General features: G+C 40.6%; 1 protein-coding gene and 1 non-coding gene across 2 annotated transcripts; one reads left to right on the forward strand and one right to left on the reverse strand.

The window, feature by feature from the left end:
* Window positions 1-21727: 21727 nt before the first annotated feature.
* On the reverse strand, window positions 21728-104965 carry FREM3 (FRAS1 related extracellular matrix 3). Its single transcript, XM_045879382.2, has 8 exons — window positions 99787-104965; window positions 98295-98384; window positions 54658-54804; window positions 51208-51438; window positions 48197-48322; window positions 36972-37223; window positions 25205-25354; window positions 21728-21933 (listed from the first exon to the last, which is right to left on the reverse strand). Exons 1-8 carry the CDS (start codon window positions 104963-104965, stop codon window positions 21728-21730), a joined length of 6381 nt encoding a protein of 2126 aa, XP_045735338.2.
* Window positions 61502-61608, forward strand: LOC123849105 (U6 spliceosomal RNA). Its single transcript, XR_006791946.1, has one exon. It is a non-coding gene; the product is annotated as a U6 spliceosomal RNA (small nuclear RNA).
* Window positions 104966-144179: the final 39214 nt, after the last annotated feature.

Consider the following 144179-nt stretch of genomic DNA (forward strand, 5'->3'; position numbering starts at 1 on the left):
CATAAAAAGCTAGGCTTTGGGAATAAGTGAGCAAGATAGACACAAACTCCCATGGAGTTTCTGTTAGTCCTGGGGAGAGAAAGGATTTATATAAAAGAGTTTCTCAAATTCCATTCCATTGACATTTTGGGCAGGTAATTTACGGCAGGGCCTGTCCTGTGCACTGTTGGGTATTTGGCAGCATCTCTGGCGTCTACCCACTAGATGTCAGTAACACTCTCCCTATGGTGACAATCAAAAACCTTCTCCAGACACTGTCGAACGTCCTCTGGGGAGTAAAATCCTTCCTGACTGAGAGCCCCTGGTGTATAACATTTTCATGAAGTGGTAAATGCTATGAAGAAAAGTAAAGCAGAGTTTAAAAGACTGGGGAATAATGAGGGATAGACAAGTGTTTTTCTGGACAGGAGGTTTTCTGAGCAGGGTCCGTCCATTTAAGCAGAGACACGAAGTGAGGGAGTGAGCTCTGTGTAAATAGCTGGCTGAAGTCTGCAGGCAAAGGAAACAGCAAGTGTAAAGACTGTGAGGTCAGAGGAGGCTAGAATTATGGAGAAACAGCAAGCTAGACCTTTGTGGCTAAAAAGGAATAAGCGGGGGAAGAGTGGAGTTGAGGCTACAGGGACGGAGGCTGGATAGTGTAGGGGTCTTGTAGGACATGGTGGGAGATTGTGTTTTCATTCTGAGTGATATGAAGACAATTGAATTTTGAGTAAAAGAGCAGTATGAGTTATCTGTGGCTCGCAAACCAAATTTTTTTAGTCTTCAAAATTAAATTATTCCAAAAGAAGTATAATTTTTATTTTTTTCTAAAACATATTTATGCCTTCTCAAATTACTAAGATTACTGCAGAGCCTTAAATATTAAAATGGTGATTAAGGACACCTTATATATTGCTTAATTGTACATCTAGCAAAATAAAGTGCTGGTAGCTACTATAAACCATACAATATTGTTTTGGAAACACTTTGACATACTTTAACTGAATATATCCTGGGTTATATACTTTTAAAAATAGCTGAAACATACCAAAAAGCTACACTGTATTTCTAAGTCCTTCATAAAGCGGAGAGATGCAACGGTAGGTGCGGAGTACTTTGAACATGAATATAGGCCAGTTATGTGAACTGATCTGTAGTTATATAAGCTATCTTTGGCTCAGGTACCTTTCTGAGTCTCAACTTTTAAAAACATGAAATACCGGGGCGCCTGGGTGGCTCAGTCGTTAAGCGTCTGCCTTCGGCTCAGGTCATGATCCCAGGGTCCCGGGATCGAGCCCCGCGTCGGGCTCCCTGCTCAGCAGGGAGTCTGCTTCTCCCACTGACCCTTCCCCTCTCATGCTCTCTGTCTCCCATTCTCTCTCTCAGATAAATAAATAAAACCTTAAAAAAAAAAAGTTCATTTCTTTTTTACCCCTTTTTAGCCTTAAAAATCCCTTTGAGAGGATGTGCTATATGCAAGTCATTTGGTTTGGGGTAGAACATGTATGTGGTTAGACACTCCTCAAGATATAGGGATTTAAGGAGGAGATTTAAACAAGTGAATTGATAACCCAGTATGAATGGATAAATCCAAACTAAGGAAATGCTAGAAAGCATGTATTAACCTAGTAGAAACCTTGAAATATATAGCTGTTACCAAAATATTCTTACCTGTTGGAACCTGATGTCAAGGTCAAAGGTAACGGGCTCCTTCAGGTAACAGATAATAGGTAAGACATCCTTGGTGTGGAATCAGCGATACAAGGAATTAACTTCACTGTGTATATTCCAGAATAGCCTCGGATCTGTGCAGGTTTTATTAAGCAGGATTTGCAGCATTAGCTTGACTGCGATTATCCAGAAGAGATTATGCCCTAAGAACCAACATTGTAGTGAGAAAAAAACAAATGATGGGATTCTAAATGGGAAAATAAAGAAGTGGGATAACTTATTGGTACACATAAAATATGGGAGAACATCATTTTGGAAGTGGACTGACACCTCACCTTCTCTGCCCACCTCAAGACTGACAACCTGGGGATCCTTTGTGTCTGGAGAGGTCCCTGAGCTCTGATGACAGATTTCATCTGGGAGTATTGAGGCTATGAGAGGACCGAGGGTCTAGGTGGTTGCGGGTAATTCTGTGGCACCCAAGATGGATGGGTCTTATCTCCAGGACATCATTGTTTAATACAGCATAGCCTGTATCTCCAGTACCAGAAAGTCTCTTGGAATTTAACTACAGCTGGTGGCTTTATATGGGCAAAAAGGGCTTTAATTAATGCTTGCAAAGTCTGATCAATTATGCATGTATTTTTCTTGCTACAGCATATTAGCTTTTCCGATGCTGTATTCTACAAGCTTGTCTTTATTACTCTTCATCACTGAAGAACCCAGGATTTGAATGCCATACTTGATCATGATAGAAACTTCGTTCTCATCCCAGACTAAATCCGGTCCTGAAAAGTGAATTCACTGGCAAATCAGAGACGAAATTCCAGCGCTGTGCTGATCTATGGAAAGTGGGTCTACTCCTCAAGAGGCTCAGACTGAAGGGGATATCAGGATGGGGTGCAGGTAGCACTTGAGAGGACGGAGAGGTGCTGAGTGATTGGGAAAAGGACAGATCCTAGACAATAACAGCATCTTTCTAGAGCTCGGTTACAGCGAGCATCACTGTTACTCATCAGACATGCTCTGGTTTCAAAAAGGCTAGAGAAATCCAGCAAAGAAGCAGCATTGCTTCTACAGGCCATGGGTATTTCTCTATGGTAGATATTTGAATGTTTGTCAAAGCTTCTCAACAGATTGGCAACTTCTCTGGGTAAGGTGGTGCTGTTGACCGGAAGCAAGGCTTACCTTGATTAGGCGTTCCAGCTGCCTTGGAAGCAAATCTCGGTCCTGAGGTTCACCGTCAGCCTGCCTTCCTCATTCATGCGCACACTGGTTGGGAATACAGTGCCCAAGCAGAGCGGAAAAGAGGAATATTGTTGATACAGGTTTACTGTGAAGAGGAAAAGTTCTTACCAGCTTTCCTTCATGAGTAGGTTGGTGATCAGCAGACTTTCTGACTCTTTTCTAGGAGCTGGTTTGGGGCCATTTGGTCATCCTGACTTTGCAGGGAGTAACTTAACTCACTTTTTCAGTTTGGATGCCTTTTAGACCTAGTACATGAGTGTGTTTTCTTCCTAGTAGGTTTTCTGGTTGTAAAAAGGGTTTTTCCTTAGGGTACTCCCTCACCCCACCCATTTCTTGCCCCTCTCTTTTTTGAGGAAATTAATGGCGCATGTCCGGCAGGATACCTCTGCCCATCTGTTTCTAAGTGTTGCAGACCCAGCAGTGTTCCTTCTCAACTTTAATAGTCCTAAAACAAGTGAGAGGGAGTTCCTTCAAAGGCTGAGCATAGTTTCTCCACAGTAGGAATGAACCTTAAAAAAAAAAAACCCAAAAAACGAAAAACTCTTACATTTGCATCTTCCTCATATCTAGGACCCTGTGCTTGATAGGGGAAGAAACAGTTTAAGTGAAGTGGAATTGCCAATACTCCTAGAGATCTCAGTTCTCCCCTCGAAGCTCTGACTCTGTGGCACTGCAGCCCCCTGTCTCTCCACAGGATGGCAGTGTCCCACCTGAAGGGGGGGCTCAAGGTGCACAGCCACCAACCTGGGCAGGGGTGCGAAAGACGCAGGAGACAAAGAGGGGCGCACACAGAGTCACGTAGAACTGGACAAGTTTTAACACCTGATAAGAAGAATAGGGGGCCAAACCCTCTTAAGGATACGTTGAGGACATTTTTGGTTTTCTAGCACTAAGACTTTAAAACACAGGGAGGTAAACCATCCCTTTGGTTACAGGTTGTGCTCCCTCAGTTCAAATCTCTTGATGCTTTTGCTTTTTCCACTGCTTAAGTTTCATATGATGGGTTGAGGTTGACACCAATGACTACACGTGCAAGCACATTCTTCCTCGAGCAGTTGACTCTGCTTGGCTTCTGATTTGCAGATCTCAGTTCTGGATACTTCCTAAGAGGAACAGGTGCTTCTCGAGGAGAAGCACCTTCTTGCCATTTTAAATGCCAGGCAACCAACAAAGAAAGGGCCTAAGAAAGTATTTCCTGGTTACATTATAAATAAGTCATCTAAGGTAATTTTCAAAGCTTTTTGTGTCTGGCTGGATATTAGTTCTCTAGATCTGTCTGACCTGCTGCTTATTTGCCCCAAAGGTGAGCATAGGGAAGCTCTGGACTCCTGATAATGCACATAGGTACATCTCAGCCTGACCGGATCCAGAATCTCCACTGGTATCTCTTTGAGTTTTATACTTGAGCCCATCAGAACACTGTACAGTTGACCCTTGAACCATGGGTCCACCTAAACATGGTGGTACTACAACTGTATTTTCTCTTTATGGTTTTCTTAATGTTTTTTCTCTGGCTTACTTTGTTGTAAGAATACTGTATTAGATAATACATATAACATACAAAACATGTGTTAATCGACTTATCAGTAAGACTTTGGTTACCTGTTTCAATCCCCCATCTTTTAATCGTTCCTCATTTTTGAGGAAATTGGGATGATGATCACATAGTTGCTTACTTGTAGGGGCCGCTCTTACCAAAATTAGGGCAATTGGTGAGGATTTTTTCCAAGTTGGTTTCTTTGCAACTTTTTGCCAAAGTTTCCACCCGCCACTATTTTTTTGTTTTTCCATTTTATTGGAGTTCCTACGAAGCCCTTACTTTTTGTTAATGCCCAAGGTATTGGACGCTGCTCATGTGACTTTTGCCACAAATGCTACTCTGAATTATTAGCAGCAATCCAAACCTAGGAATAGTTTTGTTTAAGAAGTGTTCTGACAACTTCTTTTTTTTTTTTTTTTTTAAAGATTTTATTTATTTATTTGACAGAGAGAGGCACAGCGACAGAGGGAACACAAGCAGGGGGAGTGGGAGAGGGAGAAGCAGGCTTCCCGCTGAGCAGGGAGCCCAATGTGGGACTCGATCCCAGGACCCTGAGATCATGACCTGAGCCGAAGGCAGATGCTTAACAACTGAGCCACCCAGGCGCCCCGACAACTTCTGAGGCCTTCTCTGAAGGGTATGGAAAAGCTTCAACCCAACCTATAAAAGGGGTCTACAAATACTAGCAAATATTGAAAATTACCCATTGTTTTTTAGTAAAGTCTACCTGCCATTCTTCTTCAGGTTCAGTGCCTCCAAGTTGTATACCTTTTTAGAACTGCTGGAGACCCACATTTAGGACTGTTTTTAGGACAAATGTCACATTTTTAGACTATCTTTTGAACAGTTCCCTGAATATTGGGACCCACAATATATTTTTGGATCCACTGAAGAGTAGCAACTCACTCATGATGGGTGCTTTGGTAAGTATCACTAATTGTTTTTTTTATAAGATGTTCTGGGATAAGGACTAACCCTTGTTCATCATATTTCCAGCTGGCTTTTTAAAAAAATTTTAAAAAGATTTTATTTATTTACTAGAGTGAGAGAGAGCAAGTGAGCACAGAGGGGAGAGGGAGAAGCAGGCTCCCTTCTGAGCCAGGAGCCTGATCCCAGGACCCTGGGATCATGACCTGAGCCGAAGGCAGATGCTTAACCCACTGAGCCACCCAGGCGCCCTCCAGCTGGCTTTAATGCCAGCATTGTGTTCAAATCCTCATTCTTTAGCTCTTAAGAATAGAGTTGATAGGGGTGCCTATCAGGTCAAGATCCCGAGGTCCTGGGATCGGGTCCAGTGTCGGTGCTCCCTGCTCAGCAAGAAGTCTGCTTCTCCCTCTTCCTTTGCCCCTCTCCCCACTCATGCACTCACGCTCTCTCTCTCTCATGCTCTCTCGCTCTCAAATAAATAAAATCTTAAAAAAAAAAAAGAATAGAGTTGATAGTTAAGTCTAGGTCTGGTACTAAAGCCATTATGCAAGGTCTTTGTGCAGGCTGCAAGCTTGATCTGCCCGATTGCCCAAAGGAGCAATCAAACTGTCCGATTTCTAGTGTTTTTGGCAATGGACGATAGCTGATGGGTCACCACCAGCTCTTGGTTGTCCCTGATCTATAAAACTACTCCCATCTGTGACCATCTCAAGGTCTGGATTTTCCAACGGTAGGTCCCTATGGTTGGAATTAATTATAATTAACTTGGCCTAATTAATCATATAAGCACAGCAATAGTGATTAACCATATAGGTTTTTGTTGTTTTTTTTTTTTTAAATCTGCTTTCTTGGAACTTTTCATAAGGAATTTCAGATTGAACTTCTAATAGCCTCTCAAGGCTAGGAAGCCAGGCTAAATACTTGCCATCCGACTTCACCCTCAATACCTAGAGGTTTGGGTGAATTCCTCTCTTCTTGGGGTTCCCAAAATAGCCTGAGTTTCTTGCACCTGCCAGGAAGCGACCTTCTTTTCTCCCTGGGAAGGCAGCGGTACTCCAGTAAGCAAGGTACCAGGTTGATTTTTCCAAGGGGTTTCATTGGCTTTATAAAGTCTAGCTTAGTTCCTTAAAGCTTTCTGGTCATATCTGAGTCTATGCATATCTCCCTCAAATAGGACATTCCGGCCAAAGCCTTGGTAATAAAACCAATGTTTCCAGTTAGGGCCTGACATAAGGGGAACAGATTCTTTTTAAACTTATACAAATAAATATGCTGCCATGAAAACAGAAGAATACTCACTGGGAATTTCTGAATTTGGAGAGATTAGGCAGGGAGAAAAAGGTAATGTTTCATATTTGTTTACAAAGGATTATTTTACCAGATTTTGGTAAGTCATAGATAGCTTAAGAGGCAAAGTTTCCTTAAATCTGGAAGAGCAAATGTTAGAGAACCAGCAACATTTCCAACAAGAGTCCTATAACCATCTGCCTCAATTCATTCAGTCCCATCTCATTAATTCTTGTTCTATTTGATGCAGTTTTCCCATTAGTTCTGGAAATTCTTACTCTATTTAGCTTTATGATCTTAAGGCTATCAGAGACCTGTATTTGTCATTCTAGTGCATCTGACAAGGAAATTCTGTGGCACACACTTCAATAATTAGAATTGCAGGTGATGACATTATACCAGAACATATCAAAACCTCAGGAATTTTATATAATTTCTGGAACAGTTAGCAATCAAGCATATAATACAACCTAAGAAGGTTTATCATCACTTACTGGACAACGCTTCCCATGCAATTTGACATACCAAATCAACAAGCCTAATTAGTCAAAAAGGCTTCATTTAGAAGTTGAATTTTGGAAAGTTTGGCAGAAATATCAGAAAGCTTTAATAAGACTCTAAAGGCAAGTACAGGGGTTACGTAGTTGTTTTAGCTTTAATCAAAGACCTAATAAAGACAAAACAGACACTTTGTTTTTCTAGGCAGATTCTATTAAAGATAAGAAAACTCACTTTGTTTATAATTTAGACTAATCTAAGAAAACTGTCATTTTAACAGAGAAAAACCAAATTCCAATTTCATATGGTGTACTTCTGATAACTCGTTCAATCCAAAGGGGAATTTTTAAAAATTATGCAGTCTCTCCTTTTTTCCTCCCTGTCCTCTCCCATGTCGATGTTGAGACAAGGACGTCCAGGGCACTGCGAGGATCAGGGTTCTTGCGGCAGGTGCTGGGATGTGCGGACCAGAATCCCCAGAAGGAACGAAGGGCTCTGGGCTGTAGGAAGGCTGCAGCAGTCCTCACCTCTCCGAGGCCAGCAGGACTGCTCTGACCCAAGACAATGGCCTTGCCAAGGGCGTACCCTCCCCCCAGGTGGTCACGTCCAATGACTGTTCAACAGGAGGGTAGAGAAGTCCAGCCCTTTTGTCCCAATTCAGGGTGGTTCTGAAGGGTAATCCAACGTTTGGAATTCCTCGGAGAGTCAGCTAAGGCTTCTGTTGATGCACCACTGCTCACCTTCTGCCTGATCTTGCTGACTCTCCCTTCTCCTCCCCGGGTGGTGCTCACTCCCTGGTTAACTTGTTCACACACTAATCTCCATAATCTTAGTCCTGACCATGCACAAAATTCCTTTCCAAAGATTCCCTTTGCTCAAAAACCTACAACTTTCCTTTTATATTCATTCAGATTTTGTCCGAAGTTTTCTCCTTTAATTAAATAACCACTCTTGCTTTCCTTGCATAGAGTTGTTTCCCTTATTTCCAGTAATCTTAAAACTTAGCATGAAACTGACTTTCAGTAAACACAGGCAGTTCTACAACTAATGCTGACCCCTCTAAAGACCTGTTCATTTTAATTAAACAACCATAAATTATCCTTTATATTAAATATTTTCCCAGATCACATAAACTTAAACATCTGGGTTAGTTTTCATTTTTCTGAGTTTTAGAATGCCCAATTCTCACAAGGGCTGGCCTTTAAACCAATTAAAAAGAGCTCTTTTACAAATTAATTTTAGCAGCACCATCCAGAGGTAGAGAAATTATCCCCCATTTACATCATACATGGACACGCGAACAAATACGAAAACAAGATGCAAAATTCTCATAGCCTTTGTTTTACTGGTATCTGTGGAGAATACATTAAAGGCCTAATTTTCAAATATCTCCCTTTTATAAATCTAATTACAAGACAGAATTAGGATTTATGGATCTGTTAGTCATTTTTCTCCAGAGTCTAATGAATACTGTGGCCAAGCAGTGTAGCAACAAGAACAACAAAGACCATCTTATTTCTTTTCATAGGTTCATAACTCAACGTTCCCTCATTCCCTGGTTCAGGGAGGATACAGTCCAAAGGGCTGCATTCAGGGATCAAATGGTCATTTCCCATTTTCCAGTTAGAACATGACTGGTTTTATCAGAAGATATGGAAAGCTGCAGGGACAAGCTAACCAAATGAAGCCCGGAGGACCTCTGTGAGCCTTGACTCCTCCCCAGAAGTCCCGGCTTCACTAATGAACCAAGCAGCTTCCTGGTCACCACTTTCCCATCAAGCAAGAAAAAGGAGGCTAAGAGAGCCAAACCAAAGAGGAGGAAGAAATGAGGGGCTGTTGCACACGAAGTACTCACCAACACAAGTTTGATCACACTGAAACCCCAACTTGCTGCCAGACTAAAGGCTGAAAGTGGGTGGGCTAGGACGAAGAGCCTACGCAGCTGTTCGGACCTCGCCACTGGACTCCCATTACCAGCTGGGGGCCGGCCCAACCTGGGCAAAAACTCCCCACTGGCTCTTCAACTTTGTAACCAAACCCACGTTCTTCTGCCTCATGCACAGCAGAGCCAACCACTGAGCCGTCAAGGATGAGGCAAACATAAGGCTTATCCGAGAGGCAGCCAAAGGAGGAGACCTGAGGACAAGCCTCCAATCCACCTCCTGGAAGGAGGAGAGTCAGGGACATTTAAAGGCAAAAAGGAACCTCCATACTGTTTTCCAGAGTGGCTGTACCAACTTGCATTCCCACCAACAGTGTAAGAGTGTTCCCCTTTCTCCACAACCTCTCCAACATTTGTTGTTTCTTGCCTTGTCAATTTTTGCCATTCTAACTGGTGTAAGGTGGTATCTCAATGTGGTTTTGATTTGAATTTCCCTGATGGCTAATGGTGATGGACATTTTTTCATGTGTCTGTTAGCCATTCATATGTCTTCTTTAGAGAAGTGTTTGTTCATGTCTTCTGCCCATTTTTTGACTTGATTATTTGTGTTTTGGGTATTGAGTTTGAGAAGTTCTTTATAGATCTTGGATACCAGCCCTTTATCTGTAGTGTCATTTGCAAATAGCTTCTCCCATTCTGACTGTTTCTTTTGATGTGCAGAAGCTTTTTATCTTGATGAAGTCTGCAAAGTTCATTTTCGTTTTTGTTTCACTTGCCTTTGGAGACGTGTCTTGAAAGAAGTTGCTATGACCAGTGTCGAAGAGGTTACTGCCTATGTTCTTCTCGATGGATTCCCGTCTCACACTGAGGTCTTTCATCCATTTAGAGTTTACCTTTGCGTATGGTGTAAGAGAAAGGTCGAGTTTCATTCTTCTGTATATAGCTGTCCAATTTTCCCAGCACCATTTATTGAAGAGACTGTCTTTTTTCCATTGGATATTTTAGCCATCAGAAAGGACGAATACCCACCATTTGCATCGACATGGATGGAACTGGAGGAGATTATGCTAAGTGAAATAAGTCAAGCAGAGAAAGACAATTACCATACGGTTTCACTTATATGTGGAACATAAGGAATAGCATGGAGGACATTAGGAGAAAGAAGGGAAAAATGAAGGGGGGATATCGGAGGGAGAGATGAACCATGAAAGACTATGGACTCTGAGAAACAAACTGAGGGTTCTAGAGGGGAGGGAGGTGGGGGGAATGGGTTAGCCCGGTGATGGTATTAAGGAGGGCACGTACTGCATGGAGCACTGGGTGTTATACACAAACAATGAATGGTGGATCACCACATCAAAAACTAATGATGGGGTAAATACCCAGTAGTGCAATTGCTGGATCATATGGTAGCTCTATTTTCAACTTTTTGAGGAACCTCCATACAGTTTTCCAGAGTGGCTGCACCAGTTTGCATTCCCACCAACAGTGTAGGAGGGTTCCCCTTTCTCCGCATCCCCGCCAACATCTGTCGTTTCCTGACTTGTTAATTTTAGCCATTCTGCCCAAAGATACAAAAGTAGGGATCCGAAGGGGTACGTGCACCCCGATGTTTATAGCAGCAATGTCCACAATAGCCAAACTGTGGAAAGAGCCAAGATGTCCATTGACAGATGAATGGATAAAGAAGAAGTGGTATATATATACAATGGAATATTATGCAGCCATCAAAAGGAATGAGATCTTGCCATTTGCAACGACGTGGATGGAACTGGAGGGTATTATGTTGAGTGAAATAAGTCAAACAGAGAAGGACATGTATCATATGATCTCACTGATATGAGGAATTCTTAATCGCAGGAAACAAACTGAGTGTTGTTGGAGTGGGGGGTGGGGTGGGACGGATGGGGTGACTGGGTGATAGACACTGGGGAGGGTATGTGCTCTGGTAAGTGCTGTGAATTGTGCAAGACTGTTGAATCTCAGATCTGTACCTCTGGAACAAATAATGCAATATATGTTAAGAAAAAAAAAAGAAGAAGAAGAAGGTAGCGGGAGGGGAAGAATGAAGCGGGGGAAATCGGAGGGGTGGACGAACCATGAGAGACGATGGACTCTGAAAAACAAACTGAGGGTTCTAGAGGGGAGGGTGTGGGAGGATGGGTTAGCCTGGTGGTGGGTATTGAGGAGGGCACATTCTGCATGGAGCACTGGGTGTTATGCACAAACAATGAATCATGGAACACTTCATCTAAAACTAATGATGTAATGTATGGGCATTAACATAAGAATAAAAAATATATATATAAAAAAAAAATCACCAAAAAAACCCCCAAAAAACTAATGATGTACTGTATGGTGACTAACATAACATAATAAAATTTAAAAAAAAGGTGAAAAGGAAAGGGGTCTGAGTAAAAAGCTGCAGCTGTGCTTAGTAGGCCCATTAACCCTTCGGTTACCCGCGTCAAGCTCACCATATTAAAGCACTTTGGCCCATACATTTCAGTTGAATCGATGCAAGCCTTGGTGTCCTCAGCATCCGGGATTCTTTGTACCATGCATACCTACCAGCAACGTGGATCTGCTCATCTGCTCGTCACTGGCGCCTGAGCGCATGCTCTGCTTTATCCGGCAAGCTGTGCATGTGTAGAATTTGGGAGTGAGATGATGTGGGTTCAAGTCTTAACTCTGCCCCTGTTGCCTGAGTAACTCCGGGTGTTTTTATTTTGATTGTGCGGTGTTTGTAAATACTTCACATGAGATTAAGGATTAAACGAGAAAATGATTTAAAAAAAAAAAAGCATTTTGTCAACTTCAAATAAGGCAGCTAGTGGAGAGTGGTATCTAAACTCATTTGGAATTTAATTCTGGAGCAGCCTCACTAATGAACCAGTTTAGCTGGGGATCACCCGCCCTCAGGATTTCTCCAAGCCTTGCATGGGTCGTCTGTTCTCAGTCCCAGAGTCTGGCATGCCGCTGTGCCCCTTCCCAGCAGAGACTCTCCCAAGCATACCTGGCCATCACCACGCTCAGCCAACAGTTTGGGGGTGTCATAGGAACTACTGATTTCCCAGAGGCAGGACTCTAGGTTGGGGTTCTCCTCGCATCGAATGCAATTATTATACCTTTGGTTTTATGGTGATGCTTACCATCTGTGTTTGGCCTCATCACAGTTATTTTGATCAGACTGGGGTAATCAGGCCCCATCAGGCCCTGTATATTGAATCTTGGCTGAGGCAGTTTCAGCCCCTCCTGTGCCAAGCAGACGAGGCTGGCTGAGGCCTGGGGAAACGGATGCTAATGAAGACCTAAGGGACTGGCCAGGCCAGGGTTCATAAGAATAAGGAAAGAAATGGTAGTTACAATTTGTCAGGTGCCTCCTAAGTACTAATGTACATACATCATCGCATTTATTCCCAACAATCTTACAAAGGACATCATTTTGCATGTGAGAAAATGGAGTCACTGACACAATTTTGTCTTTGTAAATTATTGACTTCTGTATTACAAGGGAAAAAAGCTTGGAATACATTGACTAGTAATAATAATCCTTAAATGTATTTTTTTTAAGTTTATTTACTTATTTTTAAGAAATCTCTACACCCACTGTGGGGCTTGAACTCACAACCCCCAGATCAAGAGTCACATGCTCTTCCGACTGAGCCAACAAGGCACCCGTCTTTTAATGTATTTTTGTCAAATAATTCCGTGTCCAAAGAGGCCTGATTTCTTGTTTCAACAAGATGCAAACCTGTGGAACACTTTCCTCAATGGAGGCACTCAGCTGACCCTCTGACGGCTTTCTTCTAGTCCTTGAAGGATAGGATTGTGGACATAAAAAATCATAGATACTCATGCACACAAATACATGCTTGGTGAAATTATTTCCTATTTGTTGATTTTTATGTAAAACACAACAGAGCAGATTCAGAATGACTTGAGAAAAGAAAGCAGAGGAAGAAAGGATTACTTATTGCCTATAATGGCCAGCCAGCTGGAGATTGCTGAGGGGTGGGGAGGGAGTCTGGACCCAGTGAAAACAATGATTATTAGGGCTAAAAATTGTTACATAGAGTTTGCATTGATATGAGGTTCGGGTAGTTTGTAGAGGCTTCCTCCTCATTCAGAGTCCCACCCACCCGGCCCCGACCTGGACCCTTTATACACACAATCGCACGAGTGGGGTGTTCTGTTTCAGAGAAAGCTGCTGTCCACTTCACACACTGAGATTAGGCATGCATTCTGTGGCCTGGAGAAGGCTCTCCCTTTGCTTTAACATTCCTTTTATGAGTAAAAAATCTGTAAATTTCAAGATTCTCCTCAGTTAATGTATTTCTACTAGAGTTGTATCTTTTTGAGTTAAGCAATTCAATTATAGATACCTCTACAATTGAAATCAATACCTTTGTCTGTACATAGTATTGTAACATATATAATGTATTTTATTAAGTAGACATTGGAAATGTGTTGATCCTGATACTGTAAGGGCAATACCGATAACCTTTAAAAATTATTGTCTAGGAGATGCTTATAGATCTTACAGTACTTAGGGACATCATTACATCTGGTTTTTGTTTCTGTGCAGTCCAGTATTGAGGGACAGGCTGACCTGGGAAGAACTCTAGCTCTAGAATCAGACTGAGTTGCAATCTTGACTCTCTAGATGACTTCAGACAAACCGTCCAACCTCTCAGAACCTCAGTCTCATTACCTGTAAAATGGTTCTTTTGCCTGAAGGTAATAATACATACCAAATAGGAATGCTGTAAGATTAAATGAAAAAATGTGTGTAAAGCACTTAACAAGGTTCCTGGCCAATGGTCAATTAAAAATAAACGAGAGGGCCTATCATACAGCCCTGCTAATGTGGACATATGTGTTGGACTCAAACTTAGAAAACTTATAACACCTTGGAAAGTTAAAAATTTTTTTTTTATTATTATTGAAGTATAGCTGACATGCAATATTCTATTAGTTTCAGGTGCACAACATCATGATTCAGCAATTCTATATACTTTACATTGCTCACCATGTAAGTAGTTAGTGTCTGTCACCATACAACATTATTATAATATTATTGGCTATATTCCCTGTGCTGTACTTTTCATCTCTGTGACTTACTTACGTTATAACTGAAAGTTTGTGCCTCTTAAAACCCTTCACCTATTCATCCCCCACTCCCTTCCCTCTGGCAACCACCAGTTTGTTCTTTGTATTTATGAGTCTATTTCTGTTTTTTATTTGCTTTGTTTTTTAGATTCCACATATAAGTGAAATCATGTGGCATTTATCTTTCTCTGTCTGAATTATTTCACTTAGCATAATGCCCTGTAGGTTCATCCATGTTGTTGTAAATGGCATGATCACATTCTTTTTTATGGCTGACTAATATTCCACTTTATGTGGAATATTTTTTTAAGTATTTATTTTTATTTATTTTTAAAGATTTTATTTATTTGAGAGCGAGAGAGAGAGAGAGAGAGCAAGAGAATGAGTGCGAGCCGGGGAGAGGGAGAGGGAAGGAGAGAGGGAGAGGGAGAAGAAGATTCCTCACTGAACAGGGAACCTGATGCTGGGCTCGATCCCAGGACCCCGAGATCATGACCTGAGCCAAAGGCAGACGCTTAACTGACTGAGGCACCCAGACATCCATGGAGTCTTCTTTATCCATTTGTCCATGGATGGACACTTAGGTTGCTTCCATTTCTTGGCTATTGTAAATAATGCTGCAATGAATATAGGGATGCATATATCTTTGAATCAGTGTTTTCATTTCCTTTGGGTAAATACCCAGTGGTGGAATTACTGGATTGTATGGCATTTCTATTTTTAATTTTTTGAGAAACCTCCATACTATTTTCCACAGTGGCTGCACCAATTTATATCCAAACTAACAGTGCATGACGGTTTCTTTTTTGGAAAGTTTAAAAAAAAATCCATTTATCTTCCATTTGTCTCATTACAGTACAGAAAAAAATGCAAAATGGGCGTAAAAACAATCCCTGCCCCCAAATCTGGTTTATTGTGCTCTTAGATATTTTACATATATCGGAAATCATGTTATTTCAGTGGTAAAGAATGAATGTGACAGGGACCAACTTCCGCAGGTTTCAAGCAGTTCTAATTTTCTCTTTTCATTCTGCAGCCGAGGAATTTCCCATTGGGCTACTACCAGTGCCCATCTTTGTTTACGATGACAACTGGACTCAGAAGCGCAAGCCCCCCATCACCAGCGGTAGTGACAGCTCGAGCTGCGCACTGTAGCCTTGAGCTGGCTTGGACGTAGATGGGGTCAAGTGTGATTGATTTCGTGTCGGTGAAGAAAGTGTTGCATCCGATTCCTGTGGTCCCCGTCGCTGGTGCTGGGAGCTGTGGCCAGCCGGCCACACAGGGTCAGGGTGTCATTAATGCTCTCGGCTGAGCAGATGGCCCTTGTCTTCTCGTAATTGGAAGATTCGGGCCTAAAATGAGATCTAAAAAATGGCAGAAAAAGATGCATTCTTTTAGGTTATGTCTGTGTGGATTAAATGTTTTTACAGACAGTAGCTCTCATCGCAAAAAGGCCACATACATGTTATCCTGGGGAGCTGAGCAAGAAGCTGAAATGACAAAACACTTTAAAATTTGTGGCTTGTCTCAGTAAGGAAAATTTTCTATTTTCATCCGTACTGTATTTGTTTTCATTAAAATATTTCAAATACATATCACGAATGCTTGAGGGAGATGCATCAAATTTCACATTACGATCTGGTTCGGCACACCCTGGCACCCAGGCAGATACCCATTGGGAAGCACCCACACTCCAATGTGAGAAGAATCGGTATCTATTTACAGACCGAAACGCCAGCATCAAGGTTTTAAAGTAATTCGAGCCTTAAAGGATTTCCGATTACAGAGAAGTAAGAGTCAGCTAGAAGAGGAGGCTCACAGATTTTTGTCTACGTGATAGCTGTGGATTTGTTAGCTCGGAGGGCAAGTGACTGTTCTGAGGGCTGACGTGTGCTGGGATGAGCAGAGCCCTGGAAAATGTGTCCTACGGTCATACACACTAGTGGGAAGCCAGGAGAGGTCTGTTTTTGTTTTTGGTGGCAGATGTGTCATCGTCGATGAGAAGAGACACCACTTGGGGCACGGCTGGAGAGGTAGCATGTGTGACGCTATTGGTTTCTTTCAATGTACACAATAGCTTTGGCCATCTGAAACAGAGATATACAAACGTCATTTCCAAAACAGCCAAATGGGCCACATGTGGTCCCAGTGTATTTGCGATATTTGTTGTTAGATTATCTCAGGGTTCCGCTCCGGGATGTTGACTGACACTCCTGAAGTGACTGTACTGAAGAAACTGTAGTTCTTATTTTATTGCATTCATTGTCCCTTTGTCCTTCCGATTTGGATGTAGAACACCCACCCGGGGATGATGAGCTGAGCTTCCTCAGACTCGGAGGCCCGGAAATCCTGTCGAGGCTGTCCATTCAGTTCACCTGTGAGCTGGTTATCATCTCGGTCTGTCTCCTCCAGATGCACTGTCCCTGCTTCTCTGGTGCCTGAGGAGATGAGTCCAGTGGACCACGGCAACTGGGCTCCCTTTCCCTCTGGCCTCCTGTTGGATCTGCCTGATGGGAAGTGCCCGCAGGAGAGCAGGGTGTAGGAGCAGAGAGCTTAGGATACTGATTCCCTGGCTCGCCCTGCATATACGGCTCCTTTGGTTGGTTCCTCTCTCCATAGGGTTCCAGCTACTCTCCTTTCGAGGCTCTGGTCACTGCTCTGTGCTTTCCCCTCAGGCCTCATGGTGGTGATGACTCCTAGTTGTCCCTGGTCCCTCAGTGCTTCTGCACCTCTTTTGGTTCCCTTAATCCTGCCCACACCTCTGCAACATTCCCCTCATTGAACACTCTCCAGTTAAATACTTTTTTGTTTTTTAAAGATTTTACTTATTTATTTGACAGATAGCACAAGTAGGCAGAGAGGCAGGCAGAGGGAGAGGGAGAAGCAGACTCCCCGCTGAGCAGCGAGCCCGATGCAGGGCTCGATCCTGGGACTCCAGGATCATGACCTGAGCCGAAGGCAGCCGCTTAACCGACTGAGCCACCCAGGCGCCCCTCCAGTTAAATACTTTTGAGTGTGCCATGACTTGCCTGCTGGGACCTTGACCCAATAAAAATCCCTTTAGGAAGAAGAGCACTTTAGTCATATACTTGGGTCATCAATTTATTTGCTCATTTACTTGTAATCTTGAAACACAATCCTATGTGCCAGGTGTCGTGTCAGGTGCTGGACATAAAAAGTAACATGACATAGCCTCGACCTTTCTTTTACTGAAGATGTTTTTAGGAATGTCAAATGCATAATCTGCATTCAGTCATTTATGCGGGCGCTTAGTGCTACTCACAGTCGGGAAATGAGGCATAATGTACAGCACCCCAATCTCGTTTCCTTACGGAACACTATCACATCCACAGTGCTTATCTCTTATAGAAACAAACTGGTTTTTTTTTCATGCTTCCTAACATTTACCAAACAAATAGATCATACTAAGAACAGTAAGCAAACTGCTCAATTTCTGGAAAGATGGTTGAGTAGTTCTGGTTAATTAAACTTTTTGGTTAGTAGAGAGTCACTGCATGAATCACCAATTTTTAAGGAAGTACAATAAAATATTCTTTTTTTTTATAATAAAATATTCTTAACACAAAATTATGGTAGACTTCTTTGGGGGTTGTAATTTTGAACTCAAATTCCTAGTTTAACATTATAAATGTGGGGGTGGGGTAGAAGAGGCAAGCTTTTGTGATGATTTCTGACTGCCTATCATTTTTTTTAAATTGATATTCCATTGTAGAGTCAAAGAAGAAGGCTTTGTACCAAGTCCAGCAATTTGTGTTTGCTCTCAACTGGATCCAGTTGACATATCATAGTGTCAAGATATGCCACCATACGAAGAATGGAAGGATCTGAGGCACTGGTCCTTCAAATGACAACACGATCCTCAGGTCAAGAGAGACTGGTGAATGAGTAAAGAGAAAGGAAGACAGCTGCATATATGTCCCCTGCTCTGAAAATATCCTTTCAAGGCTATGAAGATCACTTGCCCTTCATCTGAGCATTATGAATTTGACTTACAGAGGGATACAAGTGTAGAAGTCTGAAATCAGTATCACCGGGACAAAGTCTAGATGATGGCAGGGCTCACTTCTCCCAGAGGCTCTAGAGGGGGATCCACTTCTGGCTTCTCCCAGCTTGGGTGGCTGCCGGCCTCCCTTGGCTTGTGGCCCCATCACCCAATCTTTTCTCTTCTATGTGTGCTCTCCATCAACTCTCTGAGGACGCTTGTGATTACGGTGAGTTAGGGCCCACCCTGGAAAGTCTTCCCATCTCAAGATCCTTAATTTAATTTCATGTGCCAAGATCCTTTTTCCAGGTAAGTGAAATTCATACGTTCTAGGAAGACCTGAATTCTTTGGAGGCCATTTTCAGCCTACTACACCTGTCAAACTCTGTTTGTTTTGTTTCCTTGTCTCTACCTCATCATATTTAGAGACACATTTGATGAAGCCCCGTTTCTCTACCCTGCTTACCTTTTCCTTTTATTTTCACTTTTATTGTATTTAGTTTTGGTGATACCTCTTTGTATCCAGCTCATTTTTCTAAAGTCAGGGCTAATGTTCCCAAGGGACCCCATTTGACTCTGTCATAAGTTGTGATAATATAACAGAGTGAGGTCGTTATAACCTGCTTAATTTCCTTAATTTCATAAATAGCAAAAACTTGCTCTTGAACATATATTTACCAATGTAACTATAGAGTAAGTTTGGAAAAAAAAATGGCTGATAATCTCCTGACCCTAACACAAAGTTATTATCTTTTCCAGGCATGTCCTTTTACTCTTTTCCATATTTTTAAAGGTTGCAATAGCAACACGATCACTGGTAACCTAGAATTCATACTATTCTATCAAGTAGATATCCCATGGTTCAATTAACAATTTCCTTAGTATGGGCCATTTAGGTTGCTTATAATTATTCACTATTATAATAAGGTTAGGAGGTACAACATTGTGGTGCCTTGTGACAAAAAATTTTAGAATGCTTGCCTGGTAGAAAATGCATTGTGGAGTCAGCAGTGTTGGGCTGTCCCTTATGGGCCATCATCACCTGGGCTGAGCCCTGGTGGGTACAGCCGTGCATGGAGGACTTATGCCTGGTGTCTCCTCCGCTTCAGTAAATGACTGCCCTTGGCTGCCTGTGGTTTTCATTCACTCTGTAAATGGGCTCCTTAAACCAGGCCCTGGATACTAGAATAAAATGTACAACACCTTTCCATTTATAGTTTATTCAGTAATAGTGACATTATGGGGCAACTGGTATATCTCCATGATGCTTTCTAAATCCCTAAGAAAACGGGAGTGTTTTTTAAAGATTGATTTATTTATTTAAGAGAGAGAGAAAGAGCATGGAAGGGAGGGGCAGAGGGAGAGGGAATCTTAAGCAGACTCAGCTCACAACGGAGCCCGAGGGGGGGCTCGATCCCATGACTCTGAGATCACGACCAGAGCAGAAACCAAGTCGGTTGCTGAACTGACTGTGCCACCCAGGTGCCTGGAAAGCTGAAGTATTAATGAGAAAAAAACGTATATACTTTTTATGCCATAAAAATATTAGCACGAGAGAATACATGAGGAATGAAAATGAGCCCAATTTTTCATAGTGTGTCAGTCCATTCTTGGTAGGAAATTGGGTATTTTTCACTCCTTTAGACCACTAGATCACTTTCATTCAGTATGTACATTCATTTAGTACAATTAAAGTCATATGTAGAATATACTGGGTTTTATCCTAGAAGCCAAAATAAAAGTAGTTTTGCTTCCTGGCATGTCTTTCTGGGAGGAAACTAGGAATGAAACAGACTTCACAGAAAGCACTGTTGGTAATGTCACCCAGGAAAAAAGATGTATGCATAAACACGGCATTCTTCTGGATGGAGTTCCTTAACAAAAGACAGGACAAGAGAGTGAGAGAGAGGGATTGTCTGAAAAACACTGAAAGACTGGGTTTAGTTTCAGGTTCAAAACCAAATCCTCTGTGGCTTTCTTGACAAAGCTGACAATGTGGATTTTTCCCAGGCACAGTGGTACTCAGCAGGAAATTCAGGATGGTTGCTTTATTTGGGGACTGTTGGATGTATCTGACAGTTATCCTGGCCAATATGTAGTTTTTTCATTATTTTTTTTTTAACATTTGTGAAGGGTTCATATCTTTCTGATATATTGGAGAAGCCCAATAAATATCTGTTGAATTGAACTGAGTTTAAAAGATTTTTTTTTTTAAGATTTTATTTTTAAGTAATCTTTATACCCAGCATGGGGCTTGAACTCACAACCCCAAGATCAAGAGTCACATCCTCCACTGACTGAGCCAGCCAGACATCCCGAGTTTAAAAGAATTTTGATCCTGGTAGCTGGGTAAATTATAAGATGAAGGAGGGTGATTTTCTGTTGGTAGATAAGTACTCAGACAGGAATTAGAACTGGAAATCGAGGTCAGATTTCTCATTTTACAGAAGGGAAAGTGAGGTCAAGAGTTGCAGAGTAACTTGGAAAAATCTCTCTGGTTGGGGAAGCTGACACTGTCCAGCAAGGAAGCAAAACCCAGGCTGATGATAGACACACTGCTTATATATGCAGACTGCATGGGAGCCAAGGGCCTTCTTGTCCCCTCTTCAGTGTCTGTGGGGAAGGCTTCTTGAAATGTTTTTTTTTTTTTTTTTAAAGTGGTTTTTATCATGTGCTATGTTGGCTTGTGAATAGGTTAAGTCATGTCTGAAACACAAATTTAAAGGAATTAGAAAAAAAAAAAACAGATTTGCATAAGAAATACCTAAAAGATAATGACCAGAATGAAGATGTGGTTTTCAAAATAATTTGGAAACTCTGATTTATGTGGTATTAGCTGAGGCATGCTGATGGTATTTATATTGCCAACTTAAACTTAGTTAAGAACAAATTGGGCAGTTTGGGGCTTATGCAACTCTTCAACTTTTCTTTCTTCTTCATGATACTTGCATTTTTAAAGATCATTTTATTTTTTTTTATCCTCTTTTATAAAGGAATTTGCAAAGGAAGGGACAGCTGATGAAAGAATTTCCCTACCTAAGTGGCTCTGAGTAAGACTTGTGGAGGAAAATAGAGCAATTGGCAAAAAGGAGCTTTGGGCTTCTCTGCAAATTTCAGTTAGGGAACTCTTAATCACAATAACCTGAAACACTGAAAGAGGGTGAGAGTATGTATACAGTTGAAAGGTGCTTCATGTCCAGCATCAATTGGCAAATAGAAGCTGATCCTTTTGTTCTTAACTTTTGATTTAATTGGTGACAAAGGCTTTCATTAGCTTCAGAAACAAAAAGTAAAAGAAAATGGGAAAAGGAAAACAAGAGCACTGTCTAATCCTTTCTGGGCTCAATCCTTTCTCTGTATATGTCTCTCTCTCTCTATATATATCCATACAGCCACATAAACTCTATTTGCACATATCACCAGAATATATATAACACAATGACAGTACAATATCACTGATATCTCAGAGTTGCTAAGTTCTAAATGTGTACAGTTTCATTCTGTTGTTAAGAGACGTCTTTTGGGTGTTTAAGTCCTTAAAGTCTTTCAATCAAATGAACTACAAGCACTCTGCTTACAGTCAGATGGCGTCATTGATGAAAATGGTGGTTTTATGTGGTTCTCCAAGCACTGCACCCACTGGCATCTGGAGAACTAATTCAAACCTCTCTGGGCCCTCCAAGATGGGCTGTCCCAGGTCATCAAGGATCGTCACTTGGAATATCTGCAGATGCACTCCCGGAGCAAAGGCAAGATTTCGGCTGATGCCAACATAATCTATTCCAGCTAGTGGGAAAGGCAAAGTCAAGAGTGAGACTGTAGGATTCATTGTCATAAGTTTTCCTTCAGAGAAAAATTTCCTTCAGAGAAAAATAGCATTCTCTTATGTACACAGCACCCTCAGAATCATATTTTGTGGGCTCAATGCCCAAGAAGGGCAAGTTCCCATATTCTACCAAATGCCATGATAGTCACTCATCCATGAACATGGGCTGTCCTCATCAGGGCTCTCCATGTTGAGACCGAGCACATTACCTTCCAAACACTTCCACAAAAATCTCACTGATAGACTGAAGCCTCTCTGAAAGCAACTTCAATTTGTAATAAAGAACTTCACATTTTAAATTTTTAATTGTTAAGGTCACTATCATGAATTTTATTTTCATTAGGTTTCACTCATTCACCTTTGCCAGATATTTGGTTAATCTTACCACATTCTGCTTGGTTTTACTAAGGCATGGAGTTTCTGCTGCTTTCTGGGTTATTAATTATTTTGTAAGTTGGGTCACCTGATCCTATAGCTTCTTTACTACTTATTTAAAAAGTCATCAAATGTAATGATAGCAATAAATTATAACCAATGGAATAAAATAGAAAACCTTAAGTAATATAAATAAATATGCTAATCAAGGAACAGAATATTCATATTGTCTCAAGGCATCTCTCCATAAAATATTTATTAATTGCAAAGGAAGTAAAACAACTTCATAGTGGAGAAACCTGGCAGATACCACCTTAACCAAGTGATCAAAGTTAACACCACCATTGACAGGATAAATGGAAACTGTGTGCCATTTGATAGAATCCAAAGAGAACACAGTGTCATCTCTGCAAACATTCCTGCCAAAGATGCAGAGCCTGAATCTAATTATAAGGAAACATCAGACAAGCCCAAGCTGGGGGACATTTTACATGCTACCAAACCTGGTAATCTTCAAAAATATCAAGGTCATGAAAGTCAAGGAAAGACAAGGAACTATTTGAGGTTGAAAGAAACTCAACAGACATGACAACTAAATAGAATGGGAGTCTCAAATGGACTCTTTTGCTGTAGAGAATGACTGGGCAACACCTGGTGGATTTCGAATGAGGTCTGAGGACTGGACTGTGGTAATGTATCAGGTTAAGTTCCTGATTTCATGCTTGCATTGTGGTCACAGAGGAGAATGTCTTTGTAGAAATGGCATTCTAAGTTTTCATAGATGATTCCAAATTTATTGACAACTTGCTCTCAATGATTCAGGAAAAAAAGTGTTTTTTCACTGTACTTGTCGCTTTTCTGTAAGTTTGAGATTGTTGCAAAGATATTTTTTCCTTTTTTTTAAGATTTTATTTATTCATGAGAGAGAGAGCACGAGCAGTGGGGGTGGGGGTGGGGTTGGCGGGGGCAGAGGGACAAGTAGACTCCAAGCCCAGCATAGAGCCTGACTCGGGATCATGACTTGAGCCAAAGTCAGAAGCTTAACCGACTGAGCCACCCAGGCGCCCACAAAGATATTTTTCTAAAAAGTTATTAAATAATTATGTTAAGAAAAACAAAACAAGATTACACTGAAAAGTGCCAAGGCAGAGAGTAAGGGAGAGAGACCTTGGGATCTTCTGCACTATGGTTTGGATCTTGAGTCCATTGCTTACTTGTACAAACTATTTAAGCTCCTTGAGTCTCAGTTTCTTTAACTGCAAAATGGGGATAATTATTGCTATTTTACAAGGTGGCTAAGATGATTAGCTATAATACAACAAGGATTCTAGCATGGAGTCTGGTAAATAGTAGGCATCTAGTACAAAGAAATTATAATTATTATTTATGTAACAAGTTATAATGATATAGTTAACCACGTATGCATAATTATTATTGTGAATTAACCAAGCTGAGCAGATGCATTACTTCTATTAGTCCATCTCTACCTGAGAGCTTACAGAAGGGTCATTACTTGTGTGCAAGGGGATTTATCTAAATGAACTCGAGGGTCTCAGTCGGGAAAGTGTCGGCCTTCAGCTCGGATCATAATGCCAGAGTCCTGGGATCGAGCCCTGTGTCGGGCTCCTTGCTCACTGGGGAGCCTGCTTCTCCCTCTCCCTCTGCTGCTCCCCCTGCTTGTGCTTTCTCTCTCTCTCTGTCAAATAAATAAATAAATAAAAATCTTAAAAAAAATAAAAAAGTGTAAAAAAAATAAATGAATTCGAATTTATTTTCCAACCAGAAGCCAAATAGCCCAATGAGCCAATTAGTCTATTTATTTTCATTTCCATAAACAGAGAGTAAAAAATGATCTTCTCTGGAAATTAAGAAAAAGAAAGAAAAGAAAAAAAAAAGCAAAAAAATTACTTGTCAGCATCATTACTAGTTTCACGTACCATATGCTATGATATAGTCACTGGAGGGTTATAACCTGTGAATTCTTCCAAAAGCAAGCACTGTGCTCTAAACCCAATTGGCTGTCTTTATTTCCCTTAACTTTCTGGGTACATGCTGAAACTGGGTTTGCATTTTCAGAGGTAAATGCCTATTTTACTCTCTTTATGCCTCATTGGTTAGTATAGGCTTTTATATTGCTGGGTTTTATTTGCAGGATTTGTGCTTTTCTCTTCAAATATTCTCACTGACTAGATGATGCTAGTCCTGAACTAACTGATCACCCATAACCCAGAAGACTAAAAGGTCTCAGGTGGCAAATGAGAAAATGTGGGTATCTATGTAATTGGAAATTTCCCCTTCTGTTCCTGTTGAATTCTTCTTTGTTTTTGGGGTTATTTTTTGGTACAGCAGCTGACAGGCTCCCCAGAGGAAGTTTTATTCAGAACTGCCTAGCTCCTCTTACGGCCAGGCCCTGATTGTCCCTATCAAGAGAGGCAAAGATGAGTGGGACATGAGGACATGCTGCCTGAAGCCAAGGAAAATGCCTAAGTCCCAATGCAAACCTCCTATCCTTCTAGGGTCTTAACAGGGGCCTGGATTTTCCCAGGAGATGGGCCTTGCTCAGCAATTAAAAGGGTACCTTGGTCTAAAATACTGTTTTGAGCAGCTTACAGTATCTACAAATATTCTGAACTCTGGAAAATTAATTTGGGTCCATGACAAGCCAGTGGGTAAAGAATGAATCATAAAAGTTACTGTTTGAATAGTCATTCATATGCAGACCATTTATGTGCTCAGGTAGGAGAAACTTAAAATCAAAGTCTATCAACAAAGACCAGGCATACTACACTTGATAGACTAGACCCCACCCTATACGTATATCTTGATAATGATATAATTTTTAAATGGCCCTCTTACCTTCTGCTGCTGCTGGCTCTGTCTTCCTGGAGCGCACAGTGACAGACGACGCTTGGGAAAGGTCAGGGCCTGTCCTCCAGACACAGATCTCCACGGAGCCAGCCCTTTCCTCGACATGATACTCGGCACCCCCGAAGCTCAGGGTAGGCTCTAGGGAGGCATCGAAGGACAGACTAAGAATACTTCAGCCCTCCAGGCCAACTATCTCGTTGGCTCCTGTGACCCTGGGTGTTTGTCACAATCATCAGACTTGACAGATCCCACAGGCTCGAGGAGAAAACAACAAAACACACACACACACACACACACACGCACCATGTCACAAATGTGACTCCAGGAGGTGCAGTGAGATAAGCTCGGTTAGAAATTTATTCATTTTTCCGTTTCAAGAGATTTCTGTCATATAAAGAAATTGCCCTGTGGGGGAAAACTGGCCAGCTAGCTGTAACTCAGGCACATCAACTATTATTTGGGAAAAGATGGCATGCAATTTAGAAGGCTTCTTCTCAGGAGAAGTTGCTCTTTATGTTGGGGGACAGTCCATCCAGGGTTCTGAATTTGGGGACTGCTTCTGTTCCTTTTCTCATGACATTTGTTGACCAGAGGGATGGACAGAAATGCTGGGGGGAGGCAGGGTCCCATCAGCTGAGGCGCCAGAAACGCTCCCCTGGAGGCAGAGAAGGGGCTCCTTAGAAAGAGAAGGTTGAAGGAAGCCCGAGTGGGCATCAGACTTTGGGGGGGCAGGTGCAAGAGTAGCGTACATCTCCTGAAGGGGGGGGGAGTCTGACAATGAGAAAGTTGGGATTTTTATGGGCATCCCTGTTTATATCTAGTTCTCTGTGTTTCAGGAAGTTGCCTATGAACTTAGCTGACTGTTTAAACCTTGTACAAGGTCTAGCTGGTATAGTAGATGTGCTGCCATGAAAAGATTTGAAACAAAGTTTGTTTAGACTGTGAAATCTGGAGGCAAAAAAATGTAAACACCAGGAAGCAGCTTCCCCACGGAGGCACGACCCCCGAGATGGTAAATGGAAAATTAACATCATAGATACGACACCTTTGCAAGCATAATGCAATACAGAAGCATATCTGAGTTAAATTTAAACAATTTGGAAGGTAGAAATCAAGTTAATAAGTATTATCTTCTCAGGATGTATGTTAGTAGATTTCTTAATGTTGAGGAATGTTTTACTGTAAGTTTTACCATGGTGTACAAGACTTCTCTCCTTATCTGACTGGAGTCCATTTTTTCTGGAATCACTGGGCACCTGGCCCTGTGCCCTGTTGCACCAAACAGCTCACCATGTACCCAACACACCATGTGTTTAGGGGCCTCCATTGTTGCTGGTGGTGTTCTCTGAGCTGGAACTCTCTTCCCAAAGTCCCAATTTCACACATTTCTACTCATTCTTTAAGACTGTGATTAAGAGTTACCTGCTTTGGGAAGCGTATATAACTCCCTCAAGAAATTAGTCATTCTTTACCCCATGCTTCCTAACATTTTGAATAGCTCTATAGCTGCGATGATGGGCCACATTTGCTATTGGTTCACCTCGGGTGTCCCGCAGGTGGGAGGCCTGCACTCAGAGAAGGGGGCGGATCCTCTTTTTTCTTCTTGCCAAGACCTTTCACACCATCTCCCTATTGCTGCTGATGAATGTTTCTGATACCTTCGGGCTTGGGACAGGAAAGAGGGAGGAGAGGCAAGAGGAGCAGGGAAGTTTTTCTTGGTAGGTATTATCATGGTGATCACACTCTCTGGTCTTAGATGATGGAAGAAAACGGATTCTGTTTCTCATGGACACTTTTGTGTGTTCTGTGGAGACCCCTCACTCCCATAGTTGGATATTTATCTGCTGCTCTCTTGAGGATGATGCCTCTCTATTCTTGCTGGTCACTTGATCCTCCCTCAACCTATTAGCGTTGACAATACTTCTGCTGAGGATTGTTCACACCTCTAGATGGCGCTTTTAGACAAGCCCTAAGACAAGTTCATTTCTGTTCTCTCTTGGCGTGCGAGGCTCACATTTGGTCCATGGCAACCCTCCCGCCACGCCACCGTTGCCTTGATCAACTCTAGGAATACTGCCTAATCCTGATGCAGCCCCTCTTTTTTGCTCATCCATCAGAGCAGCCAACCAGTTTGTCTCCTACGTTGTGATGTTCCAGGTAAAGCCAGACCTCCATTCACTGTGTCTTCCATATTGCACATGACACACATTACTTCCCAAATGGTTTCCTTAGAACTCTTTCTTCCGATTTATGAATTTGGGGAAAAGTTAAAATGTTAAAGCTAACAAGCTCACACGTTGCTCTGTATTTTTCTTAGAACCATACAAACTTTTCAGGGTCAATGACCCAAAGTCCAAGTGTCTTTGCCCCCTAAGTGACACAGAGGCTAGTATATAATAAGTACTTAAGAATTTGTCGAATGGATAATTTTAACTCACTTCTGATATATTTTGAACTTATTACAAAGGTTTTCTTCTAAAAAAAGTTGGGACAAAGTGATCTGATTTTTTAGCACAGAACTTATTCTGTATGGTATCAGGAAAGGGCAAGAGGTAAGAAAGGGAAAACACATTTGGGTCACTTACAATGCTGTGCAGAGAAAAAAATGGATCAAGTCTCTATGAATATAGTCAGATACAAGATGTAAGAGAAGGTTGGTGTCACTTAGAGGAAAAATCATGAACCTCTTCTGGGATGCTCTGTATATTGAGCATCAGGGGATTTGTTGAAATAGAGGAAACAGCTCCTCTATGTTGTCCAGCAGTATCTCTAGTTCTCTTTGGCCTCGCTCTGTCTAAAAAGCTGAGACAGTTTTTAAGGCAATAATCCTTAAGGGTGGACAGTTATGAGAGTATGATGTTTTGACCACATCATACTTACATTAAATTGATTCCACAGCCCTAGATGTATTTTTATCTCCTTTCAAAGAGAATGCTCTTTAAATGGAAATAGGGAAAAGGAATATGACAAGTTGCGAAGTGAAGCTCTCAAAAGAGATATGACCATCATTTAAAATTAACTCAATGTCCAGATTCAGAGAAATTTCATGACAAAGTCCAACAGGGACTTGCAGATGAAGTGACAGAAACACTATTGATAAACTTGGAGAAACCACTCAGGACAAGATAGATGTCAAAAGATGGAAGATAGGAAAATGTTTTTTTCTTCAGTTGCCTCAGCAGAGAAAATAAAATCTAGAAGCAAACTGGTAAGCTTAATCTCTAGAAAAAAAAATCTAGAATAGCTTATTTAAAATGATTTCTGAATTCTTAGAAAAGAAAGAGGTGATGCCTGTGAGTCAATATTAATTCTTTATTATCAGGCTTCATGTAGTCAAATTCAATTTTTTGTTGTTGTTCAGTTGAACATCTACTGAGCATCCTCTCTGCGCTCTAAGCACTGTGGTAGCTATGCGGATGTAGAGAAACACACATTTTTTGTCGTTGAGGTGTTTTTGATATGAGAGGGCAGCCACACCAATTTCAATCAGTTAACCCCTGAGTGCTTTGACAAAAGAAGAAACCAGCCTCAAGGCTCAGAGGAAGAGCATGAGAAATAAAGCTAGATCTGAAAGATGAACAAGAATGGACCAATGGGAAAGGTGGGAGGAATGTTTCAGAGTGACTAATATGGAAAAAGTCATACATGACTGAAGAAGCCCAGTGTCTGGGGAGAAATACAAGCGTTTGTTTCTTAGTGATGTATGAGATGAGAGTAAAGGGATGTCGGGAATGAATTAGAGAGGAAGATAGAAGCCAGATGCAGCAGGGACTTGGACCCATTTGAAGTAGATGCGTCTTTACTTTTTAGACTCTATATCATGTGGGAACCAATTTTAAGCAGTGGAAAGGTGGTTGGTTTTGTTGTTGTTATTGTTGTTGTCTCTGTACATCTGTCTACCTTCAGTGTGAGCCACAGATTTAAGGAAGAGTTAAGGCTACCAATTAGGAAGCTATTGCAATTATCCAGGTGAGATATGAGCATGGTTTGAACTATGCACTAGTATTAGGGTGGAAATGGGAGATGAGCAGCAGGCTTGGATGTAGGCGGCTTCTAAGATGATGCCCTGGGGATGTGGGAGTGGGACTGTCAATAACTTAGTTGGGAATATAAGAGGGGAAATAGCCTCTACTGGGGGTAAGAGAGGGCAAAATGATGGCATCTGATGGGATATCCAAGTAAATAGGTCTAGAAAGCCTTTAATGTGTGAATCTGGAGTTCAAGAATCAGGTAAGGCCTGGAGATAAGATTTGAGAGTGTTAAGCATATAAGCTGGAGTCAATCCTGTAATATATGATATAATCATCCATATGGATGAATAAAGAGAATTGTAGTGGGGGCATCAACCCTTAGGGAGACTGGCAGAAAAGAAAGAGCTCAAAAAGACAAAAAGGAAAAGAAAGAAAAAGAAAGGAAGGAAGGGAGGAAGGAAGGAAGGAAGGAAGGAAGGAAGGAAGGAAGGAAGGAAGGAAGGAAGGAAAGAAGAAAAGGACTGATGGCAAAAGAGGAACAGAACCAGGGAAATCAAGAGCAGAGAGTAGTGAGAAGAATGAGTGGTCACAATGTCAAATGCAGCAAGCATATCCAGAAAGATATGTGCAAGCCAACATTGGCAATCAGTGCAAAATAACCAAAATACATCTTATGAGACTTTAAGCTGCAAAAAGTGAACTTGGCACCCAAGTTTAAGAATAAGAACTGAAATCAGTTTTTTTCTACTTGGGAAGGCTGTGGCAATTGTATTGCCATGAGAATAGCCCTATAAAGCATAGCGATGCTCTCTCTTCTGAATGGTGTCCTGGTTTTATAGCACTGCAATGTGTCTTTCACGTTTTAAAAACATTTACATGTTGAAGTTTATCTTGGTCCATGCAATAGTATTAAGCCCGTAAAAAAAAAAGGTTGGGAAAAAAAAAAGTTGGATGTGCCAAATTCGCCAAAATGACACTTGGTTTATGTGCCATTTTTCTTTACAATGTTTTCTTAAACCTGTCATTATTCTGTTAGCTACCCATTTAATGATAAAGATACTAATCTAGCTGGCAATCTTTACAGGCAAATTTTATGCATGTTATACAAATCTTATTGCCTCAGGACAAAACTAACAGCCTTCTATGAAATTGGACATCAATTCTTTTTTTTGTAGCAGATTTTAAGTTTTCTTTTCTTTCTTTTTTTTTTTTAAGGTTTTATTTGTCAGAGAGAGAGAGAGAGCACAAGCAGGGGGAGTGGCAGGCAGGGGGAGAAGCAGACTCCCGGTAGAGCAGGGAGCCCAACGTGGGGCTCGATCCCAGGACCCTGGGATCATGCCCTGAGCTGAAGGCAGACGCTTAACGACTGAGCCACCCAAGCAACCCGTAGATTATAAGTTTATAAAGCACATGTTAAAAACGGAAAGAAGCATCCTCGGTAGAAAAGCAGAAAACTGCTATAAGTGTTTATATATAAAACAGACACAATTTGCTAATTAACAAGTGTCCTCAGTTTCCTCCTGTCCCTGGCACTGTCCCTGGAAGCTAGGGTCCGAAGCCCAGTGAATGCATATGAAGCCTGCCATGCATTCAGCTGACACTTATTGGCCGTGGTCCGTGGTGTCTGCCCTCATGCAGCCGATGTTTTTTTTATAAGGGTTCCTGTGGCAGGGTAGGGCCAGGATCTTGGGAGGTAAGGTTGCCTCTGCTTCTATATGATTTATTTTCTTAGCATTACTCCACGGTAGTTGCCTTTACAAAGGTATTCCTGTAGGTGACCCATTTGATAAGGATGTATTTGATCTCTGTTTAAGGAAGCAAAACATTTCTCAGAATCCAGCTAAAGAGAATGAAAACATGTCATCCCTGAAAAGGGACAGTACAGTACAGGGAATATGGTCATTGGTATTGTAATAGTCGCGTATGGTGACCCATGGTAGCTATGCTGGTAATGAATGTAACAACATATAGAGTTGTCAGATCCCTGTGTTGTGAAACTAATGTAACGTCGTGTGTCAACTATACTTCAACTAAAAAAATTATCTAAAAAACCCCAAACGAACCAAACCAAACAGAACCCCTTTCATCCCAATTCTAACTAGAAGAGAGTTTTCCTTCGACTTACTTGAGTCCATCTTTAGGTTGCTGGATACTGTGTCACCAGTTGGCCAAAAGCAAACATGCTTTTGTTGCAAGATGATAGACGTAACAGGTCTGATTAAAGAAAGCACTCTTGGTACTTAACGAATGCCCGGACTGTGGCCAATTACATACAAAATCGTAACCTTGGAAAAAGACCACGCACTTTCCTCCCTGTTTTCGCAAAACGTCAGTTTTGTATGACACTTGTTTTTATTCCTGACTCAAATGACAGCTATATTACTACCTGAGACACACTACACATTAGAGTTTGATAAAAGCCTAATGCTTCAAAACTGAATTAGAGGAATTATTGCTTCACATCAGCATTTCAAAAGATCATAATCACGTGGTTAGCTATGCCTAGAGCACTGTGGATGTTTTCTCAAGGAGGAGATGAAATAGTTCCAAAGGAACCTTTCGCATCACGAATGGCAAAATCTCCGACTATCTTTAGTCTAAAGATAGATTAAAGTGGAAATAGTACCCGTAGCAGTCACTCAAGGGCGCCTGCTAAATGAGCACCTGCTGGGGACCCAAAAGGGGAGGAAGTCACACTTGAGAATTTTACAGAACACCTTTTTGGAACTATCATTAATTCCGGCCATGGAGATTGGGATATCCTAGGGCGCTGACTCAGTAGAGTCAATCTTGGGCTACAGGGAATGTCACCAGGCCGCCTCAGGAGAGTGGGGATAGATTAGTATGGTCACATCTGTAGCAAAACTGTTTTAGCTGAAGTTCACTCTGTGTGGAGCCTGGAAAAGAGAAAGCAGCCAGAAGAAGAAAGAATGGGCTGCCCATTTTCAGCCACATTAAAGGAATTATTATTCTGACCACGGACCTTGAGGGTCCAGGACCCCTGGCCATATTTGCCCAGGGGTAGAGGTGGTTCTGTGGCTTGATGGTGTTGCTAAGATCCCACACTTACCAAACAGTTTCCTGCTTATAAGGTCGCTGACCGTGTAGAGTCTCCTTTAAGAAGAACGTATGTTAACGCGTGGGTATTGGGGTTTTTCAAGCTTAGCAAAGTGTTCAGTTTTCAATAAATGTTATAGGATCTGAATGCAAGTTTCCTGGATTCAGCAATTATTAACAGTGACTTGCTCAGAAAAATGTGTAGTGATTAAGATTGTTTATACTGAACTAAAAATCTTCCACCATTACTTTTGCACATGATTTTTTTTTCCCCACTCAAAAACCTTCATGAGTTTGAGAATAGTCAAATAAGAGATCAAGTCAGATGTGATAGAAGGCAGGAGAAAGACCTTTATGACTTTGTGGCCCTGTCCTAAGCGCAGAGTAGGCCACGGTAAATGTTTCTTGAATGAATGACTTACTTAAGTATCTACTAAAATCATTTCAAATAATACTGCAAGTTAACAACTGTATCATATACTGGACTTTGTGTTGATTTTCTTCCCTTTTTGTTCTATTTTTTTCCTTTTCTTTTTAAAGATTTTTTTTTTATTTTTTTATTTATTCATTTGAGACACAGAGATACAGAGAGAGAGAGAGAGAGAGAGAGCGCATGAGCAGGGAGAGAGGCAGAGGGAGAGGGAGAAGCAGGCTCCCCGCTGAGCAGGGAGCCCGATGCGGGATTCGATCCAGGGACTCCAGGATCATGACCTGGGCTGAAAGCAGACGCTTAACCATCTGAGCCACCCAGGCGCCCTCCTTTTCTTTTTATATTTGGCGTTGGAGAGTTTCACCATTTCTCTGTTCTAAACATGGGAAGATTTAAAACCACTACGGTTTTAAAGTAAAAAGTAAGTGGGGATATGTCAGCGCTCAAAGAGAAAATATTTCTTCAAGAAATAGATACTAAGACTTTTATTTATTTTTGCACATTCCTGTTAGAGGCTGTTAGGGTCTAACACGATGCCCGGAGGCCAGCAAAGAGGAAGCCAGGTCCAGCTACTGGCAGAGTCAGAGGCCGGTCCTGGCAGTGCGCCAAGACAGAGCCACAGGAAGTCAGATCAACCCAGACAGGCCCAAGAAGGCTGACAAGGCAGGCTGGAACTCCCCGACCAAACAAGGAAGACAAGGCCCGAAGCCCCTCTCTCAGAAGTCCCTGCCCCAAGTAATGAATATCCTACCCTCCTAGTTAACAATATTCAATAAAAGATAGAAACCCAAGCCTTGGGGTGTGTATCTCTCTCTGCCTCTCTGTCTCTCTGTCTCTGTCTCTCTCCCTTGCCTGCTCTCACATCTTGAGAGTGTAATTCTGCCTTAATAAACTTTCCTGCTTGTGTTGCTCATCGCTTGTGTTGTGTCTGTCCTTGAACTCTTTCTTGTGATAAGACCAAGTGCCTTCCGCAACATCTTTGGGACTCGCTGGGTCGGGGCCTCAGGGCCCGGGGTCTCCCCAGTTCACCTAGCAACATTCCTTAGTACAGTTACCCGCTACAGGTTAGTCCCATTTAGTTCATCTTACTTTGTTGTTCACATAATGACCCTGTTGTTCATATAATGCCATGGCACTAACAAAATTCATCTCAGGCATTTCTGGCTTTTGCTACCGGAATTTGATTAGTCAGTCTATTGTAACAGTGGCCACCATGACTTAAAGATGTAAGTTTATTACTTGAAATATAAACAACACAGTCAAAGAGAGAGAAAATGTAGCCAAAATGGATTACCAGGAGATGCAGAGAATTAATGAAGAAAGCACTGATCATCTGTGGTTCCATCATCACATCTTTCTCTCACTGATCCTCCTGCCTCTCTCTTATAAGGGCCTTTGTGATTATATTGGGCCTACTTCGATAATCCAGGCTAATCTATCCATCTCAGGATCCCCAATTTAATCCCATCTACAGTCTTTCCCAAGTAAGGGAACATACTAATGAGTTTTAGGGATTAGGACATGGATTTATTTGGGGGCCATTAATCTACTTACCACACTGACCAATGGACCTGAATATCCAACCCCTTGACAGCCATTCATTTTTTACTATACATACAAACACTGACATTTGGGTTAGGAAGTTCTGTCCAAGTTCTTCTGTGAGGTGTTTCCAAGAGTAAACTCACTTCTGAGCACACTAACAAAGTTGTAGTCCTTGTCGAGCCCTGTGAATTTGCTTGTTTAGCTCTGATGTCTGTTGAATCATTTATGACCATCTCTGGTGTTTGTAATTTTAGGGGACACTCTGGCTTTTTGATAAACTCTTAGAAAGAGTTAGGTAAAGACATCGCAGGGAACATACTTCTTATTGGGAAAAAAGAGAATCATTAAAGGTCAGACAATCTTATTCTTTACTTTTGCTTTAGTTTTTCAGGATGAGTCTTAACCAACTGAGCCACCCAGGCGCCCTTTCAGGATGAGTCTTAAGAAACATGTCCTCCTAAATATGTAGGTGAGATTGTAATGTACTTCCTTATCAAAATATAACTCATTATATTCTTAGAAAATGTTAAAGCATGGAAAACTATAAAGCTTTATTTTGGGGGTCTCCTAGCACCCAAGTAGGGAAAAATAGCATGAGTCAAACAATAGAAATTTATTTATCTGGGGGAAACCTTGGAGAAATAGAAGACAAAATGGATAACCCGAATCACATAACCATTCGAGTTCAGTGATTAGCTCTGTTCTTTCTCTGACTTTTTAGGAGTAAAATTTTAACAACAATTTTTAAGTTCATGACAAAATTTTATTTAAAAAATACTCAAATCTTCTACAGGATACTTCATTTTATGAGTATGAGCAATAATTAACCAAAGCCTTCATCTTAAAATGACTTCAAGAACCATCACATTCTAGAGATAGAGTGTCCCTAGAGACCACCCATTTAAACCTCCTTATTTTATGAATTGGGAAAATGAGCCCCAGGGAACTCAACCTGCCCAAGGTCACCTGGAGCAGTGGTGGTGCCCAGGTTCAAGATCCAAGTCTCCAGGCTCCCAGTGCAAGCTTTCCTCACTCTGGCATTCCCCTTCCTGATTCTCCTTCTCCCCCTACCTAACCGCCCCGTCTTTTTTCTTGTGTACTTGGAGCTATAACTAGGTCCAGCAAAAAAACCTCAGATTGTACTGATATCATTCTTTCTGGCGATAGAGAAAGGTATCATAGTGAAAGGAAAAGGAAATTGAAGCTTTATTTTTATAGGTTTCAATCTTTTCATGTGAAGTCCTCCTCACCAGAGAAAACTGAGAATTGGTTATGAAAGGAAAGAGCTACTAAGAAAAAAAGTACGTAGAATAATCTAAGAAGTCCCTCCCTTTCTCTTCTTGTTTTGTGCTGAACTTCTCAGTCTCTGGAACTCAGTCCAGCAAACTTTCCCTACCTCTCAGTAAGAGTTAGATGATCTAGCCATAATCCTAATCATAACCCTGATATTAAAAATAATCTAATCTGTCATTTGAGCTCCAAAAACCACATAACACCATATTATCATTCTTTCCTTTCAGACAGTTCCTATTTTTTACTGACTCTTCATATTTATCAAATAGACTTTGAGGTATTAGATTTTTCTGGAGTCTCAAACAATTAAAGTTACTCAGATTTTCCTTCTCTTCTGTTGGGAAGACAACAGATAACTTATATGTAAGACTATAAATAACATTTCTCTTTCCAGAAAAATTGGATAATCAATATTGATATTCTTAGTAGACACTTCCTAATAACTCTGGCTTAGCAGAGAAGATAATACAAATTCTAAATTTCCATACAATGAAAAATCATACACATATTTGAAGAAAACAATAATTCTCTTAATTCTAACGGGGAAATTTTTGAAAAGAAAAGTATACAATGAAGGAAGTCTAGACCTCAGGGTCTGTACTTACTCTTAGCCCTTGATATGTGTGAAAATTGGTTTTGGAATGGAACTTAGTCCATGATGATTTTTTTTTTTCTTTTTAATGGAACAAAACTGGTCTATTGTACAACTCTGAGATTTTGTCCACAGGGTGCAACATCAACAAATAAACCCACTTTTAATTTCACTCATATCTTCTTTTGTTCTATGGTTGTTAGAAAAACATCATGTCACCCAGAACGTGGAGCACATCTGTCATACCAGCTAGAGTGTCTGCACTCTCCAGCCCCGACTTTGTATTTATCCCTTGGCACCGCTCTTGGTTTCATGGAAGCTCTGGGCCTAGTCATAAAGCAGTCACCCTAATTTTGGGTCTGTGGCAGCAGCCAGTCTAATCCTGCCTAGATCTGAACACGGCAACTCACAGCCACTCAAATCCTGATGGAGGCATGTTTGAGAGATGAAGTAGTCTGAGACTAGTAATAACCTAGTCTGATCTTGCCCCTGGCTTGACCCACATTTTCTCTTTTTGAAAGTGCGTCTTGTAGAAAGGGCAGTAGAGACCGAGGAAAATCATACTGAGCTTGATACTTAACTTTGGTCCTCTTCTTGGCTTCTTTTTAAGTCTTAGGTCACTTCTTTAGGCAATTTTTTTTTTTAAGTAAAGTCATACACAAATATTTTATCTCCCTGAATTGCTATTTTGTTTTTGGTGTTGGTGATATTTATGTATTTGACAAGCCATGCACAGCTTTGGAGAAAGAGGAACACCAGTTATTCCTTTAATGGATACTTAAAGGGAGATTTGTCTCTCAACTGTTGAGGGACAGTGTAAGAAGAAGACAGTTATTGCCAAGAGTTGAAAGCAGGAAATGGACTTACCATCACCACGATCAGCCAGGATAACCACCCTCGTGGTGGGGAACTGGGCTCCCAGTCGCCCTCCCACTGGCAGGCTCAGGGAAACACTAAAGGATTCCTCCTCTTCATAGAGGGAGTCATCGATGATCAAGACCCGGCAGCTCTTCTCAGCCTCATCCTTGTCAAAGTGGAGGATGCTGGTGTGGTCTTCTGGACGTGAGATGTAGTCAGAGAAAGATAATGCTGTTGAAGGAATGGAGCCTGTGGCAAAACCTATAGGAATATGAGATGGAACAGAGAAGGTGAGAAGAAACCTATGCTCCCACCACTGGTTCTTCAAACTGTTTTGAGGCAATAGCATTGAGCACAAGGCTGTATGAATTATAAATCACACTTATCTCTGACAGTCTCAGATATTAATATTGTAATTAGAAGGCTTTCAGAACAGACCCTGTTTTTTTTTTTTTTTCTAAAGGTTTTTTTTTTTTTATTTTGACAGGGAGAGAGAGAGTACAAGGAGGGGGAGCGGCAAGCAGAGGGAGAGGGAGAAGCAGACTCCCCGCTGAGCAGGAAGCCCAATGCGGGGCTCGATCCCAGGACCCTGGGATCATGACCTGAGCCAAAGGCAGATGCTTAACCATCTGAGCCACCCAGGCGCCCCTGGACCCTGTTTTTTTTGACACGATCCACAGTTAAAGTGGTCTCTAAACAGAGTATATATTGAATAAGGTCTGTTTGGATTAGGGGCTAAATAAACTGAAGGATCGTAAGACACTAGGCCTGGTTTCACTCAATTTGTTCATGTTACAGATGGGAAAACTGAAGTGCAGAGAGATGCGGACCAGAGAACGGGGCCGAGGTCGTGGTGCAGGTGTTTTCCTGCCCTGCCCTACCCTTCCCATCGTGGCAGAGCTGCAAGCCGCAGCGAGCAATCCGACTCCCACGCCCAGACTGGAGGTCTTGGCGTGGCACTGAAATGCAGCCACAAAAGTACCTGTTACTTTACAAGAAGTACAGAATTGATGGGAAGATTTCAGTTTGGATGTAGTGTGTTTTATTTTTTTATTTTTAAATTTAATTTAATTTTATTATTTTTAAAGATTTTATTTATTTATTTGACAGAGAGAGACATAGCGAGAGCAGGAACACAAGCAGGGGGAGTGGGAGAGGGAGAAGCAGGCTTCCCGTAGAGCAGGGAGCGCGATGTGGGACTCGATCCCAGGACCCTGGGATCATGACCTGAGCCGAAGGTAGACGCTTAACGACTGAGCCACCCAGGCGCCCCAAGGATGTAGTGTGTTTTAAATTTTATTATAATAATTTACGTACATTAACATTCACAAATTCACATGCACTATTTGATGAGTTTTGACAAATGTATACGGTCGTGTAACCTACATCACAGACGTAACAGAACATTTTTATCCACCCCAAGAAGTTGACGTATACCCCTTGCAACACCTCTCCTTCCCTGTCTCCCGACCCTGGAAACCACTAATCTGTCTTGTCACTACCGATTTACTTGCCTTTGTGAGAATTTCATATACATGAAATATACAGTTCTTGCTCTTCTAGGTCTGATTTCTCTCATTTAGCACAATGCTTTCGAGATGCATCAGGGTTTTTTTTTTCCCTTTGTATTGCTGAATAGTATTCTCCATTGTATGGCTATACTAAAATTTGTTTTTCCATTTACCAGTTGATAATTCAGGTTTTTTTTCAGTTTTTAGCTATTCTGAATAATGCTGCCATGAATATTCTAGTACAGGTCTTTGAGTGGATATATAATTTATTTCTCTTGAGTAAATACTTAGGAATGGGATTCCTGGGCATTAGTGCGATGTTTTTATTATGGTAAAAGAAACATAACCTAAAATTTACCGTTTTGACCATTTTTAAGTGTACATATCAGTAGTGTTATCTGTTCACATTACTGTGAAATAGATATCCAGAATTTTTTTCATCTTGCAAAATGGAAACCCTATGCTCATTAAATAATAACTCTCCATTTCCTCCCCTCCACCCTGCCCCCAGTCTCTGGCAACCACCATGAATTCATCAACTCTAGGTACTTTATGTAAGTGGAATTATATAGTATTTGTCTTTTTTTGTGACTGGCTTGTTTCATTGAGCACAGTGTCCTCAAGATTCATCCATGTTGTAGCATGTAAGGGGATTTTCTTCTTTTTTAGGTTGAGTAATAGTCCATCGTATGCTTATCTATCCATTTGTCCATGAATACTTGGGTTGCTTCACCTTGACTATTGTGAATAATGTTGCTACGAATAAGGGTGTGCAAATATCTCTTTAATTTTGCTTTTAACTTCTTTGGATATATACCCAGAAGTGGGGTTGCTGGACCATATAGTGGTTCTATTTTTAATTTTTTTAAAAGATTTTTTAAAATTTATTTGACAGAGAGAGACACAGTGAGAGAGGGAACACAAACAGGGGGAGTGGGAGAGGGAGAAGCAGGCTTCCCACTGAGCAGGGAGCCCGATGTGGGACTCGATCCCAGGACCCTGGGATCATGACCTGAGCTGGATGCAGACGTCCAATGACTGAGCCACCCAGGCACCCCTATTTTTAATTTTTTGAGCAACCTCTGTGCTGTCTTCCATAGCAGCTGTGCCATCTTATAATCCCCATCAATAGTTCAAGTCAGTGCATTTTTTTGCAGTATTAAAAAAAATGACAACAGAGATTGAGAGCTAAAAGAGTAAAAATTCGTCCTAGTAATTTAAATGTTTTAGGCAGACCAGATTTAGGTAGAATAAAGACTGTGTAAAATAACTCAATATATTAAATAAGCAATTTTTTTAAAAGATTTTTTTAAATTTATTTGCGAGAGAGAGAACGAGAGACAGAAAGCATGAGAGGGAGTGAGAGGGAGGAGGGTCAGAGGGCGAAGCCGACTCCCTGCCGAGCAGGGAGCCCGATGCAGGACTCAATTCCGGGACTCCAGGATCATGACCTGAGCCGAAGGCAGTTGCTTAACCAACTGAGCCACCCAGGCGCCCAATAAGCAGTTTTTGAAAAGCCTAAATATTTCCCACCACACTTCTCCTTTATGAGAAGCAGTGGGGATATGACAGTGAACTTTTGAACTGACACTCTAGTCTTGCAAGGGTCTCTCTTGCTTGCAGCTGTGGTATATGCATATAACATGCGGGCTAACACCAATGTCTGCTGTGTTCTTGCTAATGGGAATCAGCATAAATACAAGTTGATATCTACGGGTGTGTGTTGCATGTATAAGTACAGCTTGTTAAAAAATGAAAATGCTTTCCAAATTGACTTCCTAGGTTTTGCTCAAAGGGGCACTAACTCACAAAATATTTCAGGATGATTTTTCAATAGAACAAATTTTAGAATTACCAGGCAGCGACAAGTGGACTGTTTTGTTATTCTGGAAACCTAAAGAAAAGGTTAGAGTTGGAGGGATTGATGAGAATAAAACTTGTTCACAAAAGCAGAGGGCAAGAACTGCTAGACCTGGATGGCTACAGGGGGGATGAGCATTTGCTGGGACAGCTAGCCAAGTTTCAGGGCCAGACTGTGCCTTAAACTTTATTCCTTCATGACGTTCCCTCCCGCTTCAGTCCTGTGAAATCTATGCACCGAAAAGCTCTCTGAGCCAAATCAGGAAGGAGAGGTTGGCCCTTAACATGTCAGAGACGGAGACATGAGCAAAGGCTAGAGAGAGGCATTCCCAGCAAAACAGAGAGGTGAGCAGCTCCAATAAAGAAAGCTCACAGGACACGATGACACCCTGTTGGGGAGACTTCTTATGCTTCAGGATATACACAAAAAATGGGGAAAAGGTCAATAACTCTTACAAGAATCTGATGAGATAACAAACAACCTTTGGGATGCTTTTTTAAGAGTGCAAAGTTTAAAAGGGGTTGTACATGAGAATACACCTTTTCCCCCCTAGTGATCTGGCTTGCCGAATGTTGATATGACAGCCGATGTGAGAAAACAACCTTATCAGAATCTGCACATTGAGCATCTCAGGATAAATACCAAAAGCAGATACACACTGGACTTGTATAGTGAGTATCTAATGCTATCTTTATTAAATGGCAACTATCTTTATTAAATCTCTTTCGCAATATATTTTGTCTAGTGAATGGTCAAATAATGATTTATCAGAGTTCATAAAACAGAAGTGATTGGGATTTTTCCCTTTTCTGTTCAGTTTTTTCAGCTGACTGATCCACTTGGTGAAATAGACATTCATTTAATTAGGTAGTTTTCTGGATTCAGTGAAAGATTGAAATATAATTCTTATTGAAAATCATTTGGCTGTGGAACTCTACTAAAACAAAAAGTGAAACAATACATTTTAGCATTTTTTTAAGCAAGTTTTAAAAAAAGATTTATTTATTCTTAGAGAGAGAGAGGGAGAGAGAGAGCGTGTGTGCATGCAGGGGCAGGAGCAGAGGGAGACAAAGAACCTCAAGCAGACTCCCTGCTGAGCGTGGAGCCCGACCCTGGGGCTCGGTCCGAGGACCCTGAGATCAGGACCTGAGCCAAAATCAAGAGTCTGCCGCTTAACTGACTCAGCTGCCCAGGCTCCCCTAGCAAAAATTTTTAAAACACCTAGTGCTGATAGAAAAGAGTCTAATTTGCATATCATTTAATAAAAAAAAATTCAGTTTATCTAAATGGCCCATTCTTCCTAGGATTCTGGAACTTTTAGCTTGGAAAACCAATGATGTAATAGTCAAGAACAGAGAATACTGGTATTTATTTTAGTTTAAATAAAAAGCACTGTTTTATTGGTAGCAAGTTAAGAATTCCCAGGATTTAAGAGAGAAAATTCTGTTCTGAAAACATTAAATATAACCTGAGGTATAAGAACAGGTCCTTGGCAACGGTTTGTGCATATCTCCTATGTAATAGTGAAGCATGTCCAAGGAGTATGAATGGTGTTCCAGGTTGTTTTCAAAAAGATGCTTTAGCAACTGAGCCTCAAGTCTTATAGGGCCACTAGCCAGTGGTTGTGTTATAGCATTTTTACAAGGAACATTAGAGAAGGCTCTCATATAATATGTCCCTTGTTGTTTGTGGAGGTAGATTATGAGGCAGGATGGACTGTCTTAGTGAGTATCGCTTAGTTTTCCAAAATTAAGGTTAGACCCAAGGATTCATTTAATACTAACCTAAGAACCACCCTCTCCCCTCCACCACCAGCATGAAGGTTTGCTGGTAACGTCTAACAACTGGCTCTCCTACCTCAAAAACGAATGATGTAGTATACAGTGGCTAACTGAATATAAAAACCAAAAACCAAAAACCAAAAAACAACTGGCTCTCCAAATAAACAAAACACCCAAAAGCCCTGATCTGTAGTCTTTGCTGATTATTGTCATGTAAATATTCCCACCAGCCAGTTTCACTATGAATGTGAAGTCAGAGCCTAGATTTGGGATGACAACGTACACAACTGACTCTTACCCGCAGTTTCTAGCCAGATCCAGCATGCCACTGCATCCATAATGATGACTGCATAGATTTTCCCGGGTCCAAGCCCATCTCAGACATCACTGGGAGTCTGAGAATCTATGAAGTTATAGTAAAAAAAAAAAATTGTCTCTTTACAGAGACTATATATGGCTCCTTTTCTGTGGCTACATAGTATATTTGCTTTATAAAGGTCATAGATCATACTTAAAGTCAGAGAAAGCCCTATCAAGAAACTATACTAAAGGGCAATTGAATCACTATATTATGGTATTTGATAACTTTATGAGGTAGCGAGGGCATTTTATCAATGAGAAAATTGAGGCAGGGAGTGCCCCGGTGACTTATCCGTGAGTCAAAGACACGTCTCCTGATGGGGCAGGTTTTACTTCGCCACATTATCTTTAGTTATTATATTACTTAATTATATATTCTTTTAAACATACAAATTTCCTTTAGTATAGATTTTAAATAGGGCAGCAAGACAGGAAATCACCCATCTTTAAAAGCACAGCATTTGACTCCTGGTTGGAGCAGGTCTTAGTCAGAAGCCCCAGGCACAGTTCATGTCATGCCCAGGAGGGTCTGTGACCCGGACAGGTTGGGGAGCAAGTGGAGAGAAAGGAAGGGTGGGGAATGCTGGGCTGGAGTGGCACGGGAGCTCTGTCTAGAAGAGTCTCTGGGACACTCTCCCCAGTAGTTTGGCTGAAGAGGTACCCTGGGGTGCTCTCCCACTACAAAATATGCAGAAGAAATATTATTCTGGCTTTTCTCTGCTCATAGGAGTAACGAAAATCATCAAGGGTCAGAATAAAACAAAAACAATATCCTAAAACTCCTAAACTCCAAATCCCATAAAACTAGAGAAGGGAATTCCATTTAGAAGCGGCGTGGTCCCGAGAGTAAGTACAGCATCAGCCCTGCAGGGGACGCTGTGCTCCACCAGGGAGCAGAATCTGAAACTCTGCAATTAAGCCTGGGGATGCAGGGGAGCAGGAGTGTTTCTGGGTCAGCACTGCTCTTAAATCCTGGAAGAAGCAACACAAATCCTCCTTGGAAGAAAGCTTCCTCAAGTACAGCCCTCAGATCTTTCACAGATTCAGTCAAATAAAAGTGAGAAGATCTAGAACACATAGAAAAGACAGATCACTGCAAAGATGACTTTAGACCATAGGCAGGCTTTTTAACAACAGTGGAAGGTGGAAGATGCTGAAACTTCAAAATGCTGGGAGAAAGTAACTGTCAACCTAGAATTGCAAGACTGAGGTTGAAATAAAAACATATTCCAATAAACAAAAAACTGAAGTTTATCCTCCACAAGTCTCCACTCAAGGACCTTCTAGATGATCTAAAGGACCCCTCCGAGATGCAAGGTGTAGCTTCTATAACCTATATACACTCTTATAACCAAATAAATAGACACAGAATTTTTCTTTAAGAAAAAAAAAAAAAGAGAGAGAGAAAGTCTTCTGTTTGGATGTACTTGGAACCTGCTCGGAATAATCTACTTTCTACCTCCTCCTTAACATGACCCGGAGAAACAGCCCAATCAAAGAAGTGGGGCTGGACCATGGCTTGCGGTTCACCACACAATCCTTCGCAAATGGATAAAGTCGATCATTTAAAAACCTCAGCCTATTTGACTTGGGGCTGACCAAAACCACGGGATGATTCAGTACTATTCCTGGACTGTTGGTTTTAGGTTCTGTGGTTTGCTCTTCATCAGCTCTTTTTTTCCTATAAGAGCAGCTTCCTAACAAGGAAATGACTATTGAGAAGAAAAAGATGAACGACATCTATCTTAAGAATAAAACAGGGCCAAAAACTGACTTGCACACATCCGTTCCCAAGGTATCCTTGAGCTTAAAACGTTTCTCTAGAGAGTCATAGTTCTCCATCATGGAGGGAGTTAATCCCTCCAGCTCTTCTTCTCCCAAACAATTTTTTTTTAATACAATGCCCCGTCTGAGAATACTGATGATAGATATTATAGGCATGTAGCAAGGACAGGCAATGCCATGGCAGACTGGAACGTTAATGGTGGGACCTTGACATCCCCATCAAAGCACAACATAAAACTAGTCACTCCTTGCATCTACAGCAGGTGTAATATGCGTTCAGTGTTTGTGAATTACTACTAATGTACAAAGCATGAGTTTGCTTTGTTCAACTGTTCATACAGCTTATGCTTATTTTACTCATGAAAATAAGAATTGGTAAAGATTTACTTTAATAAGAATTCCATAAAGGTTTAAATAACCAAATTAAGGGGTGTCTGTGTGGTACAGTCAGTTAAGCGTCAGACTCTTGGTTTTGGCTCAGGTTGTGATCTTGGGGTCATAAGATCGAGCCCCCATTGGGCTCTGCACTCAGTGGGAAGTCTGCTTAAGACTCTCTCTCCCTCTCCCTCTGCCCCTTCCCCCATTCTCTCTCTCTCTAAAAAACAAATAAATAAATCTTTAAATAACCAAATTAAACTCTCACCCTCTGAGATTTTTAAGTATCTGTGGGGATTAGGTGAGGATAAATACCACAATGCCACTCAAATGTGCATACAAAATTTACAAGTTCTTGGTCTCTTGTGATTCCATAGAGGTGTGCAAGAATCAGGGTGTGACCATGAATGCCGTGGCTTTGTGCTCCAGGGAAGGACCCTGGCCCTGTTATACTTTTTAAACTTTTTTTTTTTTAATTTTTTACTGAAAGCATGAGAACTGTCTTTTGTGTGGGTCAAGACTCAGGCACTGAGTACTATGAATTGTGTGTCTCCAGCTAAGTAGGGAGTTTTCTGGGTCTATCAGTCTTGAACCTGGAGACCTTATCGGAAGTTGGGTCCCATTGAGGAGTTCTATGGAAAGCTAGATCTGGGTGTAGCTTCTTTCATGTGGGCAGAGGCATCCCTTTATCCTAACTGACTCATTGCCAAGTCTTCTGAACTTCCTAGTTTGTTCTGCTGATCTTTCTACAATGTAGCTCTTTCCAGAAGCAGAGGGATGGGCAGACTTTGGTGGTCCTTTATCAATTGCCACTGATCTTCCAGGTTGGGCTATTTACCACCTCTTTTCTCCCATTCACATCTGGTAAACTCTAGAATCCTTATCTTCCACACAGTATGCATGTGGACAGAGAATATGCCACTGGTACCAGAAGAAGCCCAGCTGGAAGCCTACAGCAGAGAATGAGCTTCTCTGCTGAGCTGCAGCCCCTCCCCTGCATGCCCAGGTCCTCATTCATTCTAAGACTTAAACTAGAGCCCAGTGTGGACTTGGAAGAGAGAGCGAAACACATCCTGGGAGGCCAGGGATCACTTGGCAAAGAAGACCTCAAGGACTGCCTCACCTTGTAATTTCTTCTCCTTGCTTTTCACTTCCTGCACGGGGTAACACCAGGTTAAAACGTAAGTTACATGTAGCTGGCAGTGTCTGATGCCTTCAAGAGATGAGTCTTAGTTAAAGAACAGACTTTAATGAACAGGGCAGTTCAGCTCTGGACATAAAGCCAAAAACAAACGTGAAGATCTCGAAGATGTGCTACAGAGGCTTGTCCTTGTAGTTGACTTTGAAAATCTCAAAATAAATTACCGGCTTACTGCCAAATTCCTTGTCCTCGGGGCAGAGGAGAATTTATTCTCGTTCCTTTCCTCAACCTTGGCACTATTAATAGATGTGGTAGATGATTCTTAATTGTGGGGGCTGTGCTGTGCGTTGTTGGATGTTTAGCAAGTGTGAGCATAGATTTGGAGAGATTGCATAAATGAACAGAGAGTGGTCAGACCATATATAAAAATAGAAATCTGACCCACCATCTGCAGCAACCCGTTTAGGAAGTGAAACCACTACCTCTGTGACATTTGGCCTCAAATGGTCAGGACTTAATAACTGCCAACTTCTGTAATTTTTGCACTGGCTTCCAATTTAGGACCAACCAGAGAAAGCCAAACATACTTCCCTAATCAACCACGTAGGCCTCCAGCTTCCTTATGCCAACAGCCTCCAATCAGGGTATACCTTCCCTTTTTTCCATTATAAAGTAGTCCACTCCTCTGCCTGCTTTTGAGTCTCTGCCAAGTGCAAGTGATGGTGGCTGACCCCCTAGCTATAGTGAGCTCTGAATAAATTAGCCTGGGACATAAGTAATATATATATTTGGTTTCTGTCCCTGTTTCCTGGCACACAAGCTCCTTAAACCCTTAGAATCTTTGAAGTGATATGTCTTTTTGCATGCTAATGAGATGACTGGTGCTGGGGCCTCCTAGATGGCATTGGCGGTGGGACACTAGTTGCCAGGGAAACCAACCAGTGATTAGAGTGTTAGGATTTTCTGCCCCACTCCCTAACCCCCCAGGGAGGGGAGGGGATCTGGGGGATGATTTAATCACCAATGTTCGATGATTTAATCAACCATGCCTATGTAATGAAGCCTCCAGAAAAAAAGCCTAGCCAAAGGGGTTCAGAAAGCTTCTGGGTTGTAGAACACCTCTAGGTGCTGGGAAGGGGATGCTCCCAGAGAGAACGAGGGAGCTCTGTGCCCCTTTCCACATACCTTGCCTATGCCTTTCTTCCATCTGGTTGTTCCTGAGTTGTATCCTTTATAACAAACCTGTAATCTAGTAAGTAAATGGCTTCCTGAGTTCTGTAGGCTATTCTAGAAAATTATCAAACCCAAACAGGGGTAGTGGGAACCTCCAGTAGGTCAGAAACACAGTGACAACCTAAACTTGGGATAGGTATCTGAAGTGGAGGCGGTCTTGTGGGATGGAGCCCTTACCCTGTAGGGTCTGTGTTATCTCCAGGTAGATGGTGTCAGAATTGAATTTGAGGACACCCAGCTGGTGTGCACAGAAATTGGAGAATTGCTTGATATGGTAAAAACCGGCACACATCTGGTATCGGAGGTGAAATATTGGTGTGAGTGTAGAAAAATGTAGTTTACTTTTATAGCTTATTCTTCTTCTCATTTGTGTGGTCTTCTTATAGGTCCATTGTTTTTGTCTATTACATAGTTCTAATGAGTGAAAACATATGACCTTGGGACGCCTGGGTGGCTCAGTCAGTTAAGCGTCTGCCTTCAGCTCAGGTCATGATCCCAGGGTCCTGGGATCGAGTCCCGCATCGGGCTCCCCGCTCTGCGGGGACCCTGCCTCTCTCTTTGCCTCTGCCTCTCTCTCTCTCTCTCTCTCATGAATAAATAAATAAAATCTTTAAAAAAAAAAAAGAAAACATATGACCTCGAGGGATTGGACAGAGGACAGCTAAATTTTGACTGTATAGAAATAGAGAGGTCAGAAAGAATGGGACATTGTTTTGAGGGGTAAGGACACCTGGGCCCATGATTAGGGGACATTTTTCATTGTTGGGGGTGGGGAGAGAGGAGAAGAAGAGACTGAGTAGTACATACAGACTATTTTACCTTGTTTCTTAGGTGCAATGCAGACCATTAAAAGTAAGAATCCCTTATTTATATTTTCCACCAGCATATAAAAACCAATTTCACATAAAATGTCTCATTTGACCCTCAAACAACTTTATGAGGTAGTCTCAACATATGTTTTCATCCCAGTTTCCAGTGAAATTTTACCCTTGGTTGAAGAGACCAGATCCCCCAGAGTTAGAGCACCTGTATGTGGTTGCAAGGTTGTCAGGTAGCAGGGCATGGACCAGGGTTGATCCAGGCTTCAGTCCTCTGCAAGCGCTTGGCTCACCACCCAGTTACTCCCCGTAGCCCCACGGTCCTAAGAATCTTATTCCTGGATGTCAGTACCCCGCAAAGCTTCCTACCTTCATGTGTAGAGCAAATGACCGTTAGTTCTTGGCTAGCATCTCCAGACCGTCTTACTGGAATCAAAAGCTCTCCAACATGCTCCTCTATTTTGTATTCTGCCTCTGGAATATAAACCGTTGGTTCTAGAAAAGATGGTAGAAGACACTTCAGCAAGACGTCAAGTGGACTGGTGATATTGGTGATATTCTAACCTGAGTAGAAATGTACATAGTCTTTGACCCCTAAATTTTTCTAACATGATTAACTGTATGAGATACAGTGGGAATAGGAAATGTTTCTTATGAAATGGAGCTGGAGAGGCAGTGGAATTGGGTTTAGGAGGCTTTTGAAAGGTTAAAAAGAAAAGCTGGCACTAAAATGGAAAGGAAAATCTTGCAGCAGTTGTGTCTTTCTTTTTTTTTTTTTTGAGATCAGATTTTAGGTCTTCTAAATAGAGATCACACATTTCTACCCTTGCTTTCCTTTTACTGCTTACTTTTTAAAAAAATGCTTTTAATGATCAAGTAAGCTAATACATTAACACGGAAATAAGTTTTTCCTGATTTATTCCATGAACATTTTATTCAACACTTATTGTGCAGATATTGTGTGGAAGACACTGGCCAATTAATATTTTGGGAAAAATAAGTTACTGGTTCTCCCCTAATTTTTTTATTAGGCTTTTTAATTCTGGTATCGTTAACATACTCCTACCCTTAATGTTTAAAATAACATTCCCATTGGAATTTACTGAGCTGTGTGTGTGCATCTGTATGCATGCACATGTGTGTATATTTATGCATATATACACATCACAGAACATTCACTGAAATATGAATATGAATATTGGTTATCTCTTGATGGAATTATATGTAGTATTTTTCTTTTTTTTCAACATTTTCCAAGGCTTTTCATTAGGCATGCATTGTGCAATTAAATATACATGTTTAAAAAAATAGAAATTTAAGTGTGTTGTTCCTACTCACAGAGTCAAATGGACAACTAATCAAACCACATTCAACTTCTTTAGTTCTTTCTTTCATAACATATATACACATAGAGTCTTCCTCTTGCAAGCAAGAAGGAAAAATATTGTATAGACCATCATTTCTTCTTTTGGAACTATTACTAAGTGATAACCCAGAATTCAATGTTGAATTGTCTAGTTATCATGGGTTAATTTTTACTTCTTTATTTTGCTGCCTAAATTAGTTTCAACAGATACCGATATCTACCTCTAGGAAAATAGTGGTCCCGATTTACAGAGGAAAAGACCAGTGATAATTTTCTTTCTGCCATTTTACCCTCCTATGGTAGTCTACTGTCTTGACATCTCTTGATTCAAAAGGTTGGCATCATGGAAGAAGCTAAAAGTAAGTTAAAATTATTATCATCATGTGAAAAAACTGGAAAAATACATTAATACTGAGTTGTTCAGACATGTTTTCTATTTTCTCATTTTGAAAAGCCTGCTCCCTTCCATCAGGGAATCCAAACCCCATTAATTCTCTAAGACTCAGCTCAAACCCTCCCTCCTCCAGGAGCCTTAACTGCTTATGACTATGGTGATCTCTCCAATTTCTTACCTCAGAACTCTAGACTCCTTTAGCCAAGTATCCTAACATTGGGCTTTCCTAATTGATTCATGTGTCTAAGTGTTGTCATCAACGAAACTGATAAGATACCTTGTTCATTGGGTGATGGGGCAACGTTTTCTACTTTTGTCTGCCAAAAACCAAAGTGTATAGAACAATATTTCCCAAATTGTATTTAAAGAAAACTATAACTAAGAGATTTTATAGGATATTCCTTGGGGACAATAAATAAAAAAAAAGTGTATGTTCTAGTTTGGGAAAACCAATTAAACAAAGTTAAACGGGTTTCTTTGTAGGAGAATTTCTTAGAAAGTTTATTACGCTAGTGTGAATTATGATGCTTCAAAGGAAGGAAGATATTTGAAACAGTTTCTAGATTTATTTGGTCCATGGAAAGCTTTCTAATCCTGTTGTAGAAATTCTATTATACTACGGTTCTCTGCTATGCAGTTTGCAACATACGAATACAGAAGACTCTCCATGCATTCTTGTGAATTAACTAAGACTTACGCCCTGGTAGTAAGTCATGCAATTCTAGGGGATGCCTGAATTCTTTCAACTATTATGACAATCAATGTGTCTAATTAAAATTCAAAGATGAATACTAAAACCTTCCTTAAGGGAGTATTCTTCTCCTTTCAAGAAAAGGGGCAACCAGTAGCACAATTACTAGTTAAAACTTCTTTTTCCCTTTTAAATTTATCTTGGGAGGTATTTGCTGTATGAATGAATGAGTAAATGAATAAAATGAACCTGTGAATTCAAGAATATGAGGCACAGCTATAACAGAACTTTGTGGAACACATGCTAAAACCAGCAAGTTGACTAGGGCTTAGCAGCCACATCCAGGACAAGGGGTATCTGAAGTCCTTCCCTGATCTGATGAGGTGCTCCCAGAAAATGGTGAGAAGTTAGTGGGCCTGGAATGAGCCCTGAGGATCAGCCATCTGGAGGCAATGCTGCGCCATATCGAGTGTGTAGAGAGCTAACTCTGAGGGCTTGTGCATATTCTAAAGGAATGCTGGTAAAGTCATGTCTATTTCAATCTCTTATATTCCTTTTCAAAAATCCTAAGAGCAGGGGCACCTGGATGGCTCAGTTGGTTAAGCGTCTGCCTGATCTCAGGGTCCTGGGATCAAGTCCTGCATTGGGCTCCCCACTCAGGGGAGAGTCTGCTTCCCCTTCTCCCTCTGCCTCCTCCCCCCACCCCCCACTTGCGCTCTCTCACTATGTCTCAAATAAATAATTAAAATCTTTAAAAAAAATCCTAAGAGCAAAGAAAAAATTACTGCCTTAAAGTGATTACTTAACTTTAAATCCTAGATGGTATGAACATATTCAGTGGCTTATGGAGCCTGAGGGAGGTATGAACGCCTGGAATGGATGCAAGAACATGTACTAGTTAATAAATCATACCAACATAAATCCCATACCATCTCCAGGGTCGACAATTTCAACAGTTGCCATTTCCGGAAACTCCAGTGCAGCCATGACAGGGTTCAACAGAATGATCTGGAAGGTCTCTGAAGCCTCGTATTTGTTGTCAGATATAATTCTCACTCTCCATGTGGCCGTAGTCTGTCCAGGATTGAAGTGGACGTGTTTCTGGGACTTTCCTTTAAAATCTTTATCTTTCTTTGCAGTTTCATCTTTGGTTACAATGCCTAAATAAAAAGTGGGAAACTATGAATGTAAAGCCAAGTCACTGAAGAAAGATTCTTTCAGAGAGGATTCTTTTGTTGATGAAAAACAGATAACATGGAAGTTACTTCTTTTAATGCTCCCAAAAGACATTTATAAACTATACGTATTGGCTAAGAGAGTACATTAGCAGAAGTGGAGGGAAGTGAGTGGGAAGCAGGGAAGGAGGAGAGACAAAAAAGAGAGAACAGAGAACGGTTATTAACTTATTTATTTTACAAATATTTGCCGAGGGCATCTGATATGCCAAACTCTACCAGGTACTCAGGATTCAGAGATGAGTATGAAACCGTTCCAGCTTCCAGAGAAACCATTAGAATGGGCACCATATGGAGGTGGAGATCTTTGGCTGTTTTGTTTACTGGTGATTACAGCGGTGCCTGGCGTGGAATAAGTAGTCCATAAATATATTTTTTAAAGATTTTATTTATTCATTTAACAGAGAGAGACACAGCAAGAGAGGGAACACAAGCAGGGGGGAGTGGGTGAGGGAGAAGCAGGCTTCCTGCAGAGCAGGGAGCCCGATGTGGGGCTCGATCCCAGGACCCTGGGACCATGACCTGAGCCAAAGGCAGATGCTTAACTGACTGAGTCACCCAGGGGTCCCCCATAAATATTTTTTGAATGAATATTTTGTATCTAATAATTTCAATAGTTTTAATTAATGAAATTAATTTTTTCTCATGCAGATCTTTACTCATGGTGGCTTGAATCCTTCTGTGTTTAGTAATTTATAATTGTAAGAAGATTGGTAGTGATTTTCCAGACACATAGGGCGCTGTTGGTAAAAATGGAGAGGTGGGGTTAGGTTTGAGGTCTGTTAGGAAACAGAAATTAGTGACTCACTGAAGAAACTGAACAACAGCAACATAGTGTTAAAAGTACCCAATGTGAGATACAAGGTGAAAGGTGCTAACCCCTCCAGGCTGAACAGAGCCTCCCCTCACCACAAAATGTTCAATAGTGTTCTAGATTGTTTGGTTTTGATTTTAACATCCTAATGAAGGCCTAATGAAGCAAGAATACCTCTACCTCATCACTTTGGGTCTCATCATAAGGTGAAGACTCTCCAGTTGTCCGAATGTGTGAAATCAAATATTACCACCCGACACCAGCTATTGTGAAAAGCTTTACATAAAATGAGATGAATAGCTCCTTTTGCCCTTCCCTCTGTCTCATTCTCAGAGAATCTGATATCTTGTAAAAGACACTCAAGCCTATAAAGTGCGAACATAATTTCCAGGATAAGAGCTCGCGTTGACTTTTTAAAGCTGTTGAAGAAAGCTTGCATCGATACTAGTTTGGTAACAGAATGAATGTCCGATGTTTAGGAAGAGCCTCCTCTGGCCATGTTGGCCTTGGAGAAGATAAGGAAGAGGGAGTGGTGTCCTTAGCCACAGCTTAAGTACAGGTAGCTGGGACTGCTGCATAAATTGAGTAGGCACGTGACCATTTAATACTTGGTGAGCACCGGCTCTGTGTGAGGGGCTGAGAAGGCCATGCTGAATTCGGTAGGGGCACTGCTATCCCTAAGAGGTTTACAAGGGGAAAGAAACAAATGATTTCTATTCTGTTTGATGAGTGATGACAGTTAACATTTACTGATTATTTAATGTATGCCAGGGGCTACGCTAGATTGATTTGCACTCATCATATTTAATCCACAAACAACTAAGCATGGGGTGGGGTGAGCGGATTAGGAGGGCTTCTTGGAGCACTGAGTAAGGTCCTCTAGTGTGGTGTTGATGTGGTTTTTAAGGAGTGTTTTGTAGGACAGAAGAGTTGATTATATGTAGCTCACTTAACAACACATACTGGGCGACTACCATATACCTTGTGCTGTTTTCAGTGTTGGGTATAACCCAGGTTGTGGTGCCTGCCCTAGTGGAGCTGGAAATCTACTGAGGAGGACAGATGGCGGACAGATGGACATATGATGCCTGCCAGGGACGCTCAGTGCTATGAAGAATAAAGCAGGGCCCAGGGATAGTACTCGTGGAGAGGCTGGTTCAGGTAGGGAGGCTGGGGACTTCTCCCTGAGGAGTTTATTCAAATAGTTCTGGGCAGATAGATGAGTTTTTTTCTTGAGTAGGATACGAAGATACTCCTTGACATAATAACCCAAATCTTGTGCCCATGAGAAATCCCTGAGGTAAAGAATTATAAAGATAGAAAGGAGGCATATTTCAGCTCAAGTTCCTGTGGTAAATTCCACTCTGGGTTGACAAAGTGACCTGCAGTGTAGACTGAGGCTAGGGGCCACCCAGAAATCAGAGTGCTCTTTCACCAACCACTTTTAGGGGAACAGTCCTATATCAGAGCCTCGGGCCTGGAGAGGAGACTGGGGAAAAGCCTGCCTTTTCTTGATCGCCTGTTCTCAGCCATCTCCTTCTGGCTTGTCTCCAACAGTTTTGATATGTTGGCAGGTCTTTGATTAGATTCTGAATGTCTGGGCAACTCAGAATGCTCATTTGTGAAATGAAGACAACACACTCCTATCTGTTTTCTCAATAGGTTATGAAAATAAAGACAAAATGATCTCTGAAAGTTTTGGCAGCTCAAGATGTCATAAAAATATAATGCATCATTAGAACAATTATTACTATTAATGATGCAAATGACATGTATTATGTAGGCATTTATATCTGTTTACTCCAAGGAGACATAGGTCTTTGTAGCCTATAGAAAAACTTGATACTGTACATGTTTTGGAACCTAAAGCAGGGTAAAAACAGTTATGTATAATCAAAAGAAATAGCTACAACAAAACATAATAATATATCATGTACTCACAAATAATTTTTCAAAAGAAATAGCTAGAACTAAGCATCATCATATATAGCATGCTTAAAAGCAATTTTAAAAGAAACTGAGTGACTTGGGGATTGTGGTATATGGCTTTGAAATGTTTTATTTTTCCTGGCATCTTTTGTGTTGAAACAGAAACACTGTAACCTTCCAGAAGGGGGCAACCCAGAGGAGGAGGATGAAAAGTTGGAGTGTATATTTAACCCTGTAACCCACATGGAATAAAAACTATGGCATAATTTCACACATTTTTTTCAGAGGTTTCCCCAAACCTGTTTTTGATTCTTTTCCAATGTATTCTCTCATAATTATTTTTAAGTTTAGATTTCATGTTTCCATTACCTATTGCCAACAACCAATCTAAATTTACTTACTGATAAAAGATGTTTCTTCAAGATAACCTCTGCGTGTGAGGGTCACTTCTAAGAACGTGGAGTCTTCATCCACAATGTAGTACTCTTTCTCCAAAGAAATCCAAGCCCAGTTCAGATGGAAAGGCTGAGGTGTTAGCTTATTTCCTTCTGCAATTGATAGGGATAAAGGAGATAATGGATGAAAGTTGAATCATACGGAAAAATCATCTAATGCAGGGTTTGCATTTTGCTTCTAAAGCCAAGGGTTTCAAAATATATACTCCTTTTTAATATAGAGAGAAATGCTTTGCTTTTCTAGAGAGTGTCATGAGCACTATTCCCCCTGCTTAATGTGGGGTTATTCATATGGGTCTATTCCTAAAAGGCCTTATGCACTAGAGTTGCAAAGAGTCAGCTTGGTAGTTTTAAATTCCACTCATATTCAATACTTCCATCCTTTGCTCACTGCTTCCTTTGTTTGCCTCCTCTCTCCCTGCCTCCTTCCCTCCTTTTCTTCCTCTGCCCTCTGATCTACTCCTTTGTATTGTTCATGTATCCATTTGCTTTCACAACAGACTAGAGTTTCCTTAAAGACAGTGCCCACATTATATTTCCTTATTTTATCACTGTGAGGATCTGGTATGGTGTCTTGAACTCAGATTCTTAATATTTAAAAACTGTCCGAGGGGAGTGCAAGAGACAAGGATATAAGGCTCTCTCTGATTTGCTCTTGTCCACACTAGGTCACAGGCCTCTTTGATGATGGTCAATCTAGCCCCGTACTGGTGCTGTGCAATGTGTGTGGATTGGAAGAAAGAACAGGTCTCCCTCAACTGGGGAGCAGTCGTGACAATAATCACTTGTAAAAGGATGTTGAAATAGGACTCTCTATGACTCAGTTTCAACTGATGCACCAGTATAATAGATATCAGATAACAAAGTGAGTGTGGGCAGACTGCCATATGCAAAGTTCACAACAGAAAGCTTTACTAACCAGTTCCATAACTACTGAAACCCTAAATCAGATGAAGCATATAAAAAAAGGGCAACACATAGATAAGAAAGGAGGATTTGTGAAGAGAGTACTTTAGAAAAAGCTGGTGGGAATCTCTACCACCGCCCCAAGATGAGTGTGGGCATGGAGTAGGGCTGCAGTTTTCACCTCCAGCCTAGAGGGTGTGGGCTTCATGAAACTTGTAGAAAGTTGACACATCCTTTTGTAATTGTAGGTCCATGTGACAAATGCATTCTCCAAAGTTTACATAGGCTTGGCAGGGTGGGGGGATTGGAGGGGCCTGCATTTGGGAAGTAATTAAGTATCCACAAAGAGTGGGACAAAGAAAGCACACATGTGGCTCCGAGGTGGGTCATCTGTCCAACAGGCCCTGTTGAGGAGGCGGTGGGATCTCAGCAGAAGGAGGCTGGAAGCTGACCACCAGATTTCTATCATCAACCGTAGAAACAGTAAAAGACAGGGAACTACAGATTCCAGAGTCAGGAATTTTTAAGGAACTCATAAAAACACCAACCAAAGAGAGAGTCACTGTTAATAGTTGTCATCCAGTGTCCCCAGCATGAGATGACCATACTTCCCTTACCAGACTGTGCTCTGTCCCCCATCCCCTCTCTCCCTGGGGCCAACCCAAGGATCCAAACCTTGCTAGGCAGCTCGGGGAACCACGAGCATGGAGAGCGCAGACACTGGCCTCTACCCTCCCCCCACTGGCGCAGGTTCTGGCTAAGAGCTGCAGAGAAGACTTAACGCAGAACAAGTCCTGAGACGTAATTCCTGCTGGGGGCTGTGAATTCTAATGACCAGACTGACACAGCTTTTGATTTAAAATGACGGTAAGATGTTTTTATCTGAGAGTGATTAGAAAAGTTGTGTGACCTGCCCAAGTTTCCATTGTAGGAGGAGGGGAAGAACGTCGGGCCTCCCAACACCACCACTGAATAGTAAAAGGACAGACAGCTAAAATTATAATTTGATTATACCACAAGTCATGCTCATTTGGCATCCCGGGAACTCACTGAGCTTTAACTGCTGGGTAAATGCACCTGCTGGATTTCATGTTTATTCTCCATCTGTCGTCTCTCTCTCTTTAGAGATAACATTATTGGATATTATTGTGGGTATTCCAATAAATACAGAAAAATGTAAGACAAATATACCAGAAATCCTTTCGTGTTATTAAAAAATATGATCTTGGTCTTTCTAGTTTGAAACCATTTTAATTCTTCCAGTATGCAGTTTTTTGGATTTTGAAATCATGAGTCAAAATAATAGTTTATGTTTACTTATTCTTTTCCAAAGTTCTCTCATGTAGTCTTTATTTTATTCTGACAACCACACTACAGAGTAGGACAAATACTAGTCTCATTGTATATCTAAAGCAAACAGTTTCAGGCCAGTGAAGTGACTTGGCCAGGTCATTGCAGGGTAGTGGCAAGGTCCTATCTTGTCTGGACTGCAGACTTCTAGTTCTGTGTTCTGTTTTTGACTCTGAACTGCCGCTCCTATGATCAATGCTCCTGGATCAATGCAACCCAAATACCTCAAAAGGGGACTGGGCAAAATCTATTGCAAACAAGACCCTTTGAGTCAACACATGTTATGTTAAAAAAGAATCAACAATTAGAGACAAAACCATTTTCACAGCCCAAATATATATGATACGGATTTCTCAAAAAAGTGGGCCATAGTATTGAAAAATTTTAGTCCCGAGCAGCTTCCCTAAGTCTCTGCCCCTAGAGCCCTACGGTTTCTTGTTAAGCCTTCTCTCGCGGTGTTTGCTTCATTCTGTGTCCTCTGAAGACCAGCTGGCTTTCTCCACTTGTCCATGCATGTGGCCCCGCTCATCTTGAGTTTGCTTATCTTTCTATCACATGACCAGCAGAGAGGGATCCGCGTCTTGGCCTCTCAGTGGCCGAGTGTGGGTCTGGTTAGCTATGGTGTTGTTAGCTGTGGCTTTGCTGATTGAGGAGGAAGGCAGTTCTCAGAGAGGAGGGCTCACAGATCTAGAGATTTAAATGGTATTTATCTTTAATATTAGGACGCAAAAACGAGGTGAAAATAGTAGAGGGCCCCTTTTACATTCTCATCTCCAGTAAATTTTCTCTACTCAGATTCCTAAAATAAAATGTGCAGATAGTCCAAGGAAACAGTGAGGTGGCATAGAGATAGCAGGGACTTTAGTCTGCTACTAATTAGCGACGTGGACTTGAAAAAGTTACCGAGTACCTTTGAGTTTTAGATTGCTGGACTGTTAAAATGAGCACAATAACAATAACAATACAAGGACAGGAATACTATCTTCATCACTGAATTGTAAGGATTACCCTGGAGAGTGAGGGTGGCAATGAGTGGCACGATGCCCGGCACACAGTAGGCTCTCAAGAAACGGGTCACGTGAAGCTTATATTGACATCGATGCACACATTTTAATGGAGAGACAGGAGAAAATAAGCACAAATCAGTATTTCTTAATGCGTGAATCAATTAGGTACATACAGAGGACCATTCACTTGCTCATTTATACCTCCTATAAATAATGACTTCAAATTCCAGCCAGTCAGCAGACACAGTGTGAAGCACTGTGCTAAGTGTTGTGAATCAAAAGAAACGCAAGTGATAAAGTTAATTTGTATATCAGGACGCACACCATGGAGGCCCCCAGTGGCCCAGTCCACGTCACAAATCCAAACCTAAGTCAGCCTGCACTTACCCAAAACACCTGTCAAGGAAACCCAACATACACCAATCACAAGCCTTCGACTCACCTTTAGCTAGTTTACCTTACTCTAGAAAACAGAACCTGCTCAAGTCTTATAAGGAAGTCTCCAACCTCCTAGCCAATCATACCTTGTTTCTGAGTTGTCTCTTCTAATGCTCTGTGAGACTTGCTCTTGCCCCAAATCCCTCGGGAATAGTGCTCGGCTGCTGGTGAAGCCCTGTCTCCCCAGTCCATGAATTGCTTTCCCTTGAATAAACAATATCAAACTGGTTGCTCAATTGTATTATTTTTGTCACTTGACACAAGGTATAATTTCTTCAGAGAGGATGTGAACAGATTTCATGAGGCAGTGAGGGCTTAAGCACTGGGCAGTGATAGTGGAGAGGAAAAGGATGGTTGAGGGAGAAATAAGGGAGAATTGACAGGTTTGGGGGACAAGAAACCAGCACGTGGGAGGCAGGCCAGCAGAGATGATTCAGAGCTCAAATCGGGCGGCTGGAAGAATTGCATAGTGTGAGCTGATAGAAGTCAGGAGGGGAAGACAGCTTGCAAGTTTAATTTCAGATTTGGCTTTGAGGATGGTAAGAAGTCCAAGGGAAAAGTCCATCGGCTCCTTAGAAATGTGGATATATGGGGAAAAAGGTCTGGGGGAGGGACAAAGGCAAGAAATGTATATTTGGGTGTACTGTGATACAGAAAATTTCTGAAAGGGCGTTTTAAAGTCCAATTTTTCAAAGTGTAACAATAGAGAGCTAAATACATATTATACAATCTTTGCATTTTGTCAGGCACTGCCTCTCAAAGGATCCATGCAATGGTGGAGGTGGATAAGAACACTTATAGTAGTAGGATCCCAGCTGAGCACCTGACAGCAGACGTCCTGGGGGCCCTGAAGAAGCTGATTCAGGCCTTGCCCTTCTCTGCCCTCAGACCTGTTGGTCCCTGGACTTTGAAAGTCCAAGCCAGGGTGACGTGAGGAAAGGACTTGGTCTCTACCAGCCACCTTGCCTCTGCATGCGTGGCTCTGATTTAGCCTCCTGGGGTGTTTGGCTCTGCACCATCCATTGCTGGGGAAGGGGTTGGAGGTAGAGGGGAGAAGGGAATGCAATATGAGAAAGAGGAGGCGCTTGGAACGGCCAGGGGACCCCTGCTAAGCTGGAGGCCCCACAATGTGTGAGGGTCGTTTCAGGGCCCTCGGCTTTTGAAGTCAGGAAGTTCTGACGGGGGAGAAGGGGTGGGGGCGTGACTGGGGGCCCTCCCGGTGGGGGCCAGAGACATGGTTGCCTAGGCTTTAGCTCTGCCCTCACAGGCTTCCATTGGGGCACTCTGCACAGGGGCAGCTCCTTCCCCCGGACCCAGAAGCAGGCAGCGGGCCAGCTGACTAACGATTACTTTCCAGGTAATGGGAGGTGGTTTAATGTATAGTGAGTAAGAGTGCCGAGTCTGGATTCCAATTTATGTAAGACTTTGCATAGACAAAGTTCTGTACTTCAATGAGGAAATAACTATAAACAAAGAGGACCAAGAACTAAACTCTGGGGACAGTTGCATTTGGGAGCCAGTGAAGGAAAATAAGCAACGGAATGGAAAATAAGAAGCCTGCGAGTTTTATCACAGTGTGGAAGTCTGATAGAAAACTATCACCTAGAAGGAAAAAAGAACAGTTTCAAGCAGAACTATAATCTTCTTATCCAAGGATGATACCTCTTTATTTGCTATATCAAGCTGTCATAGCTACATATCTAGTTATACCTTAGGGAGGCATTTTTCAACCTCAGAACCCTGGCATTTAGGCTGGAGAAGTCTTTGTTGTGAGAGGTCGTCCTGTGGGTCGTAGGATGTTCAGCAGCATCCTTGACCTCTACCTACTAGATGCCAACAGCAGTCCCTCACCCACCCCTGTCCTCCACCTGTAACAATAACAAAAATAAAAAAAATCTTGCCACATGTCCCCGAAGGAGAAAAGTAACCTCTCATTCAGAACCACTGGTGTAAAGGATTTTACTGCATCTCTGATAAAAGTCTTCCTGTGTTTCATACTCGTGTTTTAGGAGAATGACAAAAGAAACATTTTAGATTTGAATTTGGCATTGATAGTCAAACATTCCTTATTGGCTTTGGAACGTAGCCTGATCTAAGTCAATAAACTATTTTTCCTGTTGGAAAATCAGACTTTAAAGTTGGGGACAAGAGCTATATCTGTGGGATCTGGTTTCCCATCACACTTTTCCTGGGCAGCTGTAGAAGAGGAAGCAAAAGGTCGTCAGGTTTAGGAGGGAAGACTGGAGGCTGCCCTCCCACGCGTGATCTCTATGCCCTAGGCAAGTGCCTCCATCCCCGTTCCCTCACCTGTAAACGGAGGTAAAGATAGGCACACAGGAGGCACCGGATGGGTAGGGAAGTGTGGGTGTGTCGTTTTGATGGTTTGCACTATTATGATTAAGTTCCCTTTGTTACTTCGTACGTCAGGAGAATGAATTGTTAAGAAAAGAACTATGTAGAACAAAATTAATGTTCTAAATAGAACCTATAAGCCCATAATGGGGGGATGGAAGATGGGGGGTAAAGAGGGACCAACATGCACCAAGTGCCTGGTATGTGCCGAGCGCTGGGCTAGGAAGTGTGCAATAGGCCAAGGAAAAAGAAAAAGAAAAGGAAGAGACAAACGAGATGAAGCAGACGGGAGTTGGCGAACAGGAACTGATGGCACCTGTCTGGACAATGGAAAGATCTGAGTGCATGGTGAGGGGAAGGGAAGTAGAAAGGCGAATTTTGGAATAGGAATGGCTTAGAAAGCAACTATGGAAATAATAATGGAGAAAAATACCCAACTGCAGAATTTCTAACTTCTTGAATTGTAGAGCTTATAATGCATTTACATTTTCACAATTATATCCTGTTGGGTTAAAAAAAAAAAAAAGGAAAAATACACTAAGAATTTATCCAAATACTATATTTGGGAAGAGTTAATTTTGATATAACTTATTTACCAATTATAGTTTCTGATACAATCTCTTCTTTTAAAAATGCAATAATTTAAAAAATAAAAAAAAAAGACCCTTAAAAAGAAAAAGAGATTACATATCGCTAAGGCACAATTTTGAAAATACACCTAATAAATGCTGACTCTCGTGCTTGCTTCGGCAACACATATGCTAACATTGGAACAATACAGTGAAGATTGGCATGGTCCTTGCTCAAGAATGACACACAAATTCATGAAGCATTCCGTATTTAAAAAAATAATGAAAAAATAAATGCTGACTCTCAAATGAGTAAAATAAAGTACTAAATGATAAGGTAGCTGCTATTGTCAAATGTTAATGGCTTACGGCCTTGAACTTCAAAAAAATATTTAATTGATTAGGATATTTGATCTCAAATGTTTAACAATTACCCAAAGAAAATCTAATATTATACTTATGTTTTTTAATACTCCATGACATTTTCAAATAGCTTCTTCATCATAAGAATTTAGGTTCTTCAGCTACCAACTTTAAACTGTATCTGAATTCCTTATGCACCTCCTCATCATAATACTTGTACTGTCAATTGTCACATAGTGTCAGTTAATATCATTTGTCTTTGGAAAATGCTTCACAGTGCCTCATTGTGATGAAATGTGATGAAATTGTGGCTTGCTGTGTACAGCTAAACTGCACTTCTACAGGACATCAATATAATAAATATAATGTATTCTCCCCCAGGAGAGTTATAATTTCAGGGAAAAGAAAGGAACTTGAAATAGAAGAATTAGGAAAATTAGGTAAGAGAAAAAGACAAATTGCATGTCCGACAGATCTCCATTTTCTTCCCCTAGCTGTCTCCAGTGCTCCTGGAGCTGTGGGTAGCAATTTGAAAAATGTGCTTTACTGGGTGAGATACGCTACATCCCCCTTCCTGCACGAGGATATTATTCCAGTCCCATTTCTTTTGCATAATTCACGTCTCTTCAGTAATTCCACAGGCCTGCCTGATTCTCCCTTCGGTGCTTCAGGGTGCAACCACCCACGACCCAAAGCGGGGAAGGAGAGGTGGCCTCCTCTAGGCATCTCCAAGACACAGGTGCACGTCCATTCTCTTCTTAAGGAACAATAGCTATCATAGATCGTTTTGTGCAACCGCACAGCAGGTTTTTCAGAAATGGGGGGAGAACGAAAGAAGAGCACACAGATGAGACATTTGCAGTCATTTCCCTCCTTGTGTCCTTCTAAGCTACAGCAATGTTGCCTCCCAGACCGTATTTCTATATCTACTTCTGCAATCTTTGGAAATGTCAGGGCAGGTGGGTGGGTGAGGCAGCGAGGGGGGAGGTGGTGGTGGCAGGTGCAATGCAGTTTGAAAGAGGTGTTTGGTATAATCTTTTTGGAGATGTCCCCAAACTGTCTTGATGATGTATCTGGCTCTCCATTTTGAAGAATAAAAACCCAACATGTTACTGCTATGTTTAACAATACAAGGTTTCCGTGCCCTTTTTCGCCTTCCTAAAATAGAGTTCTTCAATATTAGCACAGTGGAAGCAGTGGGAAAAAAAATAAAGACCAGAAGCTTTTTATTTTTTATTTTTTAAAAGATTTTATTTATTCATTTGACAGAGAGAGAGACAGCGAGAGAGGGAACACAGGCAGGGAGAGTGGGAGAGGGAGAAGCAAGCTTCCCACTGAGCAGACAGCCCGACGTGGGGCTCGATCCCAGGACCCTGGGATCATGACCTGAGCTGAAGGCAGACGCTTAACGACTGAGCCACCCAGGCGCCCCAAGACCAGAAGCTTTTTAAAGATTCTTTTGCATGCTTAATAGGGGTACCACATCCTGCTTTTGACACAACACAAAACTACCCAAAGTACTCTCAAAGCAAGATTTTAGAGAATTAAAAAAAGGATAAGACTGTATTAGCAGAAGGTTCCAACTACCAGGAAAGTAAAAATATACCGAGTGTATGATCACATGCAATGGCCATTTCTCTTTGGGATTTGGGGCTCCACATGGCTTAACTGGAAGGGAGAAAATTGTACCTTCTTCATTCTCAAGACCATATGGGATTCAAGGAGGATGCTGAAGCAAACTCTTCCTTCCAGAGAATGTCATGTCATATCATGCAATGCAATATATATATAGCAAATTCCTCTTTGGACATCAAAATAATCTTGCTCATTTTTGGATACAATCTAGATAGAGCCAGAGAAAGCAACTGGGTCCTTGTCAGAACCTTCTTATTCTTCTCTCCCATGAGGGCTAGAATTAGAACCCTTCTGAGTTCCTTCCAGGTTTAACATTCCATAATGCTTTCTGCCCCCCTTGGCAGGTGGCACTGCCACACCAATAAAGAAAACATATACACTTATTATGTCCCAGTTTGGAAAAAGAACATTACTCAACATAAGTTGGCATACAAACTTGATAAATTCGATGTGAACTTTAAGCTCTCAGGAGGCCTACATCTATGTGAGGAGGATGAGTGCTCAGGAAGGCACACAAACTGGGGACAGAGGGGCCCTGCAACATCCCGAGGTGTGATCTTGGCCCCATCTGCGAATTATCATCGAATCCTTTGATATCTGTGATGTCATGTGAAAATCCAGGGCTTACCACCACCCTGAAGAGTGGGAGTGGGCGTATGTGACATTCGACGAGCAAAGTCCCTGTAGCTGTGCCTCCCTCAAGGTCACAGAGCTAGTCGATACATTTAAAAGTGTGCAAAGCCCTCCGTGATCTGGATCCTTGCTACCTCCCCATCATCTCCTACCTCTCTTGCTGCCTTTGGAGTCTATGAGAGCTTATTCTAAGTTATGTGCACTTTGTGAAGCTAACAGTGTGGCTTCACAGCTCTGAAAACTCTTAGTCATCCCTCAAGGCTCAGTTGGAGCCTTGCTCCTGGGAAAAACCTCCCCGGGTGATGGCTCATCTCTGTCCCTCATGCACATTACCTCCTGGCTAGTGCTGCTCACAGAACTGCAGTGAATCGTCTCTATGTCTGCTTCTCTTTCCACATCAGTAGGTGCTTTTCATCTTGGAGTCCCTAGCGCTTGGCACAGAGCCTAGAAATTACAGGGGCTCGATAAATACCTGCTGGATGACTGAAGGCCTCCTGGAGAAAAGCTGACCTAAATTCAGATTTAAAGAAGAATAGAATGAGCACTGCTAATAATTTAACCTATGTACAATTTGTAAATATATTACCTTGCTTCCTAAGAATGTAGATAATGGTTTTAAAAAATCTAGTGATATCATAGTTATAGACCTGTAGTTTTATTCTAGTTAGAAGGAGAGCCAGAACCTGCTCTCCAGATTCTTAAACTCTTAGCTTAGAGCTTCTTGTATGCAATACTGTGTGTATAGGTTGTGAAATGATCTTTAAGTTTGAGGGTCTAGTTCTAGAGAGACCTTTTAAAAAAATAATAAAAGTATTATTTTACATTTCCATAGGATGTATTACTTAACTTTCCCCCCCACAGTCCAGTGTTCTGCTCATGTTCTGGAAACTGATCACATCACACTGGGCATATAAGTTTGTGCTTAACTGGCATTAAAATGAAATGGTATAATAACAATTATACATGTATATATAATGAAAAGCAGTATTTCCTGAAAAGCCGTAATGCATTCTGTATCTTAGGGAGACCTAACCAGAGAAAGCTCCTCCAGTTTTGTTTTTTTAAGATTTTATTTATATATTTGAGAGAGAGAGCAAAAGTGAGAGAGAGAGAGAGAGAGAGAATGTGTGGGGGTAGGGGCAGAGGGAGAAGCAGACTTCCCGCTGAGCAGGGAGCCTGAGTGGGGCTCCATCCCAGGACCCTGGGATCACGACCTGAGCCGAAGGCAGACGCTTAACCGACTGAGCCACCCAGGCGTCCTAAGCCCCTACAGTTTCTTATAGGTGTTCAACACAGGACACATCCCCCTGGGGGTCTCCTCTAATGTCAGTGACTAGCAACTCTGAAATGGTGGGTATGAAAGTTAGAATCACTTATTCTCCTACAAAGAAAGAGATAAATGTCACATGCCCATCCCAGCTTATGTCCACAGTTAGCTCAAAGGAGATATAAGACTGTTCCAAGAGCAATTGGATTTGTAAGTGCTGGGAAGGAAGGAGCCATGTGAAAAAAGTGTCAAAAGGAAGCTTTGTGGAGGCATAAAAATAAAGTTCCCCTCATTACAGCCCAGATTGTAGAGCCAAGTGTATTCACACACTCTTGTAAGTGGGTTTGGCCAAACCTTGGAACCATCTAACTAAGCTCTAAGTGAATGGGGAATGATCTCTGGTAGAGTTCTTAGGGTCTGACAAAGCAATAATTAGGGAGGAAAGTTTGGAAATTAAAGGAAACCACAGCCTAGCTCTGTGTCATCTCCATCGTTAGTTAGTCCAGGCATTATAAAAACGGGCAAGCCAGAGAGCCAACAGATGTCATTAGCCTAGTTCTTGGCAAGCACTTATCAGGCAAAGAATATAAGCTGAGCTTTTTTTCCCCCAGGGAGGTATTCCATTTGTCAGCAATTTCTCTCTGCCAGACCACAAATCAGCAATTGCTAGATAAATGAAATGCTTCCACTCAACTTACAAACTCTTGGGTAAAGTATTTATTTTCTAGAAACAAAAATGCCTTTTTTATAGCACAAGATATAAATGGTCCCAGTGGGTCCCACTAAAGCAATCAAATGCCAGATCTATAAATCTTATAGACCCTTATGGAAAATGGAAGCGGCTCTGTTAGGCATCACAATGAATGATGCTATAGGTTCACAGAGAAAATGGCAGAATAGGTCATAGCTAATAGGTCAGTGACAGACTGAACCCATTGCTGTGGTAATGGTAAGGGAAATTCAGTGTAACAATAGCTTACGACATATTTTATGAAGACAACATTTGTTTTGAAGACTTTGGATTATATATTTTTTGAATTATGCTGCAGTATAATTTGACATGAGATATACTATCATATATAATGATCAGGAGACATTCAAATGTGGAAAGAAATGTGACTGTGGCCTAACACATAGTCTAGGCTCTCTGTCTCTTTGTGTCTTTCCTTCACATTTCTTCCTTCCTGCTGTGTGTGTGTGTGTGTGTGTGCGCGCTTTGTTAAAGCCCCTCCTTGCTTCTTTCATCTTGCCCTTCCCATGTATCTGCCTCCCCTGTATTTTTGCATGAGCTCTTTCCAGCTTCTAGAAGACTAGTTAGTATTTGTATACACTATATTTAAAAAATTTAAAACATAAGGAATGGTGATTCCATAAGCAGCATCTACAAAGAGGTTTCTCAATTTATTCTTTGCCTGTACCATACCAAATGGAATCCAGTCTGGTAGTTCCCCTGAGGTTTATGATAAAATCTCAAGGTAATGCTTCACTCCCATATCTTTCAATGAACATGCTGAAATATAAAACTGGGTATAAACTAATAAAATATAAAAAATAAATTTAAAAAATGGGTACAATCTTTGAGGTCATTTCCGGCCTTCGGGTCTATGATTCTAAGTGGGTATAATAACACCCATAATAGTTTTTATAATTTTGCTCTTTTTAAAATAATAAGATGAAAGCTCAATCTATAAGGCATATTAATTCCTTTAAAAAGTGTTCTTTGGGGTTTGTAAGGAAAGGAAACATTTTCCTACTAAGAGCATATGAATTTTATGGTGCCAGCAATAGAACAAAAATACAATTGCCCCTTAGGCTCAGGTCCTTTGCCCAGCATGGAGTTCCCACAGTTATATTCGATTAAATGGCCTTTTGGTTTCCCAAGGCAGGCCCAGGCAAAAGTCATGAATCAAAGACTAAAATATACTGTTTCTATCAAGACTACCCTTTCCAAAATGATTATTTCCATAATTTTCCAGGTTCTGGATTTCTTTCTGTGTATTAATAACGGGTGACACAACAAACTGGGGATAAGTATCACTAGGGAAAAGAGGAGGAACGTGTCTTAAGCCACATGAGGCAGCTTTTCTCTTGCAGTTTGGGCCGGAGATTCCATGGTTGCTGAGGGGGATCTGCAGTTGGTCTCCAGATGAGAGCCAGCCAGCACCCGGGGGGAACAGTGGGATAATCTGGGAAAGCAGTGGGGTTTTGCTGGGGGTGAGCCAAGACCGTAATGGTCTCTGCAAATGCTTACTAGCTCTTCTGCGCTCCCCTAGTAGTTAAGCCAAGAAAAAGAGACACCGTTATGCCTTGATTGGCTTTTCATCAAGTGAGGGCACTTGTACGTGTTTCAGGATGGTTAAAACTTTTTGGCAGAACCATTGCTATGACGGTTACTTTTGTGTCAACTTGGCTGGATGACAGCACCCAGCGTTTTTGTCTAATGCTAGTCTAGATGTATTCTTTAGCAGTGATTAACATTTACAATCAGTTGAATTTAAGTAAAGCATAACGTTCATGGCCCTCATCCACTCAGCTGAAGGCCTTAAGAGCAATGACAGGCTTCTCCAAAGTGATTCTACCTCAAGACTGCAACATAGAAACCTGCCTCAGTTTCCTACCTCCTGGCCTGCCCTGAAGATTTCAGACAGAAAACTGCAATTTTTACCTGAACTTTAGATTGGCCAGCTCCACAACTGTGTGAACCAATACCTCTCTCTGTCACACACAACACACACACACACACACACACACACACCTCCTACTCTTCTGCGTTTCTGGGTTCAGAACTGTGACTAATGCAGTCACCGTAATACCTGCCCCCCCCTCTTTTCTCCTCTGATACATTAAGCTATTCTATTCTAGAAGCTATTCTGAGGCAAGCATCTTCCAACATGTCCTTTTAATCATATTTAGATGTTTGGACGCTGTTTTCCTGTTTTATTTGCTTGTTTTAATCCAGTCAGATGCATTTAGCACACAGCCATTGCAAGATGAATTCTCTGGGAAGAATTTTTCCCTTTCCCCAGTGACAGAGATGAACCATTTTAATCTGCCTAATTTGCCCAAAGAGCTTTTATGAAGCTTGAAACTCAGATCCTTCAAAAAAGATGACATTAATAGATGGAAAAGAAAAATCTATGTTTCTAAAACTGACTGAACCTTTACCACTGCTTGAAAATGCTAGGAAAGACTGGAGATACAACACAAAGATTTAAGAATGTTTTTACATAAAATATACCTAATATACATTCAAAAATTCTCCAGGGCAAAACTTGAGTTGTAGAAGAGATGTATTAGCAAGGATTACTTAAAGTGTTAGGATATATCCTGATGTATTTTCTGGAGCTAAGGATTAAGTTTTTTTTTTCTTTTTTAACTTAAATTCTGTGGCTTGCAAATCTTCGTTTTACAAAATAGAGTCATTTTCACATTTTAATAAGGATAGTAAAATGAGAATGTCATTTACAGAAAAAAATAATCAGAACAAGATTCTATGACTGGTAAATTTCCCCTGAGTTCTAAATGCATTTGATTGCACTTGTGGATTCAGCCGCTTGGTGTGTGAAACATTGTAACTAAGTTTTCTTTAGTTATACTCATGTTCCAGATCCCATGTTTTTCCTCTGCTTCTCGCGTTCATCAGGCAACCTCTGATCAGCACTGAAGCTTTCGGAAAACCTCTGCATTCCTCCTGATACCATACATGGATGTATACAGACTCTTGTTTATTTTTCCTTTGTGAAAGTTCAATCTATTAATGCCAACCCAGGGAAAGAGAAATGCCAGTCTGAAAGTGTTAATAAGGCGCTTCTGAAGATTTAAATTTCTCATTATCTTGAGGCATCAATAAATACCCACTGACCATACTTTTCTTTAATTCTTTACCCATAGTTTCCCCACTCCCCCTTCCTGCCCAGTTTAATTGAGAAAAGTTTAAGGTATACAGCATGATGATTTGATTTACATGTATTGTGAAATGATTTCCACAGTAAGTTCAGCTAGCATCTATTTTCTTATATAGGTACAATAAAAAGAAAAGGAAGAAGACAAGGAAAAAAGGAAAAAAAATTCTCCTTGTGATGAGAACTCTTTAGAATCTATTCTCATGACAACTTTCCTATATACCTAGTGCTTATTTATCTTGTAGCTAGAAGCTAGTACTTTTTGACCATCTTCCTTCAATCCCCCCTCCCCCCAACAATCCACTTCTGGTAACCACAAGTCTGATCCCTTTTTCTGTGAGGTGTTTTTTTTTTGTTTTTTTTTTTAGATTCCACATTTAAGTGAGATCATACAGTATTTGTCTTTCTCTGTCTGGCTTATTTCACTTAGCATAATGCCTTCAAGGTCCATCCATGTTCTCAAAAATGGTAGGATTTCCTTGTTTCATGGCTAAATAATATTCCATTGTGTATATATACCACAACTTCTTTATTCATTTATCCATTGATGGACACTTACGTTGTTTCTGTCTTGACTATTTTAAATAATGGTGCTATGAATGTGGGGATGCAGAGATCTTTTTGTTAGTGTTTTTGTTTCCTTTGGATATATTCCCAGAAGTAGAATTGCTGGATCATACAGTAGTTTTAATTTTTTTGAGAATCCTCCATACTGTTTTCCTTAGTGACTGTTCTAATTCACAATCCCACCAGCAGTACCCAGGGTTTCCTTTTGCCACATCTATGCCAGCATCTGTTATCTCTTGTGTTTTTGATGATGGCCATTCTAACAGGCATGAGGTGATATCATTGTGGTTTTAATTTGCATTTCCCTAATGACTAGTGATGTTGGGCATTTTTCATGTGTCTGTTGCCCTTTCATATATCTTCTTTGGAGACGTGTCTGTTCAGGTCCTTTGCCAAGTTTTTAATTGGGTTTCGTCTTGTTCTCTTCTCTTCTCTTCTCTTCTCTTCTCTTCTCTTCTCTTCTCTTCTCTTCTCTTCTCTTCTCTTCTCTTCTTTTCTTTCTCTTCTCTTCTCTTCTCTTTTCTTCTCCTCTCTTCTCCTCTCTTCTCTTCTTCTCCTCTCTTCTCCTCTCCTCTCCTTTCCTCTCCTCTCCTCTCTCCTCTCTCCTCTCCTCTCCTCTGCCTTCCCCTTTCCTTTCCTCTTCTCTTCTTTTCTTTTCTTGCTTGCTGTTGAGTTGTACGAGTTATATTAACTCCTTATCAAATCTATGGTTTGCAAATTTTTTCTCCATTTCATAGGTTATCTTTTCACTTTGTTGATGGTTTCTTTTGCTGTGCAGAAGCATTTTAATTTGATCTAGTTTCACGTGTTGATTTTTTATTTTGTTACTTGTGTTTTAGATGTCATTTCTGAAAAATCATTACCAGTACTCATGTCAATAACTTTGTCCCTATGTTTTCTTCTAGGAGTTTCATGGTTTTAGGTGTTACATTTAAGTCTATAATCCATTTTGAGTTAGTTTTTGTGAGTGATTTAAGATATGGGTCCAGTTTTATCCTTTTACATGTGAATATCCAATTTTCCCAGCATCATTTATTGAAGAGACTCTTTTCTCCAGGGAATATTCTTGGCTTACCTGTCAAACATTAATTGACCATAATAACATGCTAGGTTTTATTTTTGGACTCGATTTTGTTTCATTGGTCTATTTGTTTGGTTTTATGGCAGTACTATAACTGTTTTCATGACTATAGCTTTATAGTATAGCTTGAAGTCAGGAAGTGTGATGCCTCCTCCTTGTTCTTTCTCAGGATTTTTTTGGCTCTTTGAGGTCTTTGTTGTTCCATATAAATTTTAAGAGTGTTTTTTCCGCTTCTGTAAAATATGCTATTGGAATTTTGATAGGAATTGTATTGAATCTATAGATGGCTTTTATATCGAAACACTACTGATTTTTGTGTGTTAATTTTGTATCCTGCTACTTTACTGAATTTATTGATTAGATCTAATGGATTTTTTGGCTGAATCTTTAGGATATTCTATATTATAAAATCATGTCATCTGAAAATTGAGACAATTTTACTTCTTCTTTTCCAATTCTGATCTTTCTTCTCTTTCTTTCTTTTCTTTCTTTCTTTCTTTCTTTCTTTCTTTCTTTCTTTCTTTCTTTCTTTCTTTCTTTCTTTCTTTCTTTCTTTCTTTCTTTCTTTCTTCCTTCCTTCCTTCCTTCCTTCCTTCCTTCCTTCCTTCCTTCCTTCCTTTCTTTCTTTCTTTCTTTCTTTCTTTCTTTCTTTCCTTTCTTTCTCTCTCCCTTCCTTCCTTCTTTCCTTCCCTCCCTCCCTTCTTTATCTCTTTCTCTTTTTCCCTCTTTCTTTCTTTACCTCTCTTTCTCTTTCTTTGCCTGATTGCTCTGGCTAGGATTTCCATTACTTTGTTGAATAGAAATGGTGAGAGTGGGCACCCTTGTCTTGTTCCTGATTTGAGAAGAAAAGTTTTCAACTTTTCACCATTGAGCATGATATTATCTGTGGCTTGTCATATATGCCTTTATTATGTTGAGATATGTTCCTGCTATGCTTAATTTGTTAAGACTATTTATCATGAATGGATGTTGGATTTTGTCAAATGCTTTTTCTGCATCTGTTGAGTTGATCATATGATTCTTTTCTTCCATTCTATTATTGTGACATACCACACTGATAGATTCATGTATGTTGAACTATCCTTGCATCCTTAGGATAAAGCCCATTAGATCATGGTACATGATCCTTTTAATGTGCTGCTGAATTTGGGTTGCTAGTATTTTATTGCATCTATATGTAGACACTGGCCTGTAGTTTTCTTTTCTAGGTGTCCTTTTCTCTGACACGCTTTTGAGGATAGGTAGCCCTTCTTGGAAGAGTTGAATACACTCATCACTTTTTATTTTCTATGACACTTTTTAACATGGCTCAGAGTACCTACATCAGAAAGCTGTATACAAATCTTCATCTCGCCTTGTCTGTCATTGCGTAGGAAACTATATATGAAGTACACGATTCATACATGACCTCCATGCACTAGCAGAACTGCTCCAGTTTATTTTCTGGCAAATCAAGGTTCTGTGTTCACATGGGTTAGCATCTTTTTTTGCTTCGTTGGGTAAGTTTTAGGACCAGTTCATGGGACTTGCATAACATTTAGAACAAAACAACCAGTCGTTAAAATTGAACAAACCAATCTATGGCATCTACTTTCATGGCTTGGGCTTGGCAAAACAGGAAGCTAGTTGGACATATTCTATACACACTAGTTATGCTTTTTCTATCCTTGTTCCTAATTATTGCTGTTGTCACGTCAATTGTTAGCAGAATCATCCATGTTGTTGTACAGCCACTATTCCAACTGTTCATACATCTGATGGTTACAGAACAGAAAGATCTGAAGGGACTCTGAGAAAGACAGTGATATTGGATAAAATTAGCCCCCCTCACCAAAATAGTGGTGTAGACCTGAAAATGTGATAATTTGCCTATCCTTCTGTAGTCACTGTATTTTGTCTGCATAGATGAAAATCAATAGGAGGGACTGTAAATGAACTATGTACGTGTAGCAGCTCTTGCCCAGGAGATATCCAAAGTGGATGCTGTACCTCCCACCGTTAGTTCTAACCATCCATAGCTGATAAACTGCTATGAATTTAAAGCACCCACTAGTTAAAGATGATCAATGACTGGTAGGCTAGTCTTCCAAGATCCCATGAACAATGGGACTTGTTGTAATCAGTTGTATCAGTACTACGGAATCATTTCACTTTCCCCTGTATGTAGGCTGTGGTCCTTAATTAGTACACAGTGAGCTTCCCCTTTCTGGGATACATGGGTCCCTGACTCTTCCTCTTCAGTGAACCATGCTGAATTTCCTCATTGATATGTACCTCTTTGCCTAGCAAGTCAGCAAACTCAGTGTTCATTTATTTGACCACTGCAGTAGTCTCAGTATTTCTGTATTTCTTTTAATAATCTTCATATATTTGGTATATATATTATTCACTATGTAAATAAGAAATAATTTTATGGTAGTGGTTTTTCTTTTCTTTTCTTTTCTTTTCTTTTTTTTTTTTGGCCAGGTAAGTAATATAACTCCACAGTGTTAAACCAGGACTTAAAAGAACAATAGGATTCTTAAGTGGTTTTTAAAACACATCCCACTCCCACCCCTTCTAACATATTGCTAGTTTTCCTCCAGTTGTCACACACTCTAGAAGCAAAGAGTTAATGTTCATCATTAGACAATTTCTCTATCATTTGCTAAATTTCTTTAAGCATTTGGCTTGCTGTACATGAATTGAGCAAGATAGAAACTTTTGATTTCCTATGAGCTCAGTAGGAGTTCAGAGGATGGGTGAAAACATACCTTAAAAAAGATCAACATCCCAATTCTCAAATACCAAATACTTCAGATAAGATGGCTGAGAGTTTCACTGGAAAGTATCCGACACCTATGATCGGGATGTGCAAATTCAGAGACACAGCACAGGAGGCTGGCACCTGGAGGGCCTTAGAATTCATTTACTAACAGAGGGTAACTTTGCTTTCATTTCAGTGGGGACTGATTAGTAAAGCGGTCAACTAAAATACTATACATCTGTTTCTTTTATTCACGAGTTCATTTGACCCTCAAAACAACCGGTTTCTATATTAATCAGAATTGTGAGCACCCAATAAGGACATTAGAAAATCCTTTAGCCTCTGAGAAAGAAATAAAAGCCATCCTAAATTCAAGTCTATTTCTCTCTATACTTCTTAGAAGATAAAGGAGGAGAGGAAGGTACAGATGGTATAAGGCAAAGGGATCCATTAAGCACTGAATGGAATTGTGTTCTTTAATTCAATATTATCATAATTTCATTTCAATGGACTAGTTCTTAGTGCTACATTTATTTTAGTCTCTGAAGAACTAATGGTTTAAAATTTTTTTTCTATCTTTTGTATTTTTGCATAAGTCCCCAGCTGCATATAGCATCTCTCCATTTTGTGCTTAATGTTAAATGTTGCCAGTTTCCTCTCTGTTTATTTGGTTTTTCTGGTGTGCTCTAAAGACATAATTTTAAAAATAATTAAACTGTTCCTTCAAATGGACTTTTTGTTCCCTTTAGAAGAAAAGAATAACACATAAGGGCTTTAAAAGCCATAATGAAAACAATGAATCGTGGATCACTACATCAAAAACTAATGATGTATTATATGGTGACTAATATAACATAATGAAATAAAATTTAAAAAAGAAAGATTACAGTTAGGATATCGAAAAAAAAAGGCCATAATGAACAATAGAACTTAAAGTTGGAAAATTTAAGAATATAGTACAGATACAGAAATGAATCCCATTCAGCTCTCCAGATTCAGACCTAGTTTGTGATGACATGGCTACACGCATGAAGAAGGTCAGCATCATTGGTAAATATGGAACCCATTATGGCGCCTCTCTCGGGAAAATGGTGAAGAAAATTGAAATCAGCTCACCAAGTACACTTGCGCCTTCTGTGGCTAACCCAAGATGAAAAGATAAGCTGTGGGCTCTGGCACAGGAGTTCCTGCACAAAAACAGTAACCGGCGGTACCTGGACCCACAACAACCACCTTCTGCCATCATGGTAACATCGGCCATCAGAAGACTGAAAGAGTTGAAACGCCAGTGGAAACCACTGTTTGAAACATTGCTATCCTATCAGAAATGAGTTAGTTTATGTAACAACAACAAAAAGAAAAAAGTAAAGGAAGGAAGGAAGGAAAAAAAGAGAGAAAAGGAAAGGAAAGAAAGGAAAGAAAAAAAGAAATCTCATTCAGTCCCTTTGGGGATTGTGAGTTGGACAGACTGAGATGAAGACCATGCATGCTTGCTATAATTCTGACACCGATTCCAATGTGTAATTTTCCAGGACTACCAAGCAATTCTCTGACACCAGCTGGGGGTCCTGCAATTCAACTTACTTCCGACACTCTCTACCCTGAGATAGTATCTGGTCCCATAGGTTAAGGGCTCTGTCCCACAAGACTGCCCTCACTTTATTTTTTTATTGTTTAAAGATTTTATTTATTTATTTACTTACTTTGAGAGAGAGAGAGAGAGGGAAGTGGGGGGAGGAGGAGAAGGAGAGGGACAAGCAGACTCCCCACTAAATGCAGAGCCCAATGTGGGGCTCAATCTCACGACCCTGAGATCATGACCTGAGTCAAATCCAGAGTTGGATGCTTAACCTCTATTCTTTAATATTCTGGGCAAACCTTACCAGGTATTGGTGGTAAAACTGAAACACAGATGCTCTGACATAATTATTAGAGTGGTTCCTGTGTTCGTTTTCTACTGTCATGTAAAAATTGCCATAAACTTAGAAGCTGAATAAAACACACATACATTATCTTATAGTTTCGGTGGATCAGGAAGACAGACATGGCTTAGCTGAGTCCCTGGCTCAGGGTCTCACAAGACAGCAATCACAGTGATAGTTGGACTGCATCCTTATCCAAAATCTTGACTGGGAAGAATCTGCTTCCACACTGTTCTGTAGCGATAGATGCTTCTGGGATTTGTCCTGCATAACCGGCCACCTGGGCCTGCACGTACACAGGCAGGCTAAGGAATGTTGTTTGTGAGACTCATGCTGTGTGAATAACCTTGGGAACCTAGCTGTTTGAAATATATTATCTGGCCTCCAGGTCAGAATGGGCCCTTCTGTTTTGGATGCCAGGAGCCGTAAATCTTGTCTCACATCCCCTCCTGCTCCAGGCTGGGCTGGCCCCACCAGAATGGAATCTGGGAGGGGAGGCAGACACACATAGCCCAGACTCCTTGAAAATCTAGAAACATGATAACATAGAAATGCAGCTTGCTCCTAACTGCACATAAGTGAACAAATGTTTGATTTCAGAGCCTGTTATTTGCCCTATAAGTACAGCCCTTATGGGGACGGTCAGTTGGAAGTCTCACCTGACGGGGGGACGCTCCGCGCAGGCCCAGGCCTCTCAGTCAGGACTCCAGCCTGGGTGTCTCCATGGTGCTCCCCGAGCTAACGAGGTTGGGTGCTGGAAGTACCCAATTTGATGTAACTGCCTTATTCTCGTTTCTTGCCTACTATTACCTTCATCTATGTGTAGATTCCTTTCTTCTTCTGTTTCTGTTAGGTTTATATAATAATAATAAAGTTTTCTTTCCTTTTCAAAACCCAAACAAGGCTGTTGTGAATCTTTTGTTCAGAACACAAGCTCATTCAGAGTATTGACAAAATTCATTTTCCTGTTCTTGTGTGGCTGAGAGTCCCAGCTTCTTACTGGCTATTGGCTGGATGCTGCCCTCAGCCTCTCAAGGTCTCCTGAAGTTTCTTGCAGTGTGGGGCTTCCAACAGGTAGTTTGCAATGTGGCCATTTGTTTCTTCAAGGCCAGCAGAGAATCTCTCTAGTAGGGGCTAGCAAGATACACACTGATTTAAATTTAAATTCAGACTTCAGAACAACAAATCAAAAAATCTTTTGTCTCCAAATTAACATTTAGGAACTTGGAGTGAAATGAAAAAGTAATAAAATGATTGTTGGTAACAATAAAAGGAAGCGATAAATTAGAGTGGATCCAATTCTTTCGAATCTTCTAGCTGTACTTACTTTCCATTAAATGCGGCTCATGTTTTGCCATATAATTTATAACCAGGTTCTTCCTAAACAACTATGAGTAAAGCAATGCCGTCCACTCATCTGCAGTGGCCCTGTTCTCATTGGCATTTGAAACTCCTGCCAAAGAGAGGGAAAACTCAACTTTCCTAAACTTGCCATACAACCACCCTTCAAGCAGTATTTCCGAACTGGGGTTCTTTCTAGGATACCATACTTCTTTGTGATGAACTATGCTGGGTATGCTGGGCCTTGTAATGAAACAGGTCAGAGTTAAAGAGATATGTAAATGAAGGAATCAGAGCATGCAGGGAGGAATGGCTGGTGGGAATAGTCCTAGTGGAGCTGTTCCCTCCATTTTTTAAAATATTGTTATTAACATATAATGTATTATTTGTTTCAGGGGTACAGATCTGTGATTCATCAGTCTTACACAATTCGCAGTGCTCACCACAGCACATAACCTCCCCTGTGTCCTTCACCCAGCCACTCCATCCCTCCCACCCCCTTCCACTCCAGCAACCCTCAGTTTGTTTCCTGATATTGAGAGTCTCTTATGGTTTGTCTCCCTCTCTGGTTTCATCTTGTTTCATTTTCCCCTCCCTTCCCTTGTGATCCTTTGTCTTGTTGCTCAAATTCCTCATATCAGTGAGATCATATGATACTTGTCTTTCTCTGATTGACTTATTTCGCTCAACATAATACCCTCTAGTTCCATCCACGTCATTGCCAATGGCAAGATTTCATGGGGTTTTGTTGATGGCTGCATAATATTCCATTGTATATATGGACCACATCTTCTTTATCCATTCATCTGTTAATGGACATCTGGGCTCTTCCCATAGTTTGGCTATTGTGGACATTGCTGCTATAAACATTGGGGTGCACATGCCCCTTCAGATCACTACATTTGTATGTTTGGGGTAAATACCCAGGAGTGCAATTGTTGGGTCATAGGGAACTCTATTTTCAACTTTTTGAGGAACCTCCATACTGTGTTCCCTCCATTTCTACACCAGGTGGTCCAGGCAGGGAACCGAGTCTTGGGGGCAGAGGCTGTAGCTAGGACCTATAGAGACCTGTCAGAGACCCCTTCCAAATATCCCAGTTATATCGTACACCAGCAGGTTCCTGGTTAGGGCTTTTTTCCTAACAAATGTGTTCACAGGAGAGAAAAATTGGAGCTGCAAAGGAAAATCAATTTAAAGCTTGAAAGGTGAAATTGTGTAGAAAAAAAAAATCACCCTTTCATGCTTAATTAATCACAGAAAATGTGTCTGCCAGCATGCAGCCATTTTATCAGAAAACAGCCCAGGTGAAACAGTTACGGAAATGGCATTACCAATCCCAACACGGTCACACATGAGCAAACAAGAGAAGAGAAACATTGTAGGAGGACAAAACTGTCTTCAGTGGTTCATAAAATTGGAGTGTTTTACATCTAGAGAGTACTCTCTCATGAATATCTCCTCAGGGCTCTAAAATTAACATTTGGGAGGGTTTCTAATTAAAATGTTTTGGTTAACTTAACTTTTGAACCAAAAGGCAAAGGTTTAACGTTTATGAAATGCTCTGCAGTCCTAAGGTTGAAGGTTGTAGCTGGTAGTTTTAGATCTTTCATTTTGAGCAAGAGATAAGAGAACTCTCTGGCATCTGAGAAGTTTTAAATTAAAGGAACTATACACTTGTTAAAACCGTTATTTCTCAAACTTATTCGAATACAGGATTTTTGCTTTTTTCTTTTAACACAACATCTTTTTTTTTTTTAAGATTTTATTTATTTATTTGAGAGAGAGAGAATGAGAGAGACAGAGCATGAGAGGGGGGAGGGTCAGAGGGAGAAGCAGACTCCCTGCTGAGCAGGGAGCCCGATGCGAGACTTGATCCCGGGACTCCAGGATCATGACCTGAGCTGAAGGCAGTCGCTTAACCAACTGAGCCACCCAGGTGCCCTAACACAACATCTTTTAACAACTAGTTCTACGGGATTCCATTCAGGAAGTACCACTTAAATTATTTTGAAGTCATGTCACACCATATGTAAAAAAAAATTCATTCCATCAGTGCTTCTCAAACCTCACACCAAAATAACCCTAAGGACCTATCATAGTGAACTTGTCCTGAGGAGGGGTGAGAACTAGGGACCTGGTGCATAGCTGTAGGCCATGAGCTTTGAAGTCTTAGAGATATCTTAAAACTTCCCTGTGATTTCTGTAGTCTGTTTCATAATAGAAAAACTTGTGTGTTAATTGAAAGTAAAACTCTGCTCAGGGGATCTGTGCCCAATTTACTGAGTCTTCTCACACACCCCCTAGCTCAGGGACACAAACCCTGTATTAATGTTGGGTATCACTTGCAATGAGCATTATTGAAGTTATGAAGTCTCTAAGGAAAAGAGACTACAATCTTAGGTTACTGAGCCTCTCTCATGCACTGCACTACAGATTTCTCACCCTGTTATAAGTACAAACTTGAAACAACTGATTTGTGCACACTTAAAAAGTGCCTAGCCCTGGGGCGCCTGGGTGGCTCGGTCGGTTAAGCGACGGATTCTTGATTTCAGCTGAGGTCATGATCTCAGGGTCCTGGGATCAAGCCCTGCGTAAAGCTCCACACTCAACAAGGAGTCTGCTTGAGGATTGTCTCTCCCTTTGTCCCTCCCCCCACCTCTCAAGTAAATACATAAATCTTAAAAAAAAAAAAAAAAAAAAGCCTGGCCCTAGCATGTGTTTTCAAAAGAAATTCAAGTGATTTCCTATTAGTTGACAATCATTATTAGTCTTCCAACTGAAATAAAGTGTTCCTCAAGGCATCAATGACAGCACATATTAAGCCCTGGGTTCTTTTTTTTTTTTTTTTGAAGATTTATTTATTTTGAGAAAGAGAGAGAGCACATGTGCATGTGAACCGGGAGAGGGGCAGAGGGAGAGGCAGAGAATCTCTAGCAGACTCCCTTCTGAGCACGGAGCAGCATGCAGGGCTCAATCCCACGACCCCGAGATCATGACCTGAAATCAAGAGTTAGTTGATCAACTGACTGAGTCACCCAGACACCCCTCCCCTCGCCCTGGGTTCTTATAAGTTAGAAGACTTCCACTCCTAGGTATATATCTGAGAAAAATGAAAACATACATCCACACAAACACTTGCTCATGACTGCTCCTAACATTATTCATAACATCCAAAAAGTGGAAACAAGCCAAATGTCCATCAGTTGATGAATGGATAAATAATAAGTGGTATATCCATATAACAGAATATTATTCATCCAGAAAAGGAGTGATGTACTGATATATGCTACAATGTGGATGAACTTTGAAAACATTATGCTAAGTGAGAGAAACCAGACAAAAGACCACACATTCCATGATTCCATTTATATGAAAAGTCCCCCATAGGCCAATCTACAGAGACAGAAATAGGTCAGTGGTTGGCAAGGCCTAGAGTGGGGAAGCAGGCTGGGGAAAATGAGAGGGAATGCTGGTAGGTATGGGATTTTTTTCTGGGGCAATGAAAATGTTAGAAAACTAGATTGTGGTGATGGTTGTATATTCTGGGAATGTATTAAAACCCCTGAATTGTATACTTTAAATGGGTGAATTATATAATATATGAATTATGTCTCCACAAAGGTATTAAAATATTGTATTTACATTTCATATATTTTTATGTACTTATATTTCATGCAAATAAATAGATTTTGTAAAAAAAAAAAAACACAAAAACTAAGGGGCAGGGGAAGCCCCAGGAGTGGCTGATTATATTCAACAACGCAGAACGTAAAATAGCAGGGAATTGTTTAGCGCTTTACAGATTTTCTGCTGTTTGCAATTAAAGGCACAAGGGAAAACCAAGCTGTATGTATTCAATCCACAAAATGAAATCCAACAGGAGATACTAGAATTATTTCATACCTTGACTGTTTATTGCACCAAATGAATCACATTTTACATTCCCTTAGTCATATTCAATTATACTGTAAACACATTCACATTTATCAAGTAACATATTAATCACATATGTACTTGTTTGTGTAATAATGGTTCTCAGAAAGCTTAAGCCTTCTTTTCTCCATAAAGTAGGTTAACGTGAATGAAAATTCTTGAACTGCTTTCCATAAGAATAATCCTCCTTAGACCTACTAAGATCATGCTGGATATCCAATAGATTTTAATAAAGCAGTTAACAACATTCTTATAATTTTTAAAAAGATTTTATTTATTTGTCAGAGAGAGAGAGAGAGAGCACAAGCGGGGGAGCAGCAGGCAGAGGGAGAAGCATGCTCCCCTCTGAGCAAGGAGCCCGATGTGGGACTCAATCCCAGGGCCCTTGGATCATGACCTGAGCCGAAGGCAGATGCTTAACCAACTGAACCATCCAGGCGTCCCAAGCAGTCTTATAATTTTAGGGCTAGAAGGGCCCTTGGAGATGAATAATTCAACTTCTTCATTTTTCAGAGGAGGACCAGCATTCCATCAGGGAACTAGCAAGCACTCAAGTGTTCTGATTCCCAGGCTTGTACTTTTCTGCTAAGCTTATCTCCAAGTGGGTAATTGATGATAGCAACGATGACACTGAATAAGGTTTTAACTAGTTCCTGAGGCACTGATCTCAATCACAGTACTTTTCAGTTGTATAGTTTATAAAGGGCTTTCACAAACATAATTTATTAAGAGTCTCATCACATCCCAAGAACCAGACAGAAATCAGCGTCTCTCTTGTGGACAGAGGTTCAAAAAGGCGATAAAATTGGCCCAAGGCCATAGGGCTGGTAAGTACTGGCTCTGGAATGATAACTTGACACTCAATATTTTCCAAGCAGAACTCATTATTCCTTGCCACCAGGTCACCCAGGTTCTCATGTTAGAAATCTGGGCATCACTTTGCTTTAGGTAATACAAACAGATTTTATTGAACACTTCACAAAGTGACCAGTCTCCTTTAGGAGAACTGCAAAATGGGGTGGAGGGCAAGTTTTTTGTTCTTGTTTTAAAATATTTTATTTATTTATTTATTTATTTATTTATTTATTTATTTATTATTTAATTTATTTATTTAGCTAGCAGGGGGAGGGGCAAAGGAAAAGGGAGAGAGGGCATTCTTAACAGACTCCACACTGATTCCGGAGCCCGACCCAGGGCTCAGTCTCACTACCCCTGACATCATGACCTGAGCCAAAATCAAGAGTTGGATGCTTAAGCAACTGAACCACCCAGGTGCCCCAGCAAAAAGCTTTTATAGGATAATGACCAAGGAATAGGGCACCTGGGTGACTCAGTTGGTTAAGTGTCTGCCTTTGGCTCAGGTCATGATCCCAGGGTCCTGGGATAGAGCCCCATGTCCATCATCCACTGGGCTCCTTGCTCAGGGGGGAGCCTGCTTCTCCCTCTCCCTCTGCCCCTCCCCCTCACTTGTGCGCTCTCTCCCTCTCAAAATAGATAAATAAAATCTTAAAAAAATAAAACAGTGTTTAAGAATAAAGACCAAGAAAGAAACAAATAAAGAATATCTAATTGGCTGGGCCATGTAGTCAACCTTTTTTGGGGTGAGAAGGCCCAGAGTTGGCTTGGTATTTGGAGACTGGATGCTTTGCGTACACTGCGTTTCTGGTCAAGCGGAGCATTTGCAGGGACATGGACGTTATCTAAGTTTCGGTTCCCTGATGTGGCACCCTGGGCAGAAGCAGCTCCATCTTGGGCCTAGAAATTTATGTCAACAGTCTCCCCTTTTGATTATTCTCTTGACCATTCAAGAGGTTTGATCAAAGCTATCAGTCTTAGCGTGACTCTCGGTTACCATTGCCTCTTCGGGTCTCACTGTAGTTTGTACAAAAGGCAGTATTAATTAGGCTTGTATTCTTAGAGCTGGTTATGTTTTTCTGTTCTCTTTTGTTGTTCTAGTGGGAGATGGACCATCTGTTACGGGCCAATGGCTGCCCACATGCATTTAAAACTTCGAGAGAACACAGCATATCAGGGAGATAATAATAATTGTTAGAAAGAAAACACCAAGCATCACTCTTGACTTCCTTTCCTCCTTACTCCCTCAAATTCAAGAACTGTCCATTCTAGCTCCTACAAATTAAAAAAAATCTATCCACTTCTTTCCACACTTATTGCTACCAGTTAAGGTTATACCAACCTTATTTCTCACTTATTTTCCTTCAATCTCTTCCTTTCTACTTTTGTTTCTACCTGTGGTCTATTCTCTATAATGCAAAGTTTTGTGCACAGCGTGCCTGGTAATCATCTCACTACTCTGTCTGAACTTTTACTGTTTTTTCGTCACCTTCAGGATACAGTCTGTTGACACATTTAGAACATCTTTCCTGGTCTGGAGCCTGCTCATTGCTTCAGCTCCCACCACAGCCCCTGCTCTCTGGTCTATGTGGTCAGAGAGGGCTCACAGCAGTCCCCAAATTTCCTCTGCTCTTTCTTGCCATTATATCTGTCTTTTCTTTCTTTCTTTCTTTCTTTCTTTTTTTTTTTAAGGTTTTATTTATTTGAGAGAGAGAGCAGGAGGCAGGGAAGAGGGAGAGGGAGAAGCAGACTCCCTGCTGAGAAGGGAGCCCCATGTGGGGCTCTATTCCAAGACCCCAGGATCACAACCCGAGACGAAGGCAGATGTTTAACCAACTGAGACACCCAGGTGCCCCAGCTGACTCTTAATATAGCATTTACCCTGCCTTTTAAAAAAAAAATAGATTTTATTTATTTATTTGAGAGAGAGAGAATGAGAAAGAGAGAGAGAGAGCACGAGAAGGGGGAAGGTCAGAGGGAGAGGCAGACTCCCCGCTGAGCAGGGAGCCCGATATGGGACTCGATCCCAGGACTCCAGGATCATGACCTGAGCCGAAGGCAGTTGCTTAACCAACTGAGCCACCCAGGTGCCCTACCCTTATGTCATAAGGCTATTAAAAAAAGAAATTTCCGATAGTAATCGCCACCAAAATTTCAAAGTAATGATGAATATAAAGGATACTTTGACATCTCTACACTTCCTAGAATTTGATATTAAAATATCTGTTATTTCTACCGGTTACAAAGCCACAAGGGCTGCCGGTCGTGTTGTCATTTGTTACCTACATTTATAATTGGGGGGAAAGCTGTATTTTAGGTGGAGGTTAGTAAAAATAAAGATATCATTTTTTTTTCATTCAAGTTCACTGAGCGTCTGAATTCTATCTATAGATCTCTTGGGTTAAGATCTACAGATTTATTTTACTGAAAAGAAACTACAAAGGAGAAAAACTGGATTTGCCTTTGATGTCTTTAATTCATCTACATACATAATTCTGGCCACTGAGACTCTGATGCGAGGCAGCATTTATTCATTTAAAAAAAGGAAATGGGAAATCTATTACAAGTCTTCCCCCAAATAATCATTGAACTCCAGCAGTTCTTTGCAGTCACTTAAAAAGACTAGGAAGTCATTGTCTCAAGAAACCTATTATCTTTTCTCTTAATGCTGTGCCAGCTGGTGCATATTCCACTTTCATCACAGGAAGCAGAGAAACAGCCATTTTCAGTCTATCATAATTGCTTCCACAGAGGACCCAACTGGCTGTCTCCTGAACAAAGATGCTTCCAGCTGTAACTCGGCCAACTCCACCAAGGGCCTGTCCTGAGCACGGGGGAGTACCCGCCCTGATGATTAAAGAGAGGACAGCTAGTTGGGGTACCTGGGTGGCTCAGTGGGTTAAGCGTCTGCCTTTGGCTCAGGTCATGATCCCAGGGTCCTGGAATCAGGCTCCCTGCTCAGCCGAGAGCCTGCCTCTCCCTCCCCTTCTGCCTGCTGCTCTGCCTACTTGTGCTCTCTCTCTATCTCTCTATCAAATAAATAAATAAAATCTTTAAAAAAATGAGAGAGAGAGAGAGGATGACTAGCTCCTTGAAGCTCATGCAAATGAAACTTTTTACATGGCTGAGCTCAAAGGGATTCAATTTCCCTCCCTTCAGTATGATTTTATTTTCTAGCAGATGTTTCCAATGTTCTTGGCTTCTTTGGGTAGACATCATAACACCTCGTTCTGTTTCAGAAAATTTTTACTTCTAACCATAACGAATTGCACACCTTCCCCAGCACATTTATTAAATATAACTAAGGTTAGGTATTAAGAACGTTCTCATTATGAGATGTAGGGATTGCTTTAATAACTGTATTGCTATCCTTTTTCAAACACTTTTAAAATAAATACACCAAAGGATATTATGTTTTCTGGAAACTGTCTCAGAGAATGGAAAAGAAGGCATAAGGAGGATTAAGTAATGTAAATAAGGTCACAGGTGGAATATATTGTGCGGCTGGGAAAAAACCAAGGGGAATATGATGAGCATCCAGAACTAATTCTATAAGATGTGCAGAAGAAATTAAAAGCAAATGAGGGAAATAAAAGGCATCCAAATCAGCAAAGAAGAATTCAAACTCTCACTCTTTGCAGATGACATGATACTCTTTGTGGAGAACCCAAAAGACTCCACCCCAAAACTGCTAGAACTCATACAGGAATTTAGTAAAGTGGCAGGATATAAAATCAATGCACAGAAATCGGTAGCATTTCCATACAGCAACAACAAGATAGAAGAAAGAGAAATTAAGGAGTTGATCCCACTTACAACTGCACCCCAAACCATAAGATACCTAGGAATAAATCTAACAAAAGAGACAAAGAATCTGTACTCAGAAAACTATAAAATACTCTTGAAAGAAATTTAGGAAGACACAAAGAAATGGAAAAATGTTTCATGCTCATGGATTAGAAGGACAAATATTGTGAAAATGTCTATGCTACCTAGAGCAATCTACATATTTAATGAAATCCTTATCAAAATACCATCCACTTTTTTCAAAGAAATGGAACAAATAATCCTAAAATTTGTATGGAACCAGAAAAGACCCCGAATAGCCAGAGGAATGTTGAAAAAGAAAAGCAAAGCTGGTGGCATCACAATTTCGGACTTCCAGCTCTATTACAAAGCTGTCATCATCAAGACAGCGTGGTACTGGCACAAAAACAGACACATAGATCAGTGGAACAGAATAGAGAGCCCAGAAATGGACCCTCAACTCTATGGTCAACTAATCTTCGACAAAGCAGGAAAAAATATCCAATGGAAAAAAGACAGTCTCTTCAACAAATGGTGTTGGGAAAATTGGACAGCCACATGCAGAAGAATGAAACTGGACCATTTCCTTACACCACACACAAAAATAGACTCAAAATGGATGAAAGACGTCAATGTGAGACAGGAATCCATCAAAATCCTAGAGGAGAACACAGGCAGTAACCTCTTCAACCTCAGCTGCAGCAACTTCTTCCTAGAAACATCGCCAAAGGCAAGGGAAGCAAGGGCAAAAATGAACTATTGGGACTTCATCGACATAAAAAGCTTTTGCACAGCAAAGGAAACAGTCAACAAAACCAAAAGACAACCGACAGAATGGGAGAAGATATTTGCAAATGACACATCAGATAAAGGGTTAGTATCCAAAATCTATAAAGAACTTATCAAACTCAACACCCAAAGAACAAATGATCCAATCAAGAAATGGGCAGAAGACATGAACAGACATTTTTCCAAAGAAGACATCCAAATGGCCAACAGACACATGAAAAAGTGCTCAACATCACTCAGCATCAGGGAAATCCAAATCAAAACCTCAATGAGATACGACCTCACACCAGTCAGAATGGCTAAAATTAACAAGTCAGGAAACGACAGATGGTGAGGATGCGGAGAAAGGGGAACCCTCTTACACTGTTGGTGGGAATGCAAGCTGATGCAGCCATTCTGGAAAACAGTATGGAGTTTCCTCAAAAAGTTGACAATAGAGCTACCCTACGACCCAGCAATTGCACTACTGGGTATTTACCCCAAAGACACAAATGTAGTGATCCAAAGGGGTATGTGCACCCCAATGTTTATAGCAGAATGTCCACAGTAGCCAAACTATGGAAAGAGCCAAGATGTCCATCAACAGGGGAATGGATAAAGAAGATGTGAGATATATATATATATATATATATATATATATATATATATATATACACACACACACACACATACACACAATGGAATATTATGCAGCCATCAAAAAACCCTGAAATCTTGCCATTTACAACGACGTAGATGGAACTAGAGGGTATTATGCTAAGCGAAATAAGTCAATCAGAGAAAGACAAGTATCATATGACCTCACTGATATGAGGAATTCTTAATCTCAGGAAACAAACTGAGGGTTGCTGGAGTGGTGGGGGGTGGGAGGGATGAGGTGGCTGGGTGATAGACATTGGGGAGGGTATATGCTATGGTGAGCGCTGTGAATTGTGCAAGACTGTTGAATCATAGACCTGTACCTCTGAAACAAATACATTATATGTTAAAAAAATAAAAGAAGATAGAAGGGATAAATGAAGGGGGGAAAGGAGGGGGAGACAAACCATGAGAGACTATGGACTCCGAGAAACAAACTGAGGGTTCTAGAGGGGAGGGGGTGGGGGATGGGTTAGCCTGGTGATGGGTATTAAAGAGGGCACGTTCTGCATGGAGCACTGGGTGTTATACGCAAACAGTGAATCGTGGAACACTACATCAAAAATTAATGATGTAATGTATGGTGACTAACATAACATAAAAAAAAAAAAAGCAAATGAGGAAGAAAATGAGGATAGAAGGTGAAACAAGAGGTAGAAAGAAGAAGAACGTCAAAGCCGGAAACCGGAATACCAGAGGCATCACTAACAATGATTTGGAGGCTCCATGGGTCCCTCTGCTTATGCCACCCAGTGGAACAATACATTCCCGCGTTCACTTTCGTAATCTATTGTCAAAAAAGAAAGTGAAAGCCAAACATTCTCCTGGCACACCTTCTAATGCACAACATTCTAATAACACACCTAACGAACAAAACACTGTGATGCTTGATCATTTGAGCAGTTATCCCTTACCCTTGAGCTTGGCTTGAGATTTCAAGGGGTAGAAGTCACACTGCTACTGACTTTCTGGTTTTGTGTTACTGCAAGGGCACAACCTCGGAAACCTGACCGGGTTAAGCACCGCGTAGGTTTAGCATATTTTACCACCTGGTTTCCTGCTAATGAGGGCAGGGTTTGATACACAGTCTGAGCTTCTTACATATGTTTTGTTTCTCTGTCAGTTTCTCATAAATTTGGTCTGAGAGTGTGCAGATGGATATATGCATATGCATTCCCACTTTTTGTAAATTACTTTAGGAAAGTCTGAATCACTATCATACATGGAGACAATGTGTCTGTGTCCTGAGAGACAATGATGAGCAAAATGCCCGGCAGCTCGACTTATTTGAAGCTCGGTCAGAATGCAATCTGTAGATAATTTTTCTATTAAGAATATTGTCTTCAGTGACTCTAGTCATTCAAAACTACAGATGAGTCATCCGACCTAAGTTGAAACAGTGATTTCTGATTCCTAAACGTGGCAATGGCATCCAGTCATTTGTGCTTCTTGCCTTCCTTTCCTTCCAAATATTTCCTATAATTTCTGCTTTAAATATCTTCTGCATTCCAGAGAAACATGTAATTTTTTTTTAAGATTTTATTTATTTGTCAGAGAGAGAGAGAGAGAGCAAGCAAGCACAAGCAGGGGGAGCAGCACGCAGAGGGAGAAGCAGGCTTCTCGCTGAGCAAGGAGCCCAATGTGGGACTCGATCCCAGGACCCTGGGATCAGGACCTGAGCTGAACGCAAACGCTTAACCGACTGAGCCACCCAGGCGTCCTGAGAACCATGTAATTTTTGGACAAAGAGTCGATCAATATGTAAGGATAATTTTAATACTGACTTAATTTCATAAGGATTAGGATTTTGCGATGGTCTTATCCTTCCATATGACTCCTTAGAATGTTCAAGTGCTAATAACATTAATAATTTCACTCAAGGCCACCAAGACTTAGCTTTTTTTAATCTATAAAATGGGAGATAATATCTATCTTATGATGGTACTGTGGAGATTAAATGAGAGGTAAGGTACTTAAATGTCTAGTATAACACCTGGGACCAGACAGATGTTCAATGAATGATGAGCCTGAATTTGAAGTCAGACTATTTTACTTTATCATCAAGAAGATGGATACATGTTAACTAGCCATTCCAAATGAGTCAAAATATTTTTCTCATTGTAGAGAGCTCTGTGTGTTCACCTATACCTCATAAACTAATATATATATATATGTTCATATATACACATATGTATTTGTTTACTTATAATTATTTATTAGGTACATGTATTATGTACACAGAATTTAGGACCTAATCCTGAGGTTGTCTAGTTTTATTTTAAATTGATCCCTGAAGTGATTATTTAAGAGCCTGTTTACATAACACAAGGTAAAAACAGCTTTGCTGTTTTTAAGCAATAAATTCTCTTTTCAAGCAAGAAAATGTTTCTTAAATTGATGTATGTGGTAATGAGGTTATTTAGCAACTGGAAAATGAAAAGCAAGAGATACACATTAATGTGATCTAAATGAGACACTCCCTGAATATAGTAGGCATTGATTTACCAGTCGAGAATACTAAAAGAGCATCATTCATAGTATTTCTTTGCTTTCAAAAACATTTTCTCCTTTCATTAATCATCTTTGTGAAGTGTGATTATTTTCTTGTATCAGAGCTTTCCTAGGTTACTACATGCTCAACCTGGCTTCCTATTTTTATACATAGAATTGCACAGTTTAAAAAATAGATTTTGGTTAAATAATAAGCCTGTGTTTTATTTTATGGGGAGAAAAATATGAACAAAATGCTTTCATACAAATACTCAAAGATAAAGAGACCAAAGCCATTTTTCTTTGAGGTTATTTGCTGTGGATCATAATTTTTTAATCATCAACATTTTTTAATTTTGAAGTTTCTTCCCAAATTATCCACAACTAGGATCAATATTATTTTTTGAATCACAACTATAACTAAGCATACAGCCTCTACAAATCATAAAATGGATTTGAGATTTGGTCATTTTTTTCATGAATTTGTATTTATCCTGTTATTCAACCACCATGATTTGAGCACCTATCATATACCAGGTATTGTTGGGGAGCATATCAATTCTGACACAGATTATGATCAGGATTATATGATTTGATTGAGCATATCAACTTAATTAGCCAGATTATCTCCTCTTTTTCTTTGCCTGGCATACACAGCCCAAAATACAATTCTAAACAGCTTCCATTTACATAAAGATTAAAAATCAGACAATAAGTAAATAAAATTTAAGTTTATCTGCTATCTCCCAGACCTCTAGGACTTTAAACATTAATGGAAGACATAATTACAGCAAGACGTATGTGAGAGTGCTAACATTTGCTTATGTAAAAACAATTTTTGGTTTCATGTGGGATAGGACTATGGATGGGAACAGGAGAGAACTTTGCTTTTTATTTTATACTCTTTGGTACTATTTGAATATTGTACTCTTTACACTATTTTGTACTATTTGAATATTTGTACTGTTTGTGCACATATTATTTTTAGTTTTAAAAAATGTGGCCGAAAACATTAGGGATGTTTTAGCACCAACAGAATAAAATGGAGAACAGAAACTCATCTGAAAATTATTTCACTTTTACCTCAATATCTGGAGAACTTTTATCTCAAATCCCCACCTAATTTTCTATGTGGAAACTAAGTAAGGAATTCTACTTGTTATTAAAGTATATGAAAAAGCAGCTATGTTTCTTAAGCATGGGCAAGCCGATGTCAAAAAATAAGGTGTGGGACTTATCTAGAAGTAGGAGGTTTAATAGTCAAGCACCCAGCACTGATATACAATGTTTTATAAAATGTTGTGACTTAGACTCAGCTCTGTCGGGTGTCATGTAAATGGATGAGGTTGCCTGTCTCTCTCATTGTCACCGTGCGGTGGTCCTCACGACCCCTAGTGAGGTCGTGACTAGTGAGCTAGTGAGCTAGAAACTAGCAAAACTTCTTTTGATCTGTACTCAGAGAAGCTGACCATCTTGGGGCAGTTCACTATACCTGTGACTTCAGACTTAATTCTAAATTGCAGACTTAATCCTTGCAAGTTCAGCATGACAGACCTTAAAAACACCAGAAATAGAGACTCCTCCAGAGAGCCTTGGCAGAGACAAGGAAGCAAGAAATCTGGGGGGTTTCTGGGAGCACCTACCAGCAGAAAAGGCTTTGCTTGTTTTTTTTTTTTTTTTCCTTTGCTCATACTTTTTAACTTCTAAGGATTCATAGTTAATTTTGGAATAAACTGCTTTCACATTTTCTATCTGAACTACATGTCTGTCTTGGTACCCTCGTATGAGAAAGCCTTGTATGTCTGAAGCAACTATGAATTTAGGGAAAAGTTAGAATATTTTAGGCATGCAAATATCCAGGTTAAGTCAGCATTTCCACTGCTAAGAAAAGGGATGCATCCACAACTGTAGGCCAAGAGTAAGTTCATGGCAGCATTGAAAATGAGAGAGAAAAAAATATAGCCACATATATGTAAGAACAATTTTTTTTTATATAGCCATAAAAAATATTATGTAGCTGTCTAAAAAGGATAAAGCAGATAAGGTAGATCTGTTTGTGCTAGTTCAGTATATGTCTGGATATAACCTAAACGTACATTAAACAAAAGAAGGCAAGGCTCAGAGCCGAGCACAAAAAAATAATCTCTTTTGTGTAAATAAAAAGGATATACATCTATTTTCTGCTATGTGATTAATTTTCTTTTTGAAAGAAAACAGAAGGAAAGGGATTAGATATCAATGCACAGTTTAATTATTATGATTCTTTAACTATGTACATGTATTTATTTTTAAAAAAATGTTTATAGCAAGTTATCTGGTGGAGGAATTACAGGCCATTTAAAAAATCTTAGGCTATTTATGTTAAAAATACCTATACAGTCAGGTATTTTAATGCAGAATTGTAGACTTAAAGCTTTCAGCTGGAAGTATAATTAGCAATGCTAAAAACAAGGCTTAAATAGTGTGCCATGAAGGTAGTTTTCAATATTGTTCCTTACCATTTTCCCATTTGTCGAATGCGTGCCTAAAAATGACTCAATAGTGGAGGTTGTGAAAAGGTGTCACCATTTCTAAAAGAATTACTTCGTAGCAAAATATTACTGTAGGACCGGTATACTCCAGGTGTGGCCTCCAAACAGAGATAGGACATATGGCTGAGGTGACTGTCTAGACAGCTTGTAAGGTGATCCAAATAGAAGTACCTCTTCCATTTTTCTAGAAACAATCGATGGTTTCAGCATGAAAGTGAGAAAACCAAATTAAATCACAAATGACACAAAGGGAAGGTTACCTGGCATATTTCACAAAGGAAAGGGGATGACATAAAGTTTTGCTTGCCCCAGTATGAGCCCACCCAACCTTCTAGCTTTTTCCTATACCTCGTGACTCTGAACTAATTCTTCCACAGATTGAACATGGGGACACTGGTGGTGAGCCTTGCCTGTCCCTCTAGCTGTCTGCTCCGGTACCTCTGGACCTGCCTTGCTTATAGCTTGCCCAAGAGTTAACAATTCATTTCTGGTCATGGTATGAAGGAATAATAGATACAAGGAGGAAGGACTCATGAGGGAAAGGGTCAGCAACAAGTATAACTGTTGATTCCTTCCTGCCTGAGAGGAACCCACCCTGATTCTCCTTTGTTTGGATTTTTAAATCTATGACATTATTAAGGGGGACATTTTTGAATTATTTATAAGCCAGAATAACATGTTTAGCCATTTAAATCGATATTATTGAACCGAGTTGGTTGTGACGTAGTCCAGTGTTCTTTTTTCTTAAATGGAAATTGCTTTTTTTTTTTCTGATAATAATGGTCATTGTAAAGCATTTACACAAGAAAATGTAAAGAAAATCAAAAGAAATAAAAACAATTTAAAATCCATCACTGCCATTATAAACCATTTTTAACATCTTGCTACATATACTTTAGACTTTTTCCTGTGCAAATATATATAAGCATGTATACATGAAAATGTGAACGTCCTTTACAACTTTACACAGCTTTCTACTTGGTTTTCTTTTTAACAATACATTGGGAACCTCTTTCCATATTATATATGGGTTTATTATGACATCATCCTGACGACTTGCAAAATGTTTTATAATCTTACTGCAGTTACACTTCTGCCGTATTATAGAAATATGTTGAATGTCTCTTCACTACATTGTCTTTTGGTTTCTCCTGAATTTGAATCCTTTGGCTGCTCATTTTTATCTATCTCTTCTGCATCCTGTCGGTCTCTGATTTTAACCCCAACTCTCTTCTTACCACTGTTTTTCTTTAAAATTAACTTAGAATTGTTTGGGAAATAAGGGTAAATAGACTCCAACTAAGGGCTTCTTTGAGTCACGTGTGAAAATATTAGGCCACAGATTTTGAGTTAACTATTCAGAGACATTTTCTGCCTTGCTCTTGAATTCTTAGATGTGTTCTAGAGAGTTAAAGCCCTCAACAAGTTTGTTATTACCTTAACTGCATGGGCAGACTTACTGGACTTACGTTAGTTCTATCACTGGTCCTAAAAAAAACTTTTTGTTGCTCTTACTTTACTTTCATAACTTGCTTAAAAAAGACACTTCAGGGCACCTGGGTGGCTCAGTTGGTTAAGCAACTGCCTTCAGCTCAGGTCATGATCTTGGAGTCCCAGGATCGAGTCCCACATCGGGCTCCCTGCTCAGCAGGGAGTCTGCTTCTCCCTCTGACCCTCCCCCCTCCCATGCTCTTTCTCTCTCTCTCTCTCTCTCCCTCTCTCATTCTCTCTCTCCAATAAATAAATAAAATCTTTAAAAAAAAAAGACACTTCACCTACAAGGAAAACTGGTACTCATAGGGACCATGAGGCATGTATCAGGTTAAATTAAAAAAAAATTCAAATATCAAAATTCATAGTGTTAATCAGATTGGTTTTAGACACTGAATAATTTAAGAGGAAATAAAACAATTTGTTTCAGGTCTTAAGGAGAATGTGAAATATCTGTAACACATCCCCAAACTAAAATTGTCTCACTCCCATATAATCATTTAGTGTGGCTTATTAGAAAGTATTGACTTAATGTTTCTGATGGTTCCTTTGTGTGGATCATTTTAATTCTTCAAGCCCACTTCTTCATCTTAAAATCTGAGATGATAATTTCTGTCTTACAAGTTATAGTAAAGGTCAATTGGAATAACATCTATAAAAACACTTTGTAGAAATATTAAGTGCTATATAAATTTAAGGTTATGTTATTATATGGCAAGTAGAACAGATCCATTCGGCATTACATATAGTAGAGATACGCAAAATTTCAAGACAAATCTATGAGTATAATGACTTACAGAGAGGAAGATGGATGAACTTGACAGTATGCTTCATTGGTACAGTTCAGAGCTTTAGAAATCTAAAATGCATTCCCTATTCTACCAGTGGCTTTCACGATAAACTTGAACGTAATGAAATTTACCACCAATGTTGTAAAAGAGACGGCAATGGCCTTAGTCTGAGTTACTCAAAATTGATGATGCAGAAACAGATGGAACACACAAACTAGGTACATTGTAAATGATTTCCTTTTGAATTCCCAGTTCAGCCATGTACACAAATATAGGTGTGTGCGTAACTATTGGAGAGGAAAGAAGAAAAGAAAACTCGTATTTATTGGGGAATTGATGGACGGTGGGTATCCTATTATATTTTGGGCATATGTTACTTCATTTAACTATAGCAGAGCAAAAAGAAAAAGGCACAATTGCTACAGGAAACGGGATGCGGATAGGCAAGGTATTCCTGTGCGCCCTGGCTCAGCGTGCAGTGGCAAAGCCTGGAACAGTGGGTCTGAGTTACTTCCTCTTCTTCCTTTGTCTCCTTAGTGGACTTTTTTTTTTCTTAGTGGGCTTCTAATAAATATGAAATCAGTTTATAAGTGGGCAGAGAAAACGATGAGAAGCCAAGAGTTCCAGGCAGTACCCCAATAAGATAATTCACCATAATAGTTTAAAAGTTGAATTTTGGGGGGTTCCTGGGTGGCTCAGTAGGTTAAGCGTCTGCCTACGGTCATGATCCCTGGCGTCCGGGAATCGAGCCCCACGTTGGGCTCCCTGCTCAGCTCAGAGGGGAGCCTGCTTCTCCCTCTACCCGCCGCTCCCCTGCTTGTACTGTCTGTCAAATAAATAAATAAAATCTTAAAAAAAAAAGTTGAAATTTTTATATAATCAACTGATCTAACTATAGATTTTCAGGAATAAATTGTTACTTTTCTTTTTACCTGAAAAAAGAGAAATACAACACTTGGTATCTCAGCTGATAATTCTATCGTGTGCTTGCTTTGTGTCAGGCTCTCTTCAGTGCCTCGTGCATGTTGTTTCTTTAATGCTTGTGGTACTTAGGATGATGGCCCCCTAACGATGTCCATATCTTCATTCCCAGAACCTGTGTATGTATCACATGGAAAAAGGGACTCTGCAGGTGTGATTAAAGTTTCTGAGACGGAGACAGTATCCTGGATTATCCAGGTGAGCCCGATGTAATCACAGGGATTCTTGTAGGGAAAGAGGGAGGCAGGAGAGTTGGGGCCAGAGTGAAACAACACGAGAAAGACTGGACACTTTTGGCTTTGAATATGGAAGAATGGGACAGTTCCTAGAAGCTAGAAAGGGCAAGGACATGGGTTCTCCCCTAGAGACTTCAGAAAGGAAGGGAGCCTTGCCCAAACCTTGATGTTAGCCCAGTAAGAACCACTTTGGACTTCTGAACGACAGACTTGTCATTCTGGGTTGTTTTAAGCCACTAAATTTGTGGTAATTCATTGTAGCAGCAATGGGAAACCAATGAAATCCTCATAATAATCCTATGAGATACACACTATAATCATCTCCAATTTACAGAGGAGCAAACTAAAGCACAGTTTCTCAAAGATACACAACCACTAAATGGTGGCACTGGAGTTTGAGTGCAGTCAACCTGGTTTCAGAGCCTATGGATTGGAAACCTTCCTGCTATCAAGCTTGGGGTTCTAATAAATTGCAGCTCTGGAGTCATATTGCTGATATGTCCACCTTTAAGACCCCTGAGCTCATCTGAGGATGTGCCTAATACATAGTCCTAGCGGTAGGGCACAGTCTTCTTTTAATGCCTCGAAAGTTGGTACCACCACCACCACCACCACCAACAACAAATTCTACTTCAGCCCATTGGTAAAAAATGCATCCTTAGAAGTGTATCCAATTCCAAAAGCTTAAATAACTGGAAGCAGTACTTTCTGCTAGTGCTGTATGCTGTCAAGATAAAAATATTAATAAATTGTAAACTTATTCAACATTCCATTTGGGAAATATTTTAAAAATTGGGATATTTTATTTTTTATTATTTTTTAATATATATTTTTAAAGATTTTATTTATTTATTTGACACAGAGAGTGAGACAGCACAGCAGGGATAGCAGCAGGTGGAGGGAGAGGGAGAGGGAGAGGGAGAAGCAGGCTCTCCGCCAAGTGGGGAGCTTGAGGTGGGGCTCGGACCCAGGATCCTGGATCATGACCTGAGAGGCAGACACTTAACCAACTGAGCCACCCAGGCGCCCGCCCCCCACCCGCCCCACAACTGGGATATTTTAAAAGAAAAGTTCAAGTTGGCTCTTGTAGAAAAATAAATTTATAAAATTTGAAAATACCTGACACGAAAATGTTTAAGCGAGTAATTCAACATTTGTGAGCTATCCCAAGAACGGTCAAAATGGGCAGATATGGCTCTGTGCAGGATACTCAGAAAACAACAAAAAAATCCAGGGAATAAATAACTGCATAAATATTGAATCAGCGTATGGACATCCAACTATGAGCAAATGTGTCCTCAAATATTTTGGAGTCCATGTTTGGTTATTATTATCACTTTAATTTACTAGGGGCTTCTTTGTGAGTTGAGAAAGTGCTGTCTTTGCCTTATTCCCTGACTTTTGTCCGTGGTTTTGGCATAATGAACAGAGGTAGTGTAGCAATCATGCTTAAGAACCTTAGCTTTGGAATCTGCAATATCTGGGTTTGATTTCAGTTCACCTGCTTATTACCTGTATGACTTCAGTCCAGTTAGTCAACCTTGGTGCCTTCATTTTAAAATGGGCATCATAATGTTTACCTCTTATTTTAGTGAGGATCAGAAGTCATAATGTATATAAGCATTGCCTGGTCCACAGAAAGTACTCAAGACTGGTAGCAATATAAAATTCACATTTATCATCACAGACTGACTCTTGTTTCTGATGTTGCCCAGAAAGTATAGTGTCCAAGTCAGATACACATCTTTTTAGAATATCATCCTTCTAGAAAACAGAAAGAAAAATAGTCACTATAAACTATTTGAATCTCACATGTGCTTTACGTTAGTGAGTCAGTTTGGAAGGCTTAAATGTATCTTCATCTTTTTAGTGACTTTGGTCCTTGGGAACTTGGAGAATGAAGGAAAGATCAGATTTTAAACTTTAAGTGAGAAGATAGAGAGGAGGTGTCAGTGGTTTCCAGTGTAGTTTGTCTCATCAGAGGTGGAGAGGGGTGACTCATTATTAATGGGCATCTACTTTGTGCCAAATGCTTTACATATATTATCTCACTTAATCCTCTTGGCAGCCGTTTGGAAGTGGTATGAAGACCACCATTTTATACATGAGTGAAATCAGTCACAGAGAAGACCAGGTTACTTTTTTGAAGATCACATAGGGTGGGCTGGGATTCAAACTCGGTATACTACACAGCCTTCATATAAGACTGTTTTCCAAAACAGTCCTGAATGATGGCACACAATTGAGGAAGAAAATTGGAACACGATTGGCATGTTACTTACTAGGAATGAGTAATGATTTATACTGAAAGGTTATCGAGTGGCAAGCAGCACGCGGACGTAAGTTTTGCAATTATTCTGTCATACTGCAAAATAATTTTTCTTTGACAACATAATCAGCCCATTCCTAGCTGAGTAGAGCACCTTCCATTAGCTCGTCGCTTCCCATTATGCTACTTTGAGGACAGAGTAAACAGATACAGGTGCAGCGTACGCAGGCAATTTTTAGAGCAAGTTTTCCTCTATGCTGGTCAAGCTATTTTTCACCGCATCCAGGAAGATTACAATTTGGAGATCAAGGAGCCACTAAGATTCAGTTCTGGGGCTGAAAATCCTCACAAAATCTAAAGGTGGACTTTCTAATTTGTTCCAGAATGACAGAAACCACCAGTCAGAGTCTCAGAACCACCGGAAGAGATTGACTTGCCTATAGGATGTCACACATAATCTAGGTCAGGTAAAAAACTTCATATCTCATTATTGAAATTCCTCATTGCTTCCCTTTCCAAAACAGTGATTTGTCAAGAATCATTTGGCATAGGACTGCAAATAGAGCAAAAAGAATTCATTTGTTGGTACTCTGACATACACCGATTGTGATTACTGTGTAAATAATTTAATTTTTTTCAGTTTCATATTGATTTTAAATAACCAAGACTCCCTTTTAATGCTGACTTACCATTGTCTTCAACAGAGAAGTAGAAGATATCCTTTGTTTCTTTGCTGCCTTCATTCAAGACGTAACAGATCCTCCTTTCATCAATGTCAGCTAATAAAAGAGCAAGTATCACTCATCATATTGGCACAACAGAAAATGAGTATGTTAGGAACTTCAATGGGTTAAGGCATGGAAATACTACAATAAAGAAATTTTAAAATAATTAAATGCCTACAAATCTAACTTTTAAAAAAATGATTAAGTGAACATGAATCTAATTTTTTCTTAAAGTTACACTGGGAAAAATAGAACATTATTTAAAATTTTGTTACCGTGCTGTGTGTATGATCTGTAGGATCATCCCCAACAAGAAAGACATTCTAGTGATGCATGTTTTACAACATCCTCTATGGAAAATTGAGTCTATCTGGTTTAGGTCTTCTGCACAAGCCTGGAGCTTGGCATGATGGTGGTTATTCATTAACTATTAGTCAAAATGAATTTAAACAAGAATAACTGCTGCATTCTAAGAAAAAAGAAAATGGGAATAAAATGATTTTTTATTGCCTATTCTCTTGGATTTTTGAGAATTTGTCACTTGGTCTGTAATTGTGTTTTTTGTATTGATAATTATTAGTATATTAAAGACAATTTGCATTTTGGGGGTATTTATTTAGAAAGATAATTCTTATAAAACCACATGATTTCATTGGCCTTAGAAGCGATTCTGAAAATGTAACCAAACTATTTTTTAAACACCCTTCATAAGTTTTACTCTAAGATTGCATTTAGGTATATATGTATCGCATATAGAAAAATTCCATGTATCTCTTCACATTTCATGTGTAAAGCTACATGAAAAAGTTTTAAGACAATGTAAAGAGTTGCCACAGACAGCAGGTGTCACTTTACCTGGGAAAACAGAGGAACCTGCCTCAAGTTCACCATTAGTAATAATGACAAATGTATTTTTAAAAAGATCTTTAAAACATATCCCTCCACAAACTTAGGAAAATTTAGTTCTATGCTTTTTTTTTTAGATGCAGAAGTTACATTTGAATAGTACAATAAAATGTGCAGTGTAATATTTATCTCCAAAATCTAAGTACAAAATATCATCTTCAGAAATCTAAATTTACTGATAAACTATGAAAACAATTCCTAGGTATGTCATTCTTTGAAATTAAACTGATAATATCAAAATTAATGTAATCATATCTTACGATGATATTTCAGAAACAGAAACTGTCCACCTGCATTCTGCAATTTTAGGGCATAACTACCAGCCTTACTGGATGTCCGAGAGTTCCTGTTAAATGGGCATCCTGATGAAATGGCTAGAAAAGGACTAGTTGCCCTTTTTTGTTATCAGAATAATCTCATATTCCACCGTATTTCATTAGAATCAAAATCTGTCTGTCAATGGGCTGAGGTTGGGAAAATTTTATTCAGAAGTGGGAGACCTGATCTGCTCATGGAGAGGGACTGAGGTATTGGGGATATCATTACTAACCTTGCATAAACACTTGCGTGCTCTGGTTTCCAAGGCCAGTGTTGATAATGAAGCCATGCTCTGGTCCTCTGGTCACTTTATACTTCAGGAGCCCATGGAAACCATCTCGATCCTCTGCCCTCAGAGACCTGTTGGTAATCAGGAAGGTCATGTGTCCAGTGTGAAGGCGCTTCAAGGCTGATACACCTCTGTTAGTGGCAATCTGGGGGAGCCTGTTGTCTAGAGAACTTATGTGGATCCTCATTACCTGAGGTTTGTGTGTCTCTAGGACAGTGTCTGGGAAGACATAGAAATCAGCATGAGTGCCATCTGTCACAGTCAAGGAGAAACTGTCCTCAGTCGTCTCACTGCCATCGTGCCAGTAGCTAATCAGGTTATCACTCAGGTCCCGCTTGGTGAAGGTGGTCACAGAATGACTGCCATTGTACAAAATCCTACCATGGATGGGGAGCTGGGTGACAGTAAAGAGGAGAAGATCATCTGGAGTATCCTTGTCTTCCACTGTCAACTCAAAGGGAGTGATGTGTTTGCTTTCCCCTTCCTGCAGTATTAGTTTATGGATGGTCAAGATAGGTTTCTTATCATCCACATCTGTGATGAAGATCCTGAAGGTTTGGAACACAGGGTTGAGTCCATCAGTCACGTGAAACTCAAAGCTGTCTGTCTTTATCTCATCATTTGAAGTGTGGACATAGAATATTTTGTTGCTAGCCAACTGAAGCTGAGTGAAAGAGGCAATGGGCTTCCCAGGGTGGTCAGAGCTCTCTAAGTGCCCCATGCTAGGAGCCCGTGTGATCCTGAAGTGAAGCTGTTCATTAGGGCTGTTGATGTCACTGGTGCTAAGCAGATTGGTGGTAAGGGTCACTCTGCCACCTTCTGTCAGGGTAAGCCCTTTGCTAACCACCTCAGGGAAGACCCTGTCTAAGCTGTCAATAGTGATGTAGAAGTAGCGGTCTATTAAAGGGTTAATCCCATCAGTCACATCAAACTTGATAATGTCAAGGACTCCATCTTGGCCTGTGTGGGTGTAACAGATGAGGCTTCTGTCAATCTCATCCTGGGTGAAGTTCATTCCTAGGGTGAGGTTATTTCTCACTTCCCCTCTGGGTTTTCTCAGCCGCTGTAGAAGCCCCTGTTGAGGCCCTGAACGGAGAACAAAACTGAGGCTCTTTTCATCGGAGTCAAGATCTGTGGCCTTAAGGACCCAATTTGTGATGACCTTGGTGTGTCCAGTCTCTACCTCCAGCCCATCATTGGTGGTCAGTCGAGGGGTTTCATCATCCACCAGGATCACCATAATGGGTACCTTCCTGTGGGTGGTGTGCTTGCCATCACTCAGCCAGACCTCAAAACTATCCTCTGTGGTTTCAGAGTCATCATGTTCATACACAATAGTGGAGGCCTCCTGGATCTCCTGTAAGGTGAAGCTGTGGATGGGCTGGCTGCCTGTGGCCAGCTGCTGTATGATTCGGCCATGCTGAGGGAGGGCTGTGAGCTGAAAGTGAAGCTCATTTGGTGGCAAGTCAGCATCTGCTCCATTGAGCAGTGGGGTGTCTATGACCAGGCTCATCCCCTCTAATACCACAAACTCACCGGCAAAAAGTTCAGGCTGCTCATCATTGGTGGGTAAAATGATTATAGGGAAGAAGACATTTGGGGAGAAGTTGATGCCATCAGAACAATGAAAGGTGAATTGATCTTTTTGTGGCTCTACCCCCTTGTGAATACTCTGTACATAATTGATATGCCTTGCTTGGACATCTCTGATGGAGAAAGCACTGATGGGACTACCAGCCCGTGATTCTTTTGAGCCGGGAGCTGGTGCAATGTTTTCCAGGTAGCCAGAGGTTGGCTGACCAGTAACTGTGCATAGGATTTCATCTTGGGGTGTGTCCACATCTTCAATATTGAGATGTCGTAAGGTCAAGGGACTCTTCCCGCCTTCATCAACAATATAGAACTCCCCCACCAAGACTGTGGGTGCCACATTGTCCACAGGCAGCACAACCACTTGCACCTGCACTCTCTCCACTATGCTGTCTCCCACCACCCATTGATAAGAATCCTTGGAGAGGGTGAGGCTGAAGGTATCATGTTGTTTCTGGAAACCAACTTCACCCCCAGTGTGGACGTAGACTACTGTCCCACTGATGAGGTCCTCTTGGGTGAATCGTTCTGCAGGTAAGCCATTCACTAGAAGAGTACCCAATTTTGGGCTATCCTCCATAATGAAAGACAGCATCAAGTCACCTGCGCCCTTCTTTTTGCCATGTATGATGCCCATGGTGATCTCAGTGACTCTGCTCTCTAGTACATCTAAGGAAACATCTAATAATGGACTACCTGTAATAGAGATCCTGGGAGTTTTGTCAGTAGTGGGATGCACGGAAATCTGGACGGTGATGGGTATGTGGTGCACCCTGTCACTTACCTCCAGATGGAAGGTGTCATTGGTAATCTGGTCTCTGCTGTGCTGGTAAGAGACACTCCCATTAATAATGTCAGCTTGCATGAAAAGTTCCCCTGGAACCATATGTTTATTTAAGTAGTGCAGGTGTCCATGTTGGGGACCCCAGACTAACATGAAGACAATCTGGTCAACATCTGTGTCAGGGTCTATGACATCCAGTTCATTACTGCTGAGGATAAAATTTCCTCCCTCTAAGACAGTAAAGCCTCTGTTGGTGACTTCTGGAGGCTGGTTGTCCACAGGCTTCAGGAATAATGTGAATATGCCAGGTACACTGTTGCCTGCAGCATCCTCCACTTGGTAGGTGAACTGCACAACCCGTGGTACAATACCCAGTTTCTTCTGTGGGGGCTGGTAGGCAACTTTTTGGAGATTTACCTGGGCCTGGGTGAAGCGCATGATGGGCGTATCTGGCGAATCAGTGAGCACAATTTCTCCAGCCCGGACTCGGTGGTTGTCATCTGTGTCAGTTGGGGGTGTCAGTAAGGTGTACCACAGGTTCTGGTCATCTGAGTCCTGGTCAATATATTGGAGGAATTTCTTCTGGAAGTGAGTGAGTTGGTACTGGTGCACGGTCATTTCTAAGGTAGTTCCTGGAAATAGTTCTGGACTCTGCAGATCCACTGGTTGGACCTTGATGGTGAAGAAGTGCTGGTTGGACAGATTGGGTGGGTCATGGTCATCCTGTACATGGAAAGTCAGCTGGACCATGACAGTTTGAGGGCTATGGGGTCCAAGATGGCGGTAGAAGAGTTTCCCTTCCATGATGTCTTGCTGAAGCCACTCAGTCACCACCTTCTCATAAAGTCCTTCTTTTTCCACATAATACCAATCTTCATCTTCGGGGGTCAGAGGTGGTTCAGCCTGCCGCAGCAGCATCTCTCCCAGGTGCTGAGTTGAGTAAGAGGAACCAGGGACCAGATCCCACCCTCTTTCTTCCTTTTTTTCTTCTAGAGGCTGGTCCTCCAGCACAAAATGGATGGTTGAGTCATCAGAGTCAATATCAGTAGCACTCAGGACAAAGGGGGAAATCTGGACCACCTGTCCTTCTGTAACTGAGAGCCCGGTGTTGGCCTTGACCTTCGGTGGTTCATCATCAACAGGTATGATGGTGACAGGGAAGAGGAATTCCACCTGGTGGTGCCCATCCTCCATCCGGAAAATGATATTGTCACTGTAGGTGTTGCTGCCATCATGCTGGTACACCACTCGCCCTGCTGCCAGGTCCTCTGGTGTGAAATGCTTGCGCCCAGCGGGTGCCCCAAGCACCACCAGCTGCCCGTGTCTCAAGCCCCTTACTGCAGTTACTATCACCTCCTCTCGGTTATCATTATCACTGATCCGAAGGCTGTGGGTGCTGGACAGGGGCTGTAACTGACCTTCAAATAGCAGTAGTCCCTGGTTATATCCAGCCACTGGGGCCAGGGTGTTCATGGGCTTCATTATCACCATGAAGGCAAAGGGGTCTGAGGTGGCGCCATCTCCGTCCACCACCTCCAGCTCCAGCTGGAAGAGGTGCTCTGAATCCAATTTCTCTGTCGGGGGCTGATAGGCAATTTTCAGTTCCCGCAGCTCCCGCTGGGTGAAGAAAGAGACTGGAAGACCCAGGGGGTCGTCAGTGCTGACCACGTATCCCTGGTGCCCTGGCGTGGTTGTGGGGGCATTGAGAATGTTGAAGACCAGGTCATCGGGGTCAGACTCCATGTCCTCCGCAGCCAGCGAGTCAGGGGTCAGGGCTGTTAGCAAGAACTGACTGACCTCCATCATCATCAGGGCCACAAAACTGGGCCTAGGTGCAGTGTTCTCTACTCCGTCGCGGATGCTCACCAGCAGCTGGAAGTGCTCGCGGAGCAGCACCTCCTCTGACCCAGTGCCTCTGTCTTCTGGCCCTAGCAGCTCCGCCATCAAGGACACATAGTCCCGATTCGGCGACGGGGTGGTGGCGGTATGCTGGTAGCGCACCCCAGCTCTGACAAAAGCCTCACAGTCTATGCTCTCGCCCCTGGGGAGAGGGGCCCCCATGGCGTCCACCAAACGCCCATACTTGGGCGGTGGGCCGCCGTGGGGAGGAAAAAGGGTGAGCCGGCACCTGCTGGCGGTAGAGGCTCCGTTCCCCAGGGAGGCGAAGTCCAGCACTCTCCTGTCGATGGCTTGGCTCCAGCCCCGCGGCTTCTCCACCAACAAAGGCCTGTTGCGCGTCACCAGCTCCGGCTGGGGGAAGACCACGTCCACAGCCAGCGTGAAGGGCAGTGCCAGCGTGTAAGTCGGGGCGTGGTAGCGCAGCTGCAGCCGCACCCGCGCGCGTCCCGGGCTTCGGGAGCCGAAGTGAGTGTACTGGACCTGGCGGGGCCCGAAGGCGCAGGGGAAGCGGCTGGGGGAGAGCGCACCGTGGCTCAGCGGCAGGGCGTCCAGCACCGTCACCTCGCACCAGTGCCCGGGCTGCACTCGAATCACCAGGTCCCGGAGCGGATCGAGCCAAAGCGAGCGGCCCACGGGAACCCGGAGTCCCGGGTTGGCGATCAGGACGCTGGGGCCGTCGGGGCTACCGCGGGCCAGAGCGCCCCAGGTGGGCATGTAGAGCGCAGGGTGGGGTTCAGTCCCAGGCGAGGGTACCTGTCCCCGTAGCACTGGGCAGCTCAGGAGCACGTAGGCGAGCGCCGCGACAAACTGCCGGGGCGTCCCAGCGGGGCGCGGAGAAGTCCCAGCCATGGGACCTTGACGCTGGGATGCCCGCAGAGTACCCTGTCCGAAGAGCGCCGGCTCAACTGCAAGTGCAGGCTGGGGAGGAGGAGGCTGCTGTCCAGTCGGGAGCGAGGCGCGGACTCAGCAAGAGCCAGTGGCCGTGCTTCAGCTGTGGCAGGTAAAAGCAGCGGGGAGAGAGGGCTCTGCCCACCTTCTGCTCTGCCTGCGTCCCAAGCGTCTCCTCGGCTGGCTCCGGGGACCGCCTAGAAATGCCCCAGAGCCCGGAGACCCCGCTCCTTTGTGCCTTTAACCTCGCTACCTTACTGACCTTCGTGCCGGGAGGGGTAGTCGGCCACTGTGCAGCCCCCGCTGCCCGCTTCAAACCAGCTGGTCGGGATACTCTCCCCGGGTGCCTCAAAGAGATTGTTCTTTAGGACTGGGAGACAGCGACTGTACCCGGTCAGTTCTGCGCGTGGAAGACACTGCGCTCCCGCGGTCCATTCATCCAGGCAACGATGTTTCTGATGGGGGGAGGAGGGAGCCACCATTCCTCTTCCTTACCGCTGACAGGCGTGCATTTTCTAGCCAAAATTGAGTCTCACTTCGGACATAAAAGAAGCTAGTGGGAGCTATTTTGCAAATAGGATTTTCTAGCTGCCTGTCTGATGAAGCAGCTTATTCCAGATCTTGTAATTCGGTGCTTCCAAAATAGTCCTGGCATTTTTCTTCTGCTCAGTTCTTGAGGAAAAAGATTAGCATCCAGGCTGACGAACTTGAACAGCTTTTAAAATCTGTTTCTAGTCAGTGGGTCTCACATACCACAATCGGGTGTGCACGTTGGCTTCCTTCCATTTTTTTTTAGAATGTGGTTTCCATATCTGATCAACAGTGGCTCCCTCTGAGTTTATTAGACATGCTGTTTCCTAAATATTTTCTTTGTAGAAAAATATAGTAGCCAGAGGCGAGAATGGCAAGAGAAACAGCAGCAGAGAAAATACCCCAGGTATTTCTGTGAATTGATCTATTTAACACTTGGAATTGGGCACTTTCTTTGTGGCTTTTAGTTAAGGATGCCTGCCCTGGGTGGGTGTAATGTTAGCTACTTAATTTCATATCTTTTTTTTTTTTTAAGACTTTATTTATTTATTTGAGAGAGAAAAAAAGAGGGGGGGGCATAGGGAAAGAGGCGGAACAGCAGACTCCTTGCTGAGCTGAGTGCAGAGGGGATGGGGCTCAATCCCAGGACCCTGAGATCTTGACCTGAGCCCAAGTCGGATACTTAACAGACTGAGCCACCCAGGCGCCCCTTCATGTCTATTTTTTCAAATATTAGAGGTGTCCATTTAAGCACCGGGCAGACTAATCTTTTCCTGTAATTAAAATGGTAATGTGCTTTCTTATGCAATTAATGTAAATGCTAGACTTGCTGATGTCAATGAAAATAGATGTGTCCAAAACTGTAGTGATAAATATGGCTTCAATATTATCCTCAAATTATTTTATTTTACTGTGTTGCAGATGCCTGTCTTATGCATTTCAGGAGCAGCTGTACTGAGTCCCAGAGCAGAAATAATCTGCTATTGGCTTGAAAGCATTAATATTCTCTTTAAATATTTAATTTAATCAACCAGTGAAAGGCCATGGGTCTATATAATCCACAAAGTGGAATGCTAGTACACCTCATTAGCACAGATTAGGCCAATCTGTTCACATAATTGGATATTAAGAGATAGTAAATTTGAAACAGACTGTTTAGCTAATTATGATGGTCCAGTGTGTCTAGAAATTATTTTAAAAAATATTTTAAATTGAAACAGGTAAATTCCATTGTAAATGAAAGAGACATTATATTTCATAAAGCTACTGCTTTGTCCAAAGGATGGTTTTTCTATATTAGAACTTTTTTGCATATATTAAGTTTCACCAAATGAATATTCCTATATGAGTGTAATTTTGGTTCCTGTCCAAGCACCACTCACTCTGGGCAACTATGCTGTCCATGTGCTATTTTCATTATAGGCAGAGATGGGGGTAGGGACCAGAGATGACAAACAACTAAGCTACTAGGTTTTTAATTTTGTCCTCTGACCCTCCCCATCCAGGTAACATTCTTTCTACTGTTCTTCTGTTCTTCCCTACCAAGCTTCCTGAAAGTGGGGTTTTTGTTTTTTCCTGCTGTCTACATGACCTATTCTCCCACTCCCACTTATTCTCCCATGACTTATTCTCCCATGCTATCTACATGATCCATTCTCCCACTCTTAGAACACTCCAGTCTGGCTTCCACTTTAAAAACATTAACAACATTCTATGTGAGGTCATTAGTAACCTCCATGTGGCAAAATCCCGCGACTATTTCTCATTTTGTCCACTTACCACATCCTCTGGTTTTCCTCCTTCTTTGTGGTTTAAGTCTATCTTCTTCAGAAAGCCTTTTTCCTATGCTCCTCAAGCCCTATTAAATCTGTTTGTAATTCTGCATTTGTGGATAACATGGTTAAGCTACATGAGAGCAAGGAGCTTGCAATATTGACCCCTGATAGCCACTGATGTCAAGAACTGGTGCATAGCAGGTACATAAAAGTATTTGTTGATTGAAAGATAAGAGATTGAGAAGTAGTAATCATGTACTGTGAAGTCTAGGTGCCAGGCAAAAAATAAATAAATAAATAAATAAATAAATAAATAAATAAATAAATAAATAATAAAAAACCAAATCAGTGCAAGTATAGGATAGCTTCTTTTGTAACCTAACCCAAGTCCATCTGCCTGATGCACAGCAAAGACAATCACTGAGACGTTGAGCATGCAAGGAAAGGGTTGATTCTAGGGTTAGCCAAAGGAGGGGACGAGGAGACAGGAGGGCAAGCCTCAGATCCACCTCCCTGAAGGAGACAGTCAGGGAAATTTAAAGGCAAATGAAAAAGGTCTGGGTAGAAGTTGCAGCTGTGCTTAGCTGCCCTGTTAACCCTTTGGTTACCAGTGTCTTTTGATTATTGCTCATTCTTGAGGGAATTGGGATAATGACCATTCGGGTTACTTCCTGCTAAAATGGGGCAAAGATCAGGATTAGAGGAATGGAAACTTTCCTCACTCATTTAGAAATCTTTAGTTCCAAGTTGAAACCCAATGTTCTACATTTTTTTTTTTTTTACCAGGATTTTTGTACTTTGGTCTGTAGTTCTTATACTATTTTATCTAGGGCCTTAGGGGAGATTTGTTGTAACCAAGTAGCTTGTTGTACTTGTCCATGGATTTCTTTGGACCAGCTCTCCTAAACAGTAGTTACAGGTCCGTCAGAGGCTTGCTGGTCCAAGCAGGGTTCTTTTTGATGTTTATTCTGTTTTTCCAGTTTATTCGGGTCTCCAGGAAGGAGTTTAATTTCCATTAATGCCCAAGGCTGTGGACACGTCTTGTGTGACTTCTGCCACAAATCCAGCTCACTGTCACTCTGGATGATCTTGCTGAAAGTGTTTTAACAATTTCTGAGGCCTTCTCTGAACAGGAAAACTTCAACCCAATCTGTAAAGTTGTCTATAAATGCTAGCAAATACAAAAAATTACCTGTTGTTTTTGATATCCTGGTAAAATCTACTTGCCAATCTTCTTCAGGTTTGGGGTCTCTGAGTTGTGTACCTTTTAGAATGGGTAGGGGCCCGGTCTTAGGATTGTTTTTAGCACAAATGTCACATTTTTTTTTTTAATAGTTCTCTAAAGAGTGGGACCTGCAATATACTTCGGGATCCATCGAAGAGTAGCATCTCACCCATTATGGGTGTTTTAGGGAATACAGTTAAATATTTCTCCCATAAGATGTTCTGGGATAAGGATTCATTATATTTCCAGCTGGCCCTTGTGCCAGCATGGTGTTTTAATCCCCATTCCTTGGCTCTTTTTAGGCCCTCCAAGGAATATTGAGGTTGATACTTTAGTTAAGTCTATTCTGGTACTAAAGCCATTATAGAGGGTTTTGGATCTTTGTAGAGGCTGCCAACTTGGTAGCTTGATCTGCCCAGTTGTTCCCTTGGGTGATCAGTTTGATTTCTGCTGTTCTCAGCAGTGGACAATAGCTGCTGGGTCACCATGGCATCCAGCTCTTAATGGTCTTTGATCCATGGAACTGTTCTTGTCCATAAACATCTCAAAGTCTGGATTTTCCAGTGGCAGATCCATCAGATCAGGATGGCTGGAATAAACTTGCTCAGTTATCTGTAGGTCTCTGGGGGATCTTTGAGTGGTTTATACAGCAACAGGCATGAAGATGGCCTAAACATGGGCCATTGTGGTGGTTTCTCTCTGAAGTTTAACCTCAAGCTGTCTAGTTTCAGTTTGCAGGGCTTTAAGAAAAAGAGCAGTTTTATTTCTCAGTGATTCCAAGTCAAGAGAATGGGAGAAAATTGGAAATACTAGTGTGGAGAGTCTTGGCCAGATATTTGAGGACACCAGAACTGAGACTCCAGCTCAGTTTTATAGGCAAACAATAAGCACTCACAAACAGTTAATCAGAACTAAAATCTAACATCCACAATGGTGTGTTACTGAAACATCATTTCTCTAAAATCACTTTCTTTTCCAAAGATAGCCAAATTAGGACTAATTTGTCTGTAAAATAATTTGTTTGTAAAATGTTTGTTACAAACTTGGCCTAATTATTTACCTAAGTGCAGCAAGATAGTGATTGGCCATATAGGTTTTTGTTTGTTTGCTTGTTTTTTAAATCTGTTTTCTTGGAACTTTTCATAAGAAATTTCAGATTGAACTTCTAATAGCCTCCCAAGCTAAGAAGCCAAGCTAAATACTTGCCATCGGATTTCACCTATAGTACCTAGAGGTTTGGGTGAATTCCTCTCTTCTTGGGATTCCCAAAATAGCCGGAGTTTCCTGCATTTGCCAGGAAGTGACCTTCTTTACTAACCTCGGAAGGCTGCTGGTACCCCTGGAAGCAGGGTATCAGGCAGTTTTTCCAAAGGACTTTATTGGCTCCATCAAGTCAACCTTAGCTCCTTAAAGCTGTCTGGTCATAGCTGAGTCTATGCATATCTCCCTCAAATAGGACATTCTGGCCAAAGCCTTGGTAATATAACCAATGTTTCTAATTGTGTCCTGACATAAGGAGAACAGATTCTTATTAAACTTATGCAAATAAATGCATTGCTATGGAAATAAAAGAATACTCACTGGGAGTTTCTGAATTCTGGAGGGATCAGGTAGGGAAATAAAGATACATGTTTCATATTTGTTTACAAAGGAATGTTTTACTAAATTTCTATAAGTCATAGATAGCCTTAAATCTGGGAGAACAAACGTTAGAGAACCAGCAATGTTTCAAACAAGAGTCTGTTTGAATGCAGTTTTCCCATTAGTTCCAGATATTCTCACCCAGTTTAGTTTTGTGACCTTAAAGATATCAAAGACCTGTAATCGTTATTATAATGCAATTGACAAGGAAATTCAGTGACATACAACACTTTAATAATTAGAATTACAGGTGATGACATTATACCAGGACATATCAAAACCTTAGGAATTTTATACAATTTATGGAACAATGATAGCAATCAACCCCACTGTACAACCTAAGGAGGTTTATCATCACTTATTGGACAATGCTTCCCATGTAATTTGACATACCAAATCAACAAGCCTAATTAGTCAAAAAGGCTTCATTTAGAAGTTGAATTCTGGAAAGTTTGTCAGAAATATCAGACAGCTTTAAACAATATGCCTAGGTAGGATTAGAGGTCATTACAAAACTTAAAACTTTTATATTTAGGCAAGGTGGCAACAAGATTTTAAAGGCAAGTGCAGAGGGTTACATAGTTATCTCAACTTTAACTAATCAAAAACCTAAAAAAGACAAAACAGACGCTTTGTTTTTCTAGGCAGATTCTATTAAAGATAAAAAAACTCACTTTGTTTATAATTTAGACTAATCTAATAAAACTGTCATTTTAACAGAGAAAAACCAAATTCCAATTTCATATGGTGTACTTCTGATATTAAGACTCGTTCAATCCAAAGGGGAATTTTTAAAAATTATGCAGTCTCTCCTTTTTTCCTCCCTGTTCTCTCCCATGTCGATGTTGAGACAAGGACGTCCAGGGCACTGCGAGGATCAGGGTTCTTGTGGCAGGTGCTGGGATGTGCGGACCAGAATCCCCAGCAGGAGCGAAGGGCTCTGGGCTGTAGGAAGGCTGCAGCAGTCCTCACCTCTCCGAGGCCAGCAGGACTGCTCTGACCCAAGACAATGGCCTTGCCAAGGGCGTACCCTCCCCCCAGGTGGTCACGTCCAATGACTGTTCAACAGGAGGGTAGAGAAGTCCAGCCCTTTTGTCCCAATTCAGGGTGGTTCTGAAGGGTAATCCAACGTTTGGAATTCCTCGGAGAGTCAGCTAAGGCTTCTGTTGATGCACCACTGCTCACCTTCTGCCTGATCTTGCTGACTCTCCCTTCTCCTCCCCGGGTGGTGCTCACTCCCTGGTTAACTTGTTCACACACTAATCTCCATAATCTTAGTCCCGACCATGCACAAAATTCCTTTCCAAAGATTCCCTTTGCTCAAAAACCTACAACTTTCCTTTTATATTCATTCAGATTTTGTCCTAAGTTTTCTCTCTTTAAATAGCCAGTCTTGCTTTCCTTGCATACAGAGTTGTTCCCCTACTATTTCTAGTAGTATTAATTACATTTATTAAAATTATTTACATCTATTTGTTCTTAGATTACCCATAAAACTTTGAGGCATTTGACAAAGTTCTCAGGTCTTTTTTTCTTTTCTGACAAATTTTGCAATGAAGGTAACATGAACTTATTTGACTTTCAGTTAACACAAGCCAAATAAAAGTTTTACATTTACTGCTGATAATTCTAAAGACATGTCCACTTTAATTAAACCAACAACCTTAAATTAGCTTTAATACTGAGTATTTTTCAAGATTGCATGAACTTGAAATACATTTGGGTTAGTTTCTATTTTTCTGAATTTTAGAATGTCCAATTCTTATAAGCTCTTGCCTTTAGACCAACTAAATAGAGCTCTTTTACAAATTAATTTTAGCAACATCATCGAAGGTAGAGAAATTATCTAGCAGGTACAACACACAGGAACATACACAAATACATGAACCAGATGCAAACAAAATCTTAAAGGCCCAATTTCCAAATATCTTCCTTTTACAAAACAAAGCTAACTGCAAGATAGTATTATAATTCACAGATCCATTAACTGGTCATTTTTCTCAGGAATCTAATGAATATTGTGGTCAAGCAGTGTTGCAAAAAAAAAAAGAAGAAGTTTTGTATAATACAGCCCAAAGGGCTGCATCTGGGAATCAAATTGTCATTTCCCATTTTCCAGTTAGAACACAGCCAGTTTTATGCAAAGCTATGGAAAGCTGCACGGGCAAGCAAACCAAATGAAGCCCAGAGGACCTCTGTGAGCGTTGGCTCCTCCTCAGAAGTTGGGGCTTTTCCGACTGAACCAAATAGCTTTCTACTTTCTGGTTCCTCCCGAAAGGTCAGAGCATCACTGACTGAATGAAATGGCTTCCTTATCAGCTTCATAAGCTAGGAAAGGAAGCGAAGAGACCCCCAAACCCCCAACCAACTGGGAGGAAGAAATCTAGGAGAGCCAAGGCAAACAGGAGGAAGAAATATGCTCAGGTGATATTCCACAGGAAGTACTCACCAAGAGATGTCTGTCTGTGGAAACCAAACCCCAAAACCATTTCCTTGCAGCAAGAATTAAATTAGGTGCCAAAGGTTAGGTGCCCGGTGTGGTGGGGCCCCAGGGATGGTCCCTAGGAAAAAGAGCCTAGGCAGCTGCTTGGATTCGTCACTGAACTCTGATTATCAGCGGGGGGTGGGGAGCCCATGAACCACGGGCAAAAAGCTCCCAGTTGGCTTGTCAACTTTGTAACCAAACCTAAATTTATGCGCCTGATAGGCAGCCAAGATGATCACTGAGATATGAAGAGTGCAGAAAGAAAAGGGCTTATCCGAGGGGCAGCCAAACGAGGAGACCAGAAGACAAACCTCCAATCCACCTCCTGGAAGGAGGAGAGTCAGGGAAATTTAAAGGCAAATGAAACTGAGTAAAAATTTGGAGCTGGGCTTATTGGTCCCATTGACCCTTTGGTTACTGGTTTTACTTTCTTCCATCCTCAGACTTTTTCAGTTCCTTAGAGGCTGGTGACAGTTCTGTGTAGAGAATGCAAATTTAATTTCTAGCCAAATATTTATTTTATCAAAGTTCCCCCCCACCGACAGAACAATTTCACTTATCTATATTGTATGTCCTTTTTATCCCTCATCATCCCAAATTTATTCTTTAAAACTGAGTGGCATTTTACCTTGTAAATTAATTCAACTTTCCCTAAAAGTATGTCCTATGGGTTAGGACTCCTCATATGTCTCTGTCACTCCAGGGAACTTTCCCTCAAGTCCCACTCCATAAAGAATTGTCTCTGCCCTAAGTACATAAATGACACTTAATAGGTCATAGAAAGGAGACAATGTGTCCAAATAGCCTGCCTGTGCTTTGGCAAGGAGACAGTCCATTTTCTGAAAAGTCACATCCAGCTTTTAGGAGAATTGACTGAGTACAAAGTGGGGCGGGTTTCTGCCCCGTGAACTGAGACGTTCTACCACGGTGTCTCTGCTCTGGGTCAAGGCTAAGCTGTTCAACCTGGTCTTTGCTGAAGCTGTTTTTCTTTTTCTCTACCAGCGGGGGACTAGAAGGGCCTAAATCTTAAATATCACAAGATGAATGCCTTGAATCAGATTGCTTGCAAATGTTTAACGTTATACATGACAGTAAAGCCTACCTGGAGGCTTTATTCTAATGGGCCTTGGAGCCAGCAATGGTCTCTTAGACATTGAAGGATATGTTTCAGGGAGGCTATAGGTTAAAAAATCAAATAAGCCTCCCCCTCAAAAAAAAAAAATTAAAATGACATCCATTGGCTGTGTAGGTCATTTGTCATCTGTTAGGACAGTAGCTTCAAGAGAGGTCAAGTAAGTTAAGCGCACAGCCTGTCAGTGGCCAAGTCAGCCTTGTTCCCAGAGTCAGTGGGGTGCCTCCATTTCTTACCAGCCCCTCCCATCCTGAAGAATGCAGTGGTTGCAGGCCCACCCCAGTGATTGCATCCCGGGGCCATAGCTGCCTTTGCGTAGACCTGGGTAGATCTGGTCTGGGATCTTCAGGTCCTGGGACGGGCACCATTGTTCTCTGTGCCTCCACACGTTATAGGGTGTTGTTAAAGGCGAGCTTCACCCAACGGGGCAAGGAGATCATCCTGCCCAATGGGAGAAACCACGCAGATTTTTAAAGATACAGCGCTGCATCCATTCACTTCTAAAATTTTCCCAGCAATTACTTCTAGTCATCCTATTAATGTAAAGTACACTGTTATTGTCAGAGCCTTTGGGAACTAGGGGCTGTGGGGAAGGACAGGGAGGAGAAGAATCAGAATATTTTGTCTGCCCTTCTGAGATTTCAACTGCCATCTAGAAAAGAGCAGGTAGTCCTAGCTCTCTCATGCCAGGAAGAGCCATCCTTCAGGCCATAGGGTGCAAGATCCCTGACTCCCGGGGCTCCTGTTCCAGCTGTGGCTGCTCAGGGAAGGTGGTGATAGCGAGGAGTCCAGCGCAGGGGAGCCTGTGGGAGGTAGATGATGAAGGTTCTCTTTGGCTCTGCACCAGGACAAAGAGCTGATTCAAATTCCCTCATTCCTGGTTGAAAATAAGACCCTGGAAGAACAAAAGGCATTATTCAGCACTAATTTGTGACATATTACTTCAAACCATACCATATAAAAGAAGTAACTATTTTTTATTTCAAAGGAAGGCATGAAGAATACATTAAAAAAAAGAATCAAAGTTAAAAGATTGAGTTTTTCTAGTCTATTTGGTATTCTTTATTCATTTGTAGTATATGTAGGTACAATGTCTATTCGGCAGAGATTTCCTTTTAATTAGTTTCAAATTTTAGAAGCAAAAGCTCTCATGAATGGTATTTAATTGGCAGTGGTTTTTGGAGATACCTCAATGGATTCTGACATCAGAATGGCTTAAAGATACTGTTTTGTTTGTTATTTGGGTTTTTCATTAATCTAATTTGAGTGAGTTAAGAGGAAGTCTGACTCTTAGTCATAGTCCTATTTATTTGTATGCAAGTTTTATCTGATGGGGAATTATGCATTTTTAATAAATCAGCTTTTTCTTTCTCTTAAGAATTGATCTGTTGAATATTACAATCATGGTTTCAGCTCTGAAATGTAAAGCTCAGCCAAATTCTGAAAATGACCTGGTAGTGTATTTATCAATTAAATATAATTACTATTACTTCTCATATTTTTCTTTTGTATGTGCTTTCAGGGTGTTATATTTTGACTTTTTTCCTTTTAATCAAATATACAAATGCAGAATATGCATAACAATTACATGACTATCAAGATATAATTCTACCATTTTTAATTATGTTTTTTGTTTTTTTTAAATTTTTTTAAAGATTTTATTTATTTGCAAGAGAGAGAATGAGAGACAGCATGAGAGGGAGGAGGGTCAGAAGGAGAAGCAGACTCCCTGCTGAGCAGGGAGCCTGATGCGGGACTCGATCCCGGGACTCCAGGATCATGACCTGAGCCAAAGGCAGTCACTTAACCAACTGAGCCACCCAGGCGCCCTAATTATGTTTTATAAGGAAATTAAAGCTTTTTCAATATCTTACTGCAAAATATAATTAATAGCATTGATGTTCAAATATCACATAAACATTATGATTTAAGTATCAACATATTTTCTATGTTAAATCATTAGTATTAAATGGTGTTGTGTTGGTTTGCTAGGGCTGCTATAAAAAAGTACCACACACTGGGCAGCTTAAACAACAGACATTTATAATCTCACAGCTCTGGAGGCTGGAAGTCAGAAATCAAGGTTCAACAAGCTTGGCTCCTTCCTAGGGCTATGAGGGGAGGCTCTGGTCCAGGCTTCTCTCCTTGATTTGTAGATGGCTGTCTCCTCCTTCTGTGTGTTCATATCATCTTCCCTCTATGCATATCTCTGTGCCCAAATTTCCCTTTTTTTTTCAGGACACCAATTATATTGGATTAGGATCCACTCTAGTGGCTTCATTTAAACTTTATTATCTTTGTAGAGACCCTATTTCCAAATATGATCACATTGTGAGGTACTGAGAGTCAGGACTGCGATGTATGATCTTGGGGAGATACAATTTAACCCATAGCACTTTTGCTTTGGCCCTCCAGATTCATACCCTTTTCACATACAAAACACATTCATCCCATCCCAACATCACCAAATGTCTTAACCTGTTCTGGCATCAACTCTAAGTTCAAAATATCTATATACCATATATATAAATCTGTTATGGGTGACACTGGACGTATAATTCATCTTGGGGCAAAATTCCTTTCCACCTGTGAACCTATGAAACTAGAAAACAAAGTTATCTGCTTCCAAAATACAATGGTGGGCAGGCATAGGATAGACATTTCCAATCTAAAAGGGTAAGATCACAAAGGAAGAAAGAGTCCTGGGTCCCAAGCACGTCTGACAGTGGCTGGGCAAATGTCATTAGATTTTAAGCCTCTGGCTGGATGTTCTGACTGCTCTGTCCTTCGAAGCCACCTGAGTAGGAGCCTCACTCTTCAGCCAAGGGTGGGTATGTAACAATATTCTGAACTAGTTGTAACCTGTAAAGATTACTAACTTGGTAGGAAAACATTTGCCAGGCAAGTTGAAGGGGGAAAAAAAATCTAATTTAAATTCTAACTCATTAATAAGGGACTGATTAGGGGCACCTGGGTGGCTCAGTGGGTTAAGCGACTGCCTTCAGCTCAGGTCATGATCCTAGGGTCCTGGAATCAAGCCCTGAGTTGGACTCTCTGCTCAGCGGGGTGTCTGCTTCTCCCTCTCCCTCTGCCCCTCCCCCCTGCTCATGTTCTCTCACTCTCTCAAATAAATAAATAAAATCTTTTAAAAAATAAGGGACTGATTATTCATGCTTAGAGTTAATGCAATGCTCCATGTAAATTCATATGCGGGTGGTTAGGTAGGAAATCTATTCTGGAAGCTCTTACAGAGAAGAGCAATCCACTTTATTATTAGTTTTTTTCCCCCAGAAGTAATGATAATAAAAATTATCAACAATGTATCATGTAGCCACACTATTCCTACCGTGATTTTTTTCTCTAGAGTCAAATTTTTGCAAACCAACACCAAACTGACATATGGAAAATCCTCAGGTTATAGATATGTACATTTCCCTCAGATTGGACTAAAAACCAGTGCGACTTTTCTCATTTGAAGTGACCCAGGAATGAGGATGGAGAGGAAGCCATGTAAATGTTACTTCATTAATTGACTTGTCGATTTTGAAATCTCATTCAGAATAACTGCAAGGAGGCTTTCATTATGATGTTTGCAATATTTTTGAAATGGCGAATTTAATTTTCACTTTCAAGGGCATTTCCAATACATTTCGGTAAACTCAAACACGTTTTGTTTTTTTTTTAAAGATTTTATTTATTTATATGACAGAGAGAGACAGCGAGAACAGGAACACAAGCAGGGGGAGCAGGAGAGGGAGAAGCAGGGTCCCCGCGGAGCAGGGAGCCTGATGCAGGGCTCGATCCCAGGACCCTGGGATCATGACCTGAGCCGAAGGCAGACGCTCAACGACTGAGCCACCCAGGCGCCCTCAAACACGTTTTATTAAGCATTTTCTGTTGGGGATTCCCAAGGAAATTGAACTAATAATTTGCTAAAGACTAATTTATAACTGGCATATCAAAAGTATTTTTTTTAAAAGATTCTAAAAGTAGCAGGATGATCCAATGAGACTATATTTGTATGTGTGGATGAGTATGTGTGCTGTCCCAGCAAGAGAGAACCATGTTGGACTTGCTGAAGGCAGCCTGGAGACCAGCAGATGGGGCTTCTTGAAATCACATCAAGCAGCACAACCGATCATTTTTCCCCACTCCCCACTAAAGGGTAGGTGTGGGTACTTTGGAGTTACTGCCAAAATTTTGCTTAGGAGATAAAACTTATTTTTGAATCATTAATTAAGGCCAAATGTTACCATTATTTTGGAGAGTTGACAAGGTTAACAGGTGTGATCAGACTGTATTTGGAGAATTCAAAGGACCTCTGATCTCAACTACTTAAAGGTTAGACAGATAGCATGAATTAATCAAGATATAGGGGCAGAAGAAAAAAGAGGAGAGAGACTGTATCTTGATCTGGGCTGGCCAAAGTGCACACTTTACACTCAAGCACTTGCCATCTATTAAATGACACAGTGTTGTTTCACAAAGTATCTTTTGCTTGCCAAGATGTACGATTTTTGGAAGATGTCCATCTTTTAGGTACTATGGGAATATTTAGCACCACAGGGTGTATAGTGTAACATCGTGGGCCAGGGAGAAAGGACTTTCATATACATGTAGTTTCATTTTAAATTGAGCTCATGAGAAATGACCATTAGTATAGAGCTGTGTCCATTGACCCCATAGTAGAGAAGAAAACTACATGGCAAAAAAGCTCCCTGGGGACATAGCAGTTGACCTTGGAGGGCTGTAATGCAGCAGGGATGTTGAAGCCAAAAATGGGTTCCATAGTGATGGTGATCTTAAATTTTATATGCAGGCCATCTTTTGGACCAATATCCACTCAGTGCCTCATTCTATCTTGGAGGATTTATGGGGGGAAAGTAGAATGTTTTAGGGGAAGGAAATGACAGGAAAGGAAAGCGGTGGTGGATAATTGTAAGGGAAGATGCAACAGAAAGGGAGAGAAGCCTCACAGGAGAGAGAGAATGAAGACAATAGGATGACCTCTCAGAGTGAGATTTAAAGGAGATGATGTGGAAGGTGCTTGGCATGGAGGCATCCAGGCCTTCCAGCACTTGTGATTTCCTTGCTCTTTCCTTCCCTTTAGGGGCAAGAATTCCTTTTTCATTTATTTGTGTCCCCAGAACCCGGCATGTGGTGGTGTCCAATAAGATTTTTTCACTGAATCATTCCAAAATTTACATCCAGTTGTCATAGTTCACATAATTACATGGGATGTTATGTATAGATCTTTCTGGGTTTGGCCTTAGTATCTAGAATATGCAGAGGAATAAATAGTTTAAATTTTGAAGATTGTGTCTATTTTCCTTTTCAGGACCTCTTGAAGCAAAAATCTTGTAAACAGATGCAGATACTCAGTATATGAAGTTTATTAAGATTTGACCCCATCCATTCTTATATTTGAGCATGTAGACCCATTGCAATATAGAGACTGAGATTTATGGTTTTAAGTTTAAAAAGTTATATTTTTTGGGCTATGAGGGAAAATTTTAAAGTGGTCCAAATCAATATAGCATTTTTAAAAAGTCTAGTTTGCTTTAGTGTCTGTTGCAAAATGTAAAGTTTTAATAATAGAAAACAGCTGCAGGAGAGCACACCATACCAGATGCTCTCTTTTCTTTTGTTACTGTTGTTGAATGAGTTTATTTTTAGTAATGCAACATGTTTATTATTCATTTAAAGTGATTATAAAAGCAAATTTTGAATGGATGCTTTATGCACACATATAAATTCTCTGTGAGTTTCCTTATTGCATGCATTATCTTGACTAATATTTTTATTGGTTTATTTGTTATTGAGACATTTATGGTGTTCAGTACCATTACTTTTACTTCTGCCTTATAACGTCAGATGCTCTAAATTAAAGATGTGGTTGGTAATTACATAGTTATTTGGATTTGTGAGCTAAGTTTGCAAACTGCAGCCTTTATGAGAAAGAATTGGATAACATTTTCAGACTTGGCAGAAATAGAGAACGTCCTTTTATATAAAAAGGTCCACAGAAGCATTGATAAGAAAATGATGAACAATTGAGAGAATAATTCCAACTAAATAATCTGTTTGGGGGATTACACAATTTTTTTTCCTGGTCTTAAAATAGCTACCTCCATGAGTAATACTCATTGGGTAAGAGTTTAACCCCTTCTATGTCTCTGTGATATAGTCCAGTCATGCCAGGTGTAGTTCACGTTTGGTGTCATTATAGGTCCTTGGGATGTGAGGTCTGTTGAACCATCGTCAGGGTTGTCTTTATCCCCTTGGATGTATAGCGCGGCTAGACAGCAATCCCCCAGACTGGGTCTTTTTGGTGCTGCAGTTCCAAGCAGGGTACAATCAGTCCTTTTTTAAAAAAAATTACTTTGACCTCATAATTGCTTCACAGAGTTATAGAAGTTTGGTGTGAGAACTTAGGAAAGAAGACCTTCATCCCCAAGAAAGGAATGACTCATGTTACTGTAGAGATGCCAGCAGGACCTGACTTAAAAATAATTTTGTGGATCAGTTACAGATTAGGTGTGCTAAAGGGGAATAGGATAACAGAAATAGTCCAATTCAACACAGTTAGCACATTTCACTCTACAGGCATACTTTGGAGATATTGCAGGTTCGGTTCCAAACCAGGTCATTAAAGCAAATATCTCAATAAAGTGAGTCAAATGAATTTTTTGATTTCCCAGGGCATATAAAAGTTATGTCTACACTCTACTGTAGTCTATTAAGTGTGAGATAGCATTATGTCTAAAAAATGTACATACCTTATTTAAAAAATACTCTATTGCTAAAAAATGCTAACCATCATCTGAGCTTTCAGCAAGTCATAGTCTTTTTGCTGGTGAAGCGTCTTGCCTTGATGTTTTTGGTTGCTGACCAGGGTGGTGGCTGCTTAAGTTCAGGGTGTCTGGGGCAATTTCTTAAAATAAGACAACAATGAAGTCTGCCACATCAATTGACTCTTCCTTTAATGAATGATTTCTCTGTAGCATGCAATGATATTGTATAGCATTTTACCCACAGCAGAATTTTCAAAATTGGAGTCAGTCCTCTCAAACCCTGCCTCTGCTTTATCAACCAAGTCGATGGAATATTCTAAATCCTTTGTTGTCATTTTAACAATCCTCACAGCATCTTCACCAGGAGCAACTTCCATATCAAGAAACCACATTCTTTGTTCATCTGTAACAAGCAACTCCTCATCCTTTAACGTTTTATCACGAGATTGCAGCAACTCAAGTGTAATAATAATGAGAAATAATTGAAGTATTGTGAAAATTACCAAAATGTGACACAGAGACACCATGTGAGCAGATGCTATTGGAAAAATGGCACTGATTAGGCTTGCTTGATGCAGGGTTGCCACAAACCTTCAATTTGTAAGAAACACAATTATCTTTGAAGCACAATAAAACGAGGTGTGGTTGTAGTTATTTTTAAGATCAGCTCTACCTCACCACTGATTTTCCCATTTTAATGTTCGGTGCTACCTTTCTTCTAGTTGCTTACGTTCAAAAGTGTAATCATCAAAAGTCTTCCTTCTCTTATCTTCTGTGTTCATTTTCTCTGCAAATAGCCAGATACCCAAATACCCACTTGCTAAGAGTCAGGCACTGTGATGAATACAAGGCAATCTCTGTCCTCTAGGGGGTGTCGAGTCTCTTCAGAGCCTTGGCTACTTAGGACTTAATTTTTCTCGTATCTTCGCTTTCCCTTTCCACCGCAACTACCCTTCTCCAGACTTTTGTCACTTCATGCCTGGACTATTGTACTGTTCTCCAAGTGCCTAATCATGTTGCATTCTACCACTTTGATCATGCTTCTCCCTTCCCTCAAAGCTTTCTGTGGTTGCTCTCACCTTCCAGATAGAGTTCAAATTCTGTAGTCTGTCAGGTAGAGCCTCCCACAGAACGCTACAGCCTGCCCCCCGCCTTTTTTTCTTAAACTATGAAGTGATCTGTGGTATCTCCTTTGCCCGGGATGCCCTTCTTCCGTTTTTTGGTGAGTCCAGCGTCAGTCACCTATCGGACACCAGCTGGACCCCCACTACAACATCCTTAGTCCCCAGTAGGGAAGCCATTTCTCCCTCTTCTGAACCATTTGACTACTTACTGTTCACACTAGTCTCATGGTACTCATTATTCACTTCTCTGTAAGACTGGTTATCTGTTCCTGTTTGCACTTCATTATTAACTTCTGTTAGACTGTGTCTTTTCTATCCCCTAGAGTTCATAACCCTGAGCTTTCAGCAAGCAGAAGCCCCACTCAGTAAATACCCATGGATTGATTGCCTCAAATAAAGATGAATTAACTCATTTGTTTATTCATTCATATGAAGCTCAGGCACAGGAATATAATTATCTAAGTCCAATTCTACAGCATTGTAAGCTCCTATCATAGCCTTCTTATACAATCCAATTAATTCTTGTTGATAAAATTACTTGGTTATTACCTCTATTGTTTTTTTCAAAGACTCAGAGCAAACTTCATACACATAGAGTAATACCGTGTTTTTCAAATACTTGGTTCTAATTTCAAGTCTATGTATGTATTTACATATGTTGCTGTCTATATATGTATCTCTGTGTATGTATATACATAAGTATATGTCACATATATCACATATGTGTATATACATACGTGTGTGAGAAGGTATGCACACAGATACTATTTAAACTGTGTTATAAAAACAACAGGTAGGGCGCCTGGGTGGCTCAGTTGGTTAAGCGACTGCCTTCGGCTCAGGTCATGATCCTGGAGTCCCTGGATCGAGTCCCGCATCGGGCTCCCTGCTCGGCAGGGAGCCTGCTTCTCCCTCGGACCCTCCCCCCTCTCATGTGCTCTCTGTCTCTCTCATTCTCTCTGTCTCAAATAAATAAATAAAATCTTTAAAAAAAATAAAAAAAATAAAAACAACAGGTACATTGAATGGAATTTTGTACCTTCACACATTGGAGGTGATCAACACTATAATTTGTGCTGCCAGCTTAACTAATTTTTGTGCAGTTATTGAAAAAATGCTTTTCCTGCTATTTTTATTTAATTGACGCTTTCCTGAAATTATGAGAGGAGCTGTTAAGAAACTGTTACCATTTACAACTGTGTATCCATTTGAATCAGATTTCCTACATACTATGAAATCAAAGCAGAATAAAGAAACAAACTGGATCTTAAGCTGATGAAACATGCTAAAATCTATATGGTAGGTGAAGTTGTTACCTGCAGTAAAGTTTGGTGCTTCTGGTTATAACAGAGGAGTCCAAATGTGAGCTACTGGGAGGAGGAATGGGCTTGTTTGGGGAAGAGCTGGGCTCTGCTTATTAGTTATGTTCCCTTAGCTAAGTGCCACAGCTCAGGTCCCCCTCTGGGTCTCTGTTCCTGTGGCTGCAACATGTAGTTAATAGTACCTGCCTCCCCACAATGAGGTCTAAATACAGTAATGTATGTGAAAGCTCTCTGTAACACGTGAAATCCTCTGTAAGGTAAATGACAACCCGATCTGGAATCTTGTTTTGTGCAACCCTTGCTAGAAGTGCTGCTCCATCCTCCTCCCATGTTCCCTGTCCTATGCTGACCTCTGTCCTCTGGGACTGTCCTCTATCCTCTGGGACTGTCCTCTGTCCTCTGGTTGTTGGGAATTTCTCTGTTTTTCTTGACTTCCCTCAACAAACTGACTTGTCCCTACAGCCTTCCCCCCATCCCCAATGCTTTCCCTGACAGATAACATCTGTGGTGGGTTTTTAATGTGGATTTTTGGCATGAGATGGGTTAAATTCATGAAATGAGATGTTTGGTAAAGTGCTGTGAAATTAGATGTTGCCCCCTCCACGTGCCTTTTTTACGGCTTCATAGACAGCAAAAGATCCAGTTTATAAATTAGTATTTGAATGTTGAATATAAGGGCGATTTATTCATGTCTGGGTCACCAATGTCTGGGACTGAAATTTTACCTAAGTCCAGAAAGTCTGTTGGCAATAGTCTATCCTTTCTAATTTTTAAATTCAGAAACGCTTTTTTAAAGCAATTCAAAGTTTCAGAGTTCTCATTGGAGCTAAAGGATTTCAGTTCATCCAAAGGTAATAATAGCAGATAATAATGAAGGTAATGTGTTCTTTGCCTCAGTTTCTGTGTTTGAAAAAATAGAAATGAAGTAAAATTTTCATGTATGTTGAGAGACTTGTACTTCCTGCTTAAAAAGAACAAAATTAAGTTTTCCAGAATATGAAGCTAGTAAGGTAAATTATATGTTGAGTGTTTACTGAAGAAGAAATTGTATCTTACTTATCTCCCCAGCGTCCTATGGCAAAATAATTTAAATCCTTAGGAACATGTAGAAAGCATGTTTGAACTTTCTGCAAGAGGACATGGGACCATCAAGTAAAATTAAGACATTTGTAATTGGGAGTAGATCTTTTATGTGGTATTTGATTATGTGTTACATTTGTAATATGATATACAACAAGTTTCTGAAGCATTATTTTATGTGATGTACATTTATTGAAAAAAATGGAATAGTTTCACTAGGGTTATACCAGTTGATTCAGCGGTCATCACAAACAAAATGTACTATAGAAAAAAAATCTACCTTTCACTATCATATGCTGTTTTGCTTGCAAATAGTTAAACTTCATTTGGCTACTAGTGGAAAAGAATTTTATGGTTTCATCTCTTAAAGCGTTTTAAGTATTTCCTTAAATACTCTACATTTTGGGGGCGCATGGGTGGCTCAGTCTGTTAAGCATCTGACTCTTGATTTTGGCTCAGGTCATGATCTCAGGGTCATGAGGTTGAGCCCTGCACTGGGCTCCACACTATGTGTGGAGTCTGCTTAAGGTTCTCTCTTTTCCTCTTCCTCTGTCTCCCCCCCCCCCCACCCTGCTCTCTTTTTCTCTCAAAAAAAAAAAAAAAAGTAAATACTCTATATTTTGCCAAAAGCACGCAATTTTCTTCTCAACCATGTTTGACTTCCTGGTATTTTTCACCTTGAAAATGCTGCAAAGATATTATCATCTCTGTATTTTACAAGCCAGGATGTTCCCTGTTTCTTGTTCTCTTTTAAAACATTTTGCAAAACAACAACAACAACAACAACAAAAAACATTTTGCAACACAGGTAATGACTTAATTAATTATTTGCAGGTCTGGTTTAATCTTGATTTTTTTCTCTGTAGAACTGTAAGCTTTCTGAGGGCAGGGACCTGCTGCCCTCTGTGTACATGACACTTCTGGGCTCTAGTACTGTGTCTGGCACATGGTAAGTGTGAGACAGAATTTTATTCACTGACTGAAAATGGTGGATAAAACTCTGGCTCTAACACTTCACTGACTAGTGAATAAATCCCACTTTTTAAAGATATGGCGAGTATGCTTAAATGGGCTTATTCAGCATGAGATGAAAAATGAGAATATAGAATGTCATCTTCAATTATTACTAGATGAAGATATTAAGCATACAGCAAATCAGAACAGCGCTCAATATTTTAGGAACTCTGTGACTTCATGGTCTAAGCCCCTGGAAATCCACTTAAGGTAATTAAGGTGGAGCAATAAGTAGAATCTGAATCTCAAGAAGTCTCAAGTTCAAAGAAAGAGGTAATTTGTGGAAGGAAAGATAACTTAGCTGATGGATTCAATCTGATCAACAAACTATTTCCTTTTTCTTTTCTTCAGCTTTATTGAGCTATAATTGACAAAATCGTAATGTATTTAGGGTACAAAGTGATGATCTGATATATGTATACAATGTGAAAGTTTTCCCACCACTAAGTTAATGAACATACCCATCACTTTACATATTTATCTCATAATAATAATTATTATTAGTGGGAATACTTAAGTTCTACTCTCTTTGCAAATTTCAATTATACAATACAGAATTATTAACCACAATCACCATGTTACACGTTAGGTCCTCAGATATTATTCGTCTTATAACCGCAAGTTCGTACCCTTTTATCAGTCTCTCCCTGTATCACTCTCACCTCCCAAGCCCCTGACAACCACCATTCTCTATTTCTATGAGTTCAACTTTCTTTTTTCTTTTTTTTCTCATTCTATATATAAGTGATACCATGCAGTGTTTATTTGTCTTTTTCTGTTTGGCTTATTTCACTTAGCATAATGTCCTTCAGGTCCTTCCATTTCATTGCAAGTGGAAGGGTTTCCTTTTTTTTTTTTTAAAGCCGAATACTATTCTATTGTGTATATATACCACATTTTCTTCATCTTTCTTTCAGCAACAGACAGTTAGGTTGTTTCCATATCTTGGCTGTAATGAACATTGGAGTATGGCTGTCTCTTGGAGGTAATAATTTCATTTGGATATTAGGATTGCTGGAACAAAGTATGTTCCTCAATAACAGTACGAACAATGTCTTTTTTTTTTAACCCTATACAGCAGAATCTCAGTACTAAAACTGAATCGAATATAAGGTGATTCTGCTTTGGAGTTCATCCCAAAGATTAAAGGTATTCTAAGGTAGGAGGAATAATTATAGAAAGAGTTTGTGTGGTATCTTGGTAATTTGTAGAGTTAATGGGTCATTTATTTATTTTATTTTGTTTTTTTTAAGATTTTATTTATTTATTTGACAAAGAGAGAGAGAGAGAGTGCAAGCACAAGCAGGGGGAGAGGGAGAAGCAGGCTCCCTGCTCATTGGGGAGCCCTATGCGGGGCTTGATCCAAAGACCCTGGGATCATGTCCTGAACTGAAGGCAGACGCTCAAACAACAGAGCCACCCAGGTGCCCCATTAATGGGTCATTTAAAGTGAATTTTTTTTATAAGGGAGAAGGCAAGTGCTATATTTTAGGAGCAGTTATATTATTTTTTATTTTGCTTGATTTCTTTTTAAAGCAGGATTTCAGAGAATTGACTCTTGTAGAGTAGGGTATCTTTCCTCTCTCCTCATATAAGTGGGAGAGGATCTTTTGTAGACTGCCCAGGATTTCATTCTTCAAGTACTACAGGGGCTGAGAGATAGTTTTAGCATCACTTAGCCTTCTTGGCATACTTCCAGGTCCATTCCATCCTGAAGGTTTCTCCTTAGAGATCCTGGTTGTTTCCTCACCTTGAACAATCATACCTAAGTCAAAACTTTTCCTTCCTCTATAAATACCTTTTATTTACTTTTTATTATGGAAAATTTCAAGCATGTAGAAAAGTAGAGAGTATACTACAATGAACACCCATAGCTTTAGGTTCTATGGGTGGAGAGGTCTTACTATAATGAACACCAGAATCCAAGTGTTGGACATAGCAATTATTAATGTTCTGCCATTTTGCTTCATCATTCCTTTTTTGCTGAAATAATCCAAAGAAAACCACATACATCACCACAGTGTACCTCTGAATATCACAGCCTTTATCTCCAAAAACAAGGACTCCTTCTTACCCAATCCACTACCATCACTACATCAAATACTCCCCCACAACACCATAATACATACCATTTAACATGCAGTCCTAATTTGTGTTTTTCTAAAATTTCTAATGTGTCTTTTACAACTGTTCTTTTCAGAACCCAGTGAAGAACTACTGGTTGCATTTGGATCTATGTATCTTAAATCTCTTATAAACCTTGGTCTAGACCTGAATATCTAGGTTGGGAAAGGAATAACTGAGAGGGCTCAATTTGTAGACTTGGCAAGTCTCCCAAGTCTAAGTCAGACCCTGATGGGCAAGAGATGGGACTCTGAGACTTGGGACAGAAACATTAGGGTGGATGTGCTGAAGAACAGTAATCCCCAGGCAGGCATGCAGAGAACATGCCTAGAAATGGGTATTGAGGGGGGTTGGACTGGGGTGTGGCGGCAGAATATAAGGCTGAGTGAGAATTTATTGATATGCATAATTTGCCAATGATTTAGGATACAATGCTCTCACAAGGGCTCCTGGAAACATTCTTATGCTGCTAGGATGGCTCTTAAGTTTGGAAGAAATAAGAACACACATTAAATGAGGTGGAGGTGCCACAGTTGTCTTGGTAGACTGTTGAGAAAGAGCTCAAAAGGTGTAGAGAAATAAGGATATTTGAATGGATTCTATATTACATTCTATAAGATCCCATCTGAGACTCTCCAGATGATGATGTTCTTTAGGTGGGGGGTCCAGAGGACACTCCTTTCACTAAGGTATTAAGAAATCGGCTGGAATCATTTAGAAACTCGATAATGGCTGTCCTTGTATGAATGACGTTAGTAGGATATTCTATTATGAAATGCAACGTGCTAGTGTAGTGGAAATGATAGAAGTTGAGACTGGATGATCAGAGGCAAAATGTAGATAAATAATGGGCAACAAGGTCAGACTGGCAGCCCGGGAGCTCTGGCCCCGTACAGACACATGCGGATGACTAACAGACTACTATGTTCATAAGGACATCTAAAGAGGAATTATATAATCAAAAGATACCAGAATGGATGAACATAAGTCAGATGTTAGACACCCCAGGGGGTTTCATAAATGAGCTAGTTCTTAGATACAAAGTTCATGGAATGAATGGCTGTGTCCTCTTGAAGAAGCCCTCTGCAATAGGACAGCAAATGTATACAATAGCAATTCCCCCCAGTCTTTCCCCAAATGGATCAATGGCCACTTACCAAGGAACTGGGCACTAACTGTCCACTAGGTGTTCTGAGGGCAGCTGGATACAGAGTTTGGCCTGACACTGATAGCAAGGGACCCAGGCCACCTATCATGAGCCCTTTGTTAGAGTAGAGGCATGTGGAGTTCAGGTGATAAATTCATTCCTGGCATGGGATGGACATTATAGAAGCTAGAATAATTCTCATTTTGATTCATTGACTTATGAAATAAAAACTGTATTATAGGGAAAGGCTGAATGGAAGCTCCTGACCCCTTCCCTGACACCTCTGAAACTGCCAAGTTAAGAAAATAAACCACCAAATAATAAAAGTATGAGTGGTCTCACTCACCATCATTCACTGTAAGCCCTTAGGGAATTTTTTTGCTACTGGTTCCAATAGCTTTAGGTTCTATGGGTGGAGAGGTCTGCTTCCTAGAGAGGAGATTCAGTAAGAATCCTATTAAAGCTAAAACTCCAGAGGTTGCCTGGTCATTTGGTTGCTGTTCAATCAGCAGGCAATTGATTCAGTTTATCCTGAGGAGGTAAATTGCTATTACACAATGGGGATAGAGAGAAGTGTGTTTGGAATTTGTGGGATCCGCGAGGCATCTTTTGGTACTCTTATGCCTGAATTTAACTGCAAATGGACAATTATTCAACCACTGCCTGAGAAGATCATGGTCACCAGCAGCCCACCAGGAATGAAGGCCAGGATGAAGATCATCCCATCAGGTAAGAAACTTAGAGAGCAGAAGAGCTAAGCAAGGGTGAGGGAATATAAAGTGGGTGGTATGATTAGTTTCAGCTTCCACACCAGCTATAGCAGTGGAGACTGTAGTTTGTGCCAGTGATCCTTCTCTTGTAATTTTTCTCACTAGACATTGTGACCAAGCACCATTCTAAAGCACACAACAGAATGGACTAAAATATGGGTGCATCTGAGCAGTTCATGGAGTGGACCATAGTAGGTAGAATTGATGCTCTGCTCCAATCAGATGTCCTTCATTGCCATAGTACCATTTCTGTGAATAGCTTTGGTGTACTTTCCCCACTCCCCAGTAGATTGACCTTGAGCTATATAGTACATTTATCTCCACATCTTTCAGAGACCCAGAAATGCCACAGACACATGTCCCCCTAACCTCCTACTGGCAGTTCTTCATGAATGACTGATGAGAACAAGAGTATGAAATCTCAGCTTTCTTGCCTGAAACCTCGAAGGCATAAGTCACACTCTAAAGCAGGGTTTCTCAACCATGGCACTTTGACATTTTGGATGTGATAGTTCCTTGTTGTGAGTGCTGCCCTATGCATTGTAGGATGGTTAGCCACATCCCTGCCTTCTACCCATTAGATGTTGGTAGCAACCCCCAATTGTGACCATCAAAAAGTATCTGCAGACATTGCCAGATGTCCCGTGGTGTCAAAAATCACCCTTGTTGAGAACCACTGCTTTAGAGGTTTCCTGCAGGATGGGCTGTAACTACTTTCTGTAGGGCAGCCTGAGATTGTACTCTTGATTGGCTTTCTCCCTTCCCTTGCTTCCAACTCTCTTATAGCTTTCCCTGGAAACATGTACTTATTTGAGTCACCTGCACAAAGATCCTCATTTTAGGAACTACTTCCAAAGCGCTCAACCTAAGACAGCATCCATATTTAAACAGTCCAGGTGGTTTAAAGTATTAAATGTAAATGGCAAAAGCACAAAGCTTTTTGAAAAGTTATAAAAATATATTTTTGTGTCCTTGCTGTTGGTCTAGGTCAGGTTTTCTCAGATAAGATACAAAAATCTTTACCCACAAGGGAAATGACTGATCGATTCTAGTGAAGTAATATTAAGAACTTCTGTACATATAAACAATCTCTATAAAAAGACAAGCTATAGAATGTTGAAGGTACACACAATACATATAGCCAATAAGAACTTGTATCCATATATAAGGAATGCTCATAAGTTGACAAGAAAGACAGATATCCTAATAGAAAAGTGGGCAAAGGACTTGAGTAGGCCTCTTATGAGAACCTAACTCCAAATAAGCAATAATCATAGAAAAAGATGTTCAGTCTCACTAGTAATGAAGAAATTGAAAATCCACATGTATTTTTATATATTAAGCACCCACCAGATTAATAATTAAAAAATCTGACAACAATAAATATTGATGAAGGTGTGGAGCAATAGGAATTTTTAGACATTGCAGGTGGGAGCATAAGTTGGTCAAACCATTTGGGAAAATCACTTGGCATAATCTGCTAAAATTCGCAAATCCTGCAACCCTTCAATTCCTTTCCTAGTTATGTATGCTAGAGAAATTTGTGCACAAATGAACCAGGATGTTTATACAAATATGTGCATTGCAGTACTGTGATAACACCCCAAACTGGAAATGACCCAGTGCACCTTGACAGTCAAATGGATAAATTGTGGTACATACAATATAATATTATGTATCATTGAAAATTAAAAAAACTATAGCTATTTGCAAAAATATGGTCGTAAATTACAAATATAAGGAAAGAACAAAGGAATATCAATTACAAAAGAATACATTCAAAATTACTCCATTTAAATATAGTTTAGCAACAGACAAAACCAACCTATATAGTTTAGGGAAAATACATAGGTAGCAAAACTACGGAAAAGCCAGAAATGATTTTCACAAAAGTAAAAGTGATTATCTCCTGAAGAAAGGAAGAGGGTATTGGATCAAAGGGCTTCTAGGATTCTGGAAACTTTTTTTTTTTTTTTGACATAGTGGTTCATTTCATAATTATTTTAAAAATCTTAATCTTTATGTACATTTTTTTCCTCACATAAAAGAGTTCAAAAAAAATCTAATACTCTTCTCTTTGATCACTGTTTTAATTTGTTCAGGCTGCTCTGACAAATTACCATCGACTGGGTGGCTTTTAAACAACAGACATTTATTTCTCACAGTTCTGGAGGCTCGAAGTGGGAGATCAAAGAACCAGTGTATTCCATGTCTAGTGAGAGCCTACTTTCTGGCTCATGGATGTCCCCTTCTCCCTGGGTCCTCACATGCTGAAAGGGGTGAGCTAACTCTCTGGAGTCTCTTTCATGAGGGCACTAATCTCATTCATGAGGGCTCCGTCCTCATGATCTAATCACCTCCCAAAAGCCCCATCTCCTAATACCATCACCTCAGGGGGCAAGGATTTCAACAGAGGAATTTTAGGGGACACACTCAGACCAGAGCAACCATAGTCTTTTATATACTCCATTATCTCAGCCCCCTCTCCAATGTCTGATTTCAATGTCACCTTAGTCCTTTGATTACTTTTTTTTTTTTCAAAGCCACCAATCCTTGCCTGAGTAGTCCTTTCCCCTATGGAGACCCCCTGGCATTTCACACTTGTCGTTCATGTTGTGTTAGCACTTTTAGCTTCTTTAGTCCTTTGTTCAGGAAACTGTCAATGTTGCAGTTTTGATCATTTGCCTTCTCACAGGCCCTGGACTCTGGGGTGATGCAGGGATAATCAAACATTAAAAGAGATTTACAACTTGACTCACTTATGTTATTTAGTCTTGGTTAGACTGTCAATCTGCCTGGAAATCATTTTTATGGTCCCAGTTTGCTTTTTACTCCATTCTCTCAAGTGACTGTGCTATAATTTTATTACTCACCTAAAATTCCCTCTCATGTTTTTGCTGAGTTCTATACCCTTTTTATAAACGTTCCACTGGATATCACCACCTGAATATCACATAGCCACCTCAAACTCAGTATGGCCACACTGAAGTCATCATATCCCTTCTCCTTGGAAGAAGGAATATCTGCTCTCCTCAGTACATTCCCTCCGGGACACACCACCTAGGAATCTAAGCCAGACATCCAGGACTCAGTATAGAAGTCCTCTTTCTTAATACTTATCACCAATTCTTTACCATGTCTCATACTGTACAAACTCAGTATCATTCATATTTCTTCTCTCTAGCCTCTCAGGCACTGTCCTGATGCAATCCACCATGATTCTCAAGTAGACAGTTGAAGAATTGTCTCTGTAGCCTTTCTGTCTCCAGACGCACTGCACAGCGTAGCCACTGAATGCCAACTCCTTGCACAATTATGCAGGTAATATCCTTTAAAAGTGCCCCAAACTTATAGGGAAAAAACCCTCCAATTCTGTAGTCTGTGTATGCAGTTTTTATACTCTGAACACAGCCTCTTGACCGACTCTTCTACTGTCCTGTCTCTCATTTATTCTTTGGTCCAGCCAGACTGACCTTTTTGCTATTATCTGATTATGCCTCCATACCTTTGCACGTTCTTTCCTAGTGAGCTGTGCTATCTTCCGAACCCTAGCAAAAGCCCTTTCCTCATTTGTGGATTCTTCTCACCTCTCTGTGTCTGATCTAGGAGTTTCCTTTGCCACCTTACTGCTTCACCTTGCACATAATTCTCCTGTAGCTTTGATCACATTGTGCAGTCTGTCTAAGTGCCCACCTCATGTCCTGCACTGGGAGTAGGTCTTTTGAACTTTATATTTCTGGAAGTATCACAAGACCTGGAAACCTTAACACAATGACTTCATGCATAGTGCTGTATCTTTAAATTTGGGGATGACTGGTGATGTTGAATAGGAGAGGACTTAGGTTTGGGCGAATACATAGCAAAATTATCACAACATTTTTATAAAGATGTCGTAAGAAGTTTTAAAGCCCTATAAAATAAAAACAAGTCTTCTCATCTGCTTTTTTATGCCTGTAATCAAAGGGGATGGAGGATATAGAGCATTCGTGCTACAATAGTGGATCAAAGGTCTAGATTCCAAAAGATAGCTACAAATCTACAATAAATTTCTTTTATTTTATTCTCAGTGTGTGGAAGAGATTGTTAGCTGGTTGCCAAGTTTGTCCTCTTCCCAGGGCACTTTGAATGACCATTTTTCCAGACTCCTTTGGAGATAAGTATGGCCACATGACTCAGTTCTGCCAATGGATTGTGAGTGGAAAGGACATGTGCTATATCTTGGCTGAGTCACAGAAACCTCTCCAACACAATCTTGCATGCTGTTTTCCACTTGTAGGTGGCAGGAAAGGAAAGGATTCCCATGGGGACCTTGGAAACCAGGTGTTAGAGAACACAAGATGGAAAGGACTCTGTTCTTTTGCCACTGCAAAGAGGAAAGGTGCTTAACCAGGAATACCCAGAGATCAGACTGTCATGTGAACAAGAAATAAACTTTTATTGTGAAAATGTTGAATGATGAGATCTGTTTGCTATAGTAGTAAGCATAACCTTAACCTATACAGAAAAATATTTCTTCTCAGGTATTTGTTCATGCATTCTTTTCCTTTGAACTATTTAAAATGTCCAAATAGGTTTAGACCATGTTTTTCTTCTTCTTCTTTTTTAAATTATGTTATGTTAATCACCATACATTACATCATTAGTTTTTGATGTAGTGTTCCATGATTCATTGTTTGGGTATAACACCCAGTGCTCCATGCAGAACATGCCCTCTTTAATACCCATCACCAGGCTAACCCATTCCCCCACCCCCTCCCCTCTAGAACCCTCAGTTTGTTTTTCAGAGTCCATAGTCTCTCATGGTTCGTCTCCCCCTCCGATTTCCCCCCCTCCATTCTTCCCCTCCTGCTATCTTCTTCTAGGACCATGTTTTTCTCCTACTCCCACCATAATAAGAAAAACAAATTTATTTTTTTTAAAGATTTTATTTATTTATTTGACAGAGAGAGAGACAGCGAGAGAGGGAACACAAGCAGGAGGAGTGGGAGAGGGAGAAGCAGGCTCCCTGCTGAGGAGAGAGCCCAATGTGGGGCTCCATCCCAGGACCCTGGGATCATGACCTGAGCTGAAGGCAGCTGCTTAACAACTGAGCCACCCAGGCCCCCCTAAGAAAAACATATTTAAAAAGAGTTTTATCCACAGTCAAACTCTGTGGGTATAATATCTCACTTTACTGCTTTGTCATCCACTCTAGCTTGTCCTTGTCTGAATGGGTTAGGTGGCTCACCTCCCTGAACATCCTCCTGACCTTAGGAGGGGGAAAGACAGAGTCCAGAGCAAGCAGCTTTTTAGTTAAAGAGATGATGACTCGGAATTACACACAACACTTCCTCTCACAGCTCATTGATTTGAAAGAGTAGTGGAAAATGTAGTCTCTCGATGGTAAGCCTGTTCCCAGCTTCCATTACTAAAAGAAAGAAGAGAAAACTGGTATTGGGGAACACATACCTGTTCTGATGACCCAAGTGTCCATACACACTTACTTTCACTCTTACACCACCTTCATTCTCTCCCCAAGACAGACAAATCAGATCAGAGTCCAGAACACTAAGTGGTACACAGTCCTTTCCATCAGTTTCAAATGTGGTTCTTTGGGCTCTAGAAATCTGAAGAGTAATACATAAATAATGTATATCCACCTCTCATCCATAATAATAATCTATTACTGTGTAACAAATTACTCCAAAACTTAACAGCTTAAAATAACAAACATCTATATCTCACAGTTTTTGTGGCTCAGGTGGGACAGGTCCTAGGAGGGAGTCTTCCCACTGCTGCTGCTAGCAATTCTCCACCAACACTTTTCACAGGGGCACAGCCCCCAGACTCTTGCTAGGGGCACACTGCATTGTAGGCGTGACAATTCGTATCATAGTCACTTACCACCACTCAGGTGGCAAGGTGGAGGGAAGACTTGTTTTTTGATTTTGTAATTTCCTATTCATATTTGGGTAACTTTGGGGGGTGGACAGGGTAATGTGGCAATGGGGGAAAGTCTTTGACATTCATTAGAAACAATATAGTCTTTCTAAGATATTTACAGTATCATTTAAAAAATGGAAAAGTTAAAAAAATTCAGGAGTGGCTTTGATGGATGATTCTGGATCAGGGTCTCTCATAAGGGCCACATTCATCTGAAGGCTGGACTGGGGCTGAGGGTCTACTTCCAAGATGGTGAACTCATTTGGCTCTTGGTAGGAGACCTGAGTTGTTTGCTATATGGACATCTCCACAATGTTGCTTGAGTATCTTCATGGCATGGCAGCTATTTTCTTCTTTTTTCTTTTTTCAATTTTTTGTTTAAATTCCAGTTGGTTAACATACAGTGTAATATTAGTTTCAGGTGTGAAATTTAGTGATTCATACTTAAAATACCGAGTGCTCATCACAAGTGTCCTCCTTAATTCCCATCACCCATTTTACCCATAACCCAGCCCACCTCACCTGCAGTAACCATCAGTTTTTTCTCCGTAGTTAGGAGTCTTTCCTTGTTTGCCTTTCTTCCCCCAACCCCGCCGTGTTCACCTGTTTTATTTCTTAAATTCCACATATGTGTGAGATCATAGGGCATTTGTCTTTCTCTGACTGACTTATTTCACTTAGCATAATATTCTCTAGCTCCATCCATGTTATTGCAAATGGCAAGATTTCAATCTTTTTTATGGCTGAGTAACATTCCATTGTATATATGTACCACTTCTTTTTTTTTTTAAAGATTTTATTTATTTATTTGAGAGAGAGAGAATGAGAGAGAGCACATGAGAGAGGGGAGGATCAAAGGGAGAAGCAGACTCCCTGCCGAGCAGGAAGCCCGATGCGGGACTCGATCCAGGGACTCCAGGATCATGACCTGAGCCGAAGGCAGTCGCTTAACCAACTGAGCCACCCAGGTGCCCTATATGTACCACTTCTTTATCCATACATCTGTGGATGGATATTTGGGCTCTCTCCAAAATTCGGCTATTGTTGATAATGCTGCCATAAACATCAAGGTGCATGTATCCTTTGAATCAGTATTTTTGTATCCTTTGGGTAAATACCTGGTATTGCAATTGCTGGATTGTAGGATAGTTCTATTAGTGGCTCTTTAGCCCTACAGGGAGTGATCAAACAGCCAGAGCAAGGAGGAGGCCAAAACACCTTCTGTGACCTAGGCTAGAATGTCACACACCACTGTCATATCTGCTATATTATACTCATTATAGACAAATTACTAGGTCTAGACCACACTCAAGAGGAGGGGAATTGGACTCCATCTTTTGAAGAGAAGATTGCCAAAAAAATCTATGATCATATTTGAAAACTACCACAGCCTTCTTTATCGCTGTGTGTGTGTGTGTGTGATTATACATTTTACATATATATTTTTATTGTAGTAAAATATATATAACATAAAATTTACTATTTTAGCCTTTTTTGAATGTACAAGTTAGTGGCATTAAGCACATTCACATTTTTGTGTGGCCATATGTTTTTTTTACATTCCTCCTACATTCAAAATACACTCACTTCTTCCCATATCTCCCCCAAATCTCAACTCATATCTGTCAGCTCTAGGATTTGACTTTACCCTCTTGAAAAGCCTATAAGTTAGCCTATTGCTGTTTAATGGATACTGGGGGGAAAGAAAACATTTTATTAGTCACAGAACAACACGTAGCAGGAGCATCACATTTGGATTGGCTTCCTTGTTCTCTAAATCCCATAGAAGTGATACAGAGGGGTCCAGGTGGGCCTGTTAGGGGGCACTGGAAATGCTGCAATTCCCTGAAAGGGAATGCACTGGATTTCTGTCACAGTTGAGAAACCCTGAGCCTGAAAATCCCCCTCTTTTATGGCAAGCCAGCTTTTTGTCTCTGTCATCAAATGGCATGGCATTCTTTCTGTGTCTCTGTCTTCATATAATGTTTTCTATTTCCAAAGGACAACAGACATATTGAATTAGAGGCCATCTTAATGACCTCAACTTAACTTGATTACATCTGCAAAGACTATTTCCCGATAAGGTGCTGTTTCTAGATACTCAGGGTTAGAACTTCAATATATATTTTTTGGGGGAAGGGTTCAAGCCAGCACACTCCCATCATTCCTTTTCACACTATTCATCACCCTGTATGGTAATTATTCCACGTTTACCTTCCTAGATAGACCATTCTTCCTTTTTTCATTGGATCCCCATTGTTTGGGATAATAGAGCCCTTGTTAAATGAGTGACTATGAGCTGAGAAGCAAAGAGGTGGGCTGAAGACTGGAGAAGCAGGTCAACCAAGAAATTGAAGCTGGGAAGTTCTAAGCTAAAATAAACAGCAGGATCCAATCACAAGCTGGGATTAGCACAGAGTGGGAAGAAATGTGGGGGAGGCCTGGGGGAGAGGAAGGTCAAATCAAGAACAAATTTTATAAAAGCAGAATTCCAAGTTGCTACCTCTACTTTGCATGAGGTCTGCCAGCCTCTAGGGCAGGAGACAGAGCCCTAAATTTTTGGATTTTTTCTCCAGAGCTGTTGAAATGGTTTTCCTCACACTTCTCTTAGTCTAAGGGGTGTGATTATGACCACACAATCTGGGTTCAACACAAATTTTATGATTCAAAGGAGAGAGAACAGAACACAGAGAACATACGTAATATTTATGGGTGTATCATTATGTTTCTGTAGCTTTTGTTTTTTACCTTTTCCTGGAAGGAGATGTTTGTGTGTATAATTCAGTGGCTGACTGTTCATACCCTTGTCTCCCCACTTCCCAGCTCACATATAGTTTAACTTTCAATTCACTACCACTGTAAACAAATCAAAGTTTCATAGTACATGATATGGAAATCTTTCAACTTAGTCATTTAAAAAACATTTTTAATAAGGTGTTGGTAGAAGTTAGTGCTACTGACTATATTAAAATCAGTTAAAATATTTTGTGTGCTTCCTTTATGCATAATTTCTTTTATGTTCATATTAAAATTGATCAAAATAAGAGTCACAGTGAGAATTCAGTTGTTAATTGGTTGTAATGGACTCTCTGTAATTTACTGTGGGACACAGGTATTTGGGATCTAGTTGTGGAAAGGAGAAATGGGAATTATAATTTGAGGAAAAGTTTGAGATCTACTGGCTTAGTTAATTCAGATCTTCTGGCCTAGTATTCTCTGAGATAATTCTGATACATACATGTATACATGTGTATATACATATGATTAAAATTATATAAGTTATTTGGAAGTGCTATAAGGGTAAGTTGAGAGAAGTGGTTCTCAAGCAGGGACAATCTTTCTCCAGTGGAACATTTGGCAATGTCTGGAGACATTTGTGATGGTCATTTGAATGGGGACGAATGGGGGAGGGAAGGATGCTTACTGTCGTCTAGGGTAAAGGCCCAGATGCTGCTAAACATCCTGCAATGCACAGGACAGCTCCTACAACAGATTGTTGAGCTCAAAATGTCAGTAGTCCTCAGGGTGAGAAGCCCTAGTTTAGAGGATAAACATTCAGTTGACATAAAAAGGAGTTTTCTATTTCTCAATATTCCCATTTTTTCTTTTTAATCTGCCACACTCAATAATCCTACTACTAAAAATCTTAAATATTAATTATCAAAATAGAAAAATAAAATGGGAGGGAAGGTGAGCTCTGTTCTGCTTGAGGCTAAATCATCCTCTGGTAGGAAATTAAGCAGCAAATGCATTCTTCCAAAAATGGGCTCTGTCAACCACTAGGGAGCCCTAGCATCCTGATTGCATGGACATGATAGTGACCCATGTCCAGTGTGGGAGTTCTATCTGGAAGATTTGTTGAACATGACATTATTCTTGGGTATCATCATAAGAAAGAAGTCTATTTCTAATATTTATTCAGAAACACAAAAAAAATCTACCATGATGGAAAAAGTGGTTTAGTTATTATTATTTTTTTTTCCAAAGGCTCAAAAGAAAATAACCTCCTGAAAGTGAAGCCATGCAGTTGGTTCCCTGATGGCCAGGATGTAATTATGGCAACGTGACATCTCTAGCATTTATGGAACACAAGTATTGGCAGCATTTACACCTGACTTTTAAGATAATACAAATCTGAGAAGAGGATGGTTATTTTTAGTTTTTGAATTATGTTTATATTTAGATTTTGGATAAAGCATATAATGAATACTTCTCCTGTAATGATAGATTCTATTGTGCAAAAATAAGACTGAGAACATGACTAATAATGCCATTGAAAGAATAGATATTATCAATGTTTAAGACTGACAGTCCTTAACCCCAACATGGCTCACTCCTTCACTTTATTCACCCCTCATCTTATCACAGAGGCCATTCCTGTCCACTGATCCTAGAAAAGAAGTTCCCAGTCCTGCTCTATTACTCTCCTTTCTCTACCCTTTTTTTGTTACATAACACTTACCATCACCTGAAAGGATGTATATTTATTTGCTTATCCATTTAGTGTCTTCCCCTGCTATTTCATCCAGTATGATATAAGCAACACCATAGCAGAGATTTTGATTTTCAAAGTTGTACTTAATGAGCACTTATATAGTAACTACTATTTCCCATGTACTCTTCTAAGAACTCTGTAAAGATGAACTCATTCATTTACACTTATAACAATTCTAAGACACTAATTCTATTTTTATTCCCACTTTTTAGATGACAAAACTGAGGTATACAGAACTTAACTAACTTATCCCACGTTAGATAGGGAGTTAATGGCAGAGCCAGTATTGGTTTCAGACCTTCTCATTCTAGAGTCTGTGTCTTAATATCTTAACTCTGATGCTTGCTAGTACATGTGCCTCTCCTAGACTCAGATCTAGCCTCAATCAATACATGTTGGTTGAATGAAATGGTACTGCAAACACGTATGAAAATAATCAAGCAGCATTTTACCAAGTTATTTAGAAGAAGAATTTAATTTCTCAACACCCAGGTATGTAAGTCACAATTACACTATTCAACATCAAGACATGTCTAATTATTCATTTTATGTATAAAGAGCAATAGATTTTTAATTTGTCATCAGTAAGGGGATCCTCTCAATAGGAGAGCACTTTAAATCTTTGGAAATAGTATCATTTCAGTTGAATCAAGAAATGTTAACCCATTTCCACATCAACATTTAGTAATTCAACAAATATTTATTGACTGCTTATTCCGTGGTTCTATGTGTTTGAGATGCATCAGTGAGAAAGGAGAAAATTAAAAACAGTGCCAACTAAAGCAAAGATCCTGCTTTCACATTATACTTACAGTAAACACTGTTTTATTTTTCTTCAGTGTTAAAACTAGGGTAGTTTGTTTTTAAATACTAACAAGTAGCCAGATCCTCTCAACATCATAGACAGTAGAGTTCAACAGTAAGTTTGGGAACACATAATAATTGAGTCTAGCTCCCTATTGGAAGGAAAAATATTATGAACAAAGATAAAACATGAAAAAATTTTGTATTTTGGAACTCTTAAGAACTTATTGATCTGGGGGGAGAGCAAGATGGTGGAGCGGTAGGAGACCTAAATTTCATCTGGTCCCAGGAATTCAACTAGATAGGGATCAAACCATTCTGAACACCTATAAACTCAACAGGAGATCAAAGAAAAGAATAGCAGCAACTCTCTGAACAGAAAAGCGACCACTGCGACCACTTTCTGGAAGGTCTCTTCTGATTTCTTTAGTGTATATTTTTTTGGGGACGTTGTTACCCTGTTAGCATTTTGTTCTCTCATTCATCTATTCTCCTCTGGACAAAATGACAAGATGGAAAAAATCACCTCAAAAAAAAAAAAAAAAAAAAAGGAACAAGAGGCAGTACTGACTGCCAGGGACCTAATCAATATGGACATTAGTAAGATGTCAGAACTAGAGTTCAGAATGACGATTTTAAAGATACTAGCTGGGCTTGAAAAAAGCTGGAAGATATTAGAGGAACCCTTTCTGGAGAAATAAAAGAACTAAAATCTAACCAAGTCAAAATCAAAAAGGTTATTAATGAGGAGCAATCAAAAATGGAGGTTCTAACTGCTAGGATAAATGAGGCAGAAGAGAGAATCAGTGATATAGAAGACCAAATGATGGAGAATAAAGAAGCTGAGAAAAAGAGAGATAAACAACTACTGGATCATGAGGGCAGAATTCAAGAGATAAGTGATACCATAAGACGACAGAATATTAGAATAATTGGGATCCCAGAAGAAGAAGAAAGACAGAGAGGGGCAGAAGGTATATTGGAGCAAATTATAGAAGAGAACTTCCCTAATTTGGGGAAGGAAACAGGCATCAAAATCCAGGAGGCACAGAGAATGCCCCTCAAAATCAATAAAAATAGGTCAACACCCTGACATCTAATAGTAAAACTTACAAGTGTCAAAGACAAAGAGAAAATCATGAAAGCAGCTCCGGACAAGAGATCTGTAACCTACAATGGTAGAAACATTAGATTAGCAACAGACCTATCCACAGAGATCTGGCAGGCCAGAAAGGACTGGCAGGATATTTTCAGAGCACTAAATGAGAAAAATATGCAGCCAACAATACTATATCCAGCTAGACTGTCACTGAAAACAGAAGGAGAGATAAAAAGCTTCCAGGACAAATAAAAACTAAAGGAATTTGCAAACACAAAACCAGCCCTACAAGAAATATTGAAAGGGGTCCTCTAAGCAAAGACAGAGCCTAAAAGTAACATAGACCAGAAAGGAACAGAGACAGTATAAAGTAACAGTTACCTTACAGGCAATACAATGGCACTAAATTCATATCTTTCAGTAGTTACCCTGAATGTAAATGGGCTAAATGCCCCAATCTAAAGACACAAGCTATTAGATTGGATAAAAAAGAAGACCCATCAATATGCTGTCTGCAAGAGCAGACCCAAAGACACCCCCAGATTGAAAGTGAGGGGGTGGAAAACAATTACCATGCTAATGGACACCAAAAGAAAGCTGGGGTGGCAATCCTTATAACAGACAAATTAGATTTCAAACCAAAGACTATAATAAAAGATGAGGAAGGACACTATATCATACTTAAAGGGTCTATCCAACAAGAAGATCTAACACTTGTAAATATCTATGCCCCTAGTATGGGAGCAGCCAATTATATAAGCCAATTAATAACAAAAGCAAAGAAACAAATCAACAACAATACAATAATAGTGGGGGACTTTAACACCCCCCTCACTGAAATGGACAGATCGTCTAAGCAAAAGATCAACAAGGAAATAAAGACTTTAAATGACACACTGGACCAAATGGACTTCACAGACATATTCAGAACATTCCATCCCAAAGCAACAGAATACATATTCTTCTCTAGTGCCCATGGAACATTCTCCAGAATAGATCACATCCTAGGTCACAAATCAGGTCTCAATGGGTACCAAAAGATTGGGATCATTCCCTGCCTATTTTCAGACCACAATGCTTTGAAACTAGAACTCAATCACAAGAGGAAAGTCGGAAAGAACTCAAATACATGGAGGCTAAAGAACATCTTACTAAAGAATGAATGGGTCAACCAGGAAATTAAAGAAGAATTAAAAAAATTCATGGAAACAAATGAAAATGAAAACACAACTGTTCAAAATCTTTGAGATGCAGCAAAGGCAGTCCTAAGAGGAAAATATATAGCAATACAAGCCTTTCTCAAGAAACAAGAAAGATCTCAAATACACAACCTAATCCTACACCTAAAGGAGCTGGAGAAAGAACAGCAAATAAAGCCTAAACCCAGCAGCAGAAGAGAAATAGTAAAGATCGAGTGGAAATCAATGAAATAGAAACTAAAAAAACAGTAGAACAGATCAATGAAACTAGGAGCTGGTTCTTTGAAAGAATTAACAAGATTGATAAATCCCTGGCCAGACTTATCAAAAAGAAAAGAGAAATGACTCAAATCAACAAAATCACGAATGAAAGAGGAGAGATCACAACCAAAACCAAAGAAATACAAACAAGTATAAGAAAATATTACGAGCAACTCTATGCCAGCAAATTAGATAACCTGGAAGAAATGGATGCATGCTTAGAGATGTATCAACTACCAAAACTGAACCAGGAAGAAATAGAAAACCTGAACAGACCTATAACCATAAGGAAATTGAAGAAGTCATCAAAAATCTCCCAACAAACAAAAGCCCAGGGCCAGATGGCTTCCCAGGGGAATTCTACATTTAAAGAAGAATGAATACCTATTCTGAAACTGTTCCAAAAAATAGAAATGGAAGGACAAGTTCCAAACTCGTTTTATGAGGCCAATATTACTTTGATCCTAAAACCAGACAAAGACCCCATCAAAAAGGAGAATTACAGACCAATATCCTTGATGAACGTGGATGCAAAAATTCTCACCAAAATACTAGCCAAGAGGATCCAACAGTACATTAAAAGGATTATTCACCACAATCAAGTGGGATTTATTCCTGGGCTGCAAGGTTGGTTCAACATCCACAAATCAATCAGTGTGATACAATACATTAAGAAAAGAAGACCAAGAACCATATGATCCTCTCAATAGATGCAGAAAATGCATTTGACAAAGTACAGCATCCTTTCTTGATCAAAACTCTTCAGAGTATAGGCATAGAGGGTACATATCTCAATATCATAAAAGCCATCTATGAAAAACCTACAGCGAATATTATTCTCAATGGGGAAAAACTGAGAGCTTTCCCCCTAAGGTCAGGAACATGGCAGGGATGTCCACTCTCATCACTGCTATTCAACATAGTATTAGAAGTCCTAGCAACAGCAATCAGACAACAAAAAGAAATAAAACGCATCCGAATTGGCAAAGAAGAAGTCAAACTCTCATTCTTTGCAGATGATTTGATAGTTTATGTGGAAAACCCAAAAGACTCCACCCCAAAACTGCTAGGACTCATAGAGGAATTCAGTAAAGTAGCAGGATATAAAATCAACGCACAGAAATCAGTGGCATTCCTATACACCAACAACAAGACAGAAGAAAGAGAAATTAAGGAGTTGATCCCATTTACAATTGCACCCAAAACCATAAGACACCTAGGAATAAATCTA

Source organism: Mirounga angustirostris, unplaced genomic scaffold, assembly GCF_029215605.1.
Source record: "Mirounga angustirostris isolate CCGP_5_RB_7025 unplaced genomic scaffold, mMirAng1.0.hap1 SCAF_2, whole genome shotgun sequence".
In the NCBI taxonomy this organism is placed as follows: Eukaryota; Metazoa; Chordata; class Mammalia; order Carnivora; family Phocidae; genus Mirounga; species Mirounga angustirostris.

Bases quoted from the DNA above. Each gene is read 5' to 3' on its own strand.
- FREM3 (XM_045879382.2), bottom strand. From the start codon at position 104,965: ATGGCTGGGACTTCTCCGCGCCCCGCTGGGACGCCCCGGCAGTTTGTC. The intron at 54,805-98,294 runs GTAAGTCAGCAT...TATCAATTGCAG, and splicing joins CTTCTCTGTTGAAGACAATG to AAGGAAATAAGCTAACACCT. The intron at 51,439-54,657 runs GTAAGTAAATTT...CTTTTTATTTAG, and splicing joins TGAAGAAACATCTTTTATCA to GCATTGTAACCAAAGATGAA.